The following is a 122,172-nucleotide window of genomic DNA, read 5'->3' as shown; positions in this document are numbered from 1 at the left end:
GACCTGAGCAGAGGGAGTCTGGAATTGGTGGGAACTCTGTGTGAGCATGCCTTTAAGAAGGCTTGTCAATGTAGAATGGAAGAAAGGTGTCCTGAACTTAAGGCAACCATGGATTCACTGGGAAGAGTTGCGGAGAGCCAAGCAGCATAGAAGTGTATGTGTGAATGGGAAAATGACCTACTCTAAATACAAAGTGAGGCCCTCAGGTTTTAGTGTCTTCCTGATTTCTTTCCATATTTCTCACTGATGTGAGCTGCTTCCCTCTGCCACACTCTCCCACCATGATGTTCAGCCTTACCTTGAACCCTGAGGAATGGAGCTGGCCTTCTATGGACTAAGACCTCTGATACCATGAACCCCTCAAATAAACCTTTCATCCTTTACAATTTTACTGGTGGGGTCCTATAGTCACAGCAGCAAAAAGCTGACTAAAACAGTTATTATTCATAAATGATTTTTATTCATTGTCATTTTGATTTATTTCTGGTTTTTAATTTGAATTAGTTTCTCCTTTGATTGGCTATCATTCCAGTGTAGTTCCTTCCTTGGCTGATTTTCAATTTTATTTTTCATTTCTTCTTCATGAAAAAAATTGAGTGTTTTGTAGCTTAGGTTTTCTACTTGTGAATTCTTTTAACTTTTGTTTACCATGGAAGGTTTTAATTTCATCATTAACTCTGAAGCTTAATTTTGCTGGGTATAGAAATCTTGGTTGGCATCTATTTTCTTTCAGAGCCTGTTATATATTATTCCAGGACCTCTTAGCTTTGAGGCTCTGAATTGAGAAATCAGCTTAGATCCGGATTGGCTTCCCTCTAAAGGTGTCCTTTTATTTTTCTCTGGCTCCCTTTAATATTCTATCCTTATACTATATGTTAGGTATTTTCATACAAATGTGTCTTGGCATGAGTTTATTGTAATTTTGGATATTTGGGATTTTGTAAGCCTCATCTACTTGATTTTCCATTTCATTCTTTAGGTTTGGAAATTTTTTGATATCATTATTTTATAGAATACCAATAATTGAATATTAAATACCAAGTCTTTTCATGTTATCCCATATTTTTTGAAATTTATGTTCATGGTCTTATAACATCTTTTCTCCATGACCAAATTTATTTTCAAGATTACATCTTTTGTCTTCATTGTCTCAAGCTCTGTCTTCCAAGTGGTCTAGTCTGCTGGTGATGCTTTCCATTGAGTTTTCAATTTGATTTATTTATTCATTTATTTGAGGATTTCTGCTTGAATTTTTTTTCAGAATCTCTATCTTTTTATTGAAGTGATTTTTCACTTCATATATTTTTTCTCTGATGTCATTATTTATATCATTCTTTACCTCACAGGTAAGTTTAACTATGAACATTCTAAATTCCATCTCTGACATTTCTTCCACTGTGATGTTGATGAATTCTGTTATTGAAGTATTTTGGTTTGTTTGGGACAAATTGTTTTCTTGCTTTTTCATGTTGTTTCTATGTCTATCCATCTAACAATATGAATTTGAGGCAGTAGTTTCTACCCTGAGGACTTAAAGTAGCCCTGAAAATTTCCAGGACCTCACAGTTTAAGGAGAGACAAATAATAACAACAACCAGTGCAAATAATCTACAGAATTAAACCAAATGGCTTTGCTATGGCAACTACAATATTAACAGTATTAACTGTCAGTATAGACATAAATTGTGTAATCAATTATTGCTCATAGTAAAAACAGTAAGTTTACAAAAGGGTTTACAGTTTCAAATGGTATATAGGAAGAGAACAGACGTGATGTAGGATGTGAGATTATGAAGGAGGAGGAGAGAAAATAAAAGAAAAAAGGAGTGAAAGAGAACAATAAACATTAGCTTTTAGGAGAAGAAAAGAGAAAGAGAATCAAGGGAAACAGAAAAATGAGAAAAAATATATAAAATAAAATTTTTAAAAAGTAAAAATAAAAGAATATAAAACAAAATCAAAATATACTAATCAAACATCCTTAAAATACTGATCTATGAAAAATAACCACCTTCAAGATTGCTTGAAATTAGAAAAAAACAAATATGAATGTGTATTAAGTGTCCATGAACCATTAAGTTCACAATTAAATAGAAAAAAGAAAAAAAAATTAAAAGAAATATTGATTAAAAATAAAAATTCCCCCATTTGTGTTCAAAATATTCTTAGCTTTCCTTCTCAGCAGTTTTAGGTGGAGTGGGCTAAAGTGTGATGCCTGTTCCCCACTCTGGGTAGGATTGCTGGCATGTGAGAGAAAATCCTGTAGGCAGATTTCCTAAGGTGGTGTTTAGGTTTAGCTAGGCTCCAGGTTCTTCATTGAATGGTGATTAGTCTGAAGATTTTAAATCAGTGCACCTCCAGGGCCCAGCAGTTGCCAGTCTGCACTGTCTGTCCCCTAGGGATCACCTTTGGGTTCCACTCATGTGGTAGAGGAGCCAATTCTTAATCCCCTCCATCACTTGTTGACAAGGTGTTTCCTCTCAGGTTCAGTTTCCAAACTCAATCACTTCCTCTCATGTCTTTTGAATTCCTGACCAGGTACCTCTCTCCCAGCTGGTCCTCAATGGATGGATTGGAGGGAAAGAGGAGGAGCCAGGTGGGTTTCCATAATCTGTATTCCCCCGTGTAAACCCCTTTCCATGTTTGATTTTCTTTTGGTCACTTTGGCACATTGTATGTTGTGCAAGTGCATTTGTCAGACCTATAATTTAGGCCAAACTCGGGTTTGCCAGGAGTTGGCTCCCCCAGCCTTCTTGCCTCCTTGATACAGGTGCAAAAATTGTTCCTTCCTTTGTCCTCCACAAGCAGCTGGGAGAGATGCAGCTTTTTTTTTTCCCATACAAGGATATCTTGCCACATGAATTTCAGGGTGAGTTGGGCAGTGTCTTTAGTCTCTGATCTCTCTGTACCCAGTCATGCTTCAGGTATCCTAAAAATCTGGGTTCCTTTAATTCCCTTATCCCTCCACTTTGCTCAGGGATAAACCACTCCAGTAGATGCCACCGTTGGTGGCAGACGTCGTGGTGGCACTGGGGGATCTTTTTTATTTTATTGTATCTGAAATTCTAAATCCCTGGTTTGCTTTGAATGTCCAGTATTATTTTCCAGTCAAGTCCCTTTTGTTTTTACCCACCTTATTGAGCCACTGCCTATCTACTTTCTTGACTTCACACCATGGAGCAGTCAGGAAAGCAACCTTCTCTATACTGTTATCTTGAAAAAACAGTTGTATTCTTGATTGTTGCCTTTATGACTAGAGTGGGATGAAATCTCAATATACTTTTAATTTGCATTTCTCTAATTACTAGAGATGTTGAACTTTTTTTTTCATATATTTGTTGACCATTTGTATTTCTTATTTTGAGAGGTGACTATTTAGTTTATTTGCCCAATTATTGATGGGGTCATTAATTTATTTGGTGTTAAGTTTTTTGAGTTCTTTGTATATCCTTGATATTAATGAATAAAAGAAATCCTTGCTCTTTTACAAGACCCATATATATATTTTTCCCATCCTTTGACCTTCAGTCTGTGAATGTCTTTGTCTGTGAGGTCAGTCTCTTGCAAAAAGCATATTGTTGGGTCTTGTTTTTTAATCCAATCTGCCAACCTATGCCTTTGATTGAAGAGTTTAGACCATTTACATTTAATATTATCATTGAGAGGTGATTTTTATTTCCTGTCATTTTGAGTCTAGTGTTCAAATTGGGTTTGATTTTTCTTTGATTAACTATTATTCTAGTCTAGTTCTTCCATCTTCTGTTTTCTTTTTTCCTTTTTTCTTTTTGGTATTGGGGATTGAACTCAGGGGTAACTCAACCATTTAGTCACATCCCCAGTTCTATTTTGGATTTTATTAAGAGACAGGGTCTCACTGAGTTGCTTAGTGCCTTGCTTTTGCTGAGGCTGGCTTTGAAATCGAGATCCTCCTGCCTCAGCCTCCTGAGCCACTGGGATTACAAGCATTCCCCATTGTGTCCGGCCTCATCTGCTGGTTTTTATTTTTTTATTTCTTCTTCATGAAATATTTTACTAAGTATGTTTTGTGTAGTATGGCTTTCTACTTATGATTTATTTTAGTTTTTGTTTTTCATAGAAGGCTTTTATTTCATCTTCAATTCTGAAGTTTAATTTTGCTGAGTATCCTTGCTTTGAGGGGCTGACTTGAGAAATCAGCTGAGATCTGGATTAGTTTCCCTCTAACTGTGGCCATTCTTCTCTAGCATCTTTTCAAATTCTATACTTATTCTATGTTAGGCATTTTCATAATAGTATCTTGGAGTAGATCTTCTGTGATTTTTGTATATTTGGAGTACCCCTATGTCTCTTATTTTTGAATTCCATTTCATTCTTAAGGTGTGGAAAATTTCTTGATATTATTTCATTGAAAAGATTGTGTATACCAGCATCAAGCTGTTTCATAGTGGGGTAGATAGGGGGAGCATGGGAGGAATAGACCAACTCTAGATAGGGCAAAGGGGTGGGAGGGGAGGGGAGGGGAGGGAGCATGGGGTTAGAAATGATGGTGGAATGTGATGAACATCTTTATCTAAAGTACACGTATGAAGACATGAATGGTGTAAATATACTTTGTATACAACCAGAGATATGAAAATTGTGTTCCATATATGTAATCTAAATTGCAATACATTCTGTTGTCATATATAACAAATCAGAATATAAAGTAAATAAAAAATAAAATAAAGATTGTGTTTCCCTTTTGTTTCTATTTCGGAGCCTTCATCTATTCCAATGAATCTTTATTTTGGCCTTTTAATGTTATCCCAGATTTCTTAAATATTTTGTTTGTGGTCTTTTAATATCTTTTCTCTATTTTCAAGATTGTACACTTTGTCTTCAAGGCCTAAACATCTGTACTCAAAATGGGCTGATCCATTGGTGATGCCTCACAGTCCCTCTAGTCTGAAATGGAAGGAAAGGCAGGAAGCACACCCAACTCCACAGACTGCAGGCTCCTGCAGGCTGACATCTTAAAGCTAAAAGAGGAATTTCAGGCTGAGCAAGGCAGTGATTTGACCAAGCTCCCTGGGTTTTCCATTATCACTGAAAGTGCTTTTAGGTCTTTGCTCATGGATCTCAGTAGTGTGGCATCATCACTGCTGCAGCCCATCCAGCCTGGGAATCAGCCTTTCCCTTGGTGAGGCTGTCCTAACGCAAGGTGAGGTGAAATTGGAGTGGGAAAAACCCTCACCAATCAGAAGAGTTGCAAAGAGCTTTGGCTTTTCAACAGATGTAGTCTGAGATTGAGCAGGAGGCAAGTCCACGTTTGTATCTGTCACATCCAGGTGGGGAAACAAAGCCAAGTCCCTTTGGACTTCTTTTCATGCTTGCCTATCACGTTTACTTTTCTCTATGAAAGATTTGTGCTAGGACTCCCCTGAGGTTGCTGTCCCATAGAGCCGACAGTAAATGTGGGTAGACAAAATCCCGCAATCAGAAGGAAAGTAGCAGAGGACAGGAGCAGTGTCTGGAGAGGTTGCCTTACGCAGTCCGCGGGCTCTAGGCTCTTAAACAACGCTGAGCGACCACTCGTGCGCACTTCCTGGCTCCAGCCCCCACTACCAGGGCGGGCGGTCTTCTTGGAGACCGAGATCGCGCATGCGTTCTCAGCCCGCCCAGCTACAGAGAGGCATTAACTAAAATAAATTGGTTTCTAAATTTTGACTCCTCATTCTGCCCACCCCCGCGCTTTTTTTTTTTTTTTTAAATCCCGTGTGTGGTGGTGGGGAGTTAACCCCTCTGCTGAGCGGTGTCTCTGTGTCTTGGGGGAGGGATGGTGTCCTTCCTGCGGGGCAACTTTTTGGTGACGGGAACACAGTGCTCGGTGATGGCGACAAGTCACAATGGGCAGCAGCGGTTTAGAGGTGGCCTCGGAGCAGGTGAGGGAGAGGTGGAAACTCTGGAGGAAGACGAACAGGTAGGTAGGGTCTGATTCAGGACTGCCCGACGGATCTAGAGGCGAAGGCGGGGTTGGGAGTGCAGCTCTGAGCCGTGGGGGCTTGATCGCCATCTTGATCCCTACCCTGACGCAGAAGCTGAGTGAAGTCACCTCAGCGTCCTCAGCCAGTCCTCAGCCTCCCCTGGGCTTCGGGGAACTCTGGGAAAAGGAGGTTGTGGGGGACCACGCTCCCTCACCTGCTCGCGAGTTCTAGGGAAGCCTGTTTAGAAAGAATGTGTAAGCAAAAATAACCAACAGAGTTTAGGCACCATAATGAAAATACAAATAACCGGGACAAGAGCAGACCTCAAACGGATCAGCAAGCTTTCTTTTATTTTGCAGTGAAGTCAATGAATCGGGCACGGGAGGGCTCATTTTCTGGGTATGGAAATGGCCCTGGATTTTTTTTTTATACTTTACAATGAAGGTGAATTAATCATCGGAGGCTTTGGACATACCGTTGGGACAGTCAGGGAACTAGTTGTGCAGGTTAAAATTTTAACTCAGGAGGCAGTTGTAAAAAGTTTGAAACTCTGGTTGTTACGGGAGAGATAGGAGCTCAGATCCCGTTCATTGCCTTTCTTCTCTGGGATTCATCGTTTCCCAAAACTTTACTATCTGCTTTTCTCCTTCCAGGCCTGATCAGCAATGGGAAAGGGTAAAAGTCCAGGGTCCAGCATTTCAGTATTTGCCTCCTTCCTTCAGGGCCCATTGTTTTTTGGGAAAGGATTTATTGGGAGAGGTTTAATGTTTGGCTAATTTCCCCTCCTTTCTCCTGAGCCACACTGTCTTTTTGTCCTCTTTCCCTATTTTTTCTCGGTGCAGTGAACACTCAAATGAAAGAAGAAAACTGCAGTAGACCTGGTTTAGGTAGGGTGGGGAAAGGGAAGTCTGGGTTCTGTGAGATCTAGTCAGGGGCCAACAGGGCTGTCCCATAAAGATTATGCTCTTGATCCATACACAAGAACAGCTGGTTGAGGGATGGGCATAAGAGTCTTCAATGTGGGCTGCATTTCATTTACCAAGCTGTATCATTGTCCTGCTGCTGGTCCATCTCTGCCTTTCTCATTCTTACAAGTGGCACTGTCTGCTAGTAATCTGTGGGTCACAGTGGTCATATCTACCCAGAGGACTCCTGTCCCTAAATCACATCATGACAAAATGTCTTAAGTTATGTATGCCAGACACTGTGCTATGTGATTGCTAGAGTGACAGTTGCTAAGAAAATGTAGGCAGGAATATACTGTGCTTCCCTTCTCTTTCTTAATTTAACCTTATAGTTCATACCCAAAGCAGACACGCCTGGGATGTTTATTACTTCCCTGGGGAAACCACAGCAATAAGTTCCAGGGGAGAGTTGACTACATTCAAGTGTGCACAGATGTTTGAAAGAAATTTTATTTAGGTGAATGAGCCTATTCTTCTTCATTCCTTTCGTTTTTCCCTCAGTTCTTCCCTTCTCTCCTCCCTTTCATTCCATTTCATCCACAAAGATTGAGCACCTACTTACTACATGCTGAGTGTGCATAGATATCCGTAGTGAAATCTCAGGAAGTAGATATGGGTTTTTTATCTGTATGGTTCTTACTGATTTATATACTGTTTTATCAGATTGTCACTTTTGCCTTATTTGCTTTAGATTTAAACTCTTTTAAAAAAGGACAAATAAACATAGATTCAGTAGATTGTCCCTGAGCATCCTCCCCTGATTGTCTTCCGTCTCCTTCCTGCAGTTACCACTGAATTTGGGGATTATCATTCCCATGCACATTTTCTATTACATTTATCCATAAACATTTTATAACTTTTGGAGGCACATTGCAGTCTTGTTTTGCTTGTGTGGCTTTTTTGACATGACATTATACTACTATGTGTGTACTTTACAGTTTTCATTTTCTCAATGTGTTATAGAAAGATTTGTCTCTATTGGTTTGTGTGCCTCTAGATATCTGATTTATTTATATGGTGTTCTGTGTCCAAGGCTCATTAGTGTGTATTTCCTGAGAACCTGACAACAGACCTGTTATGTAGTTAAATTATGACATCACTGTTCTACTGAGGAGCAAACAATCTCAGAGAATGAAGTGACTTTCAGACCACGAGATGACCAAGGCCCAGGCTTTCTTTGCATTTAAGGAATTTCTACTCTCCACTGCTTTCTGGATGGTGGTGTAGGTCATTGCACATTGTACATAGGGTGAACTTTGACACTGAGTGTGAGCAACCGGGGGCTTTCAGGTAGGAGAGATTAGGGAAGAGGGCAGAAAGAGAAGGGTAAACAAGGAAGAACCATCCAGGAACTTTACATGTCACCAACTCTCAATCTTGGCTGCTCCTTAGAATTATCTGGAAATTTAAAAACAGTAATTCCCAGGATGCTCTGGAATTCTGTTGTTGTGGGGGTTTTCTGGACAGCAGGGTATTTCAAAGCTCTCCAGGTTATTTTAATGTTCAGCTAGGATTGAGAACACTGATCATACAGACTTATGCTCACATTGCACAGATTATTCTTTCTGAACCATTTTGACCTCAAGGTACAAATGGCCAATGCTATGCTCTTTTACTCCTAAATTTTTTATTTTCTAAGAGCATGAATGGTAGTTTAGATAACCATAGCACCCTTATGAATTTTAGGAAATTTAGCATTGTGCCAATGTTATCAATGTTCAATGTATACTGCGTGTTAAATTTTCATCATTTGTCCCAATGATGTTCTTTAATGTTTTTTTTTTAAAGAGAGAGTGAGAGAGGAGAGAGAGAGAGAGAGAGAGAGAGAGAGAGAGAGAGAGGGAATTTTCAATATTTTATTTCTAGTTCTCGGCAGACACAACATCTTTGTTGGTATGTGGTGCTGAGGATCGAACCCGGGCTGCACGCATGCCAGGCGAGCACGCTACCGCTTGAGCCACATCCCCAGCCCAATGTTTGTTTGTTTGTTTGTTTTTTTGGTTCTGGGTCTCGAACTCAGGGCCTTGCAAGCACTCTACCAACTGAGCTATATCCCCAGCCCCCAATGATGTTCTTTTTCTTTTTATTTTTTTTCTTTTATTTTTTTTAATTGGTTGTTCACAACATTACAAAGCTCTTGACATATCATATTTCATACATTAGATTGAAGTGGGTTATGAACCCCCAATTTTACCCCAAATGCAGATTGCAGAATCACGTCGGTTACACATCCACAATTTTACATAATGCCCTATTAGTAATTGTTGTATTCTGCTACCTTTCCTATCCCCTACTATCCCCCATCCCCTCCCCTCCCATCTTCTCTCTCTACTCCATCGACTGTAATTCATTTCTCTCCCTGTTTATTTTCCCATTCCCCTCACAACCTCTTATATGTAATTTTGTATAGCAATGAGGGTCTCCCTTCATTTCCATGCAATTTCCCTTTTCTCTCCCTTTCCCTCCCATCTCATGTCTCTGTTTAAAGTTAATCTTTTCTTCCTGCTCTTCCTCCCTGCTCTGTTCATAGTTGCTCTCATTATATCAAAGAAGACATTTGGTATTTGTTTTTTAGGGATTGGCTAGGCTAGCTTCACTAAGCATAATCTGCTCTAGTGCCGTCCATTTCTGCAAATTCTATGATTTTGTCATTTTTTATTGCTGCATAGTACTCCATTGTGTATAGATGCCACATTTTTTTTATCCATTCATCTATTGAAGGGCATCTGGGTTGGTTCCACAGTCTAGCTATTGTGAATTGTGCTGCTATGAACATCGATGTGGCAGTATCCCTGTAGCATGCTCTTTTAAGGTCTTCAGGGAATAGTCCGAGAAGGGCAATAGCAGGGTCAAATGGTGGTTCCATTCCCAGCTTTCCCAGGAATCTCCAAACTGCTTTCCAAATTGGCCGCACCAATTTGCAGTCCCACCAGCAATGTACAAGTGTACCCTTTTCCCCACATCCTCGCCAGCACTTGTTGTTGTTTGACTTCATAGTGGCTGCCAATCTTACTGGAGTGAGATGGTATCTTAGGGTGGTTTTGATTTGCATTTCTCTGACTGCTAGAGATGGTGAGCATTTTTTCATGTACTTGTTGATTGATTGTATATCCTCCTCTGAAAAGTGTCTGTTCAGGTCCTTGGCCCATTTGTTGATTGGGTTATTTGTTATCTTATTGTCTAATTTTTTGAGTTCTTTGTATACTCTGGATATTAGGGCTCTATCTGAAGTGTGAGGAGTAAAAATTTGTTCCCAGGATGTAGGCTCCCTATTTACCTCTCTTATTGTTTCTCTTGCTGAGAAAAAACTTTTTAGTTTAAGTCAGTCCCATTTGTTGATTCTTGTTATTAACTCTTGTGCTATGGGTGTCCTATTAAGGAATTTGGAGCCCGACCCCACAATATGTAGATCGGAGCCAACTTTTTCTTCTATCAGATGCAGAGTCTCTGATTTGATATCAAGCTCCTTGATCCATTTTGAGTTAACTTTTGTGCATGGCGAGAGAAAGGGATTCAGTTTCATTTTGTTGCATATGGATTTCCAGTTTTCCCAACACCATTTGTTGAAGATGCTATCCTTCCTCCATTGCATGCTTTTAGCCCCTTTATCAAATATAAGATAGTTGTAACTTTGTGGATTAGTCTCTGTGTCCTCTATTTTATACCATTGGTCCACCCGCCTGTTTTGGTACCAGTACCATGCTGTTTTTGTCACTATTGCTCTGTAATATAGTTTGAAATCTGGTATCGCTATACCGCCTGATTCACACTTCCTGTTTAGAATTGCTTTTGCTATTCTGGGTCTTTTATTTTTCCATATGAATTTCATGATTGCTTTATCTGTTTCTACAAGAAATGCCATTGGGATTTTGATTGGCATTGCATTAAACCTATAGAGAACTTTTGGTAATATCGCCATTTTGATGATGTTAGTTCTGCCTATCCATGAACAGGGTATGTTTTTCCATCTTCTAAGATCTTCTTCTACTTCTCTCTTTAGGGTTCTGTAGTTTTCATTGTATAAATCTTTCACCTCTTTTGTTAGGTTGATTCCCAAGTATTTTATTTTTTTTTTGAGGATATTGTGAATGGAGTATTTTTCCTCATTTCCGTTTCAGAAGTTTTGTCACTGATATACAGAAATGCCTTTGATTTATGTGTGTTGATTTTATATCCTGCCACTTTGCTGAATTCATTTATTAGTTCTAGTAGTTTCTTTGTAGACCCTTTTGGGTCTTCTAGGTATAGAATCATGTCATCTGCAAATAGTGATAATTTAAGTTCTTCTTTTCCTATTTTTATGCCTTTAATTTCTTTCATCTGTCTAATTGCTCTGGCCAGTGTTTCGAGAACTATATTGAATAGAAGTGGTGATAGAGGGCATCCCTATCTTGTTCCAGATTTTAGAGGGAATGCCTTTAACTTTTGTCCATTCAGAATGATGCTAGCCTGAGGCTTAGCATAGATAGCTTTTACAATGTCAAGGTAAGTTCCTGTTATCCCTAGTTTTTCTAATGTTTTGAACATAAAGGGATGCTGTACTTTGTCGAATGCTTTCTCTGCGTCTATCGAGATGATCATATGGTTCTTATCTTTAAGTCTATTGATGTGGTGAATAACATTTATTGATTTCCGTATATTGAACCATCCTTGCATCCCAGGGATGAATCCTACTTGATCATGGTGCACAATTTTTTTGATGTGTTTTTGTATTCGATTCGCCAGAATTTTATTGAGGATTTTTGCATCTAGGTTCATTAGAGATATTGGTCTGTAGTTTTCTTTCTTTGAGGTGTCTTTGTCTGGTTTCGGAATCAGGGTGATGTTGGCCTCATAGAATGAATTTGGAAGAGCTCCCTCTTTTTCTATTTCCTGAAATAACTTGAAAAGTATTGGTATTAATTCTTCTTTAAAGGTTTTGTAAAACTCCGCTGTATATCCATCCGGTCCTGGGCTTTTCTTGGTTGGTAGTCTTTTGATGGCTTCTTCAATTTCATCCATTGATATTGGTCTGTTCAAATTGTGTGTATCCTCCTGACTCAGTCTGGGCAAATCATATGACTTAAGAAATTTATCGATGTCTTCACTATCTTCTATTTTATTGGAATATAGGTTTTCAAAATAATTTCTAATTGTCTTCTGTATTTCTGTAGCATCTGTTGTGATATTGCCTTTTTCATCCCGTATGTTACTAATTTGAGTTCTCTCTTTTCTTCTCTTTGTTAGCATGGCTAAAGGTCTGTTGATCTTATTTATTTTTTCGAAGAACCAACTTTTAGTTTTGTTAATTTTTTCAATAGTTTCTTTTGTTTCAATTTCATTGATTTCCGCTCTGATTTTAATTATTTCTTGCCTTCTGCTACATTTGCTGTTGTTTGCTCTTCCTTTTCTAGGGCTTTGAGATGAAGTGTGAGCTCATTTATTTGTTGGTTTTTTCTTTTTTTGAGGAATGACCACCAGGCGATGAATTTTCCTCTTAAAATTGCTTTCATTGTGTCCCATAGATTCCGATATGTTGTGTCTGTATTTTCATTTATCTCTAAGAATTTTTTGATTTCCTCCTTTATGTCTTCTGTAACCCATTGATCATTCAGTAACATATTGTTCATTTTCCATGTGATGTAGAATTTTTCCTTCCTTCTTTTATCATTGATTTCCAGTTTCATTCCATTATGATCAGATAAAATGCAAGGTATTATCTCCACTCCTTTATATTTACTGAGGGTTGCCCTATGGCATAATATATGGTCTATTTTTGAGAAGGATCCATGTGCTGCTGAGAAAAAAGTATATCCATTTGATGATGGTTGATATATTCTATATATGTCAGTTAAGTCTAGGTTATTGATTGTGATATTGAGTTCTATAGTTTCTTTATTCAACTTTTGTTTGGAGGATCTGTCCAATGGTGAGAGAGGTGTGTTGAAGTCACCCATAATTATTGTGTTGTGGTCTATTTGATTCTTGAACTTGAGGAGAATTTGTTTTATGAATGTCGCAGCACCATTATTTGGTGCATAAATATTGATAATTGTTATGTCTTGTTGGTGAATGGTTCCTTTTAACAGTATATAATGTCCTTCTTTATCCCTTTTGATTAACTTAGTCTTGAAGTCGATTTTATTCGATATGAGGATGGCCACCCCTGCTTGCTTACGAGGACTGTGTGCATGGTATATTTTTTCCCATCCTTTCACCTTCAGCCTGTGTATGTCTTTTCCAATCATATGTGTCTCCTGGAGGCAGCATATTGTTGGATTTGTTTTTTTAATCCATGATACCAGCCTATGTCGCTTTATTGGAGAGTTTAATCCATTAACATTCAGAGTTACTATTGATATATGGTTTGTACTTCCATTCATGTTTGATTATTTATCCTTTTTTTAAAAAAATTTAGTTTGTTTCTCCATGATTATCTTTCCCCTCGCCCTCTGTCTTTACCAAGGCACTTCCCACTGATGGTTTTGGTTATTGTTTTTCATTTCTTCCTCGTGTAGTGTTTTGCTCAAAATGCTTTGCAATGGAGGTTTTCTGGCTGCAAATTCTTTTAACTTTTGTTTATCATGAAAGATCTTTATTTCGTTGTCATACCTGAAGCTTAATTTTGCTGGATACAGAATTCTTGGTTGGCATCCATTGTCTTTCAGTGTTTGAAATACATTGTTCCATGACCTTCTTGCTTTCAGTGTCTGTCATGAAAAATCCGTTGTTAACCTTATTGGTTTACCCCTGAATGTAATCTGTCTCCTTTCTCTTGTAGCTTTTAATATTTTCTCTTTGTTCTGTATATTGGATATCTTCAGAACAATGTGTCTTGGCGTTGGTCTACTGTGATTTTGTGTGCTCGGTGTCCTGTATGCATCTTCAATTTGTATATCTGTTTCCTTTTTTATTTCTGGAAAGTTTTCTGTAATTATTTCATTCAGCAGGTTACTCATTCCCTTGGTTTGAATCTCTGTACCTTCTTCTATCCCGATGACTCGTAAGTTTGTTTTTTTAATGTTATCCCATAACTCTTGGATGTTTTTCTCATGATTTTTTACCAGCCTTTCTGAGTTGGCTAGACTCTTTTCAAGATGATATATTTTGTCTTCATTATCTGACATTCTGGCTTCTACTTGCTCCACTCTGTTAGTGATACTCTCAATTGAGTTTTTAATTTGGTTTATCGTTTCCTTCATTTCTAGAATTATTGTTTGATTATTTTTTATAATCTCTATCTCCTGATAAAGATGCTTAACTTCTTCTTTTATCTGTTTATGTAATTCATTCTCAATGTGTTCTTTCGCTGCTTGAATTTGCTGTCTTGTATCCTCTTTAAGGTTCCATTCCATCTGTCTAAGGTGTTCCTTGAGTTCTTTATATGATCATTTTTCTGATGACTCTAGGTCTTTCTGAATATTTACGCTGTCCTGCATTGTTAGTACTCTTTTTCTTCCTTGCTTTTTGAAGCTGCTCATGTTACTTCTTGTTCTGTTTGACTGATGAGTTACTGTTTACTCCTATAAATTTATTTGATGCTTGGGAGGAAAGGTATTAGAAGAGAAGGGAAGAAGTCACTAAAGAGAATGAGAGTAAGCAGGTAGAATTCAAGGAAGGGGGGATAAGATAATTGAAAAGAAATGAAAAGCCAAAAGAAGAAAAAAAATAGGAAATAAAAAAAGGAAAAAAAATTTTAAAAAAATAGTAAAAAAAAATTAAAATTAAAATTAGAAGAAAAAACATTTAAAAAATTGTAAAAAAAATTTAAAAAAACAAGAAAGAAAAATGAAAATGAAAGAAAAACCCAAATCAAAAAAAAAGAGAAAAGAAAACAGAAAAAAAAAAACTAATAAATGCAGTCTTAGAGTTTGATTACCTTCTCTTCCAGTAGGTGGCGCTGTGCCCACCAGGCCAAGTTTCTCCTGTCAATACGCGGAACCAATCACTGTGCAGCAGCTCCTCCCGGACTGGGCGAGTCTCCAATCCTGTTTATTTATTGGTTTCCTCCATTTACTAATTGAATTGCTGAGATTCTCTTAAACCCATCAGAGGGGAGATTCTTCTCTTTTGCCCAGCTAGGTTTCCCTTGGCACTGTTGCATCTTATTTCATTTATGAATGCATTCTGCGTTTAAAAGCCAATATTTCTGTGGTTTATCTAGTCACTGGCTCTCTGTAGTGGCTTTCCACAGCCCATTTTTTTGTTATGCAGTCACACACATTTGACTCCCAACTATAAAAATAATCAGTAAGTAAGCACTGTATGATTCTGTTCTGTCATGTTTCTCCACTAGAATGCCTTTTAATTCTTTCTTCAATGGAAAATGTTGCATACTCTACCCAAATTTTGTGTGTTGTTATGTCCAAGTAAAATATAGGCACATTTATTTCTATCTTTTCTCCTTTGTTAAAATAATGAGATTTGACTCAGTAAATATTTTGCTGAAAGATATTAAATTTTGAAAGTGTCTGACAACTGAAATGAACCAAGTGAACAATGTTTCATTACTAATTCTGGTGATAGAATTGAAACTCTCTTATCACATCAAGCATCAATTTATCACTAAAAATTTGGCCATCCATTATTTAAAAAGCTGAAAGCTATATAACATCAAGTACATTCTCAAAAGAGTTTTAAATATATGAAATATTATTTGTCAAGAGCTTTGTAATGTTGTGAACAACCAATTAAAAAAAATAAATACTATTAACTAATAAAAAAAAGAGTTTTAAATAAGTATTCTACTGCATTTGTGGATTTACTACGGAATGGAAATTTGACTAATTAATCTGATGCTAGTTGATTTGGATGTAGGGACCTCAGATTTTGTTTCCAGGAAACACATTTCTTATGTCCTCCATCTGAGTTTTTCTCAAAATGTACTGGTCTAAATTCTAATTCCCATGATTTCACAACTAGAAATATGGTGATGTCTAAAAGGAATGATAAAACCTGTATTCAACTCATTTATTATGTAAATTTTATCAGAATGACACTGAGCAACATCCACAGGTGTGTACTTCTGGTATATCTGATGAGTCCTATCAAAGAGCAAAGAAGATAGTAAATGGACCAGTACAAGGTAAGAACCTCATAAGATACAAAATACATTGGTGAGAAAATTGCATTAAAACATGAGCAATAGTATATTCTAATTGTTCACACAGTGCACCTGTTGAATATCTAATAAGAAAAAAAGTTAATAAGTGACATATCTTATTAGGTTTCAGCCCACAGGTATTGCAAAGAAACTGAAATGTGAGTTGCATTTTTGCGTGAAAGGCCAGAGGAAGTGTTTTGATGGGAAGTGGGCCAGGATTCCGAAAGGAGCCCATGTTAGGGACCAACAGGAGGGCCTAAGCCAGGAAAGGGCAGTGAAGGGCAGGGCCGGACAGGCGGGCAGCAGTAGGGCTCTGAGGTTCAGGGAAGCCAAGGGGAGCAGGGTACTGGCCCCGGGGAGGAACGCAGTCCAAGCACAGGGATCCATGGAGCAAGAAGGGCCCCCAGAGGCTCAAGTGAGGAGGCAGGCCAGGGAATGGAGAGACTTGGGCAGACAAGGGCCAGACTTGGGCAGGGGGCTCAATACAGTGGACAAGACTTTGGAGGGATGGCAGGGGATCCAGCAGAGGACAGGCAGGCTTCTGGCCCAGGGCGACTGCCAGGTGTCAGGGTTCCAGTTGCAGGACCCTGGATGGGTGAGTCCCCTCCATGCTGGGTGTGGTGGGAGCTGCCCCTGACACCAAGGTTCGAGGGGTCCAACCCCAGAGAAGTGAGTGCCCTCGACCCTGGGTGCAGTGGGAGCTGCTCCTGACACCCAGTTTGAAAAAGTGGAGAGTGCCTTCAACACCATGGTTCGAGGGGTCCCCCCAGCAGTGAGTGCCCTCCAACTTGGGTGCGCTGGGAGCTCCCTCCCACACCCAGGTTAGAGGGTTCCCACACCCAGGTTAGAGGGTTCCAAACCCTGGAGGGGCGAGTCCCCTGGACCCTGGGTGCTGTGGGAGCTGCTCCCAACACCCAGGTTTGAAAGGTCGAGTGGTCCCCCCATGGGGGGCCTATGCACTTGACCCTAGTAGGTACGGTGGGAGTTGCTCCGGACACATAGGATTAGGCGTCCACCACTGGAGGGTCAAGTGCCCTTGACCCTGGGTACTGTGGGAGCTTCCCTCAACACCCCTCCTGGAGCCGCAATTCCCCTTGATTGAGGGGATTTCCTCCTGAAGGGCAATCCCCTTGAACCTGGGTGGGGTGGGCGCTGACCCCGACACCCAGTTTGAGGTTTCCTCCCCAGGAGGAGTGAGTCCTAGGTGCGGTGAGAGCTCCACCTGACACCCAGGTTCGAGGGGTTGCCCCCGGAGGGACGAGTCCCCTAGACCATGGGTGCCGTGGGAGCTGCCCCCGACACCCAGGTTCTAGGGGTTCCTCCCAGGAGGGGTGAATCCACTGGACCCTGGTGTGGTGGGAGCTGCCCCCGTCACCCTGGCTCGAGGGGTTTTCACTCAGAGTGGCAAGTCCCCTCAACAATGGGTATGGTGGGAGCTGCCCCCGACACCCAGATTCGAGGAGTCCTCCCCGGGAGGGGCGAGTCCCCTCGAACCTGGGTGTGGTGGGAGCTGCCCCCCACACCCAAGTTCGAGGGTTCCTCCTCTAAAGGGGGGGAGTCCCTTCGACCTTAGGTGCAGTGAGTACTCCCGGCTACACCCAGGTTCGAGGCCCCCCCCCCCCCAGAGGGGAGAGTCCCATCGAACCTAGGTGCAGTGGGAATTGCAGCTGACACCAGTTTCAAGGGGTCTGCCCTGTGCAGAGGTGGGTCCCCTCGACCCTGGGTGCAGTGGGAGCTCCTCCCGACACCCAGGTTGAGGAGCACGACACCTGGAAGTGCGAGTCCCCTTGATCCTGGGTGTGGTGGGTGCTCCCCCGATACCCAGGTTCGAAGAGTCCAACCCCTGGAGGGGCGTGTCCCCTCCACCCCGCATGTGGTGGTTGCGCCTCCTGACACCCAGGTTCAAGGGGTTCCCCCCAGGAGGGGCGAGTCTCCTGGACCCTGGTGTGGTGCAAGCTGCCCCCGTCACCATGGTTCCAGGGGTCCCCCCCCACCCGGAGGTGCGAGTTCCCTCCACCCTGGGTGTGGTGTGGGAGCTGCCCCGGACACCCAAGTTCGAGGAGTCCCCCGTGGGAGGGCCTAGTCCCCCAAGATAATGGGTGTGGTGGGACCTGCCCCCATGACCCAGGTTCGAGGGGTCCCCCCAGTGGCGAGTGTCCTTGACCCTGGGTGCGGTGGGAGCTTCCCCCGACACCCAGTTTTGAGGGGTCTGCCCTCTGCAGGGGTGAGTCTCCTCGACCTTGGGTGCGGTGGGAGTTCCCTCCAAAACCCAGGTTCAAGGGGTTCCCCGAAGAGGCGAGTCCCCACGTCCCTGGGTGCAGTAGGAACTCCCCCCGACACCCAAGTTCGAGGGGTCCCCCCCAAGGTTGAGTCCTCTGGACCCAGGGTGCAGTGAAAGCTCCCTCAACACCCAGGATTGAGGGGTATCTCAGCTGGATGGGTGAGCCCCCTCGACCCTGGTTGCAGTGGGAGCTCCCGCCAACATCTAGGTTCAAGGGGTTCCCCCAGGCAGGGGCGAGTCCTTTGGACCCTGGTGTGGTGGGAGCTGCCCGCATCACATTGGTTCAGGGGTTTCCCCACGGAGGGGCGAGTCCCCTTGAATCTGGGTGCGGTGGGAGCTGCCCCTAACACCCAGTGTCAGTTTTCCCCTCTGGAGGAGTGAGTCCCCTCGATACTAGGGGCAGTGAAGGTCCCCCGACATCCAGGTTCGAGGGGTTCCCCTCCTAATGGGAACCCCTCAAACCGTGGGTGCGAGTCCCCTTGACCATGGATGCAGTGGAAGCTGCCTCAAACACCCAGGTTTGAGGGGTTCCTCCCAGGAGGGGCGAGTCCACTGAACCCTGGTGTGGTGGGATATGCCCCCGACACTCCCAGGTTTGAGGAGTCCCCCCCCCCCCCGGGAGGGGCAAGTCCCCTCGACCCTGGGTGCAGTGGGAGCTCCCCTCGACACCTAGTTTCAAGGGGTCCAACACCTGGAGGGGCAAGTCCTCTCGACCCTGGGTGCGGTGGGAGATCCCCCTGACACCCAGGTTCAAGGGGTCCAAGGCCTGGAGGGGCGAGTCCCCTCAACCCTGTGTGCAGTGGGAGCTGCCCCTGACACCCAGATTCAAGGGGTCTCCACCTGGAGGGGCAGGTGCTCTCGACTCTAGGTGCAGTGGGAGCTGCGCCCAACACCCAGGTTCGTGGGGTCTCCCCCCGGAGGGACGAGTGCTCTTGACACTAGTTGTGGTGTGAGCTGTGCCCCACACCCAGGTTCGACGGGTCTCCCTCCGGGAAGGGTGAGTCCCCTCAACTATGCCTGCGGTGGGAGCTCACATACACACACACACACACACACACACACACACACGTTCGTGGGGTCTCCCCCTGAGGTGCGAGTGCCCTTGACACTAGGTGCGGTGGGAGCTACCCCCGACACCCAGGTTCGAGGGATCCAACCCCAGAGGGGCAAGTCCCCTCGACCCTGGGTACGGTGGGAGCTGCCCCTATCACCCTGGTTCGATGGGTAATTCCTCCAAGAAGCGAGTCCCCTCGACCCTGGTCGGGGGTGGGAGCTGCCCTAGACACCCAGGTTCCAGGGGTCCAACCCCTGGAAAGGCAGTCCCCTCGACCCTGGGTGTGGTGGGAGCTCCCCACTGACACCCAGGTGGCAGGGGTTTAACTCCTGGATGGGCGAGTCCACTCGACGCTAGATGAGGTGGGAACTGCCCTCGACACCAAGGTTCGAGGGTTCCAAGCCCTGGAGGGGTGAGTCCCCTCGATGCTGGGTGTGATGAGAGCTGCCACTGACACCCAGGTTCGAGGGATACCCCTCCTGGAGGGGCGAGTCCCCTTGACCATGCTGGTGGTGGGAGCTGCCCCTGACACCCAAGATCGAGGGGTCTCCCCCCAGAGGGACGAGTGCCCTTGACACTAGGTGCAGTGGGATCTCCCCCCCCCCCACACACACCCAGGTTTGAGGGGAACCCCCTGGAGGTGCGAGTGAATTAGACTTTAGGTGCGGTGGGAATTCCCCCAACACCCAGGTTCGAGGGGTCCCCCGGGAGAAGCGAGTCCCCTCGACCCTGGGTGCGGTGGTAGCTGCCCCAGACACCAATGTTTGAGGTTTCCAACCCCTGGAGAGACGAGTCCCCTCGATGCTGGGTGCGGTGGAGCTGCCCCAGACACCCAGGTTCGAGGGGTCCAACCCCGGGGGGGGGGGGCAAGTGCCCTCGATCCTGGGTGCCGTGGGAGTTCCCCCCACACCCAGGTTTATGGGTTCCCCCGGAGGGGCTAGTGCCCTCCACCCTGGGTGCGGTGGGAGCTGCCCAGAAACCCAGGCTCAAGAGGTCCAACCGCCTGGAGGGGCGAGTCCCCTGGACCCTAGTTGCAGTGGGAGCTGCCCCCGACACCCAGGTTCAAGGGGTCCAACCCTGGAGGAGCGAGTGCCCTCGACCTTGGGTGCAGTGGGAGCTGCCCCAAAACCCAGGTTCGAGGGGTCCTCCCAAAGTATCGAGACCCCTCCACCCTGGGTGCGGTTGGAGCTCCCCGACACCCAGGATCGAGGTGTCTCCCCCGTGCCGGGGTGATTCCCCTCGACTCTCCCTGCCGTGGGAGCTCCCGCCATCACCCAGGATCTAGGGGTCTCTCCGCTGGATGGGTGAGTCCCCTCGACCCTGGGTGTGATGGTATACGAGCTCCCTCTGACACCCAGGTTAGAGGGTTCTTCCCTCTGGAGGCACAAGTCTCCTCGACCCAGGGTGCGATATTATACTAGCTCGCCAAGGCACCCAGGCTAGAGGTGTTTCCTCCCTGAAGTGGGGAGTCCCCTCAACCCTGGGTGCGGTGGGAGCTGTCACCGACACCTAAGTTTGAGGGGTCCATCACCTGGAGGGGCGAGACCTTTCAACCCTGGATATGGTTGGAGCTGCCCCTGACACCCAGGTTTGAGGGGTCCAAACCCAGAAGGGGGAGACTTCTTGTCGCTGGGTGTGGTAGGGTAGCACATGTCTCCAATGGCAGCTCATTTCCCTGACTTTGACTTGCTAAGAATGGAGCAGGCTTAGATTCTGCCCTCAGGATTTCTCTGAGTTTTACAAGTTATAAATCAGGCATGATTTAGTTTTGTCCCTAATCTTTCTTCTTTGGTGCAGCATGTTACCTGAAGGCGCAGAAATCCTGGAGCTGGACAAGACTGTTTGCCAGGTCTGAGGTTTTTAACTGCATCTCCAGGGCCCTAAATAAATTTTCCAAAGATTACTGACCAATATCTTGGTCCAAACATCTCTATTGCAGTCCAAATTGTTTCTACATTTCCTATCCTACTTTTAGGCTGGTCAGCTGAAATGCACCCTTCAAATAATTTTCTACCAAGCCTCTCCCAAATACGAAAACCAAGTGATTCCTCCTCACAAAACCAGACAAATGTCTCTAATGGTTTCTAAGAACTGAGTGATCTGGGCTTTTTAAATATCTTTACCCTTTCATTTAATTATTTTCTTCAGATTGCAAAATACATTTCTTTTTTTCTGAAGACAGAATTCCCCATGCTTAAGGTCCCAAGAAAAAGAAATCTTTTCTTTTTCCTCTTACTCTCAAAAACAAATCCTCAATATACTAGATCCACAAAACTCTCATCTGAAATATTTCAGTCCAATAATGCTTCAATCCACAATATCAAAAATCCACAATTTTATAAATGCATAAGTGTGCTTTTTCCATGAGAGAGGGCCAAATCATACTAGGTACCTTGAATTCAAGCAAGGAGGACCCTGTTCCAGGCACCAAATCTCACCCACATCCCTTGAATGATTCAGTGAATCATTCAAGACCCTCTTTGAATGTCTTTCCCCTCATTTCCCACCATGCCTAAGCTTCATTCTTAGTTCCAGAAACAGGTCTGCTTTCTGTTCTCCAAATGCACAGAGGCACTTTATCATTTTTTTTCTTTGCTTGTGATCTCCTCTTTACTTCAAAGACTCTTCCCTTTCCATTTTCCCAGCTCACTCTAACTCATCCTTTAAAGCCTGTGAAGGTAGTAGAAAAGGAGTTCCTCTGCAAGAAGTTGGTTGGTGGCCAAATAAAGCTAAGAAAAAAGAAAGCAATGAAAAGACCACACAACACAGAAGTAATTTTGAAAAGCAGGGGCAGGACAGCTCTACAACCTTAGCAGCTGAGCTTCCATACTGGGAAGAGAGAGAGCATGAGCACCTGTGTTTGGTTTATTTATACAGGAAAACTTCAAAGATTTTCCATGGAATTTTCTTTTGCCATATAAGGTATGGGGAGGGTTGTTAGTTCCCAGTGAGTTACACCCAATCTGGAGCTACAAGAGCTGTCCCATTGGTAGAGCAAGGGCAGAGATCTCACACCTTGGGAAGTCTACACACGGGTATATCAAGATTGTTCCCAAGGAGAGACCTAAGTGCCCCATGGCTCAGTACAGAGTAAAAGACCACTCAAGTAGCTTCACAGGTGGTGTACCACAGTTGTCCATGGAAGATATGGGAAATAATTTTAAGGTAAAGAATTTCAATGCATTTATTATGGAAAATGACAAGGGATTGATTCAAACAGCAATTTTGGAGAATTGTGACATAAGTATAAGCAATGCTCATCAATCTATTCTTTAATACAGTTTTTCATATATATATATATATATATATATATTTGAATTAGGTAGGGCTACCCCATTGATAACATCCATAGTTAAATCACTAATTCATGCATTCTCAGCTCCCGAACCTTTTTCTTCTTCTATAGCTTCTGTAGTGTCTTTCCTATTTACCCCTGACAGGTTCTGCTAATGCTCATAAATGTTCAGTGACCAGATATCCTGGTGGTCTCAGTTTTTACTTGTGACAGTGTCCTCATTTGTATAATAAGTTTTATGATGATCTCTTAAGTTTCATTTCCTTGTTTGTGCCCTTGGTATAGTAATATAAATTTAGTTCAGTGAATCATTCAAGATTTTTTTTGGAGTCTTTCCCCTCATTTCCCACCATGTCTAAGCTTCATTCTTAGTTCCAGAAACAGGTCTGGTTTCAGTTCTCCAGGTGCACAGAGGCACATTATCATTTTTTTGCCTTTGCTTGTGATCTCCTCTTTACTTCAAAGACTCTTCCCTTTTCATTTGCCCAGCTCACTCCATCTCATCCTTTAAAGCCTGTGCAGTCTTCATTTCCACCAGAAAAGCCCTCCATGATAACCCAGTCTGAACCATAGACCTTGTCTTGTGCCTTTAGCAATAAATCAACACTCTGTAACATAGTAAAGAATGTGAGACTAGCCAAGTGAAAATTCTGAGCTTTTAGGCCTCTAAATAATCTTTTAAGAGTTCCCAAGAAAATGACTGGTGCATTTCTCTGCAATCCCTTTCAAAGTAAAGGTTGGAGGAATTTTAATAAAATCTTACACAGATTTAAATATATGGGAACATATCATGGAGTGAATGGAAGTGGCATTACAATAAGGAAGACAGTCAGAATGGTCTTGTTTCTTATGAATCCCAGAGTGTACTATCATGGCAGACCAATTATCCACGGCCTTCTAGAAGAATATAGACTTTGATTTTGGAGTGAGAAATGGTGTCTTATATCTTGTGTTGTTCTTTACCAAAATCTGATCAACAATGCCCATCACAAAAGATAAAGGCATAGATTATAATCTTAAAATACTTTAATTCAATCACAGTTATACAGAAATATTGATGGCATAAGGTAAAGTATTTAAGAAATCACAGTGATGGAAAAAATATTAATGACCAAGCTCCCTGAGAATTCAATGTGCAAGCCTGTGGTATGGTCTCAATGGGTAAAGTGGTCCAAGGACTCTGAGCCAAGGTTATATTTTCCCTGTAACATAATTGTATGTATGTTCCATCTCTTGTCACCATAAGCACACTTCTATTTAATCTGTAGAAAGTATGACCAAGAGTTTTCCATCATGTTATCTTTCCTTGAAAGAAAAAGGGGGGTGAGAGTTCAGGAATATATTTTGAAATCCCCACATCATGCAATCAGAGGGGTAGAGGTTAGTCATCCTTCTCTGCTGCACTATTTATCAAGAGAGCACTTGGTGGATGAAGGTCCAATCTCAACTTGGCAGGCCTGGGGAAGGCCAACTTTGTTATTTCAGATATATCTTCCAGAAAACCCTATTGTTTTACAATGATTTTACTGCTTTCTTTCAATTACACATTTTACATTTCTAAGATCTTTTACTTATTCTCTCAATGCTCTTTTATTATGCTTTCCTTATTAATGCAAATGATTTTTAACCAACTAGAATTTACTGTGTGGCTACAGTGTGTCAGGCATTGACATAGGCCAGGTGATATAGTTATTTCTTACCTCTCTGATGCTAATTAAAGATCTTTAAATTGCTTTCTGCCTATTCCCTGATTTGCTTTGATGATGTCTGAGTTTAGTAGTAGTAGAGTTGTAGCCTGTACTGTTGCCACCAATTTTAGGGACTTTAATCAAATCACTGTGATCCTTAACCACCTTTTGTTATACATATATAAAAAGCTATTTTAAACAAAGTGATAAATAACACACACAAAAAACTTAAAGGATAAGTCAACAAAAGGAAAATGAGAGAAGCTAGAAAGAAGCTGAAAGAGTATTAAAGGGCTCAGCTAACCCAAGAGCATAGAACCCTAAACTTACAAGGAGTCAGCCCCATGTGTACCTCAAAGCCTCGAATGGTGGTTACTAGAAACAAATCAAATTCATATATTGAGCTCTTAACCCCCACACTCTAGTACTTCAGAATGTGACCTTATTTGAAGATAAGAGAATTACACTAAGATGAGATCTTTAAGGTTCTTAAATTGTTAGAGACATTTAATTTGGTAAGAATGATTCCTTCTAAAAAGAATAAACCTGAACACAGGCAAGTGCAGAAGAAAGACTATGTAAATACACTTGAAGAAGATGGCCATCTGCAAGCCAAGGAGAGAGGCCTCAAAATACATATGGACAACTTGATCTAGGGCTTCAAGCTTCCAAGAGTGAAATAGTATATTTCTGCTGTCTAAACCCCTACTCCAGGACTTTGTGATAGCAGCCCTCATGTACTAACATAGAACTCCTGCAACTGAAGTAATACTGACTAAAGCAATGGCACCAGCTGATTGGTGATTAGGCCTTGCTAAAACACTCACAAAAATTAGTTAATACCATTTCTGTGCTGACATGTAAACATTTAGGGAGCCGTTTGAGGAAGTGGGAGACTTGACGTCTTGATGTTGCCTGTAACAGAGTGAAGTGAATGTCATGACATCTTGTACCTTTACATCTGATTCCTGGAAAGAAATTGCTCTGTGTGAAGCAGAATCTTACCTAAGAACTCTAGAGCAAATTTCAGTTAAATTGTAGGGCCACTTGTGGTGAAACTGTAATGTCTTAGACTTATAGGGGCAGCTGAAGCCCTTGACTGGGCCCATAGAGCCATCAGGAGATGTGAGAATCTAAGATTGGAGCTCCTTTGAGTCAAGAAACACCAGTGTAGGAGAAGTCTCCTTATACCCCAATTCTTCATTCAATGGATGAGGAAACAGATCCATAGTGATGTCCTGTCTGGCCTGGTCAGTAGAAGAACTGAGCCCAAGTCTAGGACTGAGGCAAATAGACTAAGGGGCTGACGTGACCATCAGGGGGTGGCCAACTTGCCTGTAGCCAGGAGGCCTCAGGGACCTACATTAATTGATGAACTGACCATGGTGTAGAGTAAGGATGAACAAAGGGTTCATCTGAGTCTCCACATTTTCTCCTCAGCCAGAATATTTTTTATTTTTTTTCAGTTAGAAGTATCCTGATGGTCTTTTTTTAAAAAATAACCATTTCGTTTTTAATCATTTTTTAATTTTAATTTTTATTTTTGAGAGAAAGAGAGAGAATTTTAATATTTATTTTTTTAGTTATTGATGAACACAACATCTTAGTTTGTATGTGGTGCTGAGAATCGAACCCGGGCTGCACACATAGCCAGGTGAGCGCGCTACCGCTTGAGCCACATCCCCAGCTCCTCCTGATGTTCTTTACAAAAGACATACATTGCTGACCTACAAAGGTAAATTTACTTTGAGTAATCTCATTCTAATTGTTGTGCCTAAAGGTGAAATACTAGAGAATATTGGCCAAATATTGTTACATGGTATGCATATACAAATATGTACTAACAAATCCATCTATTATATATAAGTATAATGTAACAATAAAAATATGGAAAAAATAAATATTGCCTCTATACATTTACTGCCTGCTTCTCCCCACTGGCCTCTGACAAAGCTGAGAACAGAACCATATATACATAACCAAATTCCCCAATATGGAAGCTGTAGATATTATAACAATCAGAAGCTTACTTATAAACTGATAACAAATGTGGTAGTCTTGGAAGAAATTCTACCCAAAGTTCCGTGAGGATGGGAAGCACTTCTATCCCACAGCCCAGTATACCTGTCTTACAACCTGACAACTGGAATCTCTCAGGTTTTCCAATTGCTGTTGCTAGAAGAACAGTACCAACATTTGTTCTTTGGGGCTTTGTGAATTAATTAAATTTATTTTCACAGAACAGAATTATTTTCCCTCTCACTAATTTCTGTTTCCACTGTTTTTGTTTAATTCTGAAAATGACCTTCACTATTAGATAATATCATGCTCCTTTGGGTAGTCAACTTTTTATATTCTTAAATTTTCAGAAAGAGTATTTAATACCTACAACTAATAAAATATCTACCTGCTTTAATTTAGAAAAGCCTTCATTGTCTTGAAAGTCCTAATTCATCATGCTCCCAGGGGAAGGCCTGGGACAGGAACTAGCCCAGAGCTGCAGCCCTCAAGCATATCCAATAACTCCTGCTGGTGTGGATGTTCTTTACAAAGGTAGGACCATGGGGTGCTAACACAGATATTCCCTTGAATCTCAGGGACAGGCACAGCTCAGACCTGTAGGTGTCCTATCATCTCTTATTGTCTGTAAAAGGCAGGAGCAGTCCAGCCCTTTGGGGCCTGAGTTTATTTTATACAAGAAGATCTATTGTTGGCCTAAAGTGAAAGCACATCTTACAATGGGGTATTAGCCTCTTTTTCTAACTTGAAAGAGGAATCAAATTCAGTTTCACAATCCCTCAGGCACACTGTTATGGATGTTTGCAATCCCTTCCCAATCTCCTTCTTAAGAAAAAATCCATTGTGTTAGCCTCTTGAAGGACCATATCTTCCTGACTTTGGGCTTCTCTCCTGGCCACAAATGCTCTGGGGTGCTTTATCTGATGTTTCCACATTAGAATGAGGATATGAGATACATACAGAGTTAAAGGGCTGTCCAGAACTATACAGCCAGTAGAGACCATTGCAAAGACTTAAACCTCCTATTTCTGTGATTGGTAATAAATCAGTCAGCACAATACAAGTCCAAGACCTGTGCATAAAGGTGAACTACACAGATGTGATGCATCAATTTCTGAGCCTGTCATCTAGTACAGACCATAGACACAGGAAAAACTACTAAATACTGGGCTGGATGATCAAAATCCTGCACCATACATGGAAGAGAAAGGAAGGGGCATTTGGGCAGTAATTAATAGATCCTGGGACAATGCAGCTTTCTCATGGAGACCTTCCCATGAGAGACTGAGAGAATGAGGCTGGAGACAAGAATGGGATTGTGCAGCCATAGGAAAGGTTTTCCCAGCAGTAGGAACAGTCTGGGTATCACTGGAGGAATACAGGGCATCTCAGAAACTGAGAGTCTAAGAGCAGGGAATCCAAGGATAGTCAGAAAGCAACCTTACCATATATGGCCCACAGGATTTTATCAGAAATTCATATTGTATCAGGCCACTTTACTAAGCCTTTTAAGCATAGCACTCTTCCAGCCATGGTATTAAATAGTGATACAGGCTAGAGATCACACTTCCCTATGCCCAGAGACATCAGTGATCCAGAAAATTTCTCTGATGAAGGACATAACCCAGGACAGTGACAACTGATTATGTAGAAGAAAAGAAGAAAAGTTAATGTGAGCCTCTCCTGAACTCTGACTAGTGTGAGATCAGAAGAAGACAACAACTAAAGCCCAAGTATACTGGAATGAGTAAGTGCCTTAACCCAGGGTAGATCAGAGGTGCTCCCTGATGGGCACTGCTTTCTCATCTGAGATGAGCAGAGTGGGAGATGGCAAATGAGACCTCGAGAGCAGATCAGAGAAAGTAACCAAAGGAAGCAACTGCAGTAAGTATCTGCAACTATCTGAGGGGCTAGGCCTCTCCAAGTCTGAAGGTCAACATCACTCAAGGCTGGATACCATCATCTAGGGCAATAGGCTCCAGCAAGGGAGGAAACAAGGTCAGACCCAGGATGCCGCCCTCTGCCTGGGCAGATCTAAGAAACACTGAAGTTGGACTCAGGCCAACAATGCGGTACCTTTGCCCAATTTTTAAAGCAAAAGTGAAAACTGATTGGCCGTATCCTGAAAACCAGTCACTTACAAGAATAGAAACTGAAACCTTCCCTCATTGAAGTTCCCTCCCTGTGAAGCTGAGGCAGGCAGCCAGACTCAAATCTACAAACAGCCAAGCGGTGAGCAGGGGCAGCACAATAACTCTACTGTGAAGTAAAGAAAGAAAACCCAGGAAGACTGAATTCTCCTTTTTAGCTCCTGTCCTCTCCTCCTCTATTGGTTCTTCCTCAGAAGAATCCAGCTCTCCACAATTTCTGATTTCTGATTTCTGGAGCTACCTTGGACTGGATTCCAGTTTGGGAAGGTTGCAGAGGCAACTGCCTCTGTCTGAGGACAGCAACTTTTCCCCTGGGAGGCAGTGATACACCAGGAGAACTGCTGACATCTCCTCACAGCCATTCCTCTGCAGCAGGTAAGAGAATGTATCCTAAGTGCAGCTTGCTAATAACTCTACTCATAGAATGACATTAAAGGTGGATCCTTTACACCAGAGCAGGAGAGCTTGGGATCAGGCTTACTGCACTTAGAGTGTGTTCTCTCTGACATCCTTCAGGGGACACAAAGTATCCTAATCCTAATTTTTGGTGCTCTAAAAATATCCAACTCACCAGTGTGGAAACAATGTGCTTCTCTCTCACCTCTGCGTTACTGGAATTGTGGGTAATCTGATGGGAACCAAATTTGGAAAAAGAGGATGGGATGTGCCACCCATGTTGTCTTAGAGTCTAAACTGAAAACTTTATTTTTCCCATGAAGTCAGACTCCCAGGATCAGAATTAGCACCAGGCAACATCTAAAAGAACCTGAAATTATGAGTTCCTTACCTGGACCACCCAGGGAATGGGAATCTGAGGATGATGTGTCTGAGTGAACCCTTTGCCTGACTCAATGCACATGTATTATCTACCTAGCTCTATTGCCTGGCACCAACTCATTCCTTTATGGGCTACCATAATGAGGTGGGAGCTTTTCAAACACCATTTTCCCAGAGCATGCTAGGTCCAGTACTATACCCAATGATCCTGGAGAGGTTTGCCACTCTTTCCTGGAAAAAAAAAATCAGCACATTGTTTTTCCCTCAATTAAGTCAAAGAGGGCCATTCTGGGAATCTGTGTGCTAGGATAATGCTGGCTGCCTCTATGTGCTCCTTCTAAAGAGGAAGGATAAAAAAAGCAGCACACCTGGGCTGGGGATGTGGCTCAAGCGGTAGCGCGCTCGCCTGGCATGCGTGCGGCCCGGGTTCGATCCTCAGCACCACATACCAACAAAGATGTTGTGTCCGCCGAGAACTAAAAAATAAATATTAAAAATTCTCTCTCTCTCTCTCTCTCTCTCTCTCTCTCTCTCTCTCTCTCTCTCTCTCTCTCCCTCCTCTCTCACTCTCTCTTAAAAAAAAAAAAAAGCAGCACACCTCAGTGCTATAGGCCTCTACCAGGAAGGGTTTAGTCTAAGAAATAAAAGGCACCTCTGCACCTCTGTAGGGAGCCTCCATTGAGACATCTGCCAAGAAGGATAGTGCCAAGACAGTAATGGGCACCTATGATGCTGGCAGATACCATGAGCACCTGAGAAGGAAGGGTCAAGTCTGGGGAGCTGTGAGAATCTTCTGAGGGCCTCCCTCAACCTTCAGGACCTCTGGCACGGAGGGCAGAGACCAGATTCCAGCATGCAGGTGTGACACTAGCTGCCACCATAACTCTCTTGGACAGTGCCCTACCAAAACACAGCCCTGAACTCAAATCACTGGCCACACAGTGTTCCTGCCACCACCTCAGCTTCCAGATCACCACCATCATGCTGCTATAGTGTGCTACCTTGGCTGAAGCACAAACCTACAAGGGTTAGCCCTCACCTGTTTATATAACCATGAGAGCATTCAAGAAAACTGTCTCCACTTTATTTTATTTTTTTTTTCATAGATTAGAATCAATTGGGTTATGAACTCCCATTTTTACCCCAAATACAGATTGCAGAATCACATCGGTTACACATCACATTTTTACATACTGCCATATTAGTGACTGTTGTATTCTGCTACCTTTCCTATCCTCTACTATCCCCCCTCCCCTCCCCTCCCATCTTCTCTCTACCCCATCTACTGTAATTCATTTCCCTCCATGTTTGTTATCCCCTTCCCCTTGTAAATTCTTACTGTCTCCACTTTAAATATCCCAGCAAGGAGAAAACTGAATCCTTTTATATTGTTGCAATAAATATTCTGTGTAGGAGATTTAATGAGCTGTTTATTAGGGTTCCCCTTTCCTGGCAGAGTCCACAAGCTGCATAGCTGTAGGACAGCTTTCTACTCTCCACCCTTTCTAGTAGGGGCACACAGTGGTGATGTTTGGAGACCTTGCAACCAGATTCACATGCATGGCCCTCCCTCTCAAAGACATTCATGAGGAAGTGCTAGCATCAGACATGTGTGTCATTCTCTTTAGGCCTGATAGGTTCACTGGTAGTTGTGCAAGTACCTGCCTTTTCCTGATAGAGGTGTCCTTCCCTCCTGATAGAGGTGCTCAGCAAAGGCTCCTTAGGCACTGACTCCATGAAATTGTCCTGCATTGTGCTCCACTCCCTATCTTTGCAGAAGCTAGGATGGTGAGGATGGGTGGTTCACAAGCTTTCAGTTCACAACTTACTTCCTTAACTCCACTTCAAAGATGTCAGATTTGCCTCTTCCTCTTTCTCCCTGTGTTTTCCTGCCCTCCAGCCATTCGCTGTTGGTTCAGATGCTCATTCCTGGTTAATGACTTCTTTCTTGTATTATATTCCAGTAACCAAACCATACCCTCTGCCAGTCAGTTCTTTGATCAGCTGCTCTTTCACTTCTTTGTTCCAACCTGTGGAGGAATTGAGATCTGCAGTCCACCTTCTCTTTGAAATCTCCCTCCAGTCCCCAAAGGGCAGCTCTTCCATATGTCTGTATATGGGTGTTTGTACTTGCGTGTATCTGTGCAAGGGTTTCATATGTGTGTGTGCATAGGTGTGTAGAGAGAGTAGAGTTGACTTGATTGTCTGCATCCTGGAGTATGCTGAATTCCATACAGAAATAGAAATTAAAATTATAAGTCCTACACATGATCCTCCCCTATTTTGTTGAGGACAGTGACTCTCTGTTCACATGAGGAACAGGCAGTAACAAGGCCAGAGACAAATGAGGTGCTGAGTGTGGATGGAGAAAAATACAGGTTTGGCACATGCACTGCATAGTGAGGAGATGACCAAAATAGGCACCGGCCAGCCAACTCCATCTTCCCTTGCTCCTTTCCCAAAATCCCCAAGTGACACTTGTTGGAAATTTATGTACCAAGTAAATACAGATGCCCAGTTAAATAAGAACATTGAGAATTAGAGTAAAAGATATCTGGAGGGACATAACTGAAGATTTGCTAGTTGGAAAACTGAAACAAGTAAGTCACAGCAGTTTACAGATGTGTAAGAGACAAATACTAGAAAATCAAAAATATTAACCATAAAATAAAAACTGTTACTAAAATGTCACTAGAGGCTGGCCCTCATTGACTTCCTTAATGTTTTTTCCAGACACATTCCTGTGGAACAAAACCATTTCCCCATTGATTATATTCTGAGCTACCTAGACAGCCACCCACTTCAGTTTCTTGCCATCCCATTTCCTGATTATTCCATTGAGAGAAATTAGAATCATAGATGGAAAAAACTATGGCTCAGAAATTCGCATGTAAACTATGATTGATAGAATTTTATTACCTTTCTCTTCCCTATGAATTAAAATATTGGAAAAACTCAGAGGTAGAGTTTCATAAAATATAAAGAATTTAGTAGAAGTTAGTGTTTAGAATTCAGGGCAAGTTACAAAAGCTTATGCCCAATATCACCCTAATCATTTAAATAAAATGAAGGAATTAATAAGAGAAACTTTTCTCATTAATGAAAGAAATGCCCCCAGAGCCCATAGTGATTATCCTTCTGAGGTGTAGGTTTGCCAGAACCTGGGTCCTGCCACCAGCAGTTTCCCAGGTAATTGGAGAGATCAAGCATTAGGAGAACAGGTGCTATTAGGAGAAACAAGAGAGACCATATATTGAGATTTGTAGAAGGCTTAGTGGGCTCCATGGATATCAGGAGTAATGAGGTCTCAGAGTTTGGAGATGGAAGAGAGACAGTATAAAGCATCAAGGAGGATGGTCAGGATTAGGGTCTGGTGGTGGGGAGGTGATAGTGAAGCACAGGATGTGGCACATGAGAGTGAAAGTGGTCAGCTGGTACAGGCATCTGCTGAAGTTGGTTCCTGTGGAGATGCCCTCAAGGCAGCTGGACACACCTATTAACAGGGAGGAGGCCAATCTTAGTGTGCAAGTGATGCAGGGAACACTGATGAGTTGGAATGGGGACATTCAAGCAGAGATGTGGAGGGAGCTCTTAATATCCATGAAAATCAGGGATCATAGAGGCTGACCTCTGACAAGTACTTCCCAAATCCTGTGAAGCATGCCTTCTTGGAGTCTTAAGGCCACAGTGACCATTTCTTCTCTCCTGAGCACCCCTGCAGGTTTTAGCCCTCCATCACCTCCAGGATGACATGATCTTCTGAGTAAGTATGTACTGTACTTATTGGTTTAGCTCATGAAAAGCAAAATAAATACAGGCTCCTCATAACTAACCAAGCAATAGGAAAGAATAGAAGAAAAGAAAACAAAATTCTTTGGGGGGAAACAAGAGGGACCAGGCAGGTATGAGATGAGATGTGTTCATCAACACAAGGAGGCCAACATGGGCCTCTGAGGATTCTAGCTCCTTCAGGTATCTCCCAGTGTGACTCTCACATACCTGAAGATAGTCAGTTCTGCTCAGTCCCCATGACAATAGAGCACAAAGCAAAGATGATAAGCCCAAATCTGCCACTGTGTATATGACTAGTATTCATGCCTGATCTTTTCCTACTCTGCTGAGTGAAGGGAGCTTGAATCTCTGATTAGTTATGAGAAAAAGCTGAGGTGAGAGTCATAGACTTTGAGTGACTCAGCTCCCAGCATTTCTTCATGGGCAAATGACCCACATTCATACCTTCTTATCACATAAGGATCTGCAGGTAATCCATAGTTCTGGTGCTATCCAAAATGTCTAATACCAGACTATCCCTGCTGGAGCTTCTAGGAAAATGGCATCTTCAAGGATAGGCCATGAGTGGTCTGAGTATCTTTTGCATCTGCATTCTGTGTCCATTCATTAGGCCCATCCTGCCTCCAGACAATTTTACCTGATCCTCAATCCACAAAGAGACCCTGTAGTGCCCATTCTAAATCATTCCAAGGGTGAAATCTCCACTTATTCCAGGGGGGAAATGAGTATTGAGTCAGGTCAGTTGAGTCAGTGGCCTCCGAATGACCCAAAACCCTGAGTGTGAATGCTGTGGTCACTGAGAAGCAAGGTTGTTGAACTCTCCTCTCTTACCTTCCTGTGCCTGCTCTAGGACCTGGGCCTCTTTGCTCATGTAGACAGCACACAGAGAGCAGGACACAGAAACTGCCCTGTCAGTCTCACAAGGCATGGACTGAAATTTGCAAGAGGTTGACAGCAGCTCTCCTCAGGCCCCACAGGGAAGCTGACGTCTTAGAAGAAGAATTATTTTGTTTTGAAGAGAAGAGAGTTCCCTGGCTTTTGTTCAAGGCTTCCATTAATAGCTAAGACAAGAATGTGAAAGCAACTCCAATTTCTTTCTCTTCTCCAAAACTCATTGATTTCCAGGAATGTGAAAGCAAAAGGCATGTTGGCCACTAGGGGGGCTCACACTACTTGTCATTGAACATGTGAGTCAGAGAGAGAAGAGGGGGTAGAAACCATGGGAGCAGGACTGGGGCTTCCAGCGACTAGAGAGTCATTGCTCAAGTCTGGGCAGTGCAGGGCAGTGGCTGTGAGCCTGCTTTTTCTCACATTGCACAGCCCCTGGGTTCTGTCCCCTCCACAGTGAGCGTGGGACTGGCCTAACTTTACTCTCCATTTCTGCTTCTCTTCATCCAGTTTGGAGGGATACAAGGAAGGGAATTGGAAACTTCTCTGGACTCTCTGAAAGTAACATAATTGCTTTTTCCCCAACATCCTGGCATTGCCCTTTGATAGGAGACCTCCTCCATGCTTTGGTGGAAATAACATACTTCTTCAGCCAGTGCTTCTGTGCCAAACTCTGGACTTCTATTCCTTGGTCCCCCTAATCTGTCTAATAAACCCTAGACTCCTATGTAATTAAAATCCCCCCACTACCCCAGCTCAGTCCCTTCTCCCACTGGGATATCTGCTAAAGGGACACAAGTCCATTTCTCTCCTCTTTCATGCACAAATCATCTTCATTATGAAGATGGTAGGGAGAAGTAGGCAGGAAGGGATACATTCAGGTGGCAGGTACGATCCTGCTGATGGCTGCTGTGTGGTGAATTTTGTTCACATATAGGGACCATGTGGGTTCACATAGATGTCCTTATGAGAGACAGGCACAGCCCAGACCTGCAGGCCTCATTCCCCCTTCTCATTGCGTGCACATCATGGAAACACCTAGACCTTTTTGACTGAGTTCCTTTTACCTAAGAAGACCCATATCCAGCTTTTATTATTGCAATAAGACGATTGCATTTTATTTTCTGCATGAAAGGAAAAATCAATAGTAGTGACACTAGTTTCGAAATCCCTCAGCCACACAGGATTGCATAGCTTATTATTAACCTTTGCAGTCTCCTCCTCAAATTTCAGAAAACAGATTCACCTTTTTTTTTCCATTTTTTTTCCGGAAATCAGAGAGTGAAAGGTATTGTGGCCTCTAGGAGCTCATACTACTTGTCGCTGAACAGATGACTCATAGATACAGAAGTGATTGGAAACCACTAGGTCAGGACTTGGGCTTCCAGTGACCAGAGAGTCACATCACTCATGTATCCCAAGGATACAGGAGCCTTCAGTAGGCAGAAATTGTGCTAAGGCCCCTGGATCAAGATACAGTGTCAGTGCAGTGTCTGTGTGAGCCTGCTTTTTTTCTGTCTGTGCTCAGCCCCTGTGGTCTGATTTCCTCCACAGTGAGCACAGGACTAGCTGAGATATCCTCTTTATTCCTGATGCTCTTCACCAAGTTTGGAGGAAGAACTTGCCAGTAGGTATTAGGGGATCAATGAAGAGAACTGGAGAGGTGCCTGGACCAGCTAGAAGCAACATCGTCCTTCTCTTCCAACTCTGCATTGCCCTTTGCTAGAATACTGTCTTCTATACCTATACAGAGTCTATACAGAGTTTTTAGATCTTCTATACTACGCTCAAGATATCCAGTCTCTAATCCCACTCAGAAATTCAATGCATCTAATAAAGAACTCCAGACTCTTAGGAAATTGGAATCTTCCCCACCCCTTCCTTGGCTCACAGCCTGCTCCCACTGACACACCTACAGCAAAGACTGGAGTGATCTCCCAGCCCTCGTTTTGGCTAGCTACAAAGTTCTGTATTATAGGCTATAGGTGCCAGAGGGGAAGGAAACTACAAAAGGCAGGAAAAGATACACTCAGGTGGGATGATTGCAGTCTTTCTGATGGTTACTGTGTGGTAAATGCTGTTCCCATTTGTGCTCTCGGGGATAGAGATGGATTAAACTTAGAGGCCACTTAATCCTCTCCTGCCATTTTGTGAAAATTGTGGAGCAACCTGACTCTGTTTTGATTGAGTTCATCTCAATCATGTCCAGATAAACACCTTTTTGCAGTGTGCTGCTAGTTGGCAGTTTTTTACGCAAAGGTGGAATCAAGGATGGCAAAGCCAATTTTAAAACCCCTTAGCCACATCAGTGTTTATAACTCATTATCCACATTTGCAATCTTTCCCCCAAAGCTCAGAAAACAGACTCAGTCTCCACCTTGTTACTGTCACATAACTCCAGCCCTGTGGTCCCTTGCCTGATCATATACTTTCCTATTGATTCTACATTAGAATAAGGAGATGAAATCCACTGAGAAGTCAAAGGCCTATCTAGGATCAAATGTTCATTCATTCCCCCATTGAGGACTCAGGCCTCTACCTTCTCATCCTTTCTGGTGACTCATTCAGTCTAGCACAAGTTCAAAACCTTAGTGTAATTTGAACCTGATGATGGGGGAATTTCAGAGCCTGGTACCTAGTGCAGATTCCAAGCAATAGGGAAACTACTAATGTGCTGGGCTGAGCATTCAGGTAGCTACACTGAGCAGGAAGGAGGATGGATGGGGCACCCAGAGGGTGGAAGACAGGGTTCTCTGGACAGTGTATCTTGGTCATGGAGGTCTTATCAATATGTGGTGCTAGAGAGGAGGCTTAGGAGTTGCAGCCATGGGAAGGACTCTCCCAACAGCAAGAATAACATGTATGAAATGTGAGCCACTCTGGAATACAGTTATCCCAGAAGCTAGAATGAACCCTGTGGATGGAACAGAAGGTTCAGGGACAATTAGGAGGTAGTCAGACTACCTTGGTCCACAGACAATGCTCAGAGTTTCATACTTTATCCTGCTACCCTATCTTGCTCTGGTAATCATGGCATTTTCCCAGTCGTGTTAATTAGCAGCATTCATCCCCATGGTCAGACCTATTAGTGGTCAGGCCTGCCCCTCTTAAAGTAGACATCAGCCAGGAAAGTGCCAATCAATTATATGGAGTGGAAGAGTGTAAGCTGGTTATAGAGAGTCTTTCCTGAACTGTGAGAAGTCAGAGGTCAAAAAGAATCACAAATTAACAGCCAGGTATTCTGGAGTGAACAATTGCCTTGACCTGTGGGATGATCAGGGGAGCTCCATTGTAGAGAGTGATTATTCACCTGAGTTGAGTGGTATGGGAGTGAGCAAATGAAGCCAGTCAGGGACAACAACCACTAGGAAGAACTTTGTGGTTAGTGCCTGCAGCTATCCAAAGGGCCTGACCACACATTGTCCAGATGTCAACATCTCAGAGGACATGGGCTCCAGGAGGTGAGGAAGAAAGTCTAGGCCCAGAATGTCTGCATCCTGGGCTAAACTTTCATAGCCCCTGGGCAGAGCTAAGACATCCCAGACTTGGATTCAGGCTAGAATTGAATGGTTTCTACTCCTACTGGAAGGCAAAAGTGGAAACTGAATGGTTGTATCCTGAAAATCAGTTATTTACAGGAATAGAAACTGAAACCTTACCCCACCAATGTTCCCCTCCCTGTGGAGCTGAGGCAGGCAGCCAGACTGAAATCTACAAACAGCCGAGCAGTGAGCAGGGGCAGCACAATAACTCTACTGTGAAGTGAAGAAAGAAAACCCAGGAAGACTGAACTCTCCTTTCTAGCTCCTCTCCTCTCCTTCTCTATTCATTCTTCCTCAGAAGAATCCAGCTCTCCACAAGTGACTTCTGCCTTCTGGAGCCACCTGGGACTGGATTCCAGTTTGGGAAGATTGCAGAGGCAATTGCCTCTGTCTGAGGGCAGCAAATTTTCCCCAGGGAGGAACTGATATCCCAGGAGAACTTCTGACATCTCCTCACAGCCACCTCTCTGCAGCAGGTAAGAGAATGTCTCCTAAGTGCAGCTTGCTAATAACTCTGCTCATAGAATGACATTAAAGGTGGATCCTTTACATCAGAGCAAGAGAGTTTCAAATCAGGCTTACTACACTCAGGGTGTGTTCGTAGCAGAGCCTCTCTCTGATGTCCTTTGGTGACCACACACACCCTAATATTTTTGGTGTTTCCAAAACATCTAACCTTCCAGTGCATAAGCAACATTCTTTTCACTTACCTACAAATTTCTGGCATTGTGGGTCTCATAAAGAAATAGCATGTGTTGTGCCACCCTCACTGTCTTAAAATCTAAGCTAGACACTCTTCACTCTCCCCATGAAATTATAATCAGCCAAAGGCAATATCTAAAGGAACCTGGAATTATGACAACCTATGAACTCTTTACCTGGACCACCCAAGTAATGGGAATCTGAGGTTGGGTTTAGCATTATATGTGAGTGACCTTTTTGCCTGATTTAATTCAAATGTTTTATCTTCATGAGAAACTAGCTCTATTGCTGGACACCAACTCAATCTTTTTGGGGTACAATAATGAGGTTGGAGCTTTTCAAACACCATCTTCCCAGAGTATGCCAGGTCCAGTACTGTACCAATAATCCTAGAGAGGGTTGTCACCCTTTTGGGGAATTAATCAGCACATTGATTTTTCCCTCAGTTTCCTGATGATTTTAAAATGAGCAGCAATGCAAAAGTTTGGGCCCACATTAGGATCTATGTTCAGAAAAGTCCTTGATGCTTCAGATTCGTTTCTAGTCAAGTTTGGTTCCCACATCTCTGTGAGTCCCTTTGATGAGAGCTCAAGGATAGGTAGATGAGGCATGAATTACACAGAACTCTGCATAAGGGTTTACAAATAAGTAGTTTTTTTATTCCATACTTATTAAACATCTAAATCCCATAGAAAAAAATATTTTTTTCTGGGATATTAACCTATTGTGTATATTATATATTTTTCCACTTAATTATAAAAACAGAATTTAAGGTGTTTTGAGTCCATATGAAGATCTGTGATTGAACTCAAGACAAGTCAGGGGAAGTAATTCAGGGGCTACTGCCCACTTCAGTTATTTATGGTTTCAGCCCAGTGGTATATCTGACAAGAACATTAATCCTATCATAGACCCACAGTAGAGCAAACTTACATGGAGGCAAAATACATAGCTGCCCACAGCTGATTTGTCAAGACTAGAATTCACATAGAAGATTGTCTGGGGACTTCAGGGTAATTGAGGGCTCCTAGAAACTCTCACATCCCTCAAAAAGGTTACCCTGGTTGAAAAGGAGAAACATAGGATTTGAAAAAGGCTTGGGTTTTAAAGGAGTGGTTGTTGTAGGGACATATGAGGCAAGGCACCAAAGATAGCAGAAACAGTTTGATTTAGCTGCAGCCAGGCTCAGAGGGCACAGTTTTGCTGTAATCAATCCCCTGAATCCTGAGTTCAGGTAGTTTCAGAGTTTTATACCAAGCACGTAAGGGGAGGGTCTCAGAAGTTCATAGTCTGCAGAAGTTCACATAAAAGCAGCTTTTTCTTTCACTGTTTTGGGCAAGTTAACCCTTCAAGGATAGCACCTGAGAAGGGGAGAACTTCTTCTCCCCTTTCTTTCCTCCTCCTGCCAGTTGTTACCATGGAGCCCAGTTGTAACTTATCTTAAAATTGTAGACATTTGGGGCTGGGGATGTGGCTCAAGCAGTAATGCGCTCGCCTGGCATGCGTGTGGCCCGGGTTTGATCCTCAGCACCACAAACAAACAAAGATGTTGTGTCCGCCGAAAAAAACTAAAAAATAAATATTAAAAAAAATTCTCTCTCTCTCTCTCTCTCTTAAAAAAATATGTAGACATCTCTGTGAATCCCCAGATGAATGCCAGAGGCCTTGTTTGCACATTTCTACAAACGACTATACTGGATATGTTTGTAAAAAACTAGTAGGGGGGTGCCCAGCACCTGGAGTTCTGGTATCTTTTCAGCCAGTGGCCAAATAAACAGGGCAACATGGAAATAGAAAGTTTATCTACATTGAACTCTTTTGCAAAGACTCTTTTGCTGACAGTCCTAAAATCATCTATGGTGAAGATTTCTGGAGAATCCCAGTTAACATTTTTCTGTGGAGAAAGGGGGTGCCACTTCATGGTATCCTTAGGAAATTGAGAGTGAAAATACTTCATGTTTCCTATTTTTTAAAACCACTTCAATTATGTCTTCTTCTTCCTTTATTACTTACCTTGTGAGTAAAGCTCATAATATTTCTAATGCAGCAAATATGAATTGTAAACCTGACCAATGAAAGGTAAAAAAAAAAGAGTTTCACTTGAGGCAAGACATTACCAGACAACACAGAGATTTTTTTTTTCTGATAAACCCTTCCAATCAGTGAGTTTCTTCCATGTGTATGTAGTTCAGAGCTCCACTTTCCTGGCTTCCAACAAGATATGTTCCTGTATTAACTAGCCCACCACAAACCACTGCCCCTTTGTACAACTGAGGATACCTTCACTCCCTGTAGGCTTTCCTCTGGCACCTCAAGTCCATCACAACTAACCTTGAGAAGGACTCCAAAACTTTCTGTGGTCACACACCTCACATGCTTGGCAGTTCCCAACTCAGACATGATGGATAAAGTTGGCCTTTTCTATCATTCCTCTTTTCTCTAAACTCTTGGCATCTCTCTAATCATTTCATTCAAAATATCCTTCTAATGGAGAAAAAGTTCCTAAAACAGGCTCTGAGAAATGGGAATGTTTTCTGGACATATCTCTTACAAGTGCAAACCAGTGAGTTTAATTAAGAGTGGGTGAAGATATGGGGTGAAAGAAAACAACATGATATCCATTTTATTCAAGTATTACTAAAAGCATATCCAGGGAGGTGTAAATGACAATTGATCACATAAGTGGAACAATGTCTCTGGCCCACTCCCTGCCAGGCTATAGTTTTGGGTTTCCTTCTGTGTGAAGTGTGCTGGCTGAAAAATACAGTGAAAATCACACAACACAGAAGCAATTTTTTAAAAATGAGAGCAGGACAACTCTACAACCTTAGGGGTTCTGATTCCACACTGGAAGGTGAGAGAGAGTGAAGAGCCCCATTTGCTTTATTTTTACATGGGGCCTTCAAATTATTTCAATGGAATGTTCTTTTGTCAAATAAGGTAGGAAGGAGGCTGTCCAAGCCCAATGATAACACCTAAGTCCAGAGCAGCCTCGCAGCCAAACAAACACTGAGATTACCATGTGCTTTGCGTAACAAGCCACAAAATGACTCACAATTGCCAGACCATAATCTCCTTGGCTCCAAGGCCGAATAGAGACTATTCAGATAGTTCAGGTGTGGGATCCCCCACAAATGTCCTCACAGGCACAGCCTGTTCTTGCAATACAGTGATCATCAGTCCAGGGGTTAGAGATTCTATATTGACCAGGACAGGTCTCTCTATGCAGACAGAAACATAGAATCACTCTCTGGTCTAATTTTAGATTATCCATTTCTTACTTTGTAATTGAGACATATCTATAAAATACTTCTTCATCCATAATCTGAAAAAATAATATCACTTATCTAATAGGGTTTGAGATTGATTAAGACAGACATACAAAGGACAAGCACAGAGAACTCAGACACAGAACTTTAATACACCATGGTTAAATTTGGAGGGATAAAGAAGATTCAGAGTAATATCTTCCTCAAAAATCATAATAAGACCAGAGATCCTTCAGCAAGAGAGCTTAAAACCTTACTGAGAGGTACACATGGACTGTATTCTGAAACTCACACACAAACTCTGAGAGATGGGTACCATGACTGCCTCAATGCACAGGGCAGAAAAGGGGGGCTTTAGGAATTTGTCCACATTGCACAGGGCCAAACTGGTCCTCAAACTCAGGAGATCTCAACTCATTCCTTCCAAGGGAAGGGTGAATGCAGCCTTTGGGCCATATAAGCAGCATCTGAAAAAACATGAGAACAGTGTAGGGCTGCAGGCAGAACCCAAGCCAGGAAAGGATCAAGGGGAAGGAGATGTGCCCATGGAAGGTATGGAGCACAGAAACCTACACAGTGGGACATGCAGGTGATTGAGAAACATCTCCCACAGACCATGGCCTTCTGGAGTGGAAACCTGGGCAATTCAGTATGAGGAAAAGACTCCAACCATTTCATGAGACCACATAGACAGGTCTGTCAAGGAGCCCCTTTTAGAAGAGAAATGCTATGTGGAGTTTTAAAACTTTTAAACTTTGAATTCATAGACAAATAAGGAAATAAATCCACCTTTATGTATGCCTATAAAGCACCAATCTAAAAACCATAAATAAATAGAAGGAAGGAAAGTAGAGGAAAGGAAATTGGGGAGGGAGAAAAAGAGGGAAGGAAGAAACACTGGGGACTGAAATGAAGCACATTTTTATATTTCTTGCATGTATGATTATGTCAAAATGAGCCCACTCTTATGTATAACTCTAATGCACCAATAAAAACTTTTTTAAAAAGGAAGAAAGAAATTATAAAGGGAAAATATCACAAAAATCACTCACAATTGTTTAATTGTAAAAGTTCATCAAGTAGGAATAATGTGTATGTTGTAACCTTGAGTAGAATGCTTTGTAATGACAAACTATCTTTGCCAATCCTGCCCCATGAAATGCTGCCAATGTAATTGCAATTATTCAGCCAAAAAGAGAAATTTACATTCATAGAAATTTAATATCAACATTATTAACAATAACAATATTATTAAATAATAATATACATACTAACTTAAAAAAATGAGATTAATTGGAAAACTATTGAAGTTGATGAGAGAAAAATTTATATTCCTTGTGCCATTATACTTAAATTTACTGCAATTTTTAAAGAAAAAATGATTGTGTCCAGAAGAAAGAAAAAAATTATAGTGTAATTAAAATAACTAAATAAATGCTGACACATAAAAGCCCAATGAAGACTCACAGGTTCTTAGGAATGAATTACTTGGTATGGAGATCTGGCACAAGCTGACAACTGCCCTGCTAGCATTCCCATTGGTCAGTCCTGACAACCAGTCAGAGTCAGGTAAGGATGGGCTTCCAGCTGAGTGATCTGTGTGGCAGTCCATTGATCATTGGAATCATTTCTGGATATATCTCTTACAAGTGCAAACCAGTGAGTTTAATTAAGAGTGGGTGAAGATATGGGGTGAAAAAAACCACATGATATTCATTTTATTCAAGTATTACTAAAGGCATAATCAGGGAAGTGCAAATGACAATTGATCACATAAGTGGAACAATGTCTCTGGCCCACTCCCTTCCAAGCTATAAGGATCAAGTCTTCTGGTGTCCACAGTCATGACTTGGAGTTCAGTATTGGCACAAGAGCTTCAGAGAAAACTTCAAGGTCTCCCCTTGAAGATTGCTCTGAAAGAAGGCTTAGCTTGCTCTGTTTTTAATTGAAGGTATTTACTATAGGCTTGATTGTAGATCTGAAACCCTGGGGAAAGGATATTATGTCTCACAATTTCTGTGCATCCCTGAGTGTGACCATCCTAACTCCATGCAATTCTATATCTGTAGGTTACTCAACACTCATCAACATGGCAGAGGCTCCACTGTCTCCTAACACCATGTTTTCTTCTTCTTATGCAGCAGTATTTTATCTATGGATATCATAAGGGACATTGAGAAGGCCTGGAAAGAAGGGAAGTTGCTGGAAGTAGTCTCTGTGGTCAGGAAGACTGCAGAGACAGTGTCCAGAATGCCAGTAAGTATTGCTGTGACTGGGGAGTCAGGCAATGGTATGTCATCCTTCATCAATGCACTGCGGAAGCTGCAACATGAGGATGAGGCCTCAGCTCCCATTGGGGTAGTGAAGACTACCCAGACAAGAGGAAGCTATTCTTCTTTCCACTTTCCCAATGTGGTGCTGTGGGACCTGCCTGGCATGGAGACTACTGCTCAAAGTCTGGAGAACTATCTGAATGAAATGCAGTTCAGCCAATATGACCTCTTTATCATCATTGCATCTGAGCAGTTCAGCATGAATCATGTAAAGCTTGCCAAAGCCATTGAGGGGATGGGAAAGAGGTTCTATGTTGTCTGGACTAAGCTGGACAGGGATTTCAGCACAAGTGCTCTCTCAAATGAAAAGATATTGCAGAATATACAAGAGAATATCAAGGAAAATCTTCAGAATGAGGGTGTGAAGGAACCCCCCACATTCCTTGTATCCAACTTTGACCCTTCATTGCATGACTTCCCAAAGCTTAGGAACACATTGAGAATAGACATCTCCAAAATCAGGTGCCATAGTGCCCAAAAGATCATTTTCCTTATCTGTGAAAACATCATTAATGAAAGTGTGACCTCCCTGCTGAATAAAATAGACACAGGGGGTTTTCAGGATGTTCTTGGCATCCAGGATCCAAATAATTTGGGTGATTGTCTGAAATCCTACAGATTTTTCTTTGGTGTGGATGATAAATCTCTCAAGCAGGTGGCACAGAGCATAGGAAAGTCAGTTGAAGAGTACACAAACATTGTGAAGTCCCAGGATGCAGAGACTTACCACCAAGAGAGCTCGACATTGTCTTGGATAGGAAACATTACAGTCTTTTACTTATGTATAGGTCTTAGCTACATCCCGTACTATGGTAACTCAGCTGCCAAGTACCTTAACTACATGGAGCAGAGACGCTTGCTTGAATCAGTTGCTAAGGACACCAAGACCATCCTTAGGAAAGTCCTGGAAGACTTCATCAACCTTGATGAAGTACATTAACAGGCTCCTTCTTGGGGAAAGTATGAACATCTGAAGCCCTCTTCTCATTTGTGTGCCCTTACTGTCACTCAACCCTTTCAATCCCATGGATGTAAGAGGAATTTCTTTCTTCTAATTGCAGTGTTACATATATTTTGCATGTGTTCCTTGTGATGGTTAATCTTGATTTTCCTCTTGGTTGGATTAAGAGAAGCCTAGAAAATCAGTAAATCACAATTCTGGGTATGTCTGTGAGGGTATTTCCAGAAATAATTGGTGTGAGGGACAGAAAACTGAGTAAGATGCACACTGAATGTGGATGGCAATGTCCAATAGATTAGAGTCCAAATGGAGCAAAAGCCAAAGGTGGAACATATGCAAGCTTCAGTCTTCTTCAACAAGTGCACCTTTGCTGCTTTCATCACCTGGGAATGTTAGACTCCAGGTTATTTGGTTTTTTCAATATGAACTCATACCAAAAACTCTCCAGGGAGTCTCTAGGCAGTGAGCCTTGGACTGGGGCTGCATCTTTGGTCCCTTTTGTTCTGAGTCTTCCAGGTTCTTGGACAGAACATCTACTGGTTTCTCTGGCTATCCAGCATACAGATGACCATTAAGGGACTATTCAGCCTCTGATCTTACACATAAAACATGATAAGATAATCTAATAAATCCCCCTTTATATTATATATACATATGTATTTTGTGTGTGTATGTGTGTGTGCACATACACATCCTATTGATTCTGTTCCTCTAGAGAAACCTAATTAATACATTCCCCCTTAACACCTAAAGTTAATATTATTTCTGTTTGAGACCTATTTGTCTTTCTATTTTCCTTTCTTCTTACCTGTTATTCCCTGGAATAGAGAAAAGAGCTTCCCTTCAGAAATGATTAAGCATGTGTTTTTAGACATTCTCTGAAAAGCATTTCTGGTAGAGCTAGGATTCCAAGGCTAATCTGGCTGCCTATAAAGCCCTGTTCTTCATCATCATCTCCTCAGAAGATGCCCAAACCTTCTATGTATAAAAAGGATATGGGAGGGGCTGGGGTTGTGGCTCAGCAGTAGGGTACTCACCTAGCATGTGTGAAGCCCTGGGGTCGATCCTGAGCACGACATAAAAATAAATTAATAAAAAAATAGGTATAAAAAGGATATGGGAGATGAATTCAAGTATCATTGTAAGTGGGATTCACAAGCCATTGAATGGAAAGGCAACCTGACAATTCTAAGTATGACTGTCCCATCAAAGTTGGATCTAGTTATAGCTCCCTCTCATTCTCATGTCAGACCTGGATTTTTGTTGGTCCTGAGTGCACAACACACCTCCATTCAGACACTCCCTCTGCTCCAGACACAAACTGACTCCTATCACTTTTCCCCAGAGCTTTTCCCTTTCTTTTCTCACTCAGTTCATCCGTTTTACTATTTATCAATAGTGTTAGATGTTCTCCTAGGATCCTCCTCTCCCCTCATTTCCAGATTTCACTGATGACCAAGTGCTGTCAATTCAATCTCTTTAACATATTTCAGTTCCTTGCCCTAAGTTAGAATTCCTAAGTTAGACACCATTTAAATAAATTACTAATAGGGCTGGGGATGTGGCTCAAGCGGTAGTGCGCTTGCCTGGCATGCGTGCGGCCCGGGTTCGATCCTCGGCACCACATACCAACAAGGATGTTGTGTCCGCTGAGAACTAAAAAATAAATATTAAAAAAATAAAATAAATTACTAATAAAGATTTAGGCTTACTTTATATGTTAGTTATAAGAATAGAAAAGACTAAGAATTTTCAGCCACAGAAGAGTTGACATGATAATGAGAAAAATTCTACCTTAAGTTCAAATATCCACCTAATTTTTCTTTTGTGAATATGATTCTGCTCCTGGTAAAAGTTTACAAAGGAAGCACAGGAAGTTTTTTTTGTCATTTTTATACTGCTTGGAAAGAAATTTCTCAAGTTATCACACATCATCTCCATCTTCCCTTTCCACTTTCTACTCAATTGTACCCAGAATAACTTCCTGCTTCCAAGCTCACATTTCTCCTTTCTGCCTCTGGTTCTTGCCTGTCCATCCCCAATTCCATCTGTCATCTCTCACCATGCTTGGTTTCATACCATTATTTCCAATAATAGCAAACTGACTATATCATCCAATTACACCTGTTTTAAGCTTCTAAATCCTTGCCTTGAATACTTTCAAACTCATGCTTTGCACCCAGAACAATTCCCAGCCATAAGACAAGCTCTGGAAAACAATTTCTCAGATACTCCCATCCTGCCTGGAATACAGAAGATGGCACACAAACTAAATAGCACCACCTTTACCCCTTATTAAGTGATTAAATTAAATTAATAACATTCAGAAACATACTTCAGATAATGTGAATGTTTATTAGGGTCGCATTGTAGAGTTACTTTGGTTAATAGTGTGAGGGAAGGCTGGGGGTATAACTAAATGGTAGAGCACTTGCCTAGCAGCAGGATGCCATGGCTTTGATATCCAGAACCAAAAAAAAAGATAATTAACTAATTAATTTAATATCAAAAGAGAGGGAAATTATATTAGTTAATATAAACATCAAACTGAATCATTGTCACTAACATAAATAGCTTAAGAGTTCCTAAGTTAGACACCATCTAAATAAGTTAATAATAATGATCTAGGTTTATTTTATATGTTAGTCATAAGAATAGAATGGACTAAGAATTTTTAGCCAAAGCAGAGTTAAAGCTGATAATGAGAAAAAAATCTACTTTAAGTTTAAATATCCACCTTATCTTTCTCTTGTGAATGGAATTCTGCTCCTGGTAAAATGTGGGGACAAGTGCATGGAGTACTTCATATATGGTATATATTGAGGGCATCTGAGTGGCAGGCCACTCCCCTCTGGCTAGGCGCATGAGAGGCAGACCACTTACCCCCATAGGCACAGCCCTGGGTGTAAGGCCATGTATTTCAGTCCTAGCACTTGCTCCATGGCCCGTTCCTAGATTGGTTGCAGCAAGGACAGTTAGCAGAAATTGCATTGGTGACTGCCTGTAATTTGCTTAGCTACTGCCTGAGTATATATCGTGGTAACTATGCAATAAAATCAAACCTGCTTCCTGCTTGGTCTCTAGAGGTCTTGATTAGCGACTCTGCAGCCACATTCTCCTCCACCTTGTTCTGAGGTACTCCTTGCTGGATGAGAGAAAGCCCATGCAGCTGGTGCCCTGGCAGGGATCTGAGATAAGCCTATAAGACAGGGTGTGGCCCCTCATAGAGCGTTGAGGAAAGTGCTGCACACTTTCTTAGATACCAGAGGTTTAACCCTGAATAAGAAAGAAGCCCAGGGATGTGGCTCAAGCGGTAGCGCGCTTGCCTGGTATGCATGGCCTGGGTTCAATCCTATGCACCATATACAAACAAAGATGTGTCTGCTGAAAACTAAAAAATAAATATTAAAATTCTCTCTCTTAAAAAAAAATAAAATAAAAAAGCCCGGAAGTTCTGGGATGTTGTGATTGATACCAGTCCATGGATAAATGCTGCTGTTTTTGATCCTAGGATATGGGACAAGATAATGGCAAGTGTGTAAAAAGCTGAAATGAGACAGGGGTATACTTTACCACTACATTTTTTTTTCTATTGTGACAGCCATTCAGCAAAGTTTAAGAGGTCCTCCAACAGATCCCTTGTCTATTGCAGCAGATCCCATATAATGATGGCCCTGAGGGAAGAAGAGGATATGAAAGACAGGCTAGGGGAAAAAAATGTGGTGATGTGAATCTACTTCAAAGCAAGAAACCACAACAGATACAGGAGGGAGAGAGGCAGGAAACAGTATTGCTGGCCTTCATGGTGCAGGAAGATGTGACCACAAATAGTGCAAGTGCACCTTCTACTGACAAGCAAAAATTATATCCTTCCCTGAGTCAATGATAATTGCCTACTTATGAGGCAACACCAAAGCCAGCAAGGGACTATGACAGCTTAGAAATGGCCAGGCTGCCAGATAAGCCCAAGCCATAGTCTCCCAGAACCCATTCCAGGAGGCCAGAGATCCTTTTGAAGATCTATGTAAGATAAGAGAAAAAGTGGGGTAAGGGAATATAAGCCTTCACAGTCAACACAGACCCCACACCACAGTGCCCTGTCACTTGTTATTCACATGCATTGAGTACCCTGAAAGGGTTAAAAAGGCAGTAAAAGAGGATTCACCCAGGGGGACATTTGCAGAGCAAATGCTTGAATTACTTAGTCTCAAACTTACTTGCCCTCAAGACTAGAAAGACCTAGCCAGAGCCACTCTTCAGCCTGCAACATTTTTGAAGTTTAAGGCATTCTTCCATGATAAATGTGAACTGCAGGGGGAATCATCACCACAACACAAATGTTAACCTCCCAGCTGAATGCTTGCAGAGAGAGGAAATCTACTGTTCCCTTGCAGTACAGGCTACAGGCCCATGAAATTATTTTGATCAGGTGCAACTCTGGGCTCTAAGAGCCTGGAGGAAGTTACCATCTGGGGGAGGTATAGTTTCTATACAAGACTTAAGGAAGAAAGACACTGAGGACATGCCACAGTTTATTGACAGAATAAACAAGGTGGTAGAAGAGAAGGTGTCTCATGAAGAAGCTAATTTTTTTTTTTAAAAAGCATAAAGCAGGAGTGGCACCAGTACACAATGGCACACTATGTGACTGAATTTTGGCCACCCTGGATACAGGGACACAAGCAGCTTAAGCCTCTCTGCTGGCCTCAATCATGGCAGTTGCATAAAAGCAGAACTAAGGAGGCTTGCAGGCAGCTAGTCAGAGACTGCAAAAAATGGGCACCTTTTCTCCCCATTGACCTTTTACAATCTGCTGGAGCGAATCCCTAGAGTTAAAATCTAATGCTTTATGGCAAATGAATGTATTATTATGCTCCTTTTGGAAATTTAACATATATTCATGTGATTATTGATATCTACTCAGGCTGTGTAATGGCCACAGCCTCCACAGGAGAAACCACAAAAAAGTACATTTCCCAGTTATTAAAATGGGCTAGCCTATACTAGCAAGACATTGCAAGCAATTTTCAATTATTTGCATATATAGTACTTAACTGGGATCCCCTAAAACACTTAGACTCAAGGCATCATAGAAAGAACACACAAAAAATTAAAGGCAATGCTACAAAACAAAGGGAGAAAACTATACCAAGTCCCTTCATGATGCCTTGAAAATAATTTTATTACTTTAAATTTTCTTTCAATTTCAAAATTTTCTACAGAAATAGCAGCCCATAAGCATTATGCTCCTCCCATGGGGCCCTCCCATCTACCTTGGTCTCATGGAAGGATCTCATAACAAATGCATGGGATGGTCTGGGGTCCCTCCTACCCATGGGTGAGGGTTTGCATATGTTAACAGGAGCCTCACCCCATCTGAGTGCCTGCCAGAAAGTCAAGCCCTGGATCCCCAGAACCACCAACCAAGAAGATGAAAGAACTAACTTTGGAGGAAAAACCTCGCAAAGAACTCAATAACACAAATGGAAACTAACCTGGGGTGATATTAAAGATCTTGCTGACCAAGCCATGAGATTGGTCCCTTTGGATGGTGGCAATATCATCCCTGGGCCTATGATTGTGGTCCTATTGTGTGCAGTGCTCACTGCTAACAGTGAAGCCTCCCATGAGTAAATTGAGCTTTGGTCACTAGGCCACATTTAGCAGTTGCTAATTGGGAAGGAGCTTTACCTAAGCTCTTCTCTAATAATTCCAACATTATTGATCCTGAGTTATCCATCCAGGAGGTAACTGTATCCTATGATACCAGCATTTCCATACCTAATCTGCCCATTTGTTTCTCCATAGTAGATAATAAAACCCATAATACAGACAGTCCCCTCTGCTTTGCTCTTGTCAATGAAACTATTGTAGATAACTATAATAAGTCATATGTTGGGTTGTCTCTCACTGACCTTAGAGATATAATTATTGCTACCTATAGCCATAGACTCCCCCATGGCAAATGCAAGAAACCCTTGCATCCAATATGCCCAACAATGCTTTTTGGAAAGCCCCCCCCTCAGATAATGATAGCATCCCATGGAATCAATGTGTCACAGCCATACGTTATCTCCTTCAGAGGAATTTCTCTTGGGAAGAACAACATCTGTGCACCTGGGCAGGCACAGGTCCCTGGAATGTAACTAATGTGCCCCAAAACCACATAGGCTACTGAAGTCCTTGCTACATGGGGCAAGCTCTTGCCAACCATTATGCAGGAAATCAGAATGGCATTACGGCTATCATGCCAATATTGCCAGCTGCCAGAACCAATAATTGGGCAGCAGCTGGCCAGATGAATGGGTCTATATTGAGTTCAGACCCTGACCATGGATTTGCCTTTTTCCAAATTATACCCATACCCACTATGCACAAGCTAGTGTAATGCCACCCTTTGCCATGCTAATAATCAATGATAATGATGGCATAAATATCATTCATACAGAGATCCCTTGTACAGTTAATATATCCTGCTGGCTCACAGATTGTCTAACCCCTACTATGAAAGCTAAATATATTTATCCTCAGAGTGCCCCCAGCAATCTGGCTTCCAGTGAACCTGTCAGGATAGTGGAGGAGTCCATGTACATGGAGATGAAGAATCTTCTGAATGAGATCCTATACTGAATTAGGCATGCAATTAGCCTCATCATTGCTGGAATTATTGCCCCGGTATGTATACATTCTGGCCACTGGTGTGGTCAATTGGTCACTCTGCTACCTCAGTCATGGGCGGTAGAGATGTGGAGTCAACACACAGACACTGGGAGCTGGTGATAATGCTGGCTGGTGACAACCTCAGTTGATGTCCAGCAGCCTGTTTAATGTAGAAGTGATTATAATTGATATAGAATGCACCTTTCAATCATACATAAGCAACCAGGTTATACAACATCTAGAAACCAATCATCTTTTGATTCATGTAGCTGTACTATGAGGAAGCTCTAAGTATTGCTATGCAGTGGAAGGCAGTCTGGAAGGATCTTTGTCCTTAGGGGAGGGGGCCTTAGGAGTTTTGTCAGAGAGCTAAACAAAGCCAATTTCCACTTCTGAATTCAGAGGAAAGACAGAAGCCCAGACTCCTAGAGAAATTAAAAGCAAGTTCTGCTGCCCAGGGGCCATTATTAGTTGAGCCAGTCAAACTTACAAGCCCGGTATAAACAATGAAGGTTTATCACTTCCTAAGAACACCTGTAAGTCAGAAAAGGTGATAAACCTGACAAATCCATACACACACCAACATCATGACCCAAGAATTATAAATACTCAGGAAATCATGATACCATGAAAAAAAAAATGTTCAAAGCTCCAAAAACGGGCCCCAAAGAATGGGAGATTTTTGAAATGTCAAACAATAATTCAGAGTGATCCTCTTTTAAAACTTCTGTAAATTTTAAGAATGTACTAATAAAAAAATTAAATGAAATTTGGGAAATAATACATGAACAAAATTAGAAGTTTGATAAGGAAACAGACATATTTTTTTAAAAGCCTAGAAATCCTAGAGATGAATAATACAATAGTACAATACAATCTTCAACAGCCAGTTTAATCAAGCTCAGGAAAGTATACAAGCTCAAAGACAGAACATCTAAAATAATACAATCAGAGTAACAAAAAGAAAAAAAATAAGAAGAATAAAGAGGGAGCGCAGAGCTGAGACCTGCTGCAGAGGTGAAACCACACGGAGTTCTGGCAGCACAGAAACACAGGGTTACTGATCTTTCAGGGCTGCAGTGGGTCAGACTGCGACCTGCGTCACCACAGGGCACTGGTCTGAGGACCAAATTCTGGACATAGCATAGGAACAGAACAGCCTAGCTCCCTCCACCTCATTGGACACCCCAGCTTGGAAACGGGAGGTCACCATCTTGGAAAATCTATCTCATCAACTTTTGGCAGGTGTAGCAGACAGTGCAATTGGCTTCTGAACAGGAGTGTGACTCCCAGTGCCTCCTCTACTCAGCTGTGATAACTCAAAACCTTTCTTGCCAACTCTCAGTCGGCATGGCTATCAGAGGGAAAACAACAGAACAGGTTACTGATTTCCAACTCCCCTCTCCACAGCTGTGATGACGTGCTGACTACCCAACACAGAGATAGTGCTCAGTTGATCAGCAGTGCGGGGTGGCCAGGGTACCACCCACCTAGAGCGAACCCAGAGCTGTGGTCAAGAGATCCATCAATTGGGGACTGGTGGGCAGGAGAGGGGAGGGGGATAGAGACCAGGAGCAAACCAAAGAGACTGGGATTGGAGAGGCACCCAGCAGGTGAGGGAGAGCCGCCTCACATGTATTGCTTCCACCACCTTGAGGGCAGAGACTCAACCTGGAATGCACAATGCCACCTACTGGAAGTGGAAAAAAAACCAGAATTCTAAGAGTGCATTTTATTTCTTTTTTTCTTTTTTCTTCTTTCCTTTTTTCTTTTTATCTTTTTCTTCTCTCTTTTCCTCTCTCTCTTTTCATTCCTTTCTCCCGATCTCTTCCCACCTTTTTTTCTTCTGCTTTTCATTTTACTTTTCTTCCTCCTTCTCTTCCCCTCTCAACCTCCCAAGTGTTACTATTCTACTATGTATAATTTACTAAATGCAAATAGGTGTTTGTTTCTATGATTCTTATGGTCCTAACACATACCTAACTACCCTAAAATATCTCCTGTCTATTCTCCTGCTAATAACCCCCTTCATTAGAGTTCTCCTCCAAATTAGGTAAGATTTATTAGCCCCATACCCTCACATCTTTCCCCCTTAACATAAAGTCATATGCCCGACCCTGACTTTTCTATATGCCTCCAGAAACTTTATGCCTTTTATAAGGCTAATAATATATTTTAAATTATAATTGAATCCAACATCTCTAGACATAGAGACTAACTATAAATATATTAATAACAAAAACTTGCTCATAGATGATGTATAGTTGATATTGGAAACTGTTTACATTGTCTCCCATCACAAAGGAGAGATCAATACAAATCTATAGGTGAAAAAAACAATAACATACAGTAAGGCAGAGCTGGAAAGAAACATGAGCAACATGAAAAAAACAAGAAAAGAAAGAACCACAAACAATGAAGAACTATTCAAAATTAGAGGAGATAAAAGCTACATCAGAAAGAATGTCAGGTAACGATTTCAGAATATACATGATTCACATGATCTGGAGTCTCAAGGAAGACTTTAGACAGCAAATGCAGACAATGAAAGATCACTTTGATAATGAATTACATAAACAAATCCAAGAAGCAAAAGATAACTCTACAAGGAGATAGAGGTTATAAAAAATAGAAATCCTGGAAATGAAAGAAATAATAAACCAAATTAAAAACTCAAATGAGAGTATCACCAGCAGAGTAGAACACTTAGAAGAAAGAACATCAGACAATGAAGACAAAGTATATCATCTCAAAAAGAACGTAGACAGATCAGAGAGACTGATAAGAAACCATGAGCAGAACATCCAAGAAATTTGGGATAGCATAAAGAGAACAAATTTAAGAGTTATAGGGATAGAGGAAGGTATAGAGGTCCAAACCAAAGAAATGAGTAATCTTTTCAATTAAATAATATTAAAAAACTTTCCAGACATGAAGAAGGAAACAGAAATCCAAACCCTAGAAGCCTACAGGACGCTGAATGTACAAAACCACAAGAGATCCCCACCAAGACACATTATAATGAAAATGTCCAATGTACAGAACAAGGAGAGAATTTTAAAAGCTGCAAAAGAAAGGAGGCAGATTACATTTAGGGGTAAACCAATTAGGTTAATGGCTGATTTTTCATCACAAATGCTGAAAGCTAGAAGATCCTGGAACAACGTATTTCAAATGCTGAAAGATAATGGGTTCCAACCAACAATCTTGTATCCAGCAAAATTAAGCTTCAGATGAAATAAAAATCTTCATGATAAAAAAAATTAAAAGAATTCACAGCTAGAAAACCAGCTCTGCAAAGCATCCTAGGCAAAACATTACATGAAGAGGAAATGAAAACAATAATGAAAATCAACAGTGGGAAGTAGTACAGTAAAGAGAAAAACTAATCAAAGGAAAAACAAATCAAGTTAAATAACAAAAATAAACAAACATGGCTGGAAATACAAACCATATCTCAATAGAAACCCTAAATGTTAATGGCTTAAACTCACCAATCAAAAGACATAGGCTAGTAGACTGTATTTTAAAAAAAAAAAGATCCAACAATATTCTGCCTACAGAAGACTCATCTGATAGGAAAAGACATACACAGACTGAAGGTGAAAGGCTGGGGGGAAAAATCATGCCACGCACATGGACTTCGGAAGCAAGCAGGGGTGGCTATACTCATATCAAATAAAATTGACTTCAAGCCTAAATTAATCAAACGGGATAAAGAAGGACACTATATACTGTTAAAGGGAACCATTCACCAATAAGACATAAAAATTATCAATTTATATGCCCCAAACAATGGTGCTGCTATGTTCATAAAACAAACTCTCCTCAAGTTCAAGGGACAAATTGACCACAACACAATAATTATGGGTGACTTCAACACACCTCTCTCACCACTGGACAGATCTTCCAAACAAAAGTTGAATAAAGAAACTATAGAACTCAACAACACAATTAATAACCTAGACTTAACTGACATATATAGGATATATCAACCATCAGCAAGTGGATATACTTTTTTCTCAGTAGCACATAAAACCTTCTCAAAAATAGACCATATATTATGCCATAGGGCAACTCTTAGCAATTATAAAGGAGTAGAGATAATACCATGCATCTTATCTGATCATAATGGAATGAAACTGGAAATCAATGATAAAGGAAAGAGGGAAAAACCATACATCACTTGGAGAATGAACAATATGTTACCGAACGATCAATGGGTTACAGAAGATCTCAAGGAGGAAATTAAAAAGTTCATTGAGATAAATGAAAACACAGATACAACATATTGCAATCTATGGGACACAATGAAAACAGTTCTAAGAGGAAACTTAATTTCTTGGAGTTCATTCCTCAAAACAAAGGATAAACCAACAAATAAATGATCTCACACTTCATCTCAAAGCCTTTGAAAAAAGAAGAGTGAAACAACAGCAAATGTAGTAGAAGGCAAGAAATAATTAAAATCAGAGCTGAAATCAATGAAATTGAAATAAAAGAAAAAATTGAAAAAATTGACAAAACTAAAAGTTGGTTCTTCGAAAAAATAAATAAGATCGACAGACCCTTAGCTATGCTAACAAAGAGAAGAAGAGAGAGAACTCAAATTACTAGCATACAGGATGAAAAAGGCAATTTCACAACAGACACTACAGAAATACAGATGATAATTAGAAATTATTTAGAAACCTTATACGCCAATAAAATAGAAGATAGTGAAAGCATCAATAAATTTCATATGATCATATGATCATATGATCATATGATTTCATATAAGTCATATGATCTTCCCAGATTGAGTCAAGAGGATATACACAACTTAAACAGACCAATATCAATTGAGGAAATAGAAGAAGCCATCAAAAGACTACCAATCAAGAAAAGCCCAGGACCGGATGGGTATACAGCAGAGTTTTACAAAACCTTTAAAGAAGAATTAATACCAATTCTTTTCAAGCTATTTCACGAAATAGAAAAAGAAGGAGTACTTCCAAATTCATTCTATGAGGCCAACATCACCCTGATTCCTAAACCAGATAAGGACACTTAAAAGAAAGAAAACTACAGACCAATATCTCTAATGAACATAGATGCAAAATTCCTCAATAAAATTCTGGCAAATTGGATACAAAAACATATCAAAAAGATCATGCACCATGGTCAGGTAGGATTCATCCCTGGGATGCAAGGCTGGTTCAATATATGGAAATCAATAAATGTAATCCACTACATCAATAGACTTAAAGATAAAAACTATATGATCATCTCGATAGATGCAGAAAAAGCATTCAACAAAATACAGCATCCCTTTATGTTCAAAACATTAGAAAAACTAGGGATAACAGGAACTTACCTCAACATTGTAAAAGCTATTTATGCTAAACCTCAGACTAGCATCATTCTAAAAGGAGAAAAATTGAAGGCATTCCCTCTAAAATCTGGAACAAGACAGGGATGCCCTCTCTCACCACTCCTAGTCAACATAGTTCTTGAAACACTGGCCAGCAATAAGACAGACGATAGAAATTAAAGGCATAAAAATAGGAAAAGAAGAACTGAAATTAGCACTATTTGCAGAAGACATGATCCTATACCTAACGGACCCAAAAGGTTCTACCAAAAAACTTCTAGAACTAGTAAATGAATTCAGCAAAGTCTCAGGAAATAAAATCAACACTCATAAGTCTAAGGCATTCCTGTACATCAGTGACAAACCTTTTGAAAGGGAAATCAGGACAACCACCCCATTCACAATATCCTCAAAAAAAAAATAAAATATTTGGGAATCAACCTAACAAAAGAGGTGAAAGATCTTTACAACGAAAACTATAGAACCCTAAAGAGGGAAATAGAAGAAGACCTTAGAAGATGGAAAGAAATACCTTGTTCATGGATAGGCAGAATTAACATCATTAAAATGGCCATACTACCAAAAGTTCTCTATAGGTTTAATGCAATGCCAATCAAAATCCCAATGGCATTCCTCACAGAAATAGAAAAAGCAATTCTGAAATTCATCTGGAGAAATAAAAGACCCAGAATAGCTAAAGTAATTCTAAGCAGGAAGAGTGAAACAGGTGGTATTGCTATACCAGATCTTAAACTATACTACAGAGCAATAGTAACAAAAACAGCATGGTACTGGCACCAAATCAGGCAGGTAGACCAATGGTACAGAATATAGGACACAGAGACCAATCCACAAAATTACAACTACCTAATATTAGACAAAGGTGCTAAAATTATGCAATGGAGAAAGGATAGCATCTTCAACAAATGGTACTGGAAGAACTGGAAATCCATATGCAACAAAATGAAATTGAATCCCTTTCTCTCACCATGCACAAAAGTCAACTCAAAATGGATCAAAGAGCCAGGAATCAAACCAGAGACTCTGCGTCTAATACAAAATAAAGTTGGCCCTAATTTTCATCACGTGGGGGCAGGCCCCAAATTCCTTAATAAGACACCTATAGCACAAGAGTTAAAACCAAGAATCAACAAATGGGACGAATTCAAACTAAAAAGTTTTTTCTCAGAAACAGAAATAATATGTGAGGTGAATAGGGAGTCTACATCCTGGGAACAAATTTTAACCCCTCACACATCAGATAGAGCTCTAATCTCTAGAGTATACAAAGAACTCAAAAAGTTAAACAACAAAAAAAAACAAATAACCCAATCAACAAATGGGCCAAGGACCATTCTCAGAAGAGGATATACAATCAATCAACAAATAAATGAAAAAATTCTCACCATCTCTAGCAATCAGAGAAATGCAAATTAAAGCTACTCTCAGATACCATCTCACTCCAGTAAGAATTGCAGCCATTATGAAGTCAAACAACAACAAGTGATGGCCAGGATGCGGGGAAAAAGGTATACTCATACATTCCTGGTGGGACTACAAATTGGTGCAGCCAATTGGGAAAGGAGTATGGAGATTCCTTGGAAAACTGGGAATGGAACCACCATTTGACACAGCTATTCCTCTTCTCAGACTATACCCAAAAGACCTAAAAATGGCATACTACAGGGACACAGCCACATCAATGTTTATAACAGCACAATTCACTATAGCTAGACTGTGGAACCAACCTAGATGCCCTTCAATGGATGAATGGATAAAAAAATGTGGCATTTATACTGAATGGAATATTACTCAGCACTAAAAAATAACAAGATCATGGCATTTGCAGGGAAATGTATGGCATTAGAGCAGAATATGTTAAGTGAAGTTAGCCAATCCCCCCCAAAAAATAATGCTGAATGCCTTCTCTGATATAAGAGGAGTGACTCAAAATGGGATAGAGAGGAAGAGCATGAGAAGAAGATTACCTCTAGATAGGGAAGAGAGGTGAGAGGGAAAGGAAGGGAGAAGGGGAATTGCATGGAAGATGGAAGGAGACCCTCATCATTATACAGAATACATGTATGACGATGTGAGGGAAAAATAAAAAGAAATGTGTCACATTAGATTAGGTAGAGTGAAGTAATGGAGGGGAGGGGAGGGGAGGGGAGGGGAAGGGGAAAATGGAAGGTCAGCAGAATAAAATAGACATTATTATTGCTTTGGGTATATACGTGACTGCATGACCAATGTGATTCTATAACATGTACACTCAGAAAAATGAGAAATTGTACCCATCTGATTCAAGTGTGATGTGTCAAGATCATTGTACTGTCATGTGTAACTAATTAAAACAAATAAAAAATAAAACTCATAAAAAGTAATTTAATACCTTAAAATTATAAGAAAAATATGGTCCTTTTAATAAATGAAGAAAAAATGAAAAAAAAAGAATCCACCTGTCAGTTTCTCAAGTTCATTCATTGTCCTTACCTATTTTAAATCCATAAAAGCTTCACAAAGCCTACATTATCCTTCACAACAAATGTTCCCTCCCTTTTGATTGATAGTATCATCTCATGCAGTAAGTTTTGTTAAGGCTATAAATTCTACATTATTATATATTAAAATTAATAATGAAGAACAAATAAATGGAAGGTGGTGTTTGAGACATTTCTGTTCAAGAAATGATAATAAAACCATAATTTCTATTTGTAAAGATGTCATTTAACTATTAGTGAATTCACAAAAGAATCATAATAAACAAATTCAACAAAATCAAATTTATTTTGTTTTCTTTTAACTCATAGTTAAAGAGTCTTTTTCAAAAACATTTTGAGGCTATAGCCTCAGATTTTGTGTATATATTTTTTTAATTTATTTTTATTTATAATAATTTCTATGACATGTTTTCCACTTTGTGAATATATAACATTTCATTTATGAATTTCCTATCAATGAACATTTCAGTTTGGAGCTCTTTACAATATTTTATTCCCACTTTATATCAGTGCTGCTATTAACATCCATGCACATTTATTTGTATTCATCTGTGTATAAAATTTTGCAAGCCACCAAGGAGTGAAATTGCTTCAACATGTCTTTTTTTGTTGTTGTTTGGGTTTGAGTTTTGGTTTAAATATTGCACAAAAGGAAAAGAATGCATTGCAAAACAAACTAGCCTAAGATATCTTGTTCTTAATATATTTTTTTTTCATTTCCATTAGTATTTCAGGTTTATATAGGACTGACCTATCTCTTATGCCTCAAATGTACACTTATGACTTGGTGATTATGACCTCCATTTCTGCCTCAACAGGTTAAAAAACTGTCAGAACACATTTGTATTTGCAGCAACTTCCCAGATCATACATTTTAAGGTTTCATTGAGCTACTAGATGTTCCCTCCAGGTCTTTCCATGTACTTCACAACAATATTCCAGTCTTCTCAGAGACACAATTCTATGTTAACAGACACATGATTCTCTTCTACATAAGGACAACTAGTACTAAAAGGTATTTTTAGATTTTTTTTCTTCTCATCTAATTATGCTGCCCCAAAATTTATAAGTTCAAGCGCTGACCACAAATGTGAGATAGGCCCTTTAAAGAGGTAATTGAGGTTAAATGGAATATACAATCTTGGTCCTTTTAAACCAAAGAAAGTATTTAAAGACTGTAAAAACACAGAGGAAAGGACAGGTGAGCACACAGTAAGAAGGTGACCATGTTCAAAAATGGCTTAGAGTCCTCAAGAGAAATCAACCCTGCCATCAGTTTGATCCTGCAACTTTAAGCATCTAGAAATGTGAGCACGTATTTATACTGTGTAACCTGTACTGAGATAATTTGTTACAATAGTCCTAGAAAACCACAGTGTTTCTCTTTCATTTTCTTTCTTCTTTTTCTCCTCATTTCCTGAGTTGAAGAGTGGTTACCAGAATACAGCCAGATTCTCAATAGGTTCTTTTTCTAATTCAGTACTTTGGCTTTCCCTCCATTCAGTTAGAAGAATCGTTTTAGATGAGATTGACAAGGGCTCCAAAGAGATAACTCAATTTCTTTGTCACTCAAACCATAAAACTCTCCTTCTCATCCTGATAACCCCATGACCAGCCCTACAGAAATTCTTGGCCTAAATGGATGCATCAGAGAGGCATCCAGCTAGCTGGTCCCCACAGGCCACTCACAAAGTCCCTATCATAATCCCTTCACATCATCCCTCAACACAGGTTGGGTGCAAGAGTGGCCCCCTAAGACCATGAGCATGCTCTGAGAGATGAGGTTCCAGTCCCAGGCCTTACCCTGGGAACAAGATAAATGCAAACTTATATGAAAATAAGCCCTATCACTGGAGAAAACAGAGAGATATTTTGTGACTCACAGACCTCAGAATTTTTTCTCCTTTCTCTCTTTCTACAAAGTTGAGAGGATCAATCAAATAGTCGACTTCTCAAAAAGGCACAATATTACAGCATACTGAGTATCATTTTCACTATTAAATTTATGGCAAAAACTTACACGAGTTTAGTGATAGAGAAAATTAGCATGCCTTCTAAAAATTAAATTGAATCAAGAAATCTAAAAGAATAAACTTTGGCACTGTGTTTCTAGCATCACCAGTTGGAGATTGTGAGAAACAGATGTTCTGAGCTGTGGAGCAAAAGTGTTTCACCTTCTACTGAGATTGTAGTGAAACTTTTTCTAAGACCTTCACATTTACCTACATATGATAGACAAGCTTCTGATTGATAGTCCCAGCATGTCTGCACCAGAGAAAGTGGTGGTAATGAAAATAGTTTCTGCCTTCAGTACTTTCAGAATGTATGAAAAATATTTAGAATGAAATCACTCAAACTGCCTTCTGCATGATAATAACATATATCTTTAAAAAAGATTATCCTGAGACTTGTAATTAAAAAGGAAGTTGAGAGAAAGGCAGGCTGAGGAGACATGAATACTGAGATGAAGCCTGTTTCCATCACTTCTCTCCACTTCATTGTGCCAACTAACAATGGACTCTGAACTCACTGAGTGATGTTAGTCTATTGTACCTTTTTTATAAATTTCTTTTTAGTTATAGAGGGACACATCTTTATTTTGTTTATTTATTTTTATTTGGTGCTGAAAATCGAACCCAGTGTCTCACATGTGCAATGCAAGCACTCTGCCACTGAGCTAAAACTCCAGCCCCCATTTGTCACAGTGGTCAAAAGGTGTGACTTATGTAGTCCAAGGGGGAGAAATAAAGAATGTCCACGCACTTCTGCCCTAGTAAATGCTTTATTCACTCAAATCACTCAATACAATTTTTATTCTATAGGTTCTTAATCAAGACAATGATAATACTTAATGCTAGGCACTGCAATAGACATCATCAATTCACAGCTATCAATTCTAGATTAATTCTAAGCACTGCAAACACACTTAATAATGACAGGATAATGACAGACATTCCCTCTGCATGCCAAGTTCAAGTGTCAGATTAAAAGTCTCAAGCCTTAGGCTTTAAGTCCAGCAGATGCACACTCACCCAGGTCAGGAACAAAGGCAGACTTCTCCTGGGTTGGAGCTGACAGCCAGCTAAGGAGAGGGTCTAGGGAGAAGTTGTGGCTCTCACCAGGGTCAATATGTGGCTGTAGAGTTTGAAAGTGGTGAGGAAAATGCAGAGGATCAGCAAATGAAGAAAAGTGTTGGGATGTCAGTCCAGGTCCTTATCAGGCTCTCAGCGTGAGAGCATTATTGTCAGCTGGCTGAATATCTGTTCACTTGCTCTATTATTTATACTAAATTTGGGGGCTTTTGACCCCTTATCTGCTGCCACTGAATCTCTCAGTGACATCATTTACCCTGGGGTTAAAACATCTCATCTGGTGGTCCCCATCCTGATCTTTTCACCTTTCTCTCTTATTCAGCGCTTTTCCCTCTTATTGGGCAAAGACAGCCTGCCAGACGCTTCACTTGAGTTTATCAGGGTGGGGAGAAATGACTTGTTTGTGCCTGAGAGCCATACTGAAGGGCTCCATTAGGCATGTCTGGTGAGACTGCAGGTTTCAAACTGGAGTTTTTAAAATGGAGTTGCTTAGGCTCAGGCCTAAGGTCATCCTCATACCATTGTACCTTTAGTTTGCTGTGAGTACCACATAACTCAATTTGTCTCATCTCATTCATATTATAACTTAGGACTGCATGTTTACCTCCAAAAATTCTGTGTCGGAAAAGTTTATTCCATCTCAACATCTCTTAAATATTTCACTATACTTAAAATTTCCATGTTTGACTCATTGAATTAAAGTGTTTTTCAAATTGAGTTGTTAATTTTATACAAAATATGAAAAATTTCTTCTGATGCCAGCATTCTGATCTTGCTTGAGTTTCTTTTTCATTAACACATGTAAGACTAGTCTGGTTGCTTCCACACAACCTAGAATGTGATTTCATTTCCATTGCTACATAGCCCTGAACACCAAGTATGCAGTTTCTCTATTTCCCCTGAAAATACATATACTTTTAACATTCTGGAGAGTTTCTGGTAGAATGTTTACTCCACAATTTTCACTCATTAACTTTAAGGCTTTAGTGGAAAAACAGATTAATTTAGATCTATATCACCATTAACAATTACTATCAAAATTTTTATATACTGAACCCAGGAAACTTCATTAATGATTTCAACAATACTTGTTCCTCAAAAGAAGAATATATTAGGATTAGAGAAAGGAAGATAAGTGATTTTCTTAACTCCTTTCAAAGAATTATAAACCTTAAAAGAAATAGAAAGTGTTCAGTTGAATCTCTTGATTCCTAGTGGAAATAACTTGATTCTCTTAGTGGAGAAAGAGAGATCAAACTGAGAATGGTATCCTGAAGCAAGCTAATTCTACCTAAGAATGAGCCAGCTAGACTATTCCCAAAATTGATATCAGGTGGAGAGCATACATTCTTTCAGAATCTTCATCAGGATGTTCTTGGTGTCCTGAGCAACTAACTCAAGGATGCGCCTATGTCTCATGAATCTGAAGTGGTGGATGACAGGATTACCTAAGAATGGTATATATCTAAAAAGTGTTAGGAATGCCCTCATGATTAAGCAAGTCATGAATTTCATTTTCCAGTCACCTCCACAGAGAGTGTGCAAATCCTGGGACTTCATGATGGTCATGTACTCAAAAGCCCATGTCCCCATACTATGAGCCACCTGCTGAAGTGATGCATCATCCACACCAAAGAGCAATCGGTAGGCTTCCAGACACTTCCCCAAGTCATCAGCATCCCTGATGCCAAGAATATCCTCCACATGCTCTGTGGATAATCTCCCTTTCAAGGAGTTCACTTTGTCATTAATGATCTTCTCACAAATGTGGGAAAGCATGACTAAGGGACCATGGCACCTGATGTTAGAGAGGTCTATTTTCAATGTATTCCTAAGCTTTGGGAAGTCATGCAATAAAGGGTCAAGGTTAGATACAAGGAATATGGGGGGTTCCCACACACCCTCCTTCTGAAGATTTTCCTTGATATTCTCTTGGATATTCTGTAATAGCTGTCCCTTTGAGAGAGCACTTGTGCTGAAATCCCTGTCCAGCTTAGTCCAGACAACATAGAACCTCTTTCCCATCCCCTCAATGGCTTTGGCAAGCTTTACATGATTCTTGCTGAACTGCTCAGATGCAATGATGATAAAGAGGTCATATTGGCTGAATTGCATCTCATTCAGATAGTTCTCCAGACTTTGAGCAGTAGTCCCCAAGCCAGGCAGGTCCCACAGCACCACATTGGGAAAGTGGAAAGAAGAATAGCTTCCTCTTGTCTGAGTGGTTGTCACCACCCCAATGGGAGCTGAGGCCTTCTCCTCATGTCCCAGGACTCGAAATGCATTGATGAAGGATGACATACCATTGCCTGACTCCCCAGTCACAGCAATGTTTACTTGGTTTCTGGACACTGTCTCTACAGTCCTCCTGAACACAGAGACCACTTCCAACAGCTTTCCTTCTTTCAAGGACTTCTCAATATTTCTGCTCATCTCTTCAGTTAAAATGTTCCAGCCTGTATGGTATGACACAACAGAAGTGAAGGATGTAGACAATGGAGTGTAACAGGACATGGGGGCTTTTGCCATATTTGTGAGTAGTGGAGCCACCTGCAGAAATAGAATAGAGGGAGTTAGACACAGTGTGACACAGGAATCAAGAGAGTTCACATCTCATTCCCAGGGTTTCAGATATACAACAAAAGAGATAGCAAAGAATTTCAATTACAAACAGAGCAAGCAAAGTATTCATTAAGGAAATTTACACATTCTTAGGGATTATGGAGTTCCTAAGATTTCTTGGGGCTTATGTGTCAAAGGTTAGCCCCAAATCAGGACTGTGACCCAATGAACTTGAGCAGCAGAATGTCAGGCAAGTCATTGAGGTGGGAGCACACATTCTTATTCTGCCCCATTTTGTGGGAAGAGACTGGAAATGCCGGTAAGACCAGCTTTCCATAGTGAGTAATTCACTGATAAAGATGTGCTAGTCCTCCCTGGGGTTATCTTTTTTCATCAAGAACAGTTCAGTTATTGTTAATAATCCTATTAAAAGTGATTTTTTTTCTTTTTCTGGCAGTATTGTGTTTCTTAAAAAACTGAGATGATGTTCACCAATAACTACACCTTCAACAGACAAGTCAGAACAACTTTATGAATAATCTACTGATTTTAAGTCAGCACTTAAATTTTTATATTTCTATGTATAACTGTTGATAGTGTTATTCATATACATATTCAAGACGTTATATGAACATGTTTCTCTTATTAGCTTAATTCTTGCAATGAGATTGAAAGCATTTGTGGAACAGGATTATAAAGACAATTAGTTGGAATTATCCAGTGGATTCGACTCAAGATTGTAACACATAGACTTTTCTTGGCTGATGGACTTTCATAATCCTACATTTATCTGTGATTGCTATGGTACTTTTCTTAAAAGTACTTAATCACATCTTTGTGCATGAATATGAAATTTTTTAAATTCAAGACCATTTCTTTAGCTGCAGAGTTGCTTTTTTGTGTCTCATAGAATCTTCCTGACCTATAAGGTGCTCCCTAGCTGGCCCACCAATGGGGTCCCCTGAAGCTTCTGAGGTCCTATATGGTACTCACAACTGGTGTAGTCAGGTTTCTGTCCCAGAAGGCCTGCTATTCTTTCAGTAGGATAAATTTCATAACATGAACCCATGTAGGTTTCATGGTGCTGTATCTTGCTCTTCACAACTTTCTTGAAGACACCTCTGTCCTTGCTCTTCTCCTGGGGTAGTCCATACCTGCAGCACAACAATACTCTCCATATTCTTCTAGCTGCTGATTTTCTAGCTCCAAGGTCTACATGCACCTTCCCCATGGATGAAATAATCTGAGAATCCCTTGAGGATCAGCTCAGATCTTTGCAACATAGACAAGTTCCTAAAATCCCAGTTTTCTGCCTTGTGCTTTGAGGAAATCATGCTACCTGCTCTCAGGATTCATGTGAATATTTCATAGCAGGATCCACAGTATGTTAGAGTCCTCTTGGTGAAGGCTCTTTGGTTGTCTTATACTCTCTGATAAAAACTTCCTCTGGTTCTTTTTCCTCCCTCCAACTTTAGTCGCACAGTATGAAAGCGATATATTTGTGAATCTGTCAGTGCTGAGTCTTTTTCATGCCTTGTCTCATTTAATCTTCCTCAAATCCTAATCTTCAACCTTGACTATGTTTGAAGAAACAGAGAATTATAAATAAATAACAAATCTTGAATTACATAGAAGGTGTGTGAGGGATTCAAAAATTGAACTTCTGCATGTGATTCTATTTTTCTGTCTGGCAAAGATAATCATATTTAATAGAAATCTAGCTCCCTGAGATAATGATTATTGATGCTGAGGTACTTCCCTTGAGGTCACTGATTTGGTTATAACAATTGCATTTGCAACTACTTGAATTCACCTTTAACAATTTTGGGAGAGAATAGAAATTAGCCATCTTCTTCCTAAAAAAATTGGTCCATATCAGAAGAACCAAAACAGTAGGAATATGTAGGTAAGAGAGAAGCATATAACTTCCACACTGGATGTTTTGGAAGCACAAAAAATATATTAGAGTGCTATGTAGCACCTGAAGGATGTCAGAGAGGAGCTATGAACACACCCTGAGTGCAGTAAGCCTCATCCGAAACTCTTCTGCCCTTGGTGTAAAGGATCCACCTTTAATGTCATTCTATTAGCAGAGTTATTAGAAAGCTGTATTTAGGATCCCTTCTCTTACCTGCTTCAGAGAGGTGGCTGTGAGGAGATGTCAGCAGTTCTCCTGGGATATCGCTGCCTCCCTTGGGAAAGGTTGCTGTCCTCAGACAGAGGCAATTGCCAGTCCCAGGTGGCTCCAGAAGGCAGAAGTCACTTGTGGAGAGCTGGATTCTTCTGAGGAAGAATGAATAGAGAAGGAGAGGAGAGGAGCTAGAAAGGAGAGTTCAGTCTTCCTGGGTTTTCTTTCTTCACTTCACAGTAGAGTTATTGTGCTGCCCCTGCTCACTGCTCGGCTGTTTGTAGATTTCAGTCTGGCTGCCTGCCTCAGCTCCACAGGGAGGGGAACATTGGTGGGGTAAGGTTTCAGTTTCTATTCCTGTAAATAACTGATTTTCAGGATACAACCATTCAGTTTCCACTTTTGCCTTCCAGTAGGAGTAGAAACCATTCAATTCTAGCCTGAATCCAAGTCTGGGATGTCTTAGCTCTGCCCAGGGGCTATGAAAGTTTAGCCCAGGATGCAGACATTCTGGGCCTAGACTTTCTTCCTCACCTCCTGGAGCCCATGTCCTCTGAGATGTTGACATCTGGACAATGTGTGGTCAGGCCCTTTGGATAGCTGCAGGCACTAACCACAAAGTTCTTCCTAGTGGTTGTTGTCCCTGACTGGCTTCATTTGCTCACTCCCATACCACTCAACTCAGGTGAATAATCACTCTCTACAATGGAGCTCCCCTGATCATCCCACAGGTCAAGGCAATTGTTCACTCCAGAATACCTGGCTGTTAATTTGTGATTCTTTTTGACCTCTGACTTCTCACAGTTCAGGAAAGACTCTCTATAACCAGCTTACACTCTTCCACTCCATATAATTGATTGGCACTTTCCTGGCTGATGTCTACTTTAAGAGGGGCAGGCCTGACCACTAATAGGTCTGACCATGGGGATGAATGCTGCTAATTAACACGACTGGGAAAATGCCATGATTACCAGAGCAAGATAGGGTAGCAGGATAAAGTATGAAACTCTGAGCATTGTCTGTGGACCAAGGTAGTCTGACTACCTCCTAATTGTCCCTGAACCTTCTGTTCCATCCACAGGGTTCATTCTAGCTTCTGGGATAACTGTATTCCAGAGTGGCTCACATTTCATACATGTTATTCTTGCTGTTGGGAGAGTCCTTCCCATGGCTGCAACTCCTAAGCCTCCTCTCTAGCACCACATATTGATAAGACCTCCATGACCAAGATACACTGTCCAGAGAACCCTGTCTTCCACCCTCTGGGTGCCCCATCCATCCTCCTTCCTGCTCAGTGTAGCTACCTGAATGCTCAGCCCAGCACATTAGTAGTTTCCCTATTGCTTGGAATCTGCACTAGGTACCAGGCTCTGAAATTCCCCCATCATCAGGTTCAAATTACACTAAGGTTTTGAACTTGTGCTAGACTGAATGAGTCACCAGAAAGGATGAGAAGGTAGAGGCCTGAGTCCTCAATGGGGGAATGAATGAACATTTGATCCTAGATAGGCCTTTGACTTCTCAGTGGATTTCATCTCCTTATTCTAATGTAGAATCAATAGGAAAGTATATGATCAGGCAAGGGACCACAGGGCTGGAGTTATGTGACAGTAACAAGGTGGAGACTGAGTCTGTTTTCTGAGCTTTGGGGGAAAGATTGCAAATGTGGATAATGAGTTATAAACACTGATGTGGCTAAGGGGTTTTAAAATTGGCTTTGCCATCCTTGATTCCACCTTTGCGTAAAAAACTGCCAACTAGCAGCACACTGCAAAAAGGTGTTTATCTGGACATGATTGAGATGAACTCAATCAAAACAGAGTCAGGCTGCTCCACAATTTTCACAAAATGGCAGGAGAGGATTAAGTGGCCTCTAAGTTTAATCCATCTCTATCCCCGAGAGCACAAATGGGAAGAGCATTTACCACACAGTAACCATCAGAAAGACTGCAATCATCCCACCTGAGTGTGTCTTTTCCTGCCTTTTGTAGTTTCCTTCCCCTCTGGCACCTATAGCCTATAATACAGAACTTTGTAGCTAGCCAAAACGAGGGCTGGGAGATCACTCCAGTCTTTGCTGTAGGTGTGTCAGTGGGAGCAGGCTGTGAGCCAAGGAAGGGGTGGGGAAGATTCCAATTTCCTAAGAGTCTGGAGTTCTTTATTAGATGCATTGAATTTCTGAGTGGGATTAGAGACTGGATATCTTGAGCGTAGTATAGAAGATCTAAAAACTCTGTATAGACTCTGTATAGGTATAGAAGACAGTATTCTAGCAAAGGGCAATGCAGAGTTGGAAGAGAAGGACAATGTTGCTTCTAGCTGGTCCAGGCACCTCTCCAGTTCTCTTCATTGATCCCCTAATACCTACTGGCAAGTTCTTCCTCCAAACTTGGTGAAGAGCATAAGGAATAAAGAGGAGATCTCAGCTAGTCCTGTGCTCACTGTGGAGGAAATCAGACCACAGGGGCTGAGCACAGACAGAAAAAAGCAGGCTCACACAGACACTGCACTGACACTGTATCTTGATCCAGGGGCCTTAGCACAATTTCTGCCTACTGAAGGCTCCTGTATCCTTGGGATACATGAGTGTTGTGACTCTCTGGTCACTGGAAGCCCAAGTCCTGACCTAGTGGTTTCCAATCACTTCTGTATCTATGAGTCATCTGTTCAGCGACAAGTAGTATGAGCTCCTAGAGGCCACAATACCTTTCACTCTCTGATTTCCGGAAAAAAAATGGAAAAAAAAAAAGGTGAATCTGTTTTCTGAAATTTGAGGCGGAGACTGCAAAGGTTAATAATAAGCTATGCAATCCTGTGTGGCTGAGGGATTTCGAAACTAGTGTCACTACTATTGATTTTTCCTTTCATGAAGAAAATAAAATGCAATCGTCTTATTGCAATAATAAAAGCTGGATATGGGTCTTCTTAGGTAAAAGGAACTCAGTCAAAAAGGTCTAGGTGTTTCCATGATGTGCACACAATGAGAAGGGGGAATGAGGCCTGCAGGTCTGGGCTGTGCCTGTCTCTCATACCCCAGTAAGGACATCTATGTGAACCCACATGGTCCCTATATGTGAACAAAATTCACCACACAGCAGCCATCAGCAGGATCGTACCTGCCACCTGAATGTATCCCTTCCTGCCTACTTCTCCCTACCATCTTCATAATGAAGATGATTTGTGCATGAAAGAGGAGAGAAATGGACTTGTGTCCCTTTAGCAGATATCCCAGTGGGAGAAGGGACTGAGCTGGGGTAGTGGGGGGATTTTAATTACATAGGAGTCTAGGGTTTATTAGACAGATTAGGGGGACCAAGGAATAGAAGTCCAGAGTTTGGCACAGAAGCACTGGCTGAAGAAGTATGTTATTTCCACCAAAGCGTGGAGGAGGTCTCCTATCAAAGGGCAATGCCAGGATGTTGGGGAAAAAGCAATTATGTTACTTTCAGAGAGTCCAGAGAAGTTTCCAATTCCCTTCCTTGTATCCCTCCAAACTGGATGAAGAGAAGCAGAAATGGAGAGTAAAGTTAGGCCAGTCCCACGCTCACTGTGGAGGGGACAGAACCCAGGGGCTGTGCAATGTGAGAAAAAGCAGGCTCACAGCCACTGCCCTGCACTGCCCAGACTTGAGCAATGACTCTCTAGTCGCTGGAAGCCCCAGTCCTGCTCCCATGGTTTCTACCCCCTCTTCTCTCTCTGATGCACATGTTCAATGACAAGTAGTGTGAGCCCCCCTAGTGGCCAACATGCCTTTTGCTTTCACATTCCTGGAAATCAATGAGTTTTGGAGAAGAGGAAGAAATTGGAGTTGCTTTCACATTCTTGTCTTAGCTATTAATGGAAGCCTTGAACAAAAGCCAGGGAACTCTCTTCTCTTCAAAACAAAATAATTCTTCTTCTAAGACGTCAGCTTCCCTGTGGGGCCTGAGGAGAGCTGCTGTCAACCTCTTGCAAATTTCAGTTCCTGCCTTGTAAGACTGACAGGGCAGTTTCTGTGTCCTGCTCACTGTGTGCTGTCTACATGAGCAAAGAGGCCCAGGTCCTAGAGCAGGCACAGGAAGGTAAGAGAGGAGAGTTCAACAACCTTGCTTCTCAGTGACCACAGCATTCACACTCAGGGTTTTGGGTCATTCGGAGGCCACTGACTCAGCTGACCTGACTCAATACTTATTTCCCCCTGGAATAAGTGGAGATTTCACCCTTGGAATGATTTAGAATGGGCACTACAGGGTCTCTTTGTGGATTGGGAACAGGTAAAATTGTCTGGAGGCAGGATGGGCCTAATGAATGGACACAGAATGCAGATGCAAAAGATACTCAGACCACTCATGGCCTATCCTTGAAGATGCCATTTTCCTAGAAGCTCCAGCAGGGATAGTCTGGTATTAGACATTTTGGATAGCACCAGAACTATGGATTACCTGCAGATCCTTATGTGATAAGAAGGTATGAATGTGGGTCATTTGCCCATGAAGAAATGCTGGGAGCTGAGTCACTCAAAGTCTATGACTCTCACCTCAGCTTTTTCTAATAACTAATCAGAGCTTCAAGCTCCCTTCACTCAGCAGAGTAGGAAAAGATCAGGCATGAATACTAGTCATCCACATAGTGGCAGATTTGAGATTATCATCTTTGCCTTGTGTTCTATTGTCATGGGTACTGACCAGAACTGACTATCTTCAGGTATGTGAGAGTCACACTGAGAGATACCTGAAGGAGCCAGAATCCTCAGAGGCCCATGTTGGCCTCCTTGGTTGATGAACACATCTTACCTCATACCTTCCTGTTTCCCCCCAAAGAATTTTGTTTTCTTTTCTTCTATTCTTTCCTATTGCTTGATTAGTTAATAAATAAAATAAATAAAAACTATATTGAGGGGTTGGGAATATGGCTCATTGGTAAAGTGCTTCCCTAGTGTGTATGAGGCCCTGGTTTCAATCCCCAGCAACCCCTCCCTGGAAAAAAAACACAATATTGAGGTCTCATTCTAGTTAGACTTCCAGTCATCAGAAAACTAAATGCTGGTGAGAACATGAGCATAATGAAGCAAATATACACTGTTGGTGGGACTGCAAATTAGTACAACAGCTATGAAATCAAAATGGAAGTTCTTCAAATTACTAAGAATGGAATCACCATGTAACCCAACTATTCCACTCCTTGGTAAAAATGAAAGAATCAAAATTAGCTTACTATAGCAATACATGCATACCAATATTTATGACAGTGCAATTCACAATAGCTAAGTTATGAACCATCCTAAGTGACCATCAATATGCTATATTTACACAATGGAGTTCTATTCGGTATAATAAGAATAAAATTATGTCATTTGCTGGTAAATGGATAGAACTGGAGAACATCAGGCTAAATGAAATAAGCCAAACTCAGAAAGCCAGGATCCAGTGTTTTCTCTCACATGAAGAAGCTAGAGAGAAAAAAGTAAAATATTTAAAAAGGAGGTCTCTCAAAAATAGAAGGGGGGTCAATAGGGTAGAGGCTGGGAACTAAGAGGGAGAGAGGAAGAGAGGGAAGTGAGAAGAACTGGGGACTGAAGCCGACCAAATTATACTATCTGCAAGTATGAATATGTCACAAATGAATCCCATTTTTATGTATAATATAATGCATGAATCTAAAAAATACAAATGAGACCAATAGAGCAGAGAATGGCTAAGAAAGGGAGTTAGGATTGGAGGGAAAAAGAAAATTCTGAGAAATGAAATTGATCAAGTTATGTTTTGTGCAGTTATGACTATATCACAATGAATCTCATTATTATGTCGAATTATAATACACCAATAAAAAATACATTGAAAACAAGTGGCCTTCAATTTCCCCTGGCATTTCTTGTGGTTTATTTTCTGCACATTGCTGGACTGATGGAAATAACCAATAATCACTGTCAGAGAATGACCACTGTCTTTGATACATTTCCCTGCTAGGTGCAGTCACAGAGGGCTAAAATCATACCAGAACCTGCTTCAATCTTAAGGTTTTTCTCTACTTAGTACTCATCACATTATAGGAAGAAGAAAAAAATTAAATTACTGGAAAATGCACATCATGACTGTTGCTCATTTTACCTTCCCTCGTATTGCAGCATCCTGTGATATGTGACTGTGTCTTTATGAGTCTTTCCCTTGCGTGTTCAACAATTATCTTCAGACACAGTTGTGATCACTAATTATTTATTGAAGCATTTTACTGTCCCAGAAAATTAGAGGATTCATATACATCTTCCCTTGGCATTAGATGTAGAGGCCTATGTATAGCCAACCATAATGGTCTTAATCATCTGCCATACATGAACACACACCTCACATGCAGACACACACAGGTGTACAACACACTTACATGCATACATGCATGCAGATACAGATGATTTTACCTTCTGTTGGCCCAGGATGATAATTCATCCACCATTTGCTTTGTAACTAAGGAAAGGGCCTGGTCTCCCTGTCAAAGACAATAGAAGTGTTTTAGCTCTGAATCCAGAAGATTGGTTTCTCACAGATATTGTTCTTATATGTACCCACCTCACTCACAACTCATTTCTCCCTCTGGAGGCCCTGAGGCAAAGGCCTTGCCTGGTCTCCCACTATCTCAGGGATAAAGGTGGCTACTGTCCTGTCTTCCCTCCCTATCCCAAAAGCAGGTACAGAGGTAATTTATTATTATTACCACAGAGTCAAGAATTGGGGCTCCAATTAACTTCAAACAAACCAGCACATTCCAATTCGTCAGCATCTAGATTTTATATTTTAAACACCACAAAGTAACAAAGGAGACCACAGTCAGGGTCCAGGAAGGATTCACCTGTCCAGCATCTACTTACCCTCCTGGTTGTGTCCTGAGATTGGATAATGACTACAGAAATCTGTGCTGCAAAAACAGGTGAGGCCATCCTAGCATTCTGATCTCATCTTGAAGGATCTGTTCCTTCCTCTGAATGATTCATGGAGTAATTTAGTCAAAATGAAGCAGTCTTTTGGTTAAAAAATAATAAATATGCATTTAGACTGGTGACCAGGATTGTTCAGGGCATTAGAAGAGACACTGTGGATTGGTTTAGAGGCCACAAATTCATTCTCCTTCTGAGCCCTCCATTCCCTCAAAAAAGCATCTGTGTAATTTTAGAGATCACACTAATCTCCATGAATACCATTCCCCTTTTGTACATGTCATATTGAAAGGGGAAATGGTCTCAGAATAATTTAGTCAGAATGAAGTAGTTTTTGGTTAAAAGTAATAAAGTTCCATTTGTCTAAGTTGGAGGTAATCAGAATTGTTCAGGGCAGCTACAAGACACATGGTCAGTGGGTTAGGATGAGGTCAGAGACGCATCTGCTTTCTGAAGCATCCTCCCAGGAAATGTCTGCTTAATCTGAGTATAATTCAGAAATAATATTGCCATTCAGGAGTACTTATAGCAACTCATATCAAAGCCCTAAGGATAGTATAATGCCAAAGACTTTCTATTAATTATCACATGAAAGTGCCCAGTGCCAAATGAAGAGCATGGCAAGACATTTGTAGGATAAAGAAAGGAACACACATCATTCATCTTCAGCTAATGTTTGTATAGTTATTTCTACCTGCAAGAGAGTTTTCTAGGTAAATCCTGCTTGAACCCAGCTGGCCACTTCAGCCTAAGGTCACAGGACAACCCAGTTTTGTGTTTGTCCCTATTCTCCTCACTCCTATTCTTGACTTTGCTGATCCAGATCCTCAGCCATCATCTGATAATCCCTGGACCTGGACTTTTAGATGGGCCTTTCAGGCCTGCCAGGTCATAAGAAGTTAAGAGATGACCCTGCTCACATCACATTGGGTAAGAAGTCCTCCAGAATGTGAAGAAGAAAGGAAGCTGTTTACCTAGAGCCTTCTTGGATCTTGTGAGTTTCATTGGGCCCAGTTCCAAACCATTTCCAGAACTAGTTAAGAAAGAATGACCTCAAGAGAAGAACCTAACCTTAGAAAAAGATTCACAAAGTGTGCTCTAAAATACAGTGGGAAACTTTGCATCCCTCTTGTGAACTCTGTTCAGATTCTAACCTAAATTCCTCCCTCTGTGCTTGGAAAGAAGTCACCTCTACTCAGGTCTAATAAGATCTTCATATCCAGAGGCAGCAGCTGTCTGGTTTCCAATAAAGAGTTCTGCTTGGTAGATGCTCTATGAGTGTCTGTCCCATATCTATTCTCACCCATATGTTGTGAAAAGGGTTATTTTTTTTATCAGAAGGGTATAGAAGCAACAGGTCTGACTGTGGCATGGTTAGTTGCCCATTGTGAGCATCAAGCTCCAGTACCCTGAGAGCAGTGGCCACTCTAGACCAGAGGAGAAGGAGCCAGGGGCTGGGTCTCAGTTGGGAACTACCTGAAAATGGGCAATGGGGTCATTAGTAGGGTAGGATCACTTTCTTCAGTTGTTTATGTGAGTTCCACATTGTGTTCTTGAGTATAAGTTCATAGGTGAGGCTCCTAAATATATTTAGTTGTTCCTGGAAAGCAGGATAGATATTAAATAAAATAATGTATGTTCATAATGTTCTTCATGATTTCACTTTAATCCACTCTTCTTGGCCCTCTGGCCTCCACTCCAAGTATATTATTCTAATCTCCTTCTCTCAAGTGTCTTGCAAACACTCAATTGTGATATCAGCTCTTTATGGTATGTTATGTTTAAATGTCCACAGATAGGTGTAAAAAAAGAAAAAAGAAAAAAAAAACAGTATTTCAGGCAGGAAGCACCATTTGATGTGTTTATGTGTGAAAGTCTGACTCCATTGGGGATGGGTATCATCACACCACAATTCAAGTCATTTACTATATCTACATAGGTAAGTGCTCTGTTCTGCCAATAAGAAGCTAGTATTTTCACTTTTCTATGAAGGAATAGTAAGTAGAAGATTTTGAAAATATAATTTTCAAAAATCATATTTAGATTTTCTAACACAGAACTCATTCTGCCACTGCATATATATTTCACATGGAAAATTCCTGTCTCCCCAACTAGGATGTAGAGAAAACAATTTTCTCTTCTTTTTTCCAGAGCCAATGGCCATAGTGTGGACCCTAGATCTCAAATACATTCATCTACTCATGGCATAATTCACCCCTGATGACCATACACACTGAGGACATGGTGCCTAAGGCATACTGTGGGGCCTCACTTCCCTTCCTGAAGCAAGCAGTTGGCTCCCTGACCCCTCAGGTTAGATGCAAGGCCCATGCTTCACCTAGAGCACAGACTGCAGGGAAGGCTCAGGGAAACCTCAGTGGTTACTCAGTAACCTCTGCCTGATGTTAATTGTATTTCCATTTACCATTAGAAAAAATATGTCCTTGCTTAGCTGTAAAATGATTAGGGTTGTTCCTTCTGCTTTTATTGAATGTAGAAAGGGTGAAAAACCAATGCTGCTGACTGGAGAAGGAGTGGACCTTCTTTGAACTTTGAAGACTGCTCCTAAGTAAGCCCTTGACAGCTGGTTTGTTTGGTACTTCTGCCTAGGGATGTCTCTTGGGTTTGCAGTTCCTCTGAGAGAAGGGGAACAGAGACCTGTAGCTCCTGAGTGTTTCCTAAGCCTACATCTAACAATCCACAGCTGCAAACTTGTCTGATGTAACTGCAATTAACAAAGCAGCATCTGCCAAACAGGCTTTGGCTCAGGTTCCTTCTCTCTCTCTCTCTCTCTCTCTCTCTCTCTCGTGCTATCTCACTACATTTTTCCAGAACCTCTCTGAGTCATTTGAATCATTCATGTGTAACCAAATATATGACCTTCACAGATGGGGTGCCATGGCCTCTCATACCCAGGTGTTGGTAATATGGCCAGTCAACTATCAGCACTTCTAGATGAAAAAAGCACAAGCAGAAAAACACAATGTTAGAGTTCTCTTTTCTGCTGGAAAATACTTCTGCCTCTCTCCCTGGAAATTTTGGGAACTTGCTCACAGGTATCCTCCCTGTTCCCAGTGCTTTCCTTCCCCTGGTGAGTCCAATTCTCAGTGACCTCCCAGAAGTCATGAGGAATCTACCTCTCCCAGACCCAAATCTCTCTCAGTCCTCCTCTTATCCTCTGACCACCCTGAAGTCCCAAAATGTTTTCTTTTCCTGGAAGTGCTTAGGCTGGCAAGGAAGGATATAAAGTTGAACTGGTTTCAGTTTCTAATTTTAGAAATTCATTTTCTAAATCAGCCAGTTTCCTCCTGACCAGAAGTGCAGGAGCCACATGCTGCTGTGGTTTTTTCCTTCTGCTTCCACACTGGGCTCATTACGCTAGATAGAACAGAGACTTGTCTCACCTCTTGCTTTCTGTGCTGACTCCAGAACACAGTGTGTGTTCTGGGAGAGGACAGCTCTGTGCTTGTATTAGTTGCCGTGCTGTGGGCTCCACAGTCTCAGCATTTTCTGCTGTTCCTGTGGATTTATTTGATGCCAGAAATCTCTTTGGTGAGTAAGAAACCCTTTTGGATTTTCAGTGGCTGGGGTCTGGTTTTGTTCTTGGAGGGCTGAGGGCAGGTCTTTCTGGTAGAGGCAGAAAGCCAGGTAATCATCTTTACATGACAAAGAACATGTGTTTGAAGGATGGCTTTATTGTTGAAAATATGAGAAAATTTGGACTAAGCAGAACATTTCCTATATGTCTCCCATAGGAAACTACAGCATTCAATTGCAAAATATCTGGGTTTTCTGAATGTAGCATTTCATTGCCATAAAACTATTTTTCAATTCTGAGTTTTTCATAATTGGTAGCAATTTTAACAATATTTCTCCATGGGCACATAAATAAAATCTGTCTGTTGAGGATCAGATGATCCTGCCCCATCGTAGATAGTACTTTTGCCTATTTTCACATTCTTGCAAATATACTTGAAGATAAATATGTCTGTTTGTTAAGAGTACTTTTGCCTATTTTCACATTCTTGCAAATATACTTGAAGATAAATATGTCTGTTTGTTAAGATTCTCAAAGAACTCTACTAATTATGATACCTGCCTCATTACTTCATAAATAATTACCAATAAAATCCTTAACACATGTTCACTTTGAGAGTTGATTTTTTTTTCTTCTTTAAAAATCTCCTGGAAGGACCTGTGGAATATGGGGAACCCTCAGCACACTCTGCAGGAAAATGCTTCTGTTCATCCCTGAGCCAACACTATGTTAGATAATTTTTTAATTCTCAGTTTCCTGATATAAGCCTCCTCATTTTTACAATGAATTAAGAAATGGCCCAACCAATCAAACAGCAGTATTTTCTGTAGTTGTTTTTGTTTGGCCAAATGTCTATGTTTCAAAGTTATGCTTTATTTTATAGGGAAAATTCAAGCTTCTGTTTACTTCCTGGGCCATGTAGCATCATGTGTTCTAAATCACTCAAAACTCATGCATTAAATGAGGTAAACCAACATTAGTTAAGCTAGGATACAGACTTATGTGTTTATCTCTTTTATGGAACATTGGAGTGCAGGACACTTGTCTGTCCATTTGCCTTGCCCTCATGATAAAACCTGCCCCAATTTTCTGCAGGGCTTGGGAAATCAAGCCTGTTTGGAAGTCTTCTTTGCTCACTAAAATGCAGGCCTGAGTAAGTTTTCTGCAGACTAGAAATCTGCTGTGCTATGCATTGTGGTTTGGGGAAAAGCAGAAATTGTCAACCAATTTGATGTCATTAAAATTTACCACAAACTTAGTTGGTTAAAATAACACAATTTTGGCTCAGGCCCTGAGAGACAGTTTACAGCAGTGAACAGAAGAAATAGATGGAGCCAGTATCCAGAGTTAACTGAGGTGTCCATCAATGAATGAATGGATAATGAAAATGTGCATATATAAAATAGAATTAGCCAGCCATAAAAAAAAGAATGAAATCTTGTCATTTGCAGCAACATGGATGAGACTGGTGCACATTATGTTAGATGAAATAAGCCAGAAACTTAAAACATTTATCTCACAGAAGCAGAAAATAAAATAATTGTGACCAGAAGCTAGGAATAGGAGAGAGGAAGGAAGAGCAGTCAGCTTTCTATTACTGTGACAAAATACCAGGATAATCAACTTATAAGGAGAAAAGTTCTATTTTGGCTCATGGTTTCAGATTCCAGTCCATGGTCATTTGACTCTGTGGCTTTGAGCCTGTGGCATGACAGCCTATACTGGCAAGGAGTGTGTGGTACAACAATGTGCTCACTTCTGATGGTGATAGCCAGGAAGCAAAGGGAAATAAGAGGGGTCAGGATCCCAATATCTCCTTTAATGGCATGCCCCCCAGTGATACTACTTTCTTATACTAGGAAGTAATATAGGTTATAGGTTATAACCCCTCCCAATAGTTCCACAGGTTGGGGATAAGCCTTCAACACATGGGTCTTTGAGGGACATTCAAGATCCAAACTACAGCAGGAGGATGGAGAAGAGCTGGGTTATGGCTACAAAAATTCAGTCAGAAGAATTCAGTTCTAATGTTTGATAGCACAGAAGAGTGACTAGAGTTAATAATTTATTATATATTTGAAAATAGCTAGAAGAGAGAATTTTGAATGATATAATTTTAAGGTGATGGATATGCTAATTACCCTGATTTGATTATATATGTTGCATATATGTATGGAAATATCACACTGTACTTCATGAATATACAGTAATTATGCATCAGTTTTAAAAAAAACAAGGTTATTCTCTTCTAATTCTGGAGATTAGAGGTCCTAAATTAACAATAAGTTGCTAAAATCAATGTATCAGCAGGTTCCTTCTAATGATTCTAGCAAACAGTCCATTTCCTTGTCTTCTCAAGCATCTGTGGGTCAACTGCATTCCTTGAATCCACTCTTCCTTCATCTTTATGGAATTTTACTTCAACCTCTGCTTCCATCATCTCATTTATTTCTTCTTTGTTCTTCTTGCCTTACTAATCGAAGGATTTTTGTGATATTGAGTTCACCTGGATAATACAGAATATTTGTCCCCACTGAAGATCCTTAATTTAATTACATCAGAAAAGTTCCTTTTATTCTGTAACATATTATGCTCATAGGTTCTGGAATTTAGGAGGTAGACATCTTTATGTACTCTTATTCAGTCTACCACACTGTCCTGACTCCTTGGACATAGAAATCAATTGCATAGAGAATAGGTACTCTCCTATATGGTGAAAATTAAGTTCATCAGGCAAATTAAATTAGTTATAATAAAATGAATCGGTGTGAAGCAATGAAAGTGGCCCAAAGAGATTATTGTGTTTCTTAGCTAATCCTGTGTTTCTGTTTGGGTACTTCATTACTTCTTCCTTCTGTATCCTTTCCCCCAGACCTTCCACAGTTAACTATCATGGATCAGTTCATCTTAGCCTTCCTGAAGAATTCATCGATAAATAATTTTCAGCATTTGGCTAACGACTTTATGCCTCACTACTCCACATTAATTAGTAAGGTAGGAGGCATCCTCTCTCCAGAAACCCTCAGTAATATTCAAAAAGACCTTCAGGAAGGGAAGCTAAATGATACAGTGGACAAGATTCAAGAATCACTTGCTGCAGCAGAAAATTGTATTCTGGAGGTGGCTGTAATAGGGGAGTCTGGGACTGGCAAGTCCAGTTTCATCAATGCCCTGCGAGGGGTTAGTTCTGAAGAGGAGGGAGCAGCTAACACTGGAGTTGTAGAGACCACCATGGAGAAGATCCCCTATCAACATCCAAAATATCCCAAGGTGACCTTCTGGGACCTGCCTGGAACAGGGACTCCCAATTTCCTTCCAGACACTTATCTAGAAACTGTGGGATTTACTAGCTATGACTTCTTTATCATCATTTCCTCCTCCCGGTTCAGCTTCAGTGATGCTCTCCTGGCTCAGAAAATCAAAGAGGATAGGGGATAGGAAAGGTAGCAGAATACAACAATTACTATTAGGGCATTATGTAAAATTGTGGATGTGTAACCGATGTGATTCTGCAATCTGCATTTGGGGTAAAAATTGGGAGTTCATAACCCACATCAATCTAATGTATGAAATATGATATGTCAAGAGCTTTGTAATGTTGTGAACAACCAATAAAAAAAAAGAAAAAAAAGAAAATCAAAGAGGAGGGGAAGAAGTTTTACTTTGTTAGAACCAAAGTGGACAGTGATTTATATAATGAAGAGGTAACCAAACCGAAGTCCTTCAAAAGGGAGAGAGTCCTTCAGCAGATTCGAGACAACTGTCTGGCTAATCTCAGTTACGTTGGAGTACCTGAACCATGCATCTTCCTAGTCTCTAATTGTAACTTGGATAATTTTGATTTCCCAAGACTACAGGAGACTCTGCTGAAGGATCTCCCTGCTCACAAGCGTCATATCTTTGCACTTCTGTTGCCCACTTTTTCTGATGCTTCTATTGAAATAAAGAGAGATTTTCTCAAGGAGAAGATCTGGTTGGATGCTGTGAAGTCAGCATCTTTGGCCTTTGTCCCCTTCATGCCCATTATCTATGGCTTTGATTTGCCTGAACAAGAGAAGTGCTTGAAGGTTTACCGAAAACATTTTGGTCTTGATGATATGTCAATTAAAGAAATTGCTGAAAAGTTGGGCACTTCTGTGCAGGGCATCAAGACATACATCAAGTCCTTGGATTTCTGGCAACTTGTGAAGGATGATAGTATAGCAGCAAAGGCGAGGAGCTGTGCTGAGTGCTGCTGTTCAGTGAATGGAGGTGCCATATCTGCTGTCTTCCAACTTCTAAAAATCTACTTTTTACATTTGAAATTCCTTGATACTGTGGCTAATGATGCTAAAATTCTCTTGCATAAGACTTTAAAAAGGGCTGGGGATGTAGCTCAGCAGTAGCGCGTTCGCCTGGCATGCATGTGGCCCAGGTTCGATCCTCAGCACCACATACAAAGATGTTGTGTCCGCCGATAACTATAAAATAAATTTTTTTAAAAAAGACTTTAAAAATTCAAGTCTGAGAGGATGAGATAGAAGTAGCACTGAGGTAGGAGAAATTTCTAAAAATAATTAAATAGGCACAAAGGAGACATAAAGAAAAAAAATAAATTTTAATTCAGAAGTTCCACATACATTTCCGGGCCTATCACTACCCAAGCCAGTATCTTTCAAACAGCCAGGTCTGCTACTCCAAAAATCCTGGGAAACATGTAAATCTACCTTTTTCACTGTTAATTACCCACCCCAACAAATAGATTAAATAAAGAGAAATATGATATTTTGAGAGACCTGAAATTTAGAGGGAGCTAGACTGTGGAACCAACGCAGATGCCCTTCAATAGATGAATGGATAAAAAAATGTGGCATTTATACACAATGGAGTACTATGCAGCAATAAAAAATGACAAAATCATAGAATTTGCAGGGAAATGGATGGCACTAGAGCAGATTATGCTTAGTGAAGCTAGCCAATCCCTAAAAAACAAATACCAAATGTCTTCTTTGATATAATGAGAGCAACTATGAACAAAGCAGGGAGGAAGAGCAGGAAGAAAAGATTAACATTAAACAGAGACGAGATGGGAGGGAAAGGGAGAGAAAAGAGAAATTGCATGGAAATGAAGGGAGACCCTCATTGCTATACAAAATTACATATAAGAGGTTGTGAGGGGAATGGGAAAATAAACAAGGAGAGAAATGAATTACAGTAGATGGGATAGAGAGAGAAGTTGGGAGGGGAGGGGAGGGGGGATAGTAGGGGATAGGAAAGGTAGCAGAATACAACAATTACTAATAGGGCATTATGTAAAATTGTGGATGTGTAACCGACGTGATTCTGCAATCTGCATTTGGGGTAAAATTGGGGGTTCATAACCCACTTCAATCTAATGTATGAAATATGATATGTCAAGAGCTTTGTAATGTTGTGAACAACCAATTAAAAAAAAAAAGAAAAAAAATTTAGAGGGACTTTCCACCTCTGTTGACAAGATAATAAAGACTACATCAGCCCAAGGATCCTGAGATTGACCAGACTACCATAAAACATCTTGAGATCACCAGACTGATATTATTTCTGCAAATCTTTTTATACCCACCTCTCACCAAGTTTCCTTTAAAAGAAGAGTCAGGAACCCTAAAAATGTGTCTCTCGTTCTCAAGATGGCCTTCATTCTCTTTTAAATGTATATTTCTTGTTCATGTCAAGAAACACATATTGTTTCTTGAATATACCATTCTCTCTCTCTCTCTCTCTCTCTCTCTCTCTCTCTCTCTCTCTCTCTCTCTCATCTCTCTCTCTCTCTCATCTCTCTAGATACCCTACATTCTCATTTTGAGATACCTTGTATATCTACTTTCCTAAATAAACCTCTGACTGGCACATACTAAAATTCTTTTCCATCAATACATAATCTAAGAACCCCTCTGGTCCTGAGTCAAGTTTCCCCTTCTCTCTGGAAACTCCTTAGACCCTTCTCTAGAGACACATCTTCTCCTGTAACAGCACAACTTACTAAATACTGAATGAACCTCAAGTCTTGCCTTCTAAGAGCGAGGATGGAAGTTGTATTTCTCCTAACATCCTACAGGCCAGCTATTCCCAAATGTTGAAGTAATATCTGTTCAGTGAAAAAAAGGCCCTTGCTCATGACCTCACACAGATGTTTTGGCCATAGCCTGTTTTATACTTTATTTTTTAAAATTATGACAGTAAGATTATTAAAAGAAAGTGACCATGACACTTGGAGTGACCAAGAGATCTTTATTGCAATTATTTATGATTAACAGGGAAGGAAGAGAAAGAGAGAGAGAGAGAGAGAGAGAGAGAGAGAGAGAGAGAGAGAGAGAGAGAGAGAGAAGGGAAAGAGAGAAGAAAGAGAGAGAGAAAAGTGAGAGGAAGGGTGGGAGAGAAAGAGGGGAGAGGGGTGAGAAAGTGTGAGAGAGAGAAGAAAGAGAGAGTAAGAGAGGGAGGCCCAGCAAGAAAGAATTTTTATAGCCAAAATCTAATGGGGTCTTTGGGTCTGCAAGCTGCCTTGTTGGCATACAGTGATTGGATCATACAGTAGTTGCTAAGGGTGTCATCTTCTGCCCTCAGGAAGACTGGGAAGGGGCTAGATGTGGGTATCCCTTGCACCAGACAGGTGGGGGTCCAGGGTTCAGCCTTGAGCGGGGTTGAGTGTTCAGACTTGAGGCAAACAAGTGATAAGAAACCAGATGGGTGACAGTGAGGGCCAAGTGTTCAGCCCATCCTGCAGCTAACATTTGTTCAGCCTGCTCCACAACTAACAGATTCTATTTGCTTTCTCTTAATCTCAACATATTATAAAGTAGTTCACATTTGTATTTTTGGCTCAGACAAAAGGGTTTGTAACAATCAATAATTATACATCTTCTCAATAACCTTCTCATTAAAATAAGGGAAGATATATAAATATGGGAATTTGATTAAAGAAATAGTAAAAAGTTTGTGGTGGGAAAATGTAGCAAGACAAGGAGGAACTTGAGAAAGAATTATAGAAATGGTCTGTATATCACATATGTAGGTCATGGTTTTTATATCTGGGGACTTTCCAGCAAAGGATTTATTAAGATTCTGGTGAACAGGACACAGTGAGGGGCAGGTTGTATCAAGTAGGAACTTGGGAATAAAGGGAGAGATATTGAGTCTCCATGGAAACCCTCATGAACCATTGAAATGCAGAAAGCACCCAGGACAATTGCAACTTCTGAATGAAGCAGCCCATGCCCTTGGCCAACACCTTTGACCCATGCCCTTGTCTGAAAAAGGTACCTGAGGGCAATAAGCAAGTGCAGGGGAAACTGGCATGAAATTGTGTAGCTCTGATATTGCTGGTTACCTTGACGAGTTCTGATTGACTGAATGTTGAAGTATAATACCAGAGAAGCATGCAGAGGCAAGTATTGGATAGAAAGTAAGAAGCTTTATTTAAAGGAGAGTAAAATAGATTTCCCCCTGGGAGGAAGATGAGGACCCTAAGGCAGAATCCGTGGGATGAGGAAGTCCCATCCCTTTTATACATTTAAAGTTTTCTTTGTTCGTTTGCATTCTCTCTTTTCTCGTTCATTTCCCCCCATCCTGAATTTGTGACTGGGAGATGCCAGTGGGGTGGCCAAAAGGTGGGAAATAGGTGGATTGGAGGGGCCAAGGTGGAGTGATCCAAGGAGGAAAGAGGCCCAGGGTACATAAACAGCACCTGTCAGCTTAGGAGTGGCTTCATTAACAACCCATTGGGAGGGGTAGTGTAGGCCAGGCTCTGGGGATATTAACATTTCCATCTCCCAGGGGTGGTGGTTTCCAACTTCCCAGACCCAAACCATTTTCTCCTTTTCTCTATCTGACCCCTGATTGCCTATCTACACTGACTGCTTGTCTTTAATTCTGGCTTCAGCTCTGATCTAGTTTCACCTCTATTCCAACACCCAGCAACCACACCACACCAACAGATTGCTGTCTCTCCCTCTAGAGATAGCCTGCAAGGGAGAAAAAGAAAGGGAAGTTATTGTACAGTTGCTGAAACAGTAGAAATGAGTCCCCAAGAATTGCTGTTGAATGTGTACTCCCTTGGATGTGTACTCCTTACTTTACTGCAAAAGGCCTCTCTCTCTTGAGATCACCCCTTCCCCTATTTTCCCCTTGAATGTGTTAATAAACATCTATCTCTGTTTCTGACTGGTGCATGTTGAAATTCATCTCTGTCACATTCTGTCAAGAATCCCTCTGGCTCTGAGTCAAGTTCCCCCTTCTTTCAGGGAATACTTTAGTCCCTTTTTGGAGACATCTCTTCTCCCATGACAGTATGAGAAAGTGAAGATGAATTAGAGAGGGAGTCTGGAAAGCAAAGATGAATTGAACTGGCATAAGAAGGACAATTGTGTGTATTTTCTCTCTGCTTATATTCTTTAAGTCAAACCTCTGAAGTAAACCAGCAAAAGTCAACAACACCTGCCTCAATTCTTGAAGAATCATTCCTACTGTTGCAGCAACTGTACATATAACCTTCTTTTCTTTTTGAGGAGCGTCAGGAAGAAGAATGTTGTAGAAAAAAATAATTTAGTGAAAGAAGTCCCACTTGAAAATATCAAAGTGGGCAGAGGGAGCCTTGAGTGTATTTAAAACTACAGATTGAAGAAAAATTAAAGTAGGAACAGTTTTGGCCTTGTTGGAAGAATAATAGGAAGATGACTGAAGCAAAGCAAAGTGAGAGGTGAGGCAGTGTTGGAGTAGAGTCTTGAGGAGTTCAGCTTTCTCCAGGTGAGGCAAGAGCTTGAGGCAGGTTAGGAGTACAAAAGTGTACTTACTAGTCTATTTTCCCATTTAGAAGAACCATTGGTTGCTATTTCCAGCATAAATGTGGAGAGTTACGGGAAGAGGAAGGGTACCTCTGAAAGAATTTCTGCAATCATCCCAGGTGAGATGATGGTGGTTAGGATTTAGAAATTAGGGATCAGAATGGGACAAGTGACCAAATTCTGAATAGACATGGAATATTAAGCAGCAACATTGGCAATGTAGACGGGGAGAAAAAGTATTGTGGGTTGATCCCTGTGCAAATGGTAGTGTGGCATTGCTATTATCTGGAATGAAGAAGACTAGAAGAGGCGGGGAGAGAGAAGGGAAGTTTGGGGTTGGGTTCTGTCATGCTTACTTAATCAAGATCATCCTAGACATATTAGTAGAGGATATTTTATAAACAATGGAATATTTGGATCTGGAGTTTGTGAAGGTATCTGGAGTTCAGGAAATGTTCATGGAGGAGGTAGAAAATTGTGAATCTACAGCATATGCTTGGTACTGGATAATATGGGATGGGTGAAATAACTGAGAGAGTAAACAGATGTAGGTGGAAGAGAGTCAGGACTGAATCCATGGATACCCCCAACTTTAGGACTCACTGTAAAGAAAGTGAGTCATCAGCCTAATCCACTTCCTACTTTGTTTTGACAAAAAGGGAATTCATCTGATTTTTCTTTCACCTTTGCAATGAAATGGCTTCTCAAACTCAATACCTATCCTTTTTGTGGTTTAAAGTTATTATTCTAAAGTATTAAAAATACCCTCTCTGCAGACTTAAGTTCTTGACGCAAGTGTAACAGAACATCAAAATAGGACATTTTTTCTCTTTTACACTTTGATTAGGAATGGCTACAATTGTTCTATTTCAACACAAACCACCCTGTAGAAATTACAATTGAGGGGAGCTGACAGGAGAATTTGCTACCTGCAGATGACCTATTAGGACATGTTTATTACAGGGCAGGAATTAGAATCTGTGGGTGCTATGACATTCTTGTTACCTTTTCTCACTTGGGATATTATGGGCAGGGTTTTCTCTTCCCACAAGTGAAAAAAACAACATTATAAACACATTTAGTTTCAGTATCTTCTTTCACAGAAGTGATTTCCATGAAAGTTCCATATTTCACCCACCACTGCATATTGAGAAGTAAAATGGAAACAGCGAAGCACCTGGCCCAGTAGACCCTACTTTCAGTCTGTCGTTGGTGTCTGGCACACAGCTAATGGATTAACATTTAAGCGGTTCTGGCCCTCCTGCCCTCAGAGAAGACTCCAGATATTTCTAATGCTTCTAATTCTTTTCCCTTAAGAAAATGGGAACTGATCTCGAGGCTCACTAAATCTCCCTTGGGAAAATAAAGAAAGGGGATGTGCATGTAATTCAATACTGAGAAGTGAAACTATCATTGACACAGCTACCCTGAATCCAAGGGTGGACTTAATGTGTGTTGCCATCTATCCTAGCTGGTGACCTAATGCTGGGTTCACAAAATCTGACTATTCTAATAACTTAAGAAAATGACAAAGAAAGCACGCAAACACACAGAAGTACCTTTTCAATATTCCAGAGATGGCTTTGTCACCTTAAGTGTCCATGGAAAAAGAGAGAGAGCCACCAGAATTCTTTATTTTTAATTTTTTTAATATTTATTTTTTAGTTTTTGGTGGACACAACATCTTTTATTTTATTTTTATGTGGTGCTGAGGATCGAACCCAATGCCCTGCGCATGCTAGGCGAGCGTGTTACCTCTTGAGCCACATCCCCAGCCCAGAAATTTTTATTCTTATATAGGGAACGCACAAGGGGAAGTTCCATGGAACATTGTATCCCAAAAAGGGGTAGGATTACAAAGAAAAAGGTGAGTGTAACTCAACCCCCATGAGTGACACCTACATCCGGAGCCACGCCTTGTTATCTGTGCTGGGGTAATGCCCAAGTTACTGCAACCTGGCACTATCATGCCAGACTAAATAATTGGTCAGTACCCCAAGGCATCGGGACTTAAATGTCTGCATCCAGGGCAGCTCCTGGAAATGTATACATAGTAATTTTGAAAAATTGCTCTACTGAATACCTGGCACCCAGTAGGCATTCAATAAACATGTGCAGCATCTACACATCAGCAGTCAACAGAAGTCATTCCTGATGGTCCCTCATGATATTCCTATCTTATGGTTCTTCTAATTCCCAGCTTATGATGTTATTTGACAACACTCTGCAACATAAAAATGAGTGAAACACTGGGTAAGAGGAAATAAAAAAGGAAAAGACAAGCTCAGAAAAAGTTTTCAATTCATGTATTGTGAGAAAGATGAGAGTCCTGGGCAGGACTGAAGTCTATGAGTTTTCCATATTAGAGCCCTAGAAGCTATTTAACTGCCATTTCCCACTGCTTCAGGTGCTCAAGGCAAGGAAAATTTTGGGACAAAGAGTTGTAATGACTTTCAGATTCCTGACAGGAGCCTCACCCTTTGTCTTGCACCTATTATTGTTCCCTATGCCAAGGAATCTCCTCACCCACTTTTTCCTCATCCCTCAAGTCCGAAGTTTAAAGGCCCATCACTAGGACAGCTTTCCCTGGCTTCAACCCCCTACCTACATTGAAAAAAGAAGAAGATAAACACTAGTAAGTTCCTTGTTGATCCTTTTAACATCTTTTGTTCCTTAAACTATCTGCAATTCTTCACTAATGACCGTCTTCCCCATAGGGATTTCCCACTTATTTAAATAAAGTGAAATCCTTACTTTTTTTAACCACTTACTTCCCAACTCTATCTTGGCATTTAGGTCACAATAGTTCAAGAAATGTTTACAGATGAATAGCTAAAAAATTCTACAGTGTAGATTGCATTCCTGGTATTTTTATGAAGTTTTTTCTTAACTATGATAAGTCTTTGCTTTGTCAGTGATGTTCATTTCCCTCATCTGTAAAATGGGAAAATAAATGGCCCCAGGGTTGAAAAGAGCATTAATGGAGCCACCCCCATTAATGTGACCCTGTGCAAATAAAGTGTCACCTGATATTCCCTTTGCATTTGTGGAGATAGCACTTCAAACTAAGGGAAATCTCACTTGCTAAATATAACTATTCTATTGCTAATGCCACTGAGCTTAATTAGCTTTGTTTCACTTTTCTCCTAAATTCTTTGGTTACTTCTGCCTCATCTCATGGCCAATGCAAGTTCCAGGGCCAAAGTCAAAGTCAGCAACAAGGAAGTACAGACTCTCAGGGCAGGAGGGACATAGAAAAGTATCTACTCAAGAGGATGCAGCCCCCACAGCCATCAATTACTCCCTGACCATCACCATCATGATCATTTGTTATGGTTTGAATGTAAGGTGTCCCTCAAAAGCTCATGTGTGAGACAATGCAGGAAGGCTTAGAGGTGAAATGGTTGAGGCTTAACCAATTAGTAAATCAATCCCCTGATGGGATTAACCAAGTAGTAACTGAAAGCAGGTAGGGTGTGGCTAGAAGAGAAGGGTCACTAGGAGTAGCCAAATATATATTTGAGTATATATTTGGTGAACTGAGCTTAGTCTCTTGCTATTTCCTGATCATCATGTGAGCTGCTCCCCTCCACTATACTCTTCCACCATGAAGTTCTTCCTCACCTCAAGCCCTGAGGAATGGAGCTGGCCTCACCCTTTATGGATTGACACTTCTGAGTCCCCACATAAACTCTTCCTCCTCCAAAATTGTTCTCATCAAGTCTTTTAGTCACATCAGTGTAAAAGCTTATTAAACACCACTCATCAAGACTATGTGCAGAGCATGAACCTGCACAGAAAATCTTACTTCCACAGCACAGGATACAATTAGGTGTGCCACTTCTATTACCAAATTCCAACAGACATGGCTTCAGCATACCAAGCTCTCCCCCACCTTGCATTGCACTAGTCTCCAAGAATCCCTGTCTTCAACTCAATAGATGAACAATTATGAAGGGAATTCACAGTAAAGAAACATGAATCACCAATAAGTATGTGAGAGATTGCTACAATTCCGAGGCCCAGAAATAAAAAGGAGCCTTGAGAGATTGAGGTTTTTCTCCCTCCAGGATCACTAACTCAACCCAAGTGTTAAAAGTGAATAGAACAGAGGACTGTGAAATGTGTATATTTATATTCAGCCCCACCACCAACCTCCCTACCCTTTCCCCTCACAGAAAGAGGAGATGAACAAAATGGTACCCCATGGAGAAAGAACATCCAGGGGATAAAAATGACCATTTATAAATCTCAAGAGAGTGGCTAAAATCATGTCTTTATCCTCACCTGAGCTATCCTAATGGTGTGTGTGTGTGTGTGTGTGTTTATCTAGATATAGATATAGATATAGATATATATGACAGCAGAATGCATTACAATTCTTATTACATATATAGAACACAATTTTTCATATCTCTGGTTGTATACATAGAATATTCACACCAATTCATGTCTTCATACATGTACTTTGGATAGTAATGATCATCACATTTCACCATCATTAATTACTCCATGCCCCCTCTCTTCTCCTCCAACCCCTCTGCCCTATCTAGAGTCTGTCTGTTCCTCCCATGCTGCCTCTCCCCATCTCACTATGATCAGCCTCCTTACATCAAAGAAAACATTCAGCATTTGGTTTTTTGGGATTGGCTAACTTTACTTAGCATTATCTTCTCTAACTCCATTCATTTACCATCAAATGCCATGATTTTATTTTTTTATTGATGAGTAATATTCCATTGTGTATATATGCCATTTAAATTTAACCATTCATCTGTTAAAGGGCATCTAGGTTGGTTCCACAGTTTATCTATAGAGAATTGTGCTGCTTAAACATTGATGTGGCTGTGTCCAATTTGCAGTCCCACCAGCAGTGTGTGAGTGTATCTTTTTCCCCACATCCTTGCCAACACTAATTGTTGTTTGTATGTATAATAGCTGCCATTCTGATTGGAATAAGATGAAATCTTTCAGTGATTTAATTTTTCATTTCTCTAATTGCTAGTGATGATGAACATTTTTTCATGTATTTTTTGATTAATTGTATATCCTCTTCTGAGAAGTGTCTCTTCAGGTTCTTGGCCCATTTATTGACTGGGTTACTTGGGGGGTTTTTTTGTTTGTTTGTTTTTATTTTTTGATGTTTACCTTTTTGAGTTCTTTATATACCCAAGTGATTAGTGCTGTATCTGATGTATGAGGGGTAAAGATTTGCTCCCAAGATGTAGGTTTTCTATTAACCTCATAGATTATTTGTTTTGCTAAGAAGAAGCTTTTTAGTTTGAGTCCATCCCATTTATTGATTCCTGATTTTAATTCTTGAGACACAGGAGTTTTATTAAGGAAGTTGGGGCCTAATCCCACATGATGAAGATTAGGGCCTACTTTTTCTTCTATTAGATGCAGGTTCTCTGGTTGCATTCCTAAGTCCTTGATCCATTTTGAGTTGACTTTTGTGCATGGGGAGAGACAGGAATTTAATCTCTTTTTGTTTCATATGGATTTCCAGTTTTCCCAGCACCATTTGTTGAAGAGGCTATCTTTTCTCCAATGCATGTTCTTGACACCTTTGTCTAATGTAAGATAATTGTAGTTTTGTGGGTTAGTCTCTGTGTCCTCTATTCTGTACCATTGGTCTACCAATCTGTTTTGGTTCCAATACCATGCTGTTTTGTTACTATTGCTCTGTAGTATAGTTTAAGGTCTGGTATAGTGATGCCACCTGCTTCACTCTTCCTGCTTTAGGTATTCTGGGTCTTTTATTTTTCCAGATGAATTCCATGAATGCTTTTTTCTATTTCTATGAGAAATGTCATTGGGATTTTGATTGCAATTGCATTAAATCTATATAGTGCTTTTGGAAGTATGGTCATTTTGATAATATTAATTCTGCCTATCCAAGAGCAAAGTAGATCTTTCCATCTTCTAAGGTCTTCTTTGATTTCTTTCTTTAGGGTTCTGTAATTTTCATTATATAGATATTTTACCTCTTTCATTAAGTTGATTCTCAAGTTTTTTGTTGTTGTTGAGTTTTTTGGTTTTTTGTTTGTTTGTTTGTTTGTTTGTTTTGGCTATTGAGAATGGAGTAGTTTTCCTCATTTCCCTGAGGATTTGTCACTGATATACAGAAATGCCTTTGATTTATGGGTGTTGATTTTATATCCTGCTACCTTGCTGAATTCATTTACTAGTTCTAGGAGTTTTCTGGTGGAACTTTTAGGTCTTTCAGGTATAGAATCATATCATCAGCAAATAGTGCCAATTTAAGTTCTTCTTTTCCTATGTGTATCCCTTTAATTTTTTTCATCTATCTAATTGTTCTGTCCAGTGTTTCAAGAACTATGTTAAATAGAAGTGGAGAAAGAGGACATCCCTGTCTTGTTCCAGGTTTTGGAGGGAATGCCTTCAACATTTCTCTATTTAGAATGATGTTGCAATCTAATGTATGAAATATGATATGTCAAGAGCTTTGTAATGTTGTGAACAACCAATAAAAAAAAGAAAAAAAAAGAATGATGTTGGCCTTGGGCTTAGCATAGATAGCTGTTATGATGTTGAGATATGTTCCTGTTATCCCAAATTTTTCTAGTGTTTTGAACACAAAGTGGTTCTGTATTTTGTCAAATGCTTTTTCTGCATCTATTGAGATAATTATATGATTCTTTTTTTTCTTTTTTTTCTTGGTTGTTCAAAACATTACATAGTTCTTGACATATCATATTTCATACATTAGATTCAAGTGGGTTATGAACTCCCATTTTTACCCCAAATACAGATTGCAGAATCTTTAAGCCTATTGATGTGATGAATTACATTTATTGATTTCCGTATGTTGAACCAACCTTGCATCCCTGGGATAAATCCCACTTGATCATAGTGCACAATCTTTTTGATATGTTTTTGTATTTGATTTGCCAGAATCTTATTGAGAATTTTTGCATCTATGTTCATTAGAGATGTTGGTCTGAAGTTTTCTTTCTTTCTTGTTTTTTTTTAATTTGTCTTTGCCTGGTTTTTGGAATCAGAGTGATATTGGCCTCAGAGAATGAGTTTGGAAGTGCTGCCTCTTTTTCTATTTCCTGAAATAAATTAGAGAGTATTAGTATTATTTCTTCTTTAAAGGTCTTGTAGAACATAGCTGTGTATCCATCTGGTCCTGGGCTTTTCTTGATTGGTAGACTTTTGACAGTGTCTGCTATTTCATCACTTGAAATTGATCTGTTTAAATTCTTTTATCATCCTGATTCAATTTGGGCAAATTATATGTCTCTAGAAATTTGTCAGGGCTTTTGATATTTTCTATTTTATTGGAGTACAGGTTTTCAAAATAATTTCTGATTATCATTTGTATTTCTGCAGTGTTTGTTGTGATATTTCTTTTTTCATCATGTATATTAGAGATTTGAGTTTTCTCTCTCCTTCTCTTTATTAGCATGGCTAAGGGTTTGTCAATTTTATTTATTTATTTCAAAGAACCAAATTTTTGTTCTGTCAATTTTTTCAATTGTTTCTTTTGTTTCAATTTCATTGATTTTTACCTCTAATTTTAATTATTTCCTGTCTTCTGTTGCTTTTGGTGTTGATTTGTTCTTCTTTTTCTAGGGCTTTGGAGTTGTAGTTTTAAGTCATTTATTTGTTGACTTTTTCATCTTTTAAGGAATGAACTCCATGCAATGAACTTTTCTCTTAGAGCTGCTTTCATAGTGTCCCAGAGATTTAGATATGTTGTATCTGTGTTCTCATTCACCTCTAAAAGCTTTTTAATCTCCTCCTTGATGTTTTCTGTAATCCGTGTTCATTCAGTAGCATACTATTTAGTCTCCTGATGATGGAGTGGATTTTATTTCTTTTTTTTATTTATCAGTTTTTCAGTATCTTTATTTACAAATCAGTATTGTAATGGTCAGTTTGGATGTTACATGTATGATAAAATGCATTATGAAAAGTATCATATTTACAATGAAACAATTATTTTATAAAAGTGAGTCATTGGATATGTAACTTCCTCCAGTAATAACTTAGTGGACCCAATTCTATTCTCTGGACTAATTTTATGATTCTTCTAAGTTTTGAGTTCAATATAGTTTCTTTCAAGTGATCAAGGCTTAACAGAAGATCCCTAGAAAGCAACAATTGGAACTAGTCCTCCCTAGGATCGAATAGAGGCAGGAGTGAGGAAAAGGGCACTATATATGAGGCCAACAGGATCAACCATAGTGCCATATGCTTGGCTTCAAAGCATTCTGTGCTTAAGGTCAATCCAGAGCCCAATACATATCCTGTGACCTCTCAAATGCCCACAACTGGCAGGAAAAGTGGGAGAGGGGGCGCAAGGAGGAAAGAATCAGTCCCAAAATTATATGAACACTTCTACATTTTCAATACTAAGGATTAATTTCTAAAGTAGCTTATAGCCAGAGGCTGTCCATCTAACCATTAACTGGAATGCTTGTACACCATCACCAAGGAGCCCCTGGGTTTGTAAGCTATAAAACCATATATAGCTTATTTGTCTCTGATTTTAAAATAATTTGTTCCCTTGCTGGTATGCAAGTGAGCAGTGGAGAAAGTGGTGCATCTGCAATTCCAGCTGGTGCTAAGGATTTCAATGCTTCCAAAAGATGTGGGCTAGAGAATTTTATTAGGCACCAGAGGGGTTCTTTCCTCTCAGCCAAGATGCCCCCATTTAAGTCACTTTTGAACTTCATTTCAAACTTATATTGTGCAAATTCTAGTTGTGGTTGAGGATAGTCTCCAAAAGATTCTTGAGTTATTCTTTGGACTCTCTCTTTTTCTACCCTGTTTTCATGAATGATCCTTGAATTCATATTTACATCTAGTCCCAGGCATCTTTCCTGTAGAGGTGTTGTAGAGTTGTGATTTTCAAAGGTCTGATTATACTGTTTAAAAACAATAGCCTTGAGAGAGTCCAGGTGTTGGCTTCTTAGATCCATTTTCACAATCTGATGGTGTTTGATAGCAACTGTCAGTGCCTGATCCAGAAGGGGCATAATGCTCTTCAGTGAGGAGGAGGTAAAGGCATAGGGAGTCTGGTGGTAATGCAGCACATATGTAGGTTTGTATTGGTTCGGCTTTGTACATTGTGTTCCCCAGGCAATTCGGATCCAGACTGCATTCTCCTCAGCATCTCTGAAGCTGTCACATTTTTTAATGCTCTCTGAAGAATTTTTTTAAATGAACGTTTGAATTGTTCCATGTCAAAAAGTTCAACATCTTCATCTGGTTCTTTACTCATCTGAAAAACATCCCAAACTTTTTGGTGTTGATGTACTTGAGTATAAATGATGTCTAAAAGGGCTGCATCATTTACACTCACACACTTCTCTTCACACAGCAGAACCAAGTCCTGAACCAGATGTTTCTTTCTCTGCTGGAAGTTTATGGTCTGAAGCTGGTTTTCAGATAAAAAAAATCCCAGGATTTTAAGATTGACATCATTTCATTCATAGGGATTTTCAAGATGGTCCTCCTGATAAATTCAGCAAAAGTCTCATCCATCTCTTTGGCAAGTTTCATTCCATGGGCTTGGCACGTTGCTCTGGGCCTGGGACAGCACAGGACATCATGGAGTGTCTGGAAGAGACCTTTTCATCTCATGGAGGTGACCCACATCTCCAGCAGTCGTTTCAGCAGTGGTGGCCGCCGAGGCGCCTTCAAACCCACCCACTTTATTTCTTATTTTATCATTGATTTCTAATTTTATTCCATTATAATCTGATAGAATGCAAGGTAGTACCTATACTTTTTTATATTATCTAAGAGTTGCTTTGTGGTATCATATATGGTCTATTTTACAGAAGGATCCATGTGCTGCTAAAAAAAAAGTATATTCTCTTGTTGAAGGTTGGAATATTCTATATATGTCAGTTAAGTCTAAGTTATTGCTTATATTATTTAGTTCTATAGTTTCTTTGTACAGCTTTTGTCTGGAAGATCTATCTAGTGATAAAAGAGGTGTGTTAAAGTCACCAAAAAATATTGTGTTGTGGTTTATTTGATTCTTGAACTTGAGAAGAGTTTGTTTGATGAACATAGCTGCTCCATGTTTGGGGCATATATAATTGTTAAGTATTGTTAGTGTATGGTTCCCTTGAGCAGTATGTAGTGTCTTTATCCTTTTTGATTGACTTTAGTTTGAAGTCTACTTTATTTGATATAAGGATGGAAACACCTGCTTGCTTCTGCAGTCCATGTGAGTGGTATGCTTTTCTCCAATCCTTCACCTCAGTTTGTGAATGTCTTTTTCTATGAGATGTGTCTCTTGGAGGCAGCATTTTTTTGTTTTTGTTTTTTTAATCCAATTGGCTAGTCTATGTCTTTTGATTGATGTGTTTAGGCCATTAACATTTGGGGTTATTATTGAGACATGATTTGTATTCCCAGCCATTTTTGTTTATTTTTGGTATTTAACATGACTTGGTTTCTTCTCTCTGATTAGATTTTACTTTAGTGTAATCCCTCCCTCTGCTGATTTTCATCATTGTTTTTTATTTCCTCTTCTTGGAGTATTTTGCTGAGGATGTTCTGTAGTGTAGGCTTTCTGGTTGTAAATTATTTTCACTTTTGTTTCTCCTGGAAGGTTTTTATTTCATCATCAAATCTAAAGCTGAGTTTTGCTGGATATAAGATTCTTGGTTGACATCCATTTTTTTCAGAGCTTGGTATATGTTGTTCCATGGTCTCCTGGCTTTGAGTCTGGGTTGAAAAATCTGCTGAGACATGAATTGATCTCCCCCTATATGTGATCTGATTCCTCTCTCTTGCAGCTTTTAACTTCTATCCTTATTCGGTATGCTAGGCATTTTCATTATAATGTGACTTGTTGTAGATCTGTTATAATTTTGTACATTTGGTGTCCTGTAAGCCTCTTATATTTGGTTTCCCAATTTGTTCTTCTTGCTCAGGAAATTCTCTGATATTATCTCATTAAAGAGATTGTGCATTCCTTTGGTTTGAAACTCTGTGCCTTCTTCTATCCCAATAACTCTTATATTTGGTCTTTTGATGCTGTCCCATATTTCTTGTATGTTCTGTTCATAGTTTCTAACTTTCTTCACTGTGTGATCAACTTTATTTTCCAGATTGTATACTTTGTCTTCATTATCTGATGTTCTTTCTTCCAAGTGATCTAATTTGTTGGTTATGCTTTCTATTGAGTTTTTTATTTTATTTATTCTATACTTCATTTTAAGAATTTCTGACTGTTTTTTTTCAGGGTCTCTATCTCTCTCTTGAAGTAATCTTTTACTACCTGTATTTGCTCTATTATCTTATTGTTGGAGTGATCAATTTTTGCTTGTATTTGCTAATTTAGATCATTCACAGATCATTTTAATTATGAGTCTTCTAAACTCCTTCTCTGACATTTCATCCACTTTGCTATCCATAGGTTCTGTTATTATAGTGTCCTGGTTTGTTTGGGACAATTTCTCCCTTGTTTTTTCATCTATGTGTCTATGTGTCTTCCTTTCTTGCAGTGTGGATCTGAGATATTACAGCTTCTTCCCTATATTTATGTAGTACCTGTGTAGATTGCCTGTAACTCACCTTGATGTTGGGCTTCCAGATTATGCTGGTGTCCCTCAATGGATGCTACTGCATCCTGTGTCTGAGACCTGAGTAAGTTGGAGTGGGTGGAACTGGGCTGCTGGGCTTGACATTCCGAGGTAGTCTGCTAGTAGGAAGGGATGATCTTGCACCAAAGGCTAGGCTCTGGCAGTGTCTACCCCACCAGGGGAGGGGTGAAACAGGCCAAGTGAAATCCTTGATCCCATGTGAGCTGTTGTGAGCCATCTGGTCTGGATCTTGGCTCTTGCAGTAGTGCACTGGTCAGAACTGGTTGTATTGAACAAGAGGCTAGGCTCTGGCAAGTGTCTGCCCCACCCAGCCCAATGTGCACCTGGGCTCTGCAGACGACAGTGTAGGTGAATCTGGATCACTGGGCTTCACCTCCTGCAGTAGTCTACTGGTAGGAAGGGGCAGTCTCTAGTTTGTGTTTCTTATCAAAAGTGCACAGGTGAGTATTTCTGATCATGCTGATGTTTTTAAAACTTAAATGAAAAATTATGAAAAAGAATATTATCTTCCAGTTCCTGAGAACATTGGTCATGTGGCAGCCAATATCAACAGTGACTCCTCACTCTCACCATTATAATATACAAAACTTTGAACTTATTATAGAGGGAATGATGGCACAACATTGTTATACTAAATATTATACTAAATGACTGGCTCTTTAGAATGATCAATTTTACGTTACATGAATTTCACCTCAATTTAAAAGTTTTAAATTTTATTTAAATAAATAAATAAATAAAACCAGATAGGATTTTGATTGGGATTATACTGAATCCATGGGGTAATTGCGAATTGGCATCTACAGTCTTGAAGCATATACATATGATGAGTGTGGTATAACTATCTTTTCTTAAGTTCTCTTTAATTTATTGTAGTATTTTCTCCATTTTCCTTATTTCACCTTGTAAAAACTTGTGGAGATCTTTCCATATTACTCTTATTCTTTCATGGAGCTGGATATTCTACTTAAGTGAATGTGATATAACATACCTAAGTCGTTTTCCAAAGATGAACTTTAGGTTTATTCAAATCTACAGTGGAACTATAATGATAAATGCTGTATATATATACCTACCACCTTGAAAATGCACACGTATAATAAGGGCTGGTTTCTTAGTCTCCTCCCAGAGGCCAGGAGAGATTGTAGAAGTGGTTTCAGCTATGAATGAAGGATAGAAGTTCCCTAGGCCCCCCAGGGCTTTGTTTTATTTATTTTTTATCTATTGATCTATCTATCTATCTATCATCTATCATTTGGTACTAGGGATTAAACCCAGGGCACTTAACCACTGAGCCACATCCCCAATCCTTTTTATATCTTATTTAGAAACACAGTCTAAGTTGCTTGGGGACATCCCTAAGTCACCAGGGCTGGCTTTGAACTAATGATCTTCCTGCCTCAGCCTCCCCAGTCCCTGAGATTACAGGCGTGTACCACCACACCCTGCTCCCAGAGCTCCATTTTAATGACTCAATGAAACATATGAAACTCCTACTTCTGTATTCCCATTTTCTTTCCAGCTTCTATTTTTATCTCACAGAGATGAAAACAAATTCTCTAGACCAAGCAAACAAGGAGGACAAGTGAGAGCTGAGGTATTAGACTGATCTATCAGAGAAGAGATGTGCAATAGCTCAAAAGAAAAAAGAAAAGAGTTCATTTGTTACTTACTGCCAGGCAAACTATCAGCTGACCAAATCAATATTCACATTAATGTTTAATTAACAATCTTTAGGTAGGCTCTCTTTTTTCCTAAACTGTTAAGGAAAATCCAACCTGAAAACTGCTGATGTTTGTAACTCATTAATGCATTCTTTAGGACTCATTTGCTTTTGTTAGGACTGATCATGCAGATCAGTTTGGCACTGGCTCTTATTAGACAATGTGGTTTCAACATAGCCAGTCCTGAAGGGTCTTTCCCAGATATTTGTCCTGGGGGTGGCTTTACCTCCTGTTATTTCCAAGTCTGGTTTAACCTAAAAGTTGTGGCAAGGTCTGATTAATCTGAAATTACAAGTGGGTTTTGACCCCAGCCCAGCATAAGGGCTTCTCCGTCAAAGTGCCTTCCTTCCTTCAAAATCTCTTTCCTCTCAGTCTTTGACTTCCTGTCTTGTCTGCCTCCCTCTCTCACTTTTGTCCCTCTCTTCTTGAGTCTTATCACAGAGTTCTCAGAAATGTTTCATTTGACTGAAACAGAAGCACCCTTCTAAGTCAGATATCACCTTTTCTTGGCCAAAGGTACTTTAATTGTTTTAATTGGTCTTTAAGCAACACACCCCTCTAATAAGCACAAATTCAACTTTGACACACAATCTGAGGTTTCCTCCATCCCCTGAATCCTTAGGACTCAGGAAACTTTCTGATCTGAATCAGTTTTCTTTGCAGATGAGGGAGGCATCCTAACGTCTATTCTTAGCTCTTCTGGGAACAAGAACTGGTTTCAGGTGAGAATAAGAAGGAGCTGAGTAAATAATAAGTAAATGAAATCTCTTGCAATTAAAATGATTTTTAGAAAAGAGAAAGCAAAAGTGTTATTTAGAGCTAATTTCCAAGTAAATGAAATACCAGAAATGGAGACACAAGTTAAATGATTCCGCAGACAGGCAAACAGCCAATTCTTGAGGGCAGAACATTCCCAGGACCTATAAGCCACCTTTGAAAGGAATTATGGACTAGGGGAGAAAGGAAAAATGAAAACACAATTGGCCCTAATGGAATTGTGATTCTATAAATAAGAGTTAACATACTTGAGACAGTCATAGAAATGCAATAATGCACTGGACATGAATCAAAACCAAAGATTAATATTAATCTTGTTGAATATGACAAGCTCCTGAATTTCTGTAATAAAATATTCTCTTTTAAAGAAAATGCTTCCTGAAGTAGATAGGGGTAAAATGAGAAGTTTTCTTGATTTTGTTTGGGGAGTTACTATTTTGCAGAGTGGGTTGGGGGGAGATTTGCTTTTGGGAACAAGGAAATGGACAGATAGATATGATAGAAAATGTAACTATGCAGTCTGGATGATGGATAAAAAGGGTAGTCATTATATTATTCTTACTACTATAATGTTTCTAATTACAAAATTCCCTAAACACACCTATGCAATTTTTAGGAAGACAGACTTAGGTGAAGTACAAGTGACCTTTATTTCAAGTGGCAAAAAGTTTATTTTTATTTCTTTTGTTTTGTTTTGTTATTTGTTTTCTGCAAGTAACACATTTAATAGATACACAAAATATTTGAACAGGTTCTTTTTTAATATTTATTTTTTAGTTGTAGTTGGATACAATATCATTAATTAATTTATTTATTTTTATGTGGTGCTGAGGATTGAACTCAGGGCCTTGCCCATGCTAGGTGAGAGTTCTACTGCTGAGCCACAACCCTAGCCCCTATTGAACAGGTCCTTCAGCAATGAAGATATATGGGCAGCATATAGAGATAAGTGTGTGGATATAGATGAAATGTGCTCAATATTATTAACCATTAATGAAAAATAAAACCAGATATATGTCCCACTCTCTGCTGCCAGCTCCATTGCTGTCAGCTTACCCAGTATTCCTGTCAAAGGGTGACTGTGCCTGCATCAGAGGAGATTGATGATCCCACCTCAGCAGGCAAGCACAACCCATTTCTAAAAAATCTGTGCTCCTTGTGGCAGCTTCCCCCAGAAATTAGACTGCAAAATTGTTTGCTTGCTTATTGTGTCCTGGGTGGTAAAAACAAGAAAAAACCTCATTCCTGAGCTTCCTCAGGATAAATGACTGAGGATTATATACATATAATAAAAATCCTTAGAAAATATCTTATTTCTCTTAGAGATGAACCCTGGTTAAGTAGAAATTTTTAGTTTTTAAAAAGACAGAGAAAAAGGAAGTATAAAATGGAATCTTTTTAATTCTTACAAATAGAAATGTTTAAGTTAATTTTATTCTTTAAATAAATTCATTCACAAACAAAGACTCCAGTTTGCAAGGAGTGAATATACAAATTAAATTTAATATAGTCTTACCAATCCAATTGACCTCTAGCTATTTCTAGTGCTTCCCACTGTTTTATTTTGGGTTTTAATAGGGAAAATTAGACCTTGGTTTAGGTAAAAGAAGGGCTTCTTAATTGTTTTGGGTAGGGGATATTTTCATTCCAAACTTCACAACTCAGGGTTTGTCTCCAGGTCCCTGATGACATGAGATGAATGCAAGCATTTTGCCTTGCAGAGTTAAAGACCTACACTCTTCAGCAGATGCACACACGCCCTACTCTTCACCAGTTACACATGTATGTACACAATCATCCCCAGCCTCAAAGCTGAGATTCTGCAAGCCCCTTTGCCATCTGTCCAGGAGGAAGGTGGTAATCTGATAAGCTCTGTCACAGGATGGCCATCTGCAATCCTGGTTCCCTATTTGAGATCTGAGCTCCTAGTAAGAAATCTCTTCAAATGCTTTCCTCAGGTTACCCAGTACTCTATGTCTTCAATTATTTTGAAACTAAATCAATGGAGAAAAGTTATATTGAGAGAAATTTCTTTTAAGCAGCGAAGGAATCCAGGTGAACATTTTAGGTTATTTCCAATTGTATACAATTAGGTATTAATTGGAGCTATCAATCGGTAATCAGGCTGTGAAATATTACATTCAAAAAAGAAACTGATTTTGACAAATCCATAGAATCAATACCTTTGAGCAGTTGGAACTAACATAGTGAGCATAATTATTGTAAGCAAATTTAATTTCAGTACTAAAATAAGTCCACCTGTGCCATACTCTTGGACAGCCTAAGTAGAATGTGCTGTGGTCAAGTGATAGAAGACAATTCCATGAAGAGTACTGTGGCAAAGGCACACTGCACACAATAGGAAGAGCCATATATTTCTTCCCCTCAATATGTAGTAGAAGTGAATCATTCATGAGACCTCAAAACACACTTGCACAAAGGAAATGCATCAGATATTTCATTCCACAGTGCTCTTCACAGAGGAACTGGCTCATGTCTGTGTGCAAATTGGTGTTATAAAAATGCCTGGTGTCCCTCAGCTATATACACCTAGTGCATTCATGTGGGTTGGATTCTCTACTTGTTCTCTATAAGCAACAAAGATACTATACACAATCAAGCCAGTCTCTGATGCTCTTGGCCATTGGAGAATCATCCAGGCACACATGGCTCTAGCACCAGGATCCTGCTCTGACTGGGGCAGCCACTGTGGGCCAGGAGCCATGCACACATAGTAGATGGGATAGAATGGACTGGAAAGGAATACCCACTCTTAGGACAAGCCTGACAATGCTGGATCCTTTCCCAGCAATTCTCTTGCCTCTTTAATCCTGGGTGTCATCTTGCTGCTCCTCACCCCTATATCTTAGTCAAGATCTCTGCCACTCTCTACTAGTTTTAATCTTTACACACCTTCTAGGCCTCTCTTACCATCCAGAATCCCTTTCTGCCCAATTGTCCCTTAATGCCTAGGAATGGCAGTATGAATTTTGTTCTCCTTCTAGATTCAAAGTTCCTCCTTTACACACTGTATTCTGTGCCTCCTTGGGATCCCACGTAACCTCCTGATAAATTCAATAAATTTTCTGAATACTGTCCTAGGACCAGTTATATATCAAATTCACTAGGATCCATTAGAAATAGCAAATAGATTTCATCTGGCTTATTGTAGCTGGCCACACAAAGACTTGGGAAAGGACTGAGCAGCAATGTCTGCCATGTTCACAGGAGATAAGGACATGGTGACCTCCCAGGCTTTAATCCCCAGATCTGGATTATCTTGCCATAACTGATGTAAAAACCTGCAAGTTTTACCTAAACAGATTCTAAAGACAATGGTGGAGTTGTCTGCATGATCCTGGCTCCACTTCTGTATGGTCAGGTGAGTGTTAAGATCAGGGGCAAAGACTCAGGTCCAGAGTCTGGGACACATACTGGGTATAACTCCAAATGTGTGCTTACTTTTCAGACTGGTCTTTAGCATAGCATAAGACCATGCTTTACAATTGTCCCCACTCCCAGTCTGTCATTACAGATGATGGGACAGTTAAAGAATAATCAGCCTCTACAAGGAACTAAACCTCCAGTGTTCTGGATTTTAGTGGTAACTGCCATAAAAATAAGAATTTCCTGATTCAGAAAAACAATTCTTTTTTTCAAGTCTCATTTTATCATGCTTAAGAGCAATTGTTGAATTTTTTAGGACTTTTCAAGAAACTGAAACCAGAGCAAATAGGCTGACGTTATTAAATTAAAATAAGCATACGTTATTAAATTAAAATAAGCCAGGTTTTTCACTTCCCAGAACTTCCTCATCCCACTTGTCAAAGGGAGCCCAGGAGTCAGTAATGTGAGTTGTGGACTCTTCCGACACATCCTGGATGGCACTGTATTACGAGTTGAGTTGGTGTGTCTTTCTTGAACATATTCTGCTCCACACTAAGGAACCCAGAGGTCATATATGTGACAACTTGCCTCTCATCTTGCTCCTAAATTCAGAAGTTTCAGTTTCAAAAGAGCAAATGGAACTCTGCATGGAATCATAGGGTTCTGTGGCTAATTCCATCACTTAAGAGTGGGCCAGGGACAGTTGCTGCTGTGACAGATGGCCCACACACAGATGTTTAACTTCATGTAGTTAAATCCAGCATGCCTCAGCTGCCACTTCTCAAAGGCTGCTGGAAGCAGTCTCTACTTATCAGCCAAAACTTGTCAATTCCCATGTTGTTTCCCCTCCGCCTGTGAGTTTGGAGTAACCAGCCATTCATAATCAGTCATATAAAAAATTAAACATAAAAATTGGATACTTATTTTTAAAATGTAGGAAAAACAAACATAGAAGAAGTACAAAATTAAGTGTAGAAATTTAAAATAGGAATAGCACATATAAACAAGTAATCTGAGTCACACTGTGAATAGAACAAATCATATCCCTTTTCACTGGTTTGTGCTGATCCAAATGCTTTTATACTGCAGTGCTCTCCCAAGACCTCTGCATGGATTCTTGGCATGTTGCTTACGGGCTCAATAAATTGCTGAGGTTGGCTTTGAACTATGATTCTTCTACCACAGTCTCCTAAGCCATTGGGATTACAGACATGCACCACCATGATCCACAGTCCATTAGTTTTAAATTCAACCTCATGGAAAGTATCAGAACACAGGCAAAATGTAGACAACTTCTTGGACAGAATATAATATGAATGCTCTCTAGTCTAATTTTCTTCTGAAACCTCATGAGCCCAGACTTTTTTATCCATAGTCATGTTGATATTCTGGTCTTCCGAGTTCCCCCAAGACTCACCAATTAATCTCCACTGACAACATATCAAAGTTTTTCCAACTTTCATTTTAAAGTTTTCAGTATTCCTATGACTACCAACCAGATTCAAAGGTTTTTGAACCACATGATCAGGTTAGTGATAGCAACAACCCTACTTTTTGGTTCTAATTTCTGTTTTAGTCAGCTTTTTCATGAATGTGATCAAAACACCTGCCATGATCTATTTTAAAGAAGGGAAAGATTATTTATGGTGTTTAGTTTCAGAAGTCTCAGTCTATTGATGACTAACTCTGATCTTCTGGCCCTGAGATGAGGGAAAACTTCATGATGGAAATGTATGGAAGGGAAAAAGAGGTTAGGGAATAGCCATTAGGAATCAGACAGAACTCCCCTTGTCATGGGAAAAGAAATGTCTCTGGAGAAGGATCCAAGGAGTTCCTTGAAGAAAGAGAGCTCAGGAGCAGTAGGGTTCTTGGCATATGTGAGAGAGTAGAATTTCAGCACATTCAATGGAGAATGTGGGCTGTCTTTAGAGTAAAAAACAGCTCTGACTTAAGCTGGTGGTTCAATATTTATAGAAGGGCTTTATCAGGGGCAGACTGGATGTGGATCCAGGAGAGAGCTGCTCAATTTTGCACCCGTTTTCCCTGCCCTTGCATGTCTATCTCATTTTACAAGGGCATAGGTCAAGGATGTGTTGCTCAAGATTTACATCTATGCTTTCTACATCTCAGTGGTGTGTGGTGTTTCCTTTAAGATTTATTATTTCTCTCTCTTTATCCTAAATACCATTTTCACCCTCACCAGACACTTCCCCAGAGACCCTTCTTCTGTGACCCACCCTTTCCAGCTATTCCCTACCTGCAATGACCACCCATACAATCTGTGAATAGAGTTTATTTGAATGGTCTTTCTGACTCTATGTGACTGCATTAGTGCACATTTATGTGCACATTTGCTGGTCAATAAGCTCCAGTTGCTATGGTGATGCTGGCCAGAAGAGACTACATGCAAAGGCACTCTGCAGTTATCAATCAGAATCCTGAGTTCAGGCTCCAGCTGTCCTGGATAGAGAATTCTGAGGAAAACAACATGATCCTAGTGTCTTTCTAGCTCTGCATCCTTCAGATTGACTGCTTCACTGAAAATTTCCCACAAATAATCTGAGCTAGTGCTGGCTCAGTTAAACTCCATCAGAGGTTGATTGCCCGCCTGGCCTCACATGTTTTCCTCTATGTGTGTCTATCTCTTCTACATCCCATATCACCCCTTCTCAAGTATTTCCTGAATTAATGGCCTCAGCTGTGAGAGATGAGAGGTCTGCAGCACTAATTCATTCAAGTGAATTGTTTTTTCTAGTGAAGAGGAGATGCAATGTTCACCTCTGTGACTGTGATGGCAACACACCATTGATGAAAGTAGATGTAGCCAAGGGTTTGTGCAGGAAAGAATCTGAAGTGCTTAGAAGAAAAATTTATTAATGCTGTTGTAAATATCACTAATTAGTAAAACATATGAAATGTTTTTCTTGGATTGTCAAAATTTACAGCTTATTTTTTGGTATAGAACCATAGGCCCTACAGTACCTGGAAGAGAAATGTGCAACTATCCTTCTAGAAAATGGTGCCAATCCAAATGCTCACAACACTAGAGATGAAACTCCTCTCCTGTTTGCTGTCTCTTTGAAGAAAATGTCAATATCATAAAAACTGCTTTCACTCAATAGAAGCCAGAACCATGGTATGCACCAACCAGCATTCATTTGAAATATATTTGTTTTAACTGTGTCATATGTCAACAAATGTGGATTTTTAAGCAGGGTTTTCTTGATTAGAATAGTAACAGATCTTGAAACTTCTCTCTTCTTCATTTTTTAAAAATCTCATGGATATATTTAATTTGCCTCTAAAAACTGTGTCCACATTTAAAATTAAGAAGACTCATGCAAAAATCTGGAATTCAAACTTCTCTTAAGAACCAAATGTGTCCCCTGTGAGCCATGCTACTGTGTGGTGTGGTGTGCAGAGAGTGCCTCCTGCATACCATAGATGCAAACTGTAGCATTCACGCAGATGACCTACTTTTCCTCGAAACATAATTTTACAACTCCTGATTTATAGTACATTTTATAAAGATTTCATAACTTTCTTTTTTAAATTAATTTACAAGACTCTGGCCTATATAATAAATTTTTAAAAATCTTTGAAATGGAATTAAATTTTAAAATTTAGAAATTGGCATTTGATTTCTTTAAAAATTATTATTATAATTTTTTGGTATATGTGGTACTTGGGTTCATCCTGACAAACTTATGTGCATGGAACTCAGTTTTAGTTTGGGGTCCTCTCTTTGCTCTCCCTCTTTGCCCTCTCATCCTCCCTCACCTGAGAATATGCCATTCTCCTTCCTCTTCTCTTATTAGACATCCTTTTTCTCATCCAGCTATTGTAAATTGAGTTGCTATAAACATTGCTGTTGCAGTGTTACCATGTATGCTAATTTTAGATCTTTCTGGAAAATAGGAAGGAGTGGAATTTCTGGTCTATATTGTGGTTATATTCCTAGTTTCTTTTTGTTGTTATTCTTAGTTATACATGATGGTAGAATATATTTTGACATATCATATGATATGTCAAAATATATTCTACCATCATGTGGTTGTACATCAAGTGGATTCACACTGGTTATATATTCATATATGTACATATTAAAATTATGTCTGATTAATTCTACTGTTAGTCCCATTCCCATTCCTTTTCCATTCCCCACAATCCACCCTGTCCAGTCTTTTCCCTTCTCCTTGCCTCACCATCTGCATATCAGACAGAAAATTTGGCTTTTGGATTTTGGTGATTGGCTTATTTTACCTAGCATGATAGTCTCCAATTCTGTCCATTTATAGGCAAATGCCTTAATTTCACTATTCTTCTTGGCTGAGTAATATTTCATTGTGTATATGTAACACATTTTTATTTTCCATTCATCTGTTAAAGGGCACTTAGATTGATTCAATAGCTTAATTATTGTGAATTGAGCTGCTATAAACATTGATATGACAATGTCACTATAGTATGCTGAATTTAACACTTCTGCTTATTTACTGAGGAGTGGGATAACTGTGTCAAATGGTGATCTATTTCAAGTTTTCTGAGGAATCTCCATACTGCTTCCAGAGTGGTTGCACAAATTTGCAGTCCCACTAGCAATGGAAGAGTATACTTTTCTTCCCCACGCCCTTACAAACATTTATTGTTATTATATTCTTGATAATTGCCATTTTGACAAGAGTGAGATGAAATCTCAGTGTAGGTTTAATTTGCATTTTCTGTTAGTGATGTTGCACATTTTTTCCTATATTTGTTGCCTGAATTCATTTTTCTTCTGTGAAGTGTCTGTTCAGGTCCCTTGCTCATGTATTGATTTTGTTTTTGGTGTGTGTTAAATTTTTTGAGTTCTTTATATATCCTGGATATTAATGCTGTATCTGAGGTATAGGGGTCAAAATTTTTCTTCCATTCTGTGTTATCTGTCTTCACACTTTCGATTATGTCCTTTGTTGTTCAGAAGCTGTTAGGGGGGCCGGGGTTGTGGCTCAGTGGTAGAGCAGTTGCCTAGCATGTGTGAGGCACTGGGTTAAATTCCTGGCACCACATAAAAATAAAAAAAAATAAAATAAAGGTATTGTGTCCATCTACAACTAAAATAAATATTTTTAAAAAGAAGCTGATAGTTTGATACCATCTCATTTATTGATTCTTGATTTTGCTTCTTGCGATTTAGGAGTCTTGTAGAGGAAATTGGTTCCTAAGCTGACCTGATAGGCCAACATTTTCCTGTAGTATATGCAGGGTTTCTGGTCTAATGCCTAGGGCCTTGATCCACTTTGATTTGTGTTTTGTGCAGGGTAAAATATAGGAGTTCAATTTCATTCTACTACATATGGATTTCCAGTTTCCCCCACACCATTTGTTGAAGAGGCTATCTTTTTTCCAATGTATGCCTATGGTGCCTTTGTCTAGTATGAGATGACTATTGTTATGTGAGTTAGTCCCTGTGTTTTCTATTCTATACCATTGGTATTCATGTCTGCTTCAGTGCCAATAACATGACATTTTTGTTACATATACATATTTTAATATAATTAATATTAATTAATGTATAATAATTAATATATAATTAATATGCATATATTAAATTATACTTGGAGTATAATTTAACGTCTGGATTTTTTTTAGTGAAAACTAGTTTTATTTTAAAATTAAGTGTATAGCACTCATCTAATTCCACTTGTGTAGACTTCAGTACCATGCTCCCTATTTGCAATTAATATCATAACACAGATACATTTTGGTTTGCAGTCTGTACTTGAGTAGTTTTATTTAGTGGACTTGGTAAAGCCCTTAATTCATATTAATCTCTTCATAGTACACATTTAATTATGGTCCAGTAATCTTAAAAAAGAAAAAAAAACAAAATAACAAACAGCTTTAAAGTCTGATCAATAAATTAAACATAACCCACACAACTCCCCCACTCAACCCCCTCCCAAAGCTGACAGTTGTGAATTGTATTTATATTGAAACATAATGTTTTATTAAAAACACTCTGGTTCTCCAACCACTCCATCCCACCCTGGGTATGCAGCAATAGTACTCGATTATTTTATTCTACCCCCTCCCCAATAAATCCAGTGTTCTTTAGCTTTTTAAAATATAAATTGGGAAAAGTGTTAATAAGATTTTTAAAAAGGCATATTGTTCTATAATAGGAATGACATAAATCAACCAATAAAAGCATTTGACAAGACATTAAATCACCACAGGCACTTCTGTTGTTTCAAGTTAGGATCTCTCTCCCAATATCTTACATTCATAGCATTACTGAGGTAGTTAAAATACTGAAAATTGAACTTCAGGCTGCTGGCTTTGTGAATTGAAAGATATACTGTCTTTTGAACATGTTTCCCCTCCAATAATTCAAGTTTTCTTAAAGTAAGAACTAATAAATCTGCTCTAATTAGCAGCCTTTTAAGAGGAAAATTGATGATACTTTCAGAAAATAATTTCCAGTCTTGAAAATTGCCATGAGTGAGTGTGCTTACCTGAGTGTTTTTTAAATTTATCAGACTAATAAATGCACATCATGCCCTGTGTATTCTAAGTGTAAAAGTTATTTTCTTTTTAAGGAAAGGACTTTTCTCTAAGAATTCATGCTGGCAGGAGCCACCCATCCACACTCAACCACTGGAGCCATTTGGATCAGTCCTTTGCTGTTTTGAGCCCCTTCCCTTCCTCACAAAGGCCATTGGCTTGAATACTGAGACTCCTGCTGCATACCCACCACATCATTATGTTTGTCTTCAATGCACATTGTGGTGGTTGCAAATCTGCCATGCAGATGCCCCTCTATACAAGTGCTATCTTTTAAAAAAAAGCACAAATAGACACACCTTAATAATTTTTAAACCAGAAAGTATCCCTCCATCGAATCTCTCTTCTCTCACTAACATGAGAGCAATGTATATAGTTTATTTGTTATTATTACTTTTTACTTTTAAAGTTTATTCCTCCCAAACATTTTCTACCAAGTTGCCCTTGCTACAATGACTATTATTGTGTTTTCACTCATTATCAGCACAGTGAAATATGCCAGGGCAGTTGTGGGCCCAACCTAATGAAAGCAGCTACTGAAATTTAGAAATTGAGTACCCTTGCCTGTTTAGACCAACTAGCTAGATTCCATGTTTGCTTATAAATCCTGTTTCCTGGGGTACCCTCTTTCACCACTTCTATTCAACATAGTTCTTGAAACACTGGCCAGAGGAATTAGCCAGACAAAATAAATCAAAGGGATATGTATAGGAAAAGAAGAATTGAAACTAGCACTATTTGCTGATGACATGATTCTATACCTAGAAGACCCAAAAAACTCCACTAGAAAACTTCTAGAACTAGTAAATGAATTCAGCAAACTATCAGGATATAAACTCAACACCCCCAAATCAAAGGCATTTCTGTATATCAGTGACAAAGCCTCTGAGAAGGAAATGAGGAAAACTACCCCATTCACAATAACCTAAAAAAATAAAAATAAAAAAACTTGGGAATCAACTTAACAAAAGAGGTGAAAGATCTATACAATGAGCAATGAAAACTACAGAACCTAAAGAGAGATATCAAAGAAAATGGAAAGATCTACTGTGCTCTTGGATAGGCAGAATTAACATTATCAAATATACCATACTACTAAAAGCACTATACAGATTTAATGCAATTCCGATAAAAATCCCAATAGCATTCCTCATGGAAATAGAAAAAGCAATCATGAAATTCATCTGGAAAAATAGCTAAAGAAATCCTTAGCAGGAAGAGTGAAGCAGGTGGTATCACTATACCAGACCTTAAACTGTACTACAGAGCAATAGTAACAAAAACAGCATGGTATTGGCACCAAACCAGACTGGTAGACCAATGGTACAGAATAGAGAACATATAGATTAGCCCACAAAATTACAATTGTCTTAAATTAGTCAAAGGTGCCAAAAACATGCACTGGAGAAAAGATAGCATCTTCAACAAATCCCTGTTCATTTGCTCTATCATTTATACTAAATTTGGGGGGCTTCTGACCCCCTTTTAATCCCTATGAGCTACCACTGGATTTTTCAGTGACATTATTTATCCTGGGATCAGAAACATCTGGTCTGGTGTTCTCCATCCTGATCTTCTGGCCTTTCCCTCTTATCAGGCGAGGACAGCCTACCAGAGGCTTCAACTCTCTTTTATCAGGGTGAGGGGAAGTAACTTGTTTGAGGCCATTCTGGAGGGATCTGTGGATGTGCTTGGTGAAACTGCAGGTCTTTTAATATGAAGTTAAAATGGAATTGCTTAGGCTCAGGCCTAAGGCCATCCTGACGATTAGTCCCACCACATTCTATAATTGTTAATGGTATACTTAAAACTGATCCTATCCTTCTTATTAGGACTCTGTGGCCTTATATTTATTTCTAGGCTGTTTGGCATCATTATGTGTATATGAGAGATGATATGTAAAAACAATAAGAAAAATAATTTTTTTAAAAAAATCTTACCTTTGAGCCAACTGAGGAAGAAAAATTACTGTTGTAGTTCTTTATATTGATTTCCTCCACAGGAGTGGTTTCAATCACATTTTTCTTTTTAATATCAACATCACAGTTTCCAGGTAATGTTTTAAGTTTGGGTTCCTCAGTTTCATTTGTTTCTTCTACAAAAATAAAAGCAAAATAGAGAGTACAGAAAAAGCTCCATAATTTTAAATCAATAATCAGCTCTGCAATAGATACTCTTCAAATATTTTACCATCATTCTTTGATTCATTAGAAGTGTGAGGTAATCCTCCATTTTCTTTTGGGATATCCTAGGAAGGAAAAAATATTTAGGTGTAATATGTACCAAATTTGAAAAATTAACTTAATATTTTCCATTATTGCAGGATCCAAGAGAAGGAGAACATGTTTCTGAGCCATTCCAATGTAAACTCAATTTAATCTTGCCACTTACTAAGCTATGTCTGTTCATGGGGTGAGGAAGATGAGTGATCTCCAAAATGTTATTCCCCTTACCTCCAAGATAATTTCACAAATACTGACATCCATTAAATTATTTTATTAATCCAAATGACCTAGGATGAAATTGGAGTCATCCGTAGTTTAGAGTGCTTTTGAAAAAAAAACATTTTTAGAAATTTAAAATAACTATGTGATATTTTAATGTGTTTTTGTGACTTACATTGGCATAAATTATCTCTTGAGGGAAAATATGAGACCTAAGCTTTAAGAGTATCTTATAAATAAAACTCTTAGAAATCACAAACAGAATGAGTTCTGTCCATCTTGTGTGTTAAATAGCTAAAAATACATGTTAATATAAATGTTGAGCCTTCCCAGATAGAGAAGAATGACAAAAACAACCTTGTGGGGGCAATATCACTGAATGAAAACCTCACAGATACTAAAAGGAAAAATTAACCAAATAACCAAAGAATGGAGACAGAGATGTCTCAAAGAACATACAATGAAGAGAAGTTTTCTTCAAGAGAATATTGAATCTTGGATTAATAATTTAAAAAAATAAACAAGGAGTGAGAAACAAATGTTCATCTTAAGTCCAAATCTATGCTCATAATTAGAGGATGCTTGAAGAATATTCTGGTTCCTACTTTCATATTTATGAAAATTCCCTGACTAGTTTGCATCTTCTTTATGGCACTAATTCAAGATAACTCACCTGAATTTATACATCCCAGATATCAAAAGAAAATTCAAACTTAAAGCATATTTTTAGAATTCAGTAGTTAATTAATAGTCATCTCATGCATGCTATGTTATTTAGAACACTTCATTCTATAGAAATTTTTTTCTAAGCCAGGTGTGGTGGTGCACCTCTGTAATCCCAGTGGCTTAGGAGGCTAAGAGAGGAGGATTGCAAGTTCAAAGCCAGCCTCAGCAATGGTGAGGCTCTAAGCAACTCAGTGAGACTCTGCCTCTAAATAAAATTCAAAATAGAGCTTGGGATGTGGCTCAGTGGTAAAGTGCCCCTGAGTTCAATCTTTATTACCCCCCCCCCCAAAAAAAAAAAAGAAAAAGAAAAAGAAAGAATTTTTTTCATGTGTTTTTACACATTTATTCATGTTCAAAAAATTAAGAAGCTATTTTCTTATATTTGAACCATATTGTAGCTGCTCCAGGATATATGCAAATATATTTATTAACCTTGATTAGCTTATTAAAATTTAAAAAGCTTTTAAATGAATATTTAAATAACTAAGTAAAAATTTCTAAAATATGAGATCTCAGAATGTGACATAAGTATTTGAATATTTTAAAACACTATGATACAAAAAATATAAAACTAAAGTCTTATCATATGGTTATTGAGAGTCCATGCTTCCAGTAGTGGTTATTATTTTTCACAAGACATCTATTTTTCAACAAGATAAAGAGTTTCAAATATACTCTTAGTGGAAAGAGTCAGAAGGCATGAAGAAATCCCTTTTTAATGCAAACATTTTTATAATGTTATTATATTTTTATACATTTATTTACTTAGTTTTATATGATGCTGAGGATTGAGCCCCTTGCTGCATAGTACATGCTAGGCAAGTTTTGTACCACTGAGCTACAACTGCAGCCCCTAATCTAAACATTAATATACCTATTCTAAATTTGTATGTTTCCATAATTTCTAATGTTACTTTAGTGTAAAAATGGAGCCAAGGATAGAAATAATGAAAAAAGTCTCTTAGAAATATATTGAGTAAAATATAAAGGGTCTAATAAAAAAACTCTATCCAATGTGCCTTATTTATTTCAAATTAAAGGCATGAGGGAAATTTCATGATTCTACAAAAACTAATTTGGGCATGAGTATTATAAATCATGTAAGTATGATTTAAATGTCACACTAATGTAAATCTAACAAAAAAATCCTTGACCAAATTTCCTATTGCTTCTGCAATAAGAAATTTATTCCTGATGCAATTTTTCTATCAATATGTATTTACCAGTACAATGTTTCTTCCATCCCCCACCCAACTAAACTCCTCAAGGGAACATTGGCATTTGTACAAGATAAAAAATATCAACATAATTCTCTTAAAATGGTTTTGTCTGAGCAAATTTTCATAAAATAGATCAGGAAACCATTGCTAAGTTTTAACACCTCAAAACCAAAAATTCAGAGCAAGAAAATTAATTTCACAAAAATCACTTTACCTTGTCATAATATTTGTAGTTGGCCTCATCCAAGGTGAGACAATGATCATCAGGATCAGTTTTATTGAAAATCCTGTAAAGCGAAAATGTGTAATAAAGTAGGTGGATAGTATTTTTAATAAACTCTGGTAAAAACTTAGATTTAACTTTATTAAATTGTATTTCTTGACTGATATGATTAAAACATAACTTCTGTTTTATAAAGCTCTTTCTGCCTTCACTTTATTTAAACTATGAAATATTCAATGAAGGTAGTCTTAATTCCATTTCAGACTGACAGTCAATGTATTGGCAGAACATGAGAATAACTTATTCTCAGAAACTGCCTGTCTTGAAGGCTGAACTTATAATCCAATTAATAGCTGCCACACACACACACACACACACACACACACACACACACACACACATCCACACACAAACACACAAACATTTTTAATGTTAAGTGGAACATCCATTTTATAACCCAAGACAAGGTAGCAAGAAACACAGTGCTTTCTCTCTTGGTTATCCATGGATCAAAGACTAAGTAAGGTAGTTTAAAATGGTGGTATTAGTTCTTCAGCATGGATATCACCTACTGAAAATACCCCATTGTGCAGCGTGTGGTGATGCATGCTTGTAATCACAGCAAATTGGGAAGTTGAGGCAGGTGTATTCAAGTTTGAAGACAGTCTCAGTGAATTAGTGAGGCCCCCAACAATTTGGTGACATCCTGTCTCAAAACAAAACATAAAATAATAGGGCTGGGGATGTGTTTCAGTGTTCAAGCACCCCTAGGTTTTGTCCCCATTGCAAAGAAGAAAAACAAAAACAAAAAGAAGACAGCAAAAGTGAGGCACTAAGCAACTCAGTGAGACCCTATCTCTAAATAAAATTAAAGGTAGGGCTAGGGAAATGGCTCAGTAGGCAAATGCCCCTGAGTTCAATCCCTGATGCCAGAAAAAAAAGAAAGAAAAAAAGAAAAAGAAAACATGAAACCTTAAAAAAAATTTTGAACACTGAATGTTCAAAGTCAAGAAATGAATGTATATGTTGTTATTGGGAATACTTATTATAAATGTATTATAAATACATTTTATCCTGTATATATTCCAGTTTATTCAAATCTACATAAACTGCCAAGCACCTATAACCTTTACAGGCCCTAAGATACCCAAGGGGAAAGACTGCTAGAAAAACAGAGTACTGGTAATCATACTTGTGTTTCCCTAAATATTATTTAAATATCCTCCTTCCTCTGGGATTCTACTCCCCAATCTCTCATCTGTAGGATTCAGTGGTACCCTCCAAACATTAAATCTACATTGTATGAAGATGCAGATTCCTGATACAAGTTACACTCAAAGGACCAAGAGTCACAGTTCCTTCTGCTTGTGGGAAACAAACTGAATGGAGTCTCAGTCACAGGCCTTAGCATAAACATTTTACCAACTACCTAACTGAAGCTCTTCAATGACTTTGCCAGTCAATTATTTTCATGATCTACTATATGTGCACATAAGAAGGACATCAATGAGTTGAGAAAAGTAGTAGAGGATAATGGACACTTGCTATAGGCTGTAGATCCATGTGTCCAACAAATTCTAGTCCCCTGGGTTTTTAGAGTTCCTAAGCCACTCTCACATCTCTAAACTCTGGAGACTTTCCCCAGTGGCTCAAATTATTTTAACATCTTTCACAAAAAACCTTGAATTTTGTAACATCTTCCAATTAGACAAACAAGAAAATAACAACCTATCAGGACTTCCTTCAAATCCTATTTTTAATAGGCCTTTCTAGAGAGCTTCCAATATTCTATGTCCTTAATATCCATTTTGTGTTAATCAAACTGGTCATAAACCCCAAAGTTTTGGTCAATTTTCTACAACCCTTATTTCTACTCAAGACAGTGCTGTTTCTCTTCAGTTTTGCCCTTTTGTTAGTGTCACTCTGATACTCTATCACTGGGCTTACTTAGTAACCCCAGTCTTATCCACTTCAATTGGGTTTCTACAGACATTCCCTAATCTGTTATGAACACATTTACTACACAATGATAATCAGGAAAAGTACTGAGTTAGCATGAAGGAACCTCAGTTTGAATCTTATTGCTATTCTTTTTTATATCCACAAAAGTCCCTTTCATATCTATACGTTTCAGGGTCATCATCATGACCATCATTTGGCCAGCATGTCAAATACATATTGAAGGGTGAGAGGGTACATTGATAGGTGAAAATTCCTTAAAATTCTTAAATTCTCTGAGCTTTTGATTTTGTTAATAGGAAAAAATGAATATTCAATTGACACAACACTAAAAAGTAAAGAGAGCACAACAAAAAGTAAAAATAAAAATTCAAGAAAAGATTCTAATCATAGAAAAAGAAAACAAGTTTATAAAGAAAAAAAGTCTTCATAAAAGTAAATAGGGGTAGTAGCCTGAAGGAAAATGTAGCCCTTGATTTATAAAACAGTTTATAAAAACAGAGGTCAAAGATACATCGGGTAGAATACTGAAGGAAACCAAACTGGGAAATCAGGAAGTAGAGATATCAATTAAAATATTCTTTATATGGAACCTTAATATATTTAATATAACATGGTTTACACAAAGGTATCCTTAACTTCAAGTAAAATGATTCCTTTCCAGGACTAGCCTGATCTTGTTTATGAAGAAAACATGATACCACAGCTTTGTGAGATTTTTCCTAAAAATCTTTGATGTACAAAAAAAGAAATTTTGTTATCAGTGAAACTGTCAAAAATATCAGGACAAACTCTATATCCAGGCTTCTCAGGTAAATTATGAATCAGAATTAACACACAACTGACTCTGACTTTCTGAATTGGTGATACAGACCTGCTTCTTGATTCTAGTAAAGCACTGGCATCAACCTACACAGTAGGGCAATACAATGGAGTTGTCAGCCAGGCAAGCTTACAGTAACTACAGGCCTGGTACTTATTAATTGTGGGAACATGGGACAATTAGTCAACTTCTATGAATGAGTGAGAACTGCTTAATTAGTAAATAACAGGTTATAATAGCACAGACACTTTCAAAGTCATTGCGATGACTTTAACAAACAAGTGTTAGATACAATTGTCTATCCTAGACTGGAACACTCAACAAATATTTGTTCCTTTCATTTTCATTCTATAATTAGCTATCATACAATTTTTTTTTACTCTATAAAATCCTACCTTTTAAAATTGTCATCCATAGAATCTTCATCCACTATTAAAGAAAAGAGTAAAGTACATATTTAATCAACAATATAAAATATAAAATATAAAAAGTGTATGAATCTGATGCTTTTTTATAGAGTATTCCTCTAGGCCCATATATGGAGCCTTTTCTAGAGTGAATATTAATTATATTTCTGATAGGCAATTAATTCATCAAGAACTCTTCAGTATCATACTTTGTACTTTTTAAATGCAAGGAAGATGCATGGGATTTATCACAATTTGATACCTAAAAGTAAAAGTAAACAGTCCCATGACTGTACTTTTATCTAAAAGTTACAAGATGGACAGAAAACAATATCATTAGCAGATTCAGGAGCATAGAGATGAAAGTGTCAAACAAATAGCATGATTTTTCTGGACTAATTGCACTAGGAATAATTATCAGAGAATATTCTTAGGCTGTTATGATACACAATAGCTCCAGATTTTCAATCAAAACTGCTAAGATTAAAATGAAACCCTTTTACCACAAGGAAGGTGGATGCATGGACAGTGTACTTTGCTGCAAGGCAAAACTCAAGAAAACAGACCAGGGACTGGAATGCTTACATAGACATTCCAGGTTAAATTTGAGGAGAGCTAAACAGAAATTGATATGTTTACCCTCACTAATCTGTTCTGGTGAAGATATTATTCTCTTATTTCCAGATGCTTTCTCTCTATGTCTCATACAAACAAGGCGTTACCTCCAATGCAGGAGGTGTGTGTGTGGGACACTAAAAAGATGACATCCTTGAGAGTTTGTACATTCTGGTATATACTTTGTTGTCATAGGAAAACTTAAAAGTACTAGGGAGGTAGCAGCAAGTTGTCATGTAGAAATAGCTGATATGAGAAAGTATTAAAGTAAACTATTATGCTTTTAGAATGTGCCAACCATTGTCTCTCTGATGAGAGAAAAAGTCCTTTCCAATGCATTTAAATTATGAAACAAAACAATGTGACTCTTTTGGCATTTCCCCCAAGAGAAAATCTACTGATAGGATACAGAATGGAGCTTAATGGTAGTGTGTTGCATAGAATGCATGAATCCTGGGTTCAATCCCTAGAACTGAAATAAAAATAATAATAAAAATAATAAAAATTTTAAAAGAATGTCAGTTCTATTAAAATTAAATAGTCTGATTTCATACTCTTCTATGAAAATATTAGAATTACTTTTTAGATTATCTGAAGTACATCATTAATTTGTAATGGCAAAAAAGTAAAGAATGTAGTATGAATAAATCTGAAGGGGCTTATACAAAGAAGGGGACATAATTTTAGACAATGTTGGATTTGCTAAATTTAAAGCACTTATGGAATTATTTTACTCAATATACTACCTCAAGCAGTTTGCAATGTAATTATTTTTTCTTTGTTTTTATTGGTTCTTTTAATTTAAACATAAGGATTCATTTTGATCAAATTCTACAGCTTCATTTTTTCTTTTAAATTCAGTCCCCAATAGATACCCTTTTTCTCCCCTCTTGCTTTGTTTCCTTTCATCTACTGTACTGAACTGTTATTTATATCCTTTTTTGTTTTTAAATTAGTACCTTGGGGACATACATGTTGATGAGATTCACTATGGAGCAGTCATAATGTACATAGCAAATTTCATTGAGATTCTGTTTTAGTCAGATTTTTTATTGCTATGACTACAGGACCTGATCAGAACAATTATAGTGGGGAAAGAGTTTATTTGAAGGTTTCAGATGTCTCAGTCTATAGACTGCCAACTCCATTCCCTGGGACTCGAGATGAGGCTGAACATCATGGTGGAAGAGTAAGGCATAGGGAAGCAGCTCACTTGTTGAACAGAAAGCAGGGAGAGACTCTACTCACCAGATATAAAATATCAAAGGCAAACCTCCAATGACGCACATCCTTAGCCACACTTTACCTGCCTTCAGTTACCACCCAGTTAATCCCATCAGGGGATTAATTCACTGACTGGGTTAAGACTCTCATAGCTCAATCATTTCCCCTCTAAACCTTCTTGCATTATATCACACATGAGCTTTTTGGGGACACCTCACATCCAAACCATCAAAGATTCATTCTGACAACTGAAAAGGAGATAATTTCAATTCATGTTTACTACTCGATTTCTAGAAAGTTTTCCTATAGCAAGGCTGTAAAATACTTTTTGATGACCATTGTATAAACTGTGACTCCTTGAGATTGTCAGATTCCACTGAGAAGATTTTATCTGGTCCCAGTAGAGTAGGATATTATAGTTAGCACTGTGTTGTACAGCATGATCCAATTTTTTTCAATCCTTTTCATTATGTGGCAAATCTTTATAGACTTCCTGCTTTTTCTGCATGTAATCAATATGCCCTCATGTCCTATACTGGTGAACAAAAATTGGAAAACAAGGGCTATAAATGTAGCCCCTCATAGACAATGTGCCTATATCACAGGATGTAATGTATTCAATCACTAGCACCACAAAAGAAAGAAAAACTAAAAAGTATTTTGTAAATGACTACATTTAATTACGTTGGAACTTTAATATTTTAAATATACTATACTTTTCCAAATATAAGGTTACTCTGGAAAAAAATATTCCAGATATAATAGAGATCAGTGGTTGGAAGGGGTTACGTGTGAGTTGAGGTGATTAGGAAGAAGATAAGGACAATAAAACATTTTGTTTCTGAAGCTACAACTATGAAAACATGCTATTATCCATTTTTCTAAAAACCACAGGTTGTATAGCACCAAGAAAGAATCCTAGTATACATTAAATATGTGAGTGATAATAATGTATAAATGTAGGCTCATCATTGGTAGCAAGAGTATGCCCCTAGTAGTGGACATTGATAATGGAGGAGGACTGTGAAAGTAAAGGAAGTACAGAAGAAAATATCTCTGTACCTTCCATATTTTTCTATGAATTTAAAACTATGTATTAGGGACCAAGGATATACCTCAGTGGCAGAGCACTTACCTGGATGCATAATGCCCTAGATTTGATTACAGTACCGTACACACAAAAAGATACTAAATCAAAAAATAAGATACTCACTGAGCTGACCATTAATAGTTAATATATATTATGGCAAGGCAGTCACCTCCAAAGTGGTGATAAAGATCAAAGCAATATAATATGGGTATTCTCATAAGTTGAAGAAATTGAAAATACACAAATGGATAATTTAATTACATATTTATGCAAGAAAATAGTTTAAAATGCCAGAGTATTTCACCTCATTTTAATGAGACAACTCATTTTTAGTGACACAAATAACTATTTTTTATTTACTAAATACATTCAACTTATAGAAAAAAATATTAGAAAATACATTTGCTCTTTGGAGCAATCTCAATTCACATTTTGGGTAGATACCTGGAGTTCAGACATTGGCCACATCCCTGGGCACACAGATTATAGTTATTTTTTTTAAGAGAGAGAGAGAGAGAGAGAGAGAGAGAGAGAGAGAGAGAGAGAGAGAGAGAATTTTAATATTTATTTATTTTTTTAGTTTTTGGCAGACACAGCATCTTTGTTTTTATGTGGTGCTGAGGATTGAACCCGGGCCGCACGCATGCCAGGCCAGCACACTACCGCTTGAGCCACATCCCCAGCCCACACAGACTATAGTTCTACAGGCAGAATATATGACTTTTTGGCACAACCCTCATAATGCCAAAATTCTGCAGGTATGAAGGGCTTGCTACTATGCAGGCATTGACCATTGCCCTGGGCACAGACTAGGAGTGTGTATGCACATACAACTCATGTAGAAGAAATTCTTGACTAGATTTTGCTTTGTGTTTCTTTCTTTTTAATTATTAACTTTGTCATTTTGTTTCATTACTTTTATCTTATTGTCATAATTTAATAGAATTTTTAAAATTTTCTTCCAATTTCTCATTCTTCCTTTTTTGAAAATTAATTTTACTTTTATGAACCTTTAACAATTTAGTGGATCCTAAATATTTTATCCCTTTCTTCTCTGTTGTTACTGGTGTTCCTTTTTTTTTCTTGTTGATTATTTCTTTATACCTATATCTAGTTTGCCTTCATGCTGTATTA

General features: G+C 39.7%; 2 protein-coding genes and 2 pseudogenes across 4 annotated transcripts; 2 read left to right on the top strand and 2 right to left on the bottom strand.

Moving 5' to 3' along the window:
• Window positions 1-43,535: 43,535 nt before the first annotated feature.
• On the top strand, window positions 43,536-46,275 carry LOC308641026 (immunity-related GTPase family M protein-like; annotated as a pseudogene). Its single transcript has one exon. The product of its transcript is annotated as an immunity-related GTPase family M protein-like (transcript).
• Window positions 46,276-62,039: 15,764 nt separating this feature from the next.
• Window positions 62,040-67,542, bottom strand: LOC308641022 (immunity-related GTPase family M protein-like). The gene is made up of 2 exons (XM_081279123.1): window positions 67,040-67,542; window positions 62,040-64,896 (listed from the first exon to the last, which is right to left on the bottom strand). Exon 2 carries the CDS (start codon window positions 64,873-64,875, stop codon window positions 63,676-63,678), a length of 1,200 nt encoding a protein of 399 aa, XP_081135249.1. The 5' UTR covers window positions 64,876-64,896; window positions 67,040-67,542; the 3' UTR covers window positions 62,040-63,675.
• Window positions 67,543-77,334: 9,792 nt separating this feature from the next.
• Window positions 77,335-81,899, top strand: LOC308641013 (interferon-gamma-inducible GTPase 10-like). Its single transcript, XM_081279110.1, has 3 exons — window positions 77,335-77,492; window positions 80,351-80,892; window positions 81,111-81,899. The coding sequence occupies exons 2-3, from the start codon at window positions 80,371-80,373 to the stop codon at window positions 81,861-81,863; spliced, it is 1,275 nt and encodes a 424-aa protein (XP_081135236.1). The 5' UTR covers window positions 77,335-77,492; window positions 80,351-80,370; the 3' UTR covers window positions 81,864-81,899.
• A 12,882-nt stretch (window positions 81,900-94,781) lies between these two features.
• On the bottom strand, window positions 94,782-95,795 carry LOC308645666 (centromere protein N-like; annotated as a pseudogene). The gene has a single exon. The product of its transcript is annotated as a centromere protein N-like (transcript).
• Window positions 95,796-122,172: the final 26,377 nt, after the last annotated feature.

Source organism: Spermophilus citellus, assembly GCF_964194105.1.
Source record: "Spermophilus citellus genome assembly, chromosome: 1".
Taxonomy (NCBI): Eukaryota; Metazoa; Chordata; class Mammalia; order Rodentia; family Sciuridae; genus Spermophilus; species Spermophilus citellus.
Note: the sequence above shows the minus strand (reverse complement) of the source record. Positions and strands in the feature narration are given on the sequence as shown.

Bases quoted from the DNA above. Each gene is read 5' to 3' on its own strand.
- LOC308641022 (XM_081279123.1), bottom strand. From the start codon at position 64,875: ATGGCAAAAGCCCCCATGTCCTGTTACACTCCATTGTCTACATCCTTC.
- LOC308641013 (XM_081279110.1), top strand. From the start codon at position 80,371: ATGGATCAGTTCATCTTAGCCTTCCTGAAGAATTCATCGATAAATAAT. The intron at 80,893-81,110 runs AAAATCAAAGAG...AAGAAAAAAAAG, and splicing joins GTGATGCTCTCCTGGCTCAG to AAAATCAAAGAGGAGGGGAA.